Source organism: Saccoglossus kowalevskii, chromosome 9 (genome assembly GCF_978046115.1).
Source record: "Saccoglossus kowalevskii chromosome 9, keSacKowa6.1, whole genome shotgun sequence".
In the NCBI taxonomy this organism is placed as follows: Eukaryota; Metazoa; Hemichordata; class Enteropneusta; family Harrimaniidae; genus Saccoglossus; species Saccoglossus kowalevskii.
In genome coordinates this window covers 20,541,669-20,685,847 of record NC_140649.1, presented here as the reverse complement: position 1 = coordinate 20,685,847, position 144,179 = coordinate 20,541,669, and the positions used below count along the sequence as shown (strand labels likewise).

Here is a 144,179-nt window from a genome sequence, read left to right as displayed (position 1 = left end):
GTCTTTTGTATAATTATTTTGTGACTTGTCTGTGACATGGGACCAGAACTTAATCATATTAATTTTCACTTCAGTTATCAATGGAAATGCTCCAATTTCACCCAGACATGCATCATTCGCTGTGTATGATGCATGTCCATGCCATTTGGTTTGATTGACCCGAGAGTTCAATGGTCCGAAAATTGACTAAACCATCAGCACCACAGTCTCAAAAAGTAGACAAATTTGAAATGAAAAATAGTTCTGTCCTACTATTGCCATGATGGCCAACAACTGTTTGGTCGTAGCTTCGCACAAAATGCATGCTCGTACAAATCTTTGAGTCACAATCCTGGACATATTTCATCAAAATTTGCTTGAGTGTGTTCCTAAAATTTTGTTTTTGAGTCAGTCCTCCTGTTACCATGGCAACACTAGAATCAGCTTGTATTACCAGTCAGTTTCATATTAACACACCAACAATTTGAATACTACGGTAGTAATCTGATTTTCAGATGCTGTAAGTGTTACCATGGAAATGATGGCCTGTGCTTCCTCTGATATTCCTCATTATGAACACTGTTTGAATGGAGTCAGAAATAATTCCATCAAGAGAAAACGAACTGCTGAGGATGAGACAGACAGCTGGACCAGTAACAATACCCCACTGTCTCATTTCAGAGGTGAATATATATTATTATTATTCTTCTTCATATGCTTGGATTTTGCACACTTAATTAGAAATCTTACACAACAGAATCTATTAATGGAGTTCAGAAGCATGATTACAATAAAACATATTAGACCCTGAGCCAGTAATAAGAGATCTTCCCCTCATTACGGAATTTGGAATACACATATTTTCTGTTACTGTAAAAGGTTTAATTATTCACTGGGTTTTAATTTTGCTGACTGGAAAATGTGCTAAATTAAAACCCAGTGAATATGTAAAATTTAGCATAGAACACATTATCTAAATGATAAAAACCAGAATTTAAAAGCCATTGAATATGTCTGAAATGGTAAATCAGCAAAATTTTAACCCAGGAAAAATTAGTCATTTTATTACTGAACTTTGCTTATTTCATGAAGATAAATTACAGCCAAAAGTACCTAATTTGCATACGTCTCTTGCAAATTCGGTGATTGGGAAGGTATCCTATTGCTATCCTATTACCTGTCTAATAGTTTTTATTTGGTGTACACACGTTTGCCTCAGTACTTCAATATTTCAGAATTTGTTGCCATACCAACTGATTTCATAATTTTTCATAGTGATCACAATAATCAGTGAACTGTGTTTTCCTTACAAGGTGGGAATGTAAGTTTAATGTAGACTGTTATTTTTATGATTAGTAATTTGACAGCATTTTGCAATAGACATTGTTACTCACTGTTAAATAGATCACTGCTATAAACCTGCACATTTATTCTTGACTTTTTAATTTTGTTTAATTCAGGCAGGAAGTTTATTCCCCTGAAAGGTGGTTCTGCAGTTTTCCATTCAGAGGATGTGAAGAACAAAGAAGAGACCCTGTATCTACCGCTACAAGATGATATCCTACTTAACACAAACTCCATGGAACAAATCAGTTTTAATCAGGGTTCATATTTCATAGGAGATGAGATGGGGACTTATGTTAAGTCAGAAAATGGTAAGCACATATCAGTATCACATACTGCACTGTCTCAGAACCAGGAACAAAATCAGAATTAAAAATTTAACATATTTGCTTTCAGGATTGTTCTGATGCTTTTACTCAAGCTCCACTGCATCTGGTAGAATATCAAAACTATCTAGGATATTGTTGTGTTGAGCGAGTATTGAGAGCAGAACAGTGTCACATGATGTACATTATTTATTTATTTATTTTTTTTTTTTATTTTTTTTATTTATTTATATATTGATTGATTGATTTACTTATTCGCATATTTACTTACTTATTTACTTATCGACTCTTACACAATCCCAAAGGAAAAGGAAATAGTCACAAGGTACAAGAAAAAAATAAAGAAAACAATATGCTAAATAACAAAATACAATCACTAAATTACTAAATAATACAAAATCATTAAAATTCTAAATAATGTAAGATAACTAAAATAATGAAAAATTGGTAAAATACCTCCTTTATGTGTAACATTGTTGCAGATACTGATTGATTATTGATTGAACTTACAAACTGTAACATTCTGAATCTACTCCATAGTCCAAATTATTTCACATGTTGGAGATTTTCAACAAGCAACAATAATATTTGGTTTTCTTTCACAGGGTACGTGGTCAATTTGTGGCGATACGATGGTGATCAACGGCGGCTATACATTGCAAGATCCTTATTATTTACGAATTTACAGACGTTCATAGAAATAAAGACTGTTCTAGAAAACATTTAATATATACGGTTCAAATTTAGGAATACTTCATAAGCAAAAATGATTTGAAACCACAATTCAAGTATAGTTTTACTTAGTGATTATCATATTACTGTATTTGCTCTATTAGAAGCAGCACATATAAACCAAAAATTGTGTGTTGTATACTGAATAATTATAATAATTATAATTATTTTCTCCCATAGAAACCATAGAGCCTCTAAAAGATATAGGTCTATGTAGAAACACACTGTAATACAATCTAATTAAGCAAATACAGTTACATGTACATACTGTATAACCATTTATTTTCATACTACTTTGATATTTTGAGCATACTCATTAGTTTTGCCAGTGAACTAATGAGTTCTATTGTTATTTTAACATGTTCACATGGATTGATTCTACCGGTAGTGAATTTAGTGAAAATAGCAAAATTAAAAAACAAGTGAATTGTTAATACATTTACAGCAGCTCTTTTACAGCAACTTTTGTTGTGATGGTATTTTAGGTGTGCAAGGTCCAATATATACAACATAAAATGTTGATATTTTGGATGGATAGTGAGAAATTATTAAAAAATAGATTTTTAAACAAAAGATACTCACTTGGTTTGAACTTAAAGATCAGTTACATTGTAGGTACGTTTGTCTAAAGGACAAGACCCTCCAATAATTTCAAAATGAAATATCTGAAAAGGTGAAGGCAGGATATCTACTTTTAATATATTGTTTAACCAAAAGTACATAATTTCATGTGTTTAGCTTTTTTTGGGAGTGATGTTTCACAAATTATGAATGCGACTTTAACATGCAAGTTTTATACTATATATTAATGTGCTTCTAACGTGTTAAACATGTGAGTTTATTTTAATCTTTGAATTCAGAATATGTTAAAGCAAATATTTTATGTTTAAGCAGGTGAATTGCAATCTTCAATCAAAATGTGCTTTTTATACGCTTTATTGCTGTTGTAAAGTTGTGTACGTGAAATATATACTATGGTTATGGTTTGCTGAGCTAACATGAATAGGATCACTTCAGGTTTATTAAGTTTTCCGTTTTAGTGTGTATAAGTATTCCAACTCATTATGCAAGCTACATGAACATTGTAGTGTGTTTCAAAATTATGTGTGTAAATTTTGTATTGATATTAATAAATCATAAATTGTATACAATTGATTGTCACGTCACTTTTTTTTTTTATTCAACAGCCAACTAAAACACTGCCCTCAGTGGCAGTTTTGAAAATGCAGAACAAGACTTAAAGGGGAACTGCTCAATCCCATGGATTGCACCAAAGAATCATGGGACACTATTGTTTAGGTTGTTATCCATTGTTATTTTAATCCAGAAAGTAAATTTGTTGTGGGATTTGGCTTAACTGGAAGGTGCCCCTTTAACTGCTTTATCAAAGTGCATGTTTTATTCTCGGTATTTTAATCTAACCCTAACAGTAGGGAAATATTAAAGTAAAATATTGCGAACTAATTAACTGTCATCGAAACATTTTTAGATTATGCGTTTGATCTATAAGATGGCATCGTTTTAGCTTCACACTGCTCAATATTTTAACCTTTTCACCTCCAGACTTTCTTGCCCAAATTTGTCTGCACTTTCATATATTCTTCGATGTTTCTGGAAAGGAACCCTAATTTTAGAGCCAACAGTCAAAATTTAAGTCAATTTTCACTCCAAAAAATTGGCTATTTTTGTCCCAATCTTCTGAAGGAAAGTGCAGACTATGAATAAGATTATTTTGTAATGAAGACATGGTGAAAAGGTTAAGGCTAGATTTTCTTACAAATAGATGTGATAATGTTTAAATCTGAAAATTTGTATTTTGGTAATTATTTTAAAATTGGAATGATGATTTATCTTCTTGATTGGAAACAGTCTTAAGTGCAAGTATGGCAAAAATCATCATTGGTAAAACTGAATTTTTTTTTTTTAACCAATTACCGGTACTGTAATGAGTTGCTGTAATATTGAACTATGGAAAGATATTTTGAAGATCCAAGTACACACTATGTAGAAGTACAAACAATGAAATGTACATTTCAACATTGTTCATGAGATACTCTATCACGTTATCCATTTAACAACAAAGTTACAAAATGCATCTGCTTTTTTAGCAAATTTTAGAAAAAATATTTGAGTTAACTGACTTGTCTACACTGTTCATTCAAATTTTGTTGTATGTATATGTAGGGAGAATAGCTATTTAGAGAAAGTAGTACCAGTACAAGCATTTTCAGTTTAAATACGTTTTTCAAAGCTTTATTTAAAATATCACAAAACGTACCGGTAATACATAAAAGATTTTTCCTACTTTAAAATACACTGATCAAATGACAAGATTATATCAATGATGATTTAATGAAATTGGTCCACAACATCAGTGGTTGAAGGTAATCAGCCCATATTAGTTGTCATGGTAACCAAATCTTATTTTCACGTGGAAGGATGATAAAAACAATCATGTATCTGCATATAGCTGGATCATATTTGAAGATCATCTTCTAAGACAATTACCAGATTGACTTACAGGACTTTCTGGCTCTCCACTTAACTATTAGAACATTGTTATGAATATGGTCACATACAGTTACTAAAAAAAGAGTAACCGTGGGTCACATGAACATTTCAGAGTACCGGTATTTAGAGAACAGTGTTTTAAGTCACAGATTCTTTATAGAAAAAAACAAACATAGTCCATGACTCCATCTGTGATAATAGGATGTAAAGCGTAGGAATTCAGATGAAATATTCTCTTGTTTCTCATCAGTTTACTTGGTCCAACTAACTTTGGGAATATCGTAATGCTCCGTTAACTTGTCAAGATGTTGATTAAAACCCTGTTGAAGAAATATACGCAAGGTTATAATACTGCAAGCTACAGACGAGATTATGCAAAATTTTGTCAAAGAGAGTTAACAAAAATACATACAAAATGTCTCAACACATTGAAATTACTCCTATAATATTCACCTCAGTGCTTTTAGGTGAGCTATTTTTCACTCACTTTTTCAAAAGGTAAGGCTTCCAATTTTGTCATAGCAACGAGTATTACCTTATTTGGTATTACTGTATATACTTACAGCTACTCTATCTTTGTGAGTCATTGAGGCTTTGTTTAAAATCTTCTCAGCTTGCTATAGAAAAAAAAAAATATAAATTACTTTTGAGAAGTTACGAACAAACTGCCATAATTAACCCCAAACTCATGAGGTGTGTGGATTATTTCAAAGTCACCTTTCCTATAACCCCCATCATTTTTGTTTTATATTTTCCAAAAATTGTGATATGAATTTTTGCCAATTTGGACCCAAACTGATGAAGAAATTATGAAAAAAAAAATCATAAAACTGTGCAAAGTTTTGCACTCAAAATTTGGTGAAAAAAATTATGCTATGATAATTAAATGCAAATTACAACATTCAATCATTGTTTCACTTGAAAATATACAGTAAATCGCTTTAATTGTACAAGAGACTAATTTACCAGAGTTTTAAGAGTCTGAAAAATTTCTTAGACTTTCGGAAAACAATTCCTGACAAAATGCCATAGAATCAATAAAGCATGAACATTCTTAGGCCAGACTTTTATTATCTCTTGTTTCGCAAACCCGCCGAATGAACAGGAGCCGAAAATGAAATAAAAATAAAATGTTATTTCAGCGTAATTTCTCGTGCCCGGCGACTTGCGAGGGCAAAAAATTGTTAAAAAAAACTTATTTTTATCTTCATTTTTTTCCCCGCCCGCCGCAAAACAAACCCAAGTTGCATTTTCGTGGGAGTATCACGATCAAAGTACCGAAGTCTCACGCAGATGAGAAACAAGGTTATACATGGAATAAAATTTTATTTCAATTCTTCTCTCTGATCAATGATCTCACTTACAATTCTTTAAGAATCACACAAATCTAATTACAGTTTACAGTTAGTACACCTCCAATTAGTACAACACGTATGCATTAATGTTTGCTTACTCTCTTCTCCTGTACTTTAGCAAATGCTTTCTGTGCTGGTGTGCGTCGGTCAATTGGTGATTTCTCTGGAACTCTTTCTGTCTTATCTGGTCTGTCTTCTAAACTATCTGGTATCGTAATGTTGTCTAAAATCTTCTTATTTTTATTCTTCTTTTTCTTTTTCCTGAGTAGAGCAATCATCAGTAAATCCATTTTAACTTATACATTTAAAATTTAAAATTACCAGTACCCATATTTTTATGATTGATATATAAAAACATTATGTTTTTTTTTATCATAGTGGTCTTGCGGATTGTACTTGGCAGATGTCAAAAATAACCATTGTCTCAGGCAATGATTTTGTTTTATTTCCATCGCCATATTCTCGGGCGGACATCCAGGCATTTTCACCGCCTGGCAACCATCACAGTGAATTCAAAGGCCGAAAACTCTCACAAAACTGTATTTTGGGATGGTTGTTGAAACTCTCCTGAACACTGTAACTAGATTACCCCTATATGTGCAGCATATATAAATTTGGTTGCTCAGTATTACTTCAAAGTTGAGTTTATGCTGTTTCTTCGACTATTTTCACCAGCTCTCCGATTGTCGTTCCATAGCAGCTCGTACAGACCCCATAGAAATACATGGTACAGTGGTATGGCAGGTATGCGCCTTAGCAACATAGAAGAAGGTTCTGTGACATAAGCTCTGCCGCCAAGAATAGTAAAACTCTGTTTGGATACATGTTTTAAGGGTGCTTCCTATCAGATCTATGAATTTTACAGAATCATGCACAATTTTGTGTGATTCAGAAAGACAGGCCGGAACAGGAAGTCAGTAGATGACAAAAGATTTTTTTGTTAGCGTGGGGGAAAGTTGCTTAGCGTAGACACAGTCTTTCTATCTCGGGTCTGGAAATGACTATTGTCTAAGCTGTGAATTACCCGCTGTTCTTAGACTGCGCTGGGTATGGCGTTCCGCAAAGCATAGTCTCTATAGATAGCAGAGAATTCTATTGAAACGATCGATTCATTGTTCCCTTCATATTCTAGTTTTTACAACCGAAAAAAAAAACATATATATTTTCCATAGTGGCATATTGACATTATTATTTGTGAATATGGCACTTAAATTTGAGGTACTCTGTCAGAGATCACAAATTGGAACACTATTAACAACGTTGACCGGTTGGCCCCTTCTATTCGTCATGTGTTTTAGAAAGATCAATGTTTTTCGTTTATTGAACAGCTTAAACCTAGTTGTAGTTGGTGGATCGGTTCATTGTGCTTCTGCGAAACCTTGTAATCAGATGATTTATTTATTTATTTACTTATTGACTCTTACACAATCAACGGAGGGAAAGAAAATGGTCACAAAGTACAAGGAGAAATATATATATAAAAAAACAAAACAAAAACACAATATACTAAATAACAAATACAATCACTAAATTACTAAATAATACAATATCTCTAAATACAATCTAATATAAAATTACAAAATTGACAGCAGGCATTAAGATGTCAAGTAAGACCCTGCTTCCTGACTTCAAAGCTTTTACTTATGAACTGTGCTACTGGTATAATAATGTTTTCATTCTGTAACAATTTCATGAATTTTTTCTCTGCAGGTTTATTTTCAAATGCTGGGATCATATCCTTAGCTTTATTGAACAGTTTGGCACGCAACTCATTATATTTGTTGCATTCCAGCAGAAAATGCATTTCATCCTCAATTAGACCTTTGTTACACATGTCACAAACCCTGTTGTTTAATGGGATTTTTTTATGACGACCCATTTCAATTTTGAGACTATGGTCACTAAGACGGAATTTGGTAAGCACACTACGCAGTTCAAAGTTTTTTAGCTTGACTAAATATGGCTCAAGTTTTAAATCTGATTTGATTAGCCGATATGTTCTTAGTTTGTTTTTCTCATTTGCTTTGGTGCGGTTATCATTATGGACCTCACCTTTCCATCTTGTTAGAAATAAATCCTTGATGCCCAAATCAATTTGTTTCATTTGTGCCGAGGTTAATTTATCACAGTTGTTAACTGAATGATATTGTTGGATATTGTTTAATAATGATGTCACTTCTAGATACCATTTACTTTTAATGTTTTGGTTAACCACAAAAGCTTCCTTGAGTAACGCATTATTAGAATTCATGGCCCGACTGTAATATTTAATTATTTGTTTTTTTATAAATACGTCTAGGGGGTATCTGCCTAACTCGCTATACATGGCCATAATTGGTGTGTGTTGTGACACCCCCAGTAGATACCGACAATAACTTAATTGAACGTCTTCAATAGGTGATTTAGTGGAGAACTCATCACCCCAAACATCACAACCATAAATGAGGATAGGTCTGATGAGTTTGTCAAAAAGGGAAATTGAAACTTTTATACTTATGTTTTGTATTGAGCCAAGCTTTGCTTTCATTGAAAACAGAGCTTTTTGAGCCTTACGTTTAAGGTTTTTTAGGCCATCCTTAAATTTACCATTGGCACTAATGACTAGTCCCAGATAGTTATAAGATTTAACTGTATCAAGTTTGATACCTCCAAGAAAAAATGTATCATTATTCAAACGTCTGTTTGATTTATTGAAAATTAAAATTTTGGTTTTGTCAGTGTTGACAGAGAGCTTCCACGTTTTAGCATACAATGCCAAACTATCAAGACATGTCTGTAATCCCTGTTTAGTTTTAGAAAGTATCACAATATCATCGGCATAGAGTAGACAGCTGACATGCGAGTTTTCTAAATAAGGAGGATCACAGGTATTAGGATTGAAAATAGTGGGCAGGTCATTTAAAAAAAGATTGAAGAGAGTTGGACTAAGATTACATCCCTGTTTAACACCAATATTGGACTGAAATTGTTTTGTTAAGCCTTCTTTACATTTAACTTTATATTTTACTTTACTGTACATGTTTTTGATAGTTTTATACATTTTTCCTGTTATACCATATTTGATTAATTTTTTGAATAGACCATCATGCCAGACACTGTCAAAGGCCTTTCTAAGGTCAATAAAGCAGGCATATAATTTTTTTGATTTTTTAATATTTGTGTTATTTTGTTTATTGGCGCACTCTGACTTACCACTGTAGAGATATTTATTTACCAGGGTTTTTAGTATGAAAAGATTGTCTGTAGTTCGACAATCATGCCTAAATCCGAACTGTTGACCGGAAAGAATGTTATTAGAGTCTAAAAATGATGTCAGCCTAATATTTAGAATACTATTGAATAACTTGCCAAGACAGCTAGAGATAATAGTCAAGTAAAGTATTATCACATTACAAGGACAGGTAGTAAACTAGTATCAGTATGGAGCTAAAAAACGGGAAAGCTCCATGGCATGAGAGAGCAAAAGAAATGCCTTCGTCATATTAGCTCGTTTGGTTTCGCTGTCAGTTATTTCGTTCGCCGTGGTGTTTCCCTGGTTTCGCGTTAACACCACGACGAACGAAATACTGCAGAACTGCAGCTAATTTATACGATGACGTAACCGGAAAATACAGATTTTTACAACGTTACCTTTCGAGCCTTCTAGCATACTCAACATGTGATTCATAAAGTGAAATGGCATTCACTACGACTTGGAATATCAGGGAACATTTCGCGTACGTCTTTTATATTACCATTTGTGCATAAAACTTCTTTTGTTTGGGACCGTTTGACCGAGTCGCGAAAGGAGCCATGTTTGTTGAACTTGTTGTTATTGACTGACACTGTATAATTTAGATAAAACGACTCCAGTGTCGCTCTACATCTCTGATGTTTGCTTAGGATATAAATTCATGTCGTAAATACTTACTTCTTGATGCCAGATTCCTGTACACCCTTTAATTTCAGAGAACCTCCAGCAGACGTGTAGGCAGACATTGTTTATGATGAAGAAAACATCTCATGCTGTGACCGTAGGTGGCGTCCTTGTTGAGTCTTGCGAACTGTTGTAGTACATGTATTATATGTGGTTTTGAACGAAAAGCCAGTCTTTTTTTTTTTTTTTTTTGCAAGTCAGTCTTCTGTTTTTTCGATCCGCACGCTATTGTATTGGGGATTCGCGCTCTATTGTTTTCTCGTCCGACCTCGGCCCCTTTCAAAAAAGTGCGCTCCACACTTTGTATCCGCTCTTTGTGTTTTTCACACCAATTACATACCTCGTGCTACCCAATGAAGCACCGTGGGCTCCGTCTCGCACCACATGATAATAATAATAATAATAACTTTATTGCCTCCGTGTAAATAATTTACATAGGATAAGTACAGCAAAAAGAGTTTTAAAATAATAACAAGATATATGTAAGAATTGTACAAAAAACAATACAAAGGGACTTAACCAGTATTTAAATGTTAAATTGTGTTGTGTAAATATAATTGGCAAGTTCTATAATTATGCCAGGATCTTTGCTTGAGAGTATATATGTGAACTGTATATTTTTATTGTTGGATGAAAGTAGTGTCTTATTTTTTTGGATGAAATTTTCCCTGTGTGTAATATTTTGGGCAATTCAATAGAAAATGTTCTTCATCTTTAATTGAATTTGTGTCACAGTTATTGCATATTCTTTTATTTATAGGTTTCTTAGGAAATGAATATCTGCCTTCCCCTATTGCCAAGTTATGGTTACTAATTCTAAATTTTGTCAATATTTTCCTTTTATGAGTGTCAAGTTCATTCAAATATGGCTCAAAGATGTATTCTGTATTTAATGATATCTGTAGATCAGCCTGGGTAGTGGAAGTGAGGGCTAAATCATCTGCATATAAAATACTTAACAGTGTTATTATTCAGGAGTGGTGGTTCAGTATTAGCATTATCCAAACTATCCTTTAAATCATTAGTACAAATGTTGAAAAGAGTTGGGCTAATTATACATCATTGTTTTAATCTTCTATTAATAGTAAATTCTTTTGTTATATAATTATTTATATTAATGCAAGCTTTTGTTTTTGAATACGTGTTTTTTATTATTTTGTAAATCTTGCCATTAATGTTATTTTTTAATAGTTTATAGAATAGCCCTACTCTCCATACTGTGTCGAATGCTTTGGCAAAATCTACAAAACAAACATAGAGTTTTTAATACAAAAATTTGATCAGTTGTTCTGTGTGTTTTTTCTGAAGCCGGCCTGGTTGTTTTTGAGTATTTTATTTTCTTCAATATAAAGTTTATGCGTTTATTTATGATGGAACAGAAGACTTTACCAATACAACTTGAAACTGCTGAAATTGGATTATCACTATTCTGATCTGTATTTTTCATATGTTTAATAATTTTTCAAAATTCTTTTGAAATTTCCTTGTTGAAGAGTTCTGAGTTTATTAAGATAATTTTCTTGGATTTTGTTTTTCTTTTGTTTTATAAGTTTCTGAAATCTTTTCTCTTTAGAATAAAAAGTTTGTCTTAGTTTCATATCAAATGGAAATTTATTTATCAACTTTGCACAAACCATTAGATCACGTTTACTCTGGTTGCATTGTTCATCAAACCATCTGGATTCTTTTTTTGTTTGTTTTTGTGAATATTTTTATTGGGATTGTTATTAAAAATATCTGAAGCTGAATCTTCTAGTAGCTGATTACATTTCTGGGATGCTATATTTACATCATTATGACTTAAAATTGTGTTATTAAACTCTTTCTTTTGATGCTAATCTATCATGGTATTTAAAAACTGGTAATTTATCCCATTTCCACTTCCTAGGCATTGGCTCTAATTTAGTGTGTTCATGTACATGTTGTGTGTGCACATTAAGTAATGTTGAAATTTGGCAATGATCTGAATAACATGTAAAATTGTGGACTTTGAAATATTCAAATTATATTAATGTCCATGACGTAAATACTCGCAAGAAAGCGCGTATTACCACATACCTACTACATACAGTGGTATCCGGGAAAAGATGCAGGTAATAATATTATACCGGTAATCTGTATTGCTACCGTATCCTTAATAATTGGATTTAGATTTGAGTACAATAAGGTTAAAACCAATCAGCAGAAAAGCTGGCAATGCTGATGTTAGGTACAAGAAACAATTTAAGCAGTAACAGTAACAAACTTCGTTGGTGCTTGATACAGAAAAAATAAATAATGTGCGATGATCAACATTACGGATAGAGGCAGCTGGTGTCTTGTCAGTTATCAGTTCTTCTCTGATATCGTGAATACAGTTTTGCAAGCTGAATTAAAACTTTTTATATTACCAATATGTGTGCTATTTTGTAATTATGTTGCTCTTTAGGGAAAATGTAATTATCAGCTTGTTTGTTTTCACATGTTCCTTCTATAATTTTCAATTTCAGTTGTTAGATACTTTTAAAGTACGAGCGTACTAGTAGTATATAATATACGGGTACCTCGAGTTTTGGTTCATACAATAACAATCACTGATCGTGCACATTCTTTTTTTTTTTCATTTTTCATCAACAAACACTATAATTGCCATGGTGTATGTGTGCAACAGTCTATCGAGCACCAGAAACATGGGTGGCATGTATTCAACCATTTAGTAAGAGCTAATGTCAAATAGTAAAGTTTATCCTTATCACTAATGATGAAGAGGTTTAGTAAAAATAAACAATTTCGTAATCATTTTGAAAATATTGTTTAGAATACACCGAACAGACCTCTGAATACTCAGGTAGAACCTCTGATATTAATTATCCATATGTCTTGTATAAATATATGTATTTCGAATATCGCTGGCGCGACTTGTGACCACGCTTACTCTGGGCGAATCCCAATAGAAAATAACTTTATAACTTTGGATGTACTACAATATGTGTCAACAATATATTAAAGGGCGGTAGTCGTCGCGCTGCGCATGTGCGACGTTTGTGTTGATAAAAATTGATTTTCCCACAATCCAATGCGCTCTTCTAATTGAAATCACAAGTATGAGGTTTGACCTGAGTGCGACTTGCATAATTACCGCCGGTGACTCCTTCGATACCTTCCAATCACCTGAAAATACTTAATTAAAGCTTGGTAACGTCTCAGTTTGTACTCGTTGATCTGCGCAACAGTCAGAGTCGACACCTTGTTTATATGAGGCCCATATATCTCGCGCATGCGTGGCGCGACGACTACCGCCCTTAAATATATTGTTGTAATATTTAGCGCATGCGTGTAAACTTAACGAGAGACTTGGTGGAAAGTTCGTACAATATAAGGGATTGGTCAGTTACTTCGGCCTAGGGGGGTCGGCAGATTCCATTTTGCCAGCTGTAAATCTCAGTTGACCCACCCGCTATCAAATAAAAAAAGTGGGTGACCCCCCGCACATTATATTTTAAAACATGCTGACCCCCTAAAAAAACAAAAAAAACATTAACAGTTTTGGCTCTGACATGATTACAAAATGTATTATATGTGCATTGAAAATATCATGGTTTGCCACTGCATAATTTTGACATAATTTTTAGTGTTTGCATTTAATAGACCTTAGGAGGGGAGGGGAAGCATAAAGCCAAAAAAATGACTACAGAAAAGGCTGCAGGAAGTAGGGAAATCTAGGCTGCTAAAGATAGTAAATAAAAGCAAAGCTGTGGAGTACTTACTCGATAATCGCCCTTATAAGATAGGAAAAGAGGATTTGAATCTAGGCGGTTTGAACTCTTTGAAAACTAAGTTGGATTTAAAATATCTTTCATATCTTATAGACCAGGAAAGCTTTACACCCGAAACACAGTCTTTGCTTATGAAAACAAAGGAAACTTTGATTTTTGCTTAAATTTGTGTTGGATTTTGGTATTTTACAGAGCAAAATATGCATATTTAAAAGTTAAAAAAACAAAAAAAACTATTTATTTTTTCATCAATTATTTTAATTTATATATCAGCATTTTCACAAATTTAACTTTTTTGATTTGCTGAACAAAAACTATCAATGCTCTTTGTACTAATTGCTATGTTGTTTTTCTGTCTCCTGTTATAATTGGATAAATCCAGTAAATATCTTATACAATAGTGACTTCAGACTTTAAATAACATAATCTGATATCAGCAGCACATGGACTTGGGGTGTGTTTAAAACTTAACAGTATAATTGGGGTTCAAGCCGCATTGTATAATCTGTTAGTTATTTGGCAACTTTAACCTCCAAATATTTAGCCTATAACATTTCTTGCATCAACAAATTTATAGGCAATATAGGTAATAGTTATTATTAAGAACACATTTGTATGATTAACTTTTTTATCGTTTGTTCTGAAATAACATTTTTAAAAATATATGCATGAGCGCGTGTGTGAATTCTGGAAAACATGATATCAAAAACAGGGTGACCCCCCCCCCATTCGCACAATCAAAAACAGGGTGACCCCCCTACTGATTCACCGACCCCCCCCCCTAGGCCGAAGTAACTGACCAATCCCTAATGACTCCACATTAGTAAAAAAATAGTTCCACTTTCGTAAGTTGCAACATGTCTCTACTGTATGTCTTCATGGACTAAATACGATTCGCCAATTTCTGTCCATCTTTATTTACAGTTGCTCCATTTATATCTTGATAAAGCGAGCATTTACAAATGCTTCAAATCTTCATTGCTACGGCGAACGACATTTGCGTTTTAAGATTAGTCCGCGAATCAAATAATAAATAGCGCGACAACTGTGTTCCTATGGGGTGAGAACACCGCCAAAATTATCTTGGTGTCTTTATGTGGACATTATGTCATCATTGTGGTCATTATTTCATCATTATTATGTCATTATTGGGTTGTTTGGTTGTTATTTGGGCATTATGTTATTATTATTATGTCATTATTTCATTGTTATCGTTTTGTTATTCAAATATTTGGTTATTATAATGCTATTGTATGGTTATTTGGTCGTTATTGTCCAAATATGCATTTAATTGGTTGTCTCGACATTTAATTGTTTTGATATTCCTCCGATATGTGATTGTCTTGACATTCTCTCAGCATTGTCTTGACATTCTCTCAATATTGTCTTGACATTCTCTCAACATTGTCTCCGCATTCTCTCAACTTTGTCTTGACATTCTCTCAACTTTGTCTTGACATTCTCTCAACTTTGTCTTGACATTCTCTCAACATTGTCTTGACATTCTCTCAATATTGTCTTGACATTCTCTCAACTTTGTCTTGACATTCTCTCAACTTTGTCTTGACATTCTCTCAGCATTGTCTTGACATTCTCTCAATATTGTCTTGACATTCTCTCAACTTTGTCTTGACATTCTCTCAACATTGTCTCCGCATTCTCTCAACTTTGTCTTGACATTCTCTCAACATTGTCTTGATATTCTCTCGACATTATCTTAACATTCTCTGACCTTTGACCTCTACCCAGAAATCATTGTACAACATTGTGAAAGCTGAAAAAGGCGCGCGTGTAGTCGCGTTTAAAATGGCGTATTCTGTACATCGGCCTCATAACTCCGATGAACTAGCAGATGCAGTAAAAGCCTGCCGAGATGCTATAACAGCCGCTGCTACAGTAATAGAGAATGTAACTCGCCGACCGTCACAATCAAGGGATACTTTTGCCCCGTCCGTTGCTAGTGATGATATTGCTCATGAACTTTAAGAAACTTTTACACGATCTGCCGGCTGAGTCACGCCATGTAAGACGACAACGAAACCGCCTGAGATTCGGTTCTCAGGATCGACGGGTAGTCAGTGACTGTTCAACGTCTGCGGCGCCGACTTGGACACATGACTTTGTGTGTGTGGGCAGCACTGATTACAACTGGTGTCCCAGTCCGAAGCAGCGTTCCGACTTGTCTAAAATAGGTCTCGGAGAACGCAAAATTCGAATATCAATTGGCAGTACGTCTGCTCAAGTGCATGAGCAACTTCTGGACGAATTCCCAAAACTGAGTGAAGGTGGTGGTTATGAGATTTACCGCGCATTTCACGGAAGCAGACGAATGGTACCTATAAGTTGCCCATCCGAGGGGTATTCTCAACCATTCTTAAAAGCGGAGGCTGGACAGGCCAAATTGTACATCAGACCGCTACAAAATAATCTTGAAACAACACCAGCCATCACTATTACCACTCCATCCGAAATGGCAAGCACAATTTCAGTGAGTACACAAATGTATATTGTACGTTTCTCATCTCTGTACTGTATCACCAAGAGCTTTACCTTAAAGTGACAAGTCTACAAGAGTTTCGTATACTGGAGATGTGATTTATTCAAGCAACAGTGCAGGTCTGCTTAACACTATACAGCGAACGATCCGTAATGTAAGACCAAGCACATTCATGAACATCGTATTCACAATCTTAAGCTCCGTAAAAACTGAAAAATACAGATAAATACAAATAACAATAACGTAGCAACACAATTAAATTTATAGTAACGATATGCTAGGTATGTCGAATAATAGTAACAAATGATCGTTTTTCCGATCTACTCAAAACATCTAAAAAACTTGATAACAAGATAAATCTTGAACAAAAAGAAGGCAAAAATAGTGTAAATGCAACGGATACATTATGGGCACATATTTACCTCATTGGCGACCTGTAAAGCCTTGGGATAATCGAAAGTATCCGAAATTCACAGTGACATAACAGAAAACAGCTTTCATGTCTAGTATGTATCAACAAACGGCAAAAAGGCGAATGGATACAATAGGGCAAGTCACTTAGAAAGATCAAATAAGTAATGAGTAAAAGTATTCAAAATACAACACAAAATAATTATTACTATCAATAAAAGACCCCAAACACAACAAGGAGTCCACAAATGCATAAAATACATGAAACAAAAAGGAACTATTTTCTATGCGTAATGGCACACCACCGCCAAGGTGAAGCTATTCGATCTGTTTGTTTCGCGAGGCTCTTCCAACATTCTAAGAAAGAACATTTCAAATCTGCCAATAGAGGGCGGCAGCCACACTCCCACCCAAAATCATTTATGATTTTCTACAACATGTACCAAAAAACTTACGATAACGAGTGTACTCTATACTGCTCCCACACATCAGGGCTACATCAGGGGTGGTGGTCTTCAGAATTGTTTTCTACAAGTAGAACAAGTTTATGGATAGGTCTCTCTAGAATAGAGCAATTAGTCGTTCTCTTACCTCGTTTGGTTAAGTTTGGGTCACCCATAAGAATCTTGACCCGTCGTACAAGTCCATCTTTGTCATTAATGGTTTCTATTACCTTTGCTAATCTCCAATGAGATCTAATGGTGTCTTCTTCTTGAAGAAGTACAATGTCACCTACCTGTATGTTTCTTTTCGTCTTTTGCCATTTCTGCCTGGACTGGAGATTTATCAAATACTCCTTTCGCCATCTTGTCCAGAATAAATTGCTTAGGTACTGAACTGTGCGCCATCGTTTACGAGCATATAGATCCTCTTTCACAAAATTACCTGGAGGTGGTGCAACAACATCAGATTTCATTGTCAGGAGCTGATTAGGAGAAAGTGGAGTCGGTCCCATAGGATCATTCAAGTGCTCTGTTGTCAAAGGCCGGCTATTGACAATGGCCATAGACTCATATAAGAATGTTCTGAGAGACGAAGTATTCAGCCTGGCTTTAGCTTGCTCAAGGATTCCTGCAAGCACGTTCCTTACTGACCTAATTTGGCGTTCCCAGACACCTCCCATGTGACTAGAAGCTGGAGAATTGAATATGAACTCACATTGAACACTCTGCAATGTGTCTTGGATTGTGTCTTTATCTAGTGCCTGCATTTCACGATAAAGCTCATTTTTGGCACCAATGAAGTTAGATCCCCTGTCACATCGTATATGTCTTACAGGACCTCTGATAGCAATGAATGAACGTAAGCTATTAATGAATGCATCAGTAGACATTTCTTCTATAGTTTCTATGTGAACAGCACGAAGGGCCAAACAAGTAAAAATTACACCATATCGTTTCACTTTACATCGACGTTCCTTAATGATGAATGGGCCGAAACAATCCATTCCACAGTATGTGAATGGTGGAGCTGGCTCTAAACGATCCTTGGGAAGATCTGCCATTCTTTGTGTGTTGGCCTTTCCTCTAAGTTTTCGACACAGGACACATCTGAATATGTACGATGCAACTGCTGAACTACAGTTCAGAATCCAAAATCCACTTGATCTTAGACTATTCACGGTCATTCCTCTGCCTTGGTGAGCCACCTTTCTATGACACCATCCAATAATCATAGACGACACATGATTCTTCTTAGGAAGAATAATGGGATGTTTAACATGGTCAGGCATGGTTGATCTCTTCAATCGTCCACCTACTCTCAGTACTTGTTGATCGTCTAAATAAGGACTTAATGAAATTAGACAGCTGTTTCTTTTCACAGATAATACATCGTTTGAATTGGCATGACGATTTAAGTCTTCTATTTCTTCAGCGAATGCATCTTGTTGTGCCCACTTTATGATGGTCATCACTGCTTTCTGTCTAGCTTCTTGTGGTGAAATAGTAGTCTGCCTAAGCTTCCTGGAAATGTATTGATGTAATACAGCAATTGCAGTCACTGCCTTGGACCAGTCTGAGAAGCACTCCAAATGATGCAGCATTGATGAAGTAACTACGGTAGTAGCCAACACCTTTGCAGTTTTCAGTTCCGGATCATCTTCTTGTAGATCTATGTTCATATTGCCAAAAGATGGTAGTTCTTCATTCCATAAAAAGGCTGGACCGGTGAACCAGTTTGACTTCTGCAAGCCTGCCACATCTAGGCCACGGGATGCATGATCTGCAGGGTTTTCTGCACTGGGAATGTAGTGCCATTGCTCAGCTACAGAAGCATCTTTAATTCTCTGTATGCGATTCGTCACATATATATGGAAGCGACGTGCTTCATTTCCAATATAACCAAGTACTACCTTTGAGTCTGTCCAGTAGAAATTGTCTATGTTTTCATAGTCTAATTCTTTGTTTAGGAAGTTGCTGACTTTAATGGAAGTAACTGCAGCTTGAAGTTCCAACCTGGGAACAGTCACTGGTTTCAGAGGAGTGACTCTTGCTTTTCCTAAGACAAGGGAGCAATGTATGTTACTATGAACATCAACTAATCTCAGATAGGAACATTGTCCATATCCTGTAAGACTAGCATCTGAAAAATGGTGCAGCTCAACTTTCTTCAAGTCTTCAAAACCTTCTGGTTTGTAGCATCTCCTGATTATGAGATCAGCCAACTTAGGAATTTCAGAAAGCCATGATTCCCATTTTGTACTAAGATTATCTGGTAGGGTTTCATCCCATTCCATACCCTTCTTGCACATCGCCTGTAAAATACATTTACCACACAAGACAAGTGGTGCAAGAAATCCAAGTGGATCAAATATCGAAGCCACAGTTGACAGGATACCACGACGTGTAGGGGAATGATTTCTAATGGCTGGTCTGAACTGAAAGGAATCTGATTCTCCACACCATTCAACACCGAGGGCTCTTTCTACTGGTAGGTCACTGGAAGAAAGATCTAAGTCCTTGATGCCTTGTGCTTGCTCTGAGATAGGTATCGATTCCATACTATCCCTGCTATTGGAAACAAATTTGTGCAGACGAAGATTCCCTTCTGCACAAAGATCACGAACATCTTGAATGAGTTTAACAGCTTTAGACACTGATTCAACACTTTGCAGGCCATCATCTACATAAAAATTCCTGTTAACGAAGTAGACTACATCACTACCATACTGTTGATTATCTTTAGCTATACGTTTAAGACCATAATTCGCACACCCCGGTGAAGACACTGCACCAAAGAGATGTACTCTCATCTTGTATACAACTGGGTCAGAATCTATATCGTCATTCTTCCACCAAAGAAATCGAAGAAAATCTCTATCCTGCTCTGCTACTCTGAATCTATGGAACATTCTCTCGATATCACACATGATAGCAATCTTCTCCTTCCGGAAGCGACAAAGAACACCAACAAGAGAATTTATTTGGTCTGGACCTTGCAATAAATGGTCATTTAGGCTTGTTCCTTTGTATCTGGCACTACAGTCAAATACAACACGTATTTTACCAGGTTTTTTGGGGTGGTAGACTCCATGGTGAGGTATGTACCAGACATGTCCGAATTCTTCTTCTTGTTTCTCAACTAATTCTGCATCGCCCGCTGAAATGATGCTCTGCATGAACACTTTATAGTCATTTAAGTACTTAGGATCACTCTTAAATCGACGCCGAAGGTACTGCAAGCGATTCTCTGCCATAATCTTGTTGTCTGGCAATTTAGGTTTATCATGTTTAAACGGGAGTGGCATTGTATAAAGCCCATCATCTCCCTTGTGAATACCATTCTCAATAATCTTCATGAACCGGAAATCTTCCTGAGACATAAACACATCATCAGTTCTGGTTTCATTAAAATCAGATTCAAGTAATTTCACTACATCCAAAGGACTGACAATCTGTTCTTTTGTTGAAGTCTTGAAAGCATAGCAAATCTCTGATGGTGTATACTGCTTTTCATAAGAGTTATGTGCATCCCCAGTACTATTAATGCTGAGTACCAAGTTGTCTGGTATTACCTTGGTAAGTATTCTATGGGAAACACCGAAAATATTTTCACTCTCTTCTGCCTGTGTCATCTGCCCAACTATGCTCCATCCCAGGTCTGTTTCTATGGCGAATGGTTGATTTCCCACTCCTGTGATGCAGTTACGAGGTGCAATGGCTTGGGGACAATCATAACCGATTAATAGACCTACTTCACACTTCTGTATGGGATGTATCCTATGAGCGATTTGGTGGAGATGAGGCCATTTTTCTGTAATCTCAGGAGTTGGTATATGCGATTTGTTGACTGGAATGTACTCTAACGAGTATGCAGTTGGTAGTGTAACCATTACATCAGAATCAAATCCACGAACACTGAGATTGGGATACTTTCTGCAGGGAATAACACGATCACTTGAAGTCATGGTTGTTAAACGAAGACTAACTGTATCTGACTTTGTTTTGAGCTGCTCTGCTGCATGATTCAATACAAATGTAGTATCAGACTGTGTATCAAGTAGTGCATATACTAACATCTCTTCACTAGGATCTTCTTTGCTGGAGATCCATACAGGCACAATCATGGATGAAAGTGATTTGTCACGCTTGCGAACTATGCCATGACAACCAGCATCTTTCACATGTATATTGGTCCTTTCTTTGAGATCTTGATCTATTGTTCTGTTGGGTTCCGTAGTTTCACTGTGAGATGATCTTGGTACTTTGGTTATGTTTATTCTTTCTTCAATATGCAAGCTAGTGGGATGTCTCTTACTGCACTTCTTGCATATACTTCGATTTGGACATTTCCTAGACACATGACCAGAATGCAGACAACCAAAACAATAACCACCCTTTTTGATGAAATCTTGTTTCTCTGACATGGTCTTAGCTGTAAAAGTATAGCATTCTTGAATACTATGTCCACCCTTCTTACATAAAATACAGGACTGGTCATCTTTTTCTGGCTTTGCTATGGTTGATAGAGTGCGACCTCCAGGCCTGCCGTTTCTGGGTGTGTAGCGTTGAAATGTATCTCTGTCTTTCTGCAGGGTAGATTTCAGAGATTCCACAGAAGTGCACGGGTCACATGCAATTTCTGCTTCCTCCTGCAGGAAAGAAACAAATGATTTAAATGAGGGGTATATACCTGTGCATTTCTTTGTCTTTGCAACAGTACGACTCCATCTATTTATAAGCCAATCTGGTAGTTTCTGAAGCATTTTTCTATTTTCTCGAACATCATTTAACACTTCCATACCTGTTGTGACTCTCATGGCTATGAGACACTGCTTTAGAAAGTCAGCAAACCGTCGCAAGGCTTTGGAATCTTTGCCAGAAATCTTTGGCCATGAGTCAATCTTATCTCTGAAGGCCTCCGTCAATGTGAAAGAATTTCCATATCTTTCTTCAAGAGTGGCTTTGGCTTCATCATATGCACTTTCACTTCTGAGTAGAAAGCATCCCTCTACCGCTTCTCTGGCAGAGCCACCTAAGTACCTTTTCAGGTAATGAATCCTCTCAACAGGCGGGATACCACGTGATTCGATTAAAGTAGAAAATGAAGTAATCCAATCTGGATATGCTAATGGGTCTCCTGTGAATACCAATGGTTCTGGTGTTGGTAGTCGACTCAGTGACACTGACGCTTTCAAGCTCTCAGTCAGTGCTCTAAGGTCATTCTGCGCTGTAGTTGGGCAATACTCCTGAGATAATACTGGTTGGCATTTGTGTCTATCATTATTTGATTGTTCAACTACAGGAGGGCTATGTGGCTCCATTATCACCATTGGTTTTCCTGTACTATGTGTATCTACCATTGCAGGTGGCACTAACTTGGGTTCTCTTTTAACTGGAAAATTTTCAAATAAATCTTCCCTTTCATATACAGCTAACTTAGCCTTTTCAATACGAAGCTCTCTTACTACTTTTTGTCTATCAAGCTCTCTTAACCTGCGCTGCATTTCTGCTTCAGCTGCAACCCTTTGCTTACTCTCCTCAAGCTCTAGTACCTTTAACTCCTCCTCTTGAATAGCCTCTTCTTCTCTGGCTTCCAACTCAGCTTGAAGGGCAGCTGCTTTAACAGCGGAAGCCCTGCGTAATGATGATGAATTTGTTTCTTTTGAGTGCTTAGAAGACCGTGAGCAATGTGAAATGACTGATTTAGAACTAGATGACCACAGAGAACCAATAGACACCATACTCGAAATTTCAGCCCGTTTTATTACACGTTGTGCACGAAGAACTGTCTGATCTACATAGGCATTTACTCGATCAATGGCCATCAAAATATCTTTTCGTGGAGTGCTTGACAGATCTCTAATTTGATTATGTAATTTAATAATTTTATTGCGCTCTTCCTCTATCACGTCAATCAGTGTGTTGAGCGATTCAATTGATTCATCCATCAATCGCTCACGATGCGGAACACGCGACAACAGCCGATCATGGGTTTGCCAAAATAAATTTTCAAGATCTTGTAACTTACCTTCTCTCGCCTTCTCAGTGAGCTTAGGTACTCTCTCTGATCTACGTAAACTTAATAAAGACTCAGATTCAGTCTTACCTTTACTATTAGCCTGATCTGTACCAACCAACACTGCCTCTTCTCGCTTACCTTCAATATCCGACGTTGAGGGCGCTGTATCACAATCCATTGTCACGATAACACACGTCAACGTTTTTGTGATTGTCACAAATGAAAATGGAAGGAGTGTGTAAAACTACCTACACTCTTATAAAAAAAATGTCCGTGTCAATAAGCTCAGAGAAAGTCTCACAACCACAAACAGGTAAATCTAAACAATGTGAAAACTACAAGATTAAACAATGCAGACTCATAGTTGTGCAGCAGGGAGTATGACAGCAGTAAATACATGTGTAAAAAATTATGCCACTGTGACAAAATTAGGATAAATTATTGGCGAGGTTCAATATGTGCACAAATGTAACCATACATACAGCAACCATTAAAAAGCATGCAAACAAATAAATAAAATATCAAATATAAATTCAATCAGAATAGATTATATAGTGTTCGAATTAAATGTTCAGTTTTTCGCACAACACTGTCAGCTATTGTATGTATGTTCTTTATGGAATGTTCAGGCAGTTACCAGCTTTCCAACATCGGTCTTGAATTCATCTGCTCTTGACAACTTCAGCTTAATGTTGACTTGAACAGCAGTAATGCACAGCACCAGTGAATAACTACAGTGGGGTTTCCTGGAAAGGCATCAAATGTCTTCAACACAGCTTGGAGACACGCCACAAAGATCTGAGTTTTTACTGTATCACCAAGAGCTTTACCTTAAAGTGACAAGTCTACAAGAGTTTCATATACTGGAGATGTGATTTATTCAAGCAACAGTGCAGGTCTGCTTAACACTATACAGCGAACGATCCGTAATGTAAGACCAAGCACATTCATGAACATCGTATTCACAATCTTAAGCTCCGTAAAAACTGAAAAATACAGATAAATACAAATAACAATAACGTAGCAACACAATTAAATTTATAGTAACGATATGCTAGGTATGTCGAATAATAGTAACAAATGATCGTTTTTCCGATCTACTCAAAACATCTAAAAAACTTGATAACAAGATAAATCTTGAACAAAAAGAAGGCAAAAATAGTGTAAATGCAACGGATACATTATGGGCACATATTTACCTCATTGGCGACCTGTAAAGCCTTGGGATAATCGAAAGTATCCGAAATTCACAGTGACATAACAGAAAACAGCTTTCATGTCTAGTATGTATCAACAAACGGCAAATAGGCGAATGGATACAATAGGGCAAGTCACTTAGAAAGATCAAATAAGTAATGAGTAAAAGTATTCAAAATACAACACAAAATAATTATTACTATCAATAAAAGACCCCAAACACAACAAGGAGTCCACAAATGCATAAAATACATGAAACAAAAAGGAACTATTTTCTATGCGTAATGGCACACCACCGCCAAGGTGAAGCTATTCGATCTGTTTGTTTCGCGAGGCTCTTCCAACATTCTAAGAAAGAACATTTCAAATCTACCAATAGAGGGCGGCAGCCACATGTACTGTCCTAAATATTTGCAGGAATGTAATTTAAAGAGCGGTGGCCGTTGCGCCGCGTCCCTTCGATTTGCGCTCGTGTGAAGTATACAACGCGTGTAAAATACATTGTTTATAGTGACGACCACCGCTCTTTTTTAATCGTATTTATTTATTCACAATAATAAAAATAATAATAATAATAACTTTATTGCCTCCGTGTAAAAAGATTTACGTAGGATAAGTACAGCAAAAAAGAGTTGATATCATTTATTATCATTTTCTTTTCATGCTCTGATAATTATTTCATTATATATTATGTGTTGGTGGGGCTGACGTCAACCCTGATAATGTGTTTTACCAGTTATATGAGTATATATGTTTGTAATGGTACATGTTATTGCTTATATTTTATAGGCTATAAATAATGCTCCCAAAGAAATCTGTGGTCAGTGCCATGTTGAAATTCCGTTTTCCCTGCTGAAAGAACATATCGAAACATGTAAAGGCCTTGATATAGATGATGAGGAAAGTGATGGGTATGTGTTTATTTGGTACATGAAAATGATGGTGTACATGTAAATCTTGAGGTGTCAAATAAATAGTGTCTTTGTGAAATAATGACTTTGTTCAGACCCAAATAAGCTTATGTGCATTATAATAGCCTGGGTACTCTGTTTCTGTGCTGTCTTCACTACTGTCTGGAATTGCTGCTTACAATGTATATTTTGCTTCCATGGTGAGTCTGGCACATGGGGTAGGGGTAATCCTCTTGTGGTGTTTAATAACTGATAGGATTTGAAATCTTGAATGTTTATAGAAAATTAATAGTTGGATTAATTAAAATACTTGGATTTCAGGGGTGTAATTGAGAGTCCTGCAAGAAGTACATCTACAATGAGGCAGACATCAAATACACACAGATGGTTAGTTTACTGCTTTTTTTGTTTTACATACTTTTTGAATTACATTTGTATAATGTAGTCAGCTGCAAATCCCTGGAAGTTTATTTAATAATTCTGTACCTATTCATTTAGAATTTTTTTTCTTCTTCTAGTAATCATTCAAATGATCAGAGCCAAACCATTTCTGCAAGAAATTGCAACACTACCACTAGTTCCTCCACTTCATTATCAATGGCTTTTAACAGGTCAGTATTAAAACTGTATTGGGCCACTGGAATGCATTTATCGTCATTTCAGATTTCTGAGCTAATATTTGGGGGGGGGGGGCAAATATACAGTGGAATGGACATTGTTAGTTTCTGTCCTCCGTCTATCTGTCTATCTGTCTGTCTGTGTACGACTTCTTCTCAAAAACCGCCAAACCATTTGACTCGATTTTTGGTGTGTGGATGCCTTGATGAGTGTAGATGGTAATTTGTTCATGAGAAGTCAATCTGCCACAAAGTATGCAAATTAGCCCCCCAAAACTCAACTGTGGCGGTCTATAGTGAGAGCGCCATCTATAGTATGGTGTTGGAATAACTTTTCAAGACGAAAACCGCGGAAAACTATAGCGAAATCCCTGTGTTTGCCGCCATCTTGAATAAGTCATCGTGACGCCACGAGGCGTCATAGTTTTCCCATTTCACGTGGTTTTCTTCGTGAAATCAACCAATTTCGGACCATCGCCCTCAAAATTATTGATGAAATAGTTTCGGGACCCATTGACAGTAGAAACTTAAGGTGAAAATAATGAAAAAAAAACGGCTGTTACGATCCAATCTGATTTCAGTTCAGACTATTTTAAAATAGTCATTTTTGGTCAAAAATTCTATTTTCGACTCCTTCTTCAAAACCGGTAGCCTGAATGCTTTGATACTTGGCGCGTATGTACCTTGTGTTGACATCTACTAGATTTGTTCATCCCATGGCCATATCTTTAATTCTCTAATTTTGGCGAATATTTTTGTCATTTTTGGTTAAAAATGGAATTTCAACTAACCACTATTTCCAATGCTTTGGTGTTAGGCATACATGTGTTTATTATTCCATTGACAACTTTTTGTGGTTGTTTGGCGATATTTCATTTAAAAGTACAAATTTAAACAAAAAGTTGTGGCATATACAGCACTAATCTTTTGTACAATAGCCGTTGAGCAACAGGCCATTGGCCTATTTTTGGAAACTAAATCATCAGATTTCTTTCTCTGATTTGTTGTGGTGGTACCTTAATTTTTTCTGAGCACAGTCCGAGGATTTTTGGATTAGGTTACATACGTGGTGGTTCATCTATCATATTTTTTATTGGTCAATATTTAGTCCTATCTGCCTGTCTCAAACAGGTTGATTTTGACTGCTTCAGATAAATATTGAAATTACTCTCTTGTGGACTGGTAAAGTTTTTAATTACTGGACATTATGAGTCCAAAATTGGCCGGCTCACAGTTATTGCACTCCTGTATAGCGCTTTCATATACATCTTGCATGACACCTATTAGCCCTAGTGATTGTTGTACAGATGCTAGCCTATACTATATATACTATATTAGCCCATACTAATGTGAACACAACTAGTATGTTAGAAATGATTATTTTTGATGATATGTGCGTATAATTTTTCAAACTTGGTACAAAGGCAGACTACTCATTCTCAGTTTGATTTGTGTTATGATCCTGTCCAAGACTTTGTTACAGCTTGCCACATGAACATTTAGATTTAATTCTCTGTGTAAAACTTGCACATGGACCTGTACAAAATAGAGCATTGCATGGCCGCACCATTTATTTTTCACATAAGTAAGAAAGGGAAAGGTCATGTGCAATTAACAATGTTGTTATAGAGTATCAGTCCATTAATATTACCAACACTCTATTGTGAGTACCTGTACTTATATGCCCCGTTTCTTTGTGTCTTCCTATCAACTTTTCACATCACTATAACAACAACAAAGAAAATGTTATTTCCTGGGACTTCATTACAATTATGAAAGATATAAAAATTATAGCTTGTTTCCAGGAGAGTCAAAGTTTATTTATATTCATTAAAGTAGTTAATTAATTTTCTGACCTGAGACCAACTTCATTATTCAAGCAAATGTTGCTAATAGCACAATAATAATATTGTCATATTGTACAGTGTAGATTTGATTTTATTATTCATAGGAGTTACTCACAGATATTTGATAGTGCAGGGTGTATTGAATCTCAAGAAGATAATGTTGCAGAAGAAGAAAACACAGTGGCTAACAACACTACATTGTACCCAAGGTAGGCAGAGATTTGGTTGAGCCATTTATCCACTAATATTAATTCAGATAGTTTTGAGGTTTATTAGCTCCATTGTCATCAAAGATGACAGTGCGCAGGTGTACGTCATATAAGTCATTATCTGTTGTTATCCATCAACAATTTGAGGCTTTTGACTAAAATTTTCTGGTAGTCCAATTTCTAGATATGTAGATACCTTGTGTAAATCACTGTCAGATTTGTTTATTTCATGGCCAAAAATGTTATTTTCAACTTTATCGTGGAAAGTGCTCACATGAATGCTTCAAGATTTTATATGTAGACAGTTTGGATGGTATGTTCAATTTTCAGTTTTTGGCAATTATTTATGTCATATTTAGTCAACACTGATGTTTTCAACTTATTTTTGAAAACCACTATACTGATCAACGATGATTCATACAATGTGTCTATTAGAATATGCAAATGACTAAAAATGACAAAACTCCAAGTTCATTACTCATTCACAAATCATACCAGTAACATCATTTTATGATCCATTTTATTAAAAACAAAATTAGCAAAAACAGATCAGACTGAATCACTATATATTGCTTTGACTTTATTTATGTTTATATTCTTATAGATGTACTCTGGAATATGCTGTCACATTACTAAGTCACCATGTGGTGAATCGAATACATATGGACTACAATAAAGACAATGGTGATGATTATGATGATCAGGACTATCAACGTGTGAATATTTTAAGGTCAACGTTCTGGAAAACTGCTGTTAGAGCCATAAATCGACCAGATTTCCTCCCAAACAAATTAATTAAAGTGTCATTCATTGGAGAAAGTGCAGTGGACGATGGGGGGCCCAGAAGGGAATTTTGTAGTTTATTAATAAATTCTGTAAAAACCTGTGGCGTGCTTGAAGGCAAGGAAAACAATCTGAGCTTTTCTCATGATTTGCGCTTTCTTGCTGAAAGAAGATATTTCACTGCAGGAAAGATGGTTGCTATATCTCTTTGCCATGGTGGTCCCGGATTACACTGTTTGAGCCAAGCAACATTCCAATATATGGCAAGAGGGTGTGTAGAACAACCGATAGCCATTGATGAAATTCCAGATTATGACATACAGCTGATAGCCAAACAGGTGAGATTTATAGTCTTATTCGTGAAACACACATGTGCAGTCTTTGCAAGTTACCCTTCTTGTATGCCTGTCTGTTGGTCTGTCCTCCAGTCCACCCCAGTCTGTAAAAGAACCACATTTGGGATTCATATGCATGTATATACTTTTCATGATCCAATTCAAGATAGAGGTAAGACAGCCATTTTAATGCTAAAAATGTGTCAAACAAAACTAGCTATTTTCACTTTTCATACCCACTGTGTGTATTGACCCATTTCATGCCAACAAGTACTCTATACATCTCGCAATGGAAATATATACATGGAACTAAACTAATATAAATTAATAGTATCTTTCCCTAAGAGACTAGCGAGCTTCTAGTTAGTGTGAATAGTCTTTTACTATAGATGATGGGGAGGGAGGGCCTTGCTTCACTTGTGCATGTCTGAGAATTGCAGTGCAACTACAATGGTCATGATAATTTGATAATTCTCGGGGAATGTCCTTCATGACTTATTATATAACCTTGTATTTTATCCTATGCAGATCCAGTCTAGTGAGACTAATGAGGAACTCAGAATAGCTGTATCGCGTATTGGAGAAGAAAGTGTCGCTAATATCACAGGATTTACAGATCCGATGAGTACAATTACATTGGATATGAAGGCTCCCATTCTTGAAAATCTCACTACACATCACTGTGTTTATAAATCCATACCTGAGATAAACCAATTTTTAGATGGAATGAATGTTCTGCACATAGCAGACTTGGTAAAGGCCGAACCAGGTAAGTTTACAGTTGCTCTTAAAATTTTCAACATCGGTGATGAGGGTGCTCAAACTTGTTTGGTAATCGATGGTGTCTATCACTGGACACACTGTATGGATGGGGATGAAAATGAAAAGTTGCGAATAATTTACCTCAAACTTGTATATTAATGAGGTGATATGCATAAATATTTAACATCCTACTTTTTATGGCTTCTGTAGCTGTGTGATAAAAGTTAATTCTACAACTAATTTCAACTTGCAAAGTTCAAATGCAGATTGCTCAAGTTAATTTAAATGTGTAATATGCATACAAATCATAGGTAACTGCTTAATGTATTAAGAAACCCAGCTGTGCAAAGATTGTTTTATTGGTTCAATGTTTAGGTCAAACTTTAAGATTTACCTTGCATATCTCTCTCTAGTCTACACATATACATTTTAAGTTTGGTTTTGCCTTGTCCAAAATAAATATTGAGGGACAAAGTATTAGAGACAATACTGTCATCGTCATAAACCTTTTTTCTGGTCGCAATAACTTGATTAGTTTTGATTTGATTACTTTTAAGCTTTCCGATATTATTCACATCCATGAAATCTTGGATAGGAGTTTTCAAGATATTGATGAAAATACGTCTTATAAAATTCCTATACGTTAACATGGGTATGGCAACAGTTCTTACTGGCAGATGAGCACTATTGCAGATAGACATGACCAATTAAATTATTGACCATACATGTATATGGTTATGTAATCTAATTAAAAATGCATAACTATCATATCTAGAGCACTATTGCAGATAGAGACATTCAACCGGTGCTTTATTGTAAACATTTCACAAGAGACTGAAAAGATGCATCCTTTGACCTAGCATTTATCCATATGCAATTCTGAATTGCACTGCTATGAGCCCCCTTGTAATACCTTGTAAACCATAGCTGATCTTACACTCTGCTTTAACCAAGGCATTTACCAGCGCTGCTCTTGTTAAACAGTACATTCACATTTAAGCCTATTTACTGTATTTTGTTTTTTAATCACAAATTATGTGCCACCAATCCAAATTGGTAATCTCCTCCCCAGTTTTAATGATTTTATAAATGTGAGGGAAGCTTACACAAGAAAGTGTTAATTCCAAAGAAGTTATAACATGAAACTCTGAGAAGCTTGAACAAGGGCAATGCCCTCATGGTTTTTACTATGTTTTATTATTTTAAATTAGGATCTATGGAGCACTTCATGTGCTTGAGTAAAAAGCTACTCCCATCAGCTGACTACTTAAAATCAATCCATGTGGAATATAGTCCAAGTGGCTCAAATAAAAGGATAGAAGAAGAAACTACCATCTACTATTGGTTTGAATTTATTGATGAATGTGCTAAAGGTTAGACAACTACAAAATGTTGTAATCTACATGTATTGTAAATGTTTAAGCTTTTTTTCTATGTCACTGTTTCTGTGGATAAGGTGAATTACGGGGGGAGGGGGGGGAGTTCCATGACACAATTGGTCAAAATAAATGTCTCATTTGCATAATTCATAATTAATGGGCAATGGAAAACTCGTTTTTTTTCAGTAAATTTGTGCCAAAATACTTTCCGAAAGCATACATGATAGTTCTAAATTGACTGATTCTATGTTTACGAGCTGAAAAAATAATCAAAAAACTGATGTAAAGGTGTTTTTTTAGACACAATTTTTACCAGACTCCAGCAAACTGTTGAAAGTAACCACAGGTTTTTTCTATACGCTGATCATAGCAACCTATGAAATTCATGGAGAATGCAGAGGAATGTTTATATTTCACTCAAGTACTATTGTACAAATTTGCTCAAAATATTTTCAGTGACTTGTGTCTCTGACAAGTAACCTAATTAGTATGCATTTCGAGAAACCACAGTGTGTGTGCATGTGCAGTTTGAAATGGAACAATTTTGAATGCAATAAAATCATGTGTAGAACTTGGGCTGAAATATCAGGTCGCATTTTTTTTATATATATTAAAAACTCAACATTTTGAGCAGTAAAAAGTGTCCAGACTGTTGTTTGAACCCCAGGGTCCCTGGGGGGATAAGGGCGACTTTGAATCTCGGGTTGATCTGTATTTCTCTTACATGTTTCGAATACTATGAAGTCTGAAGAGCAAACATGTCTCTTGCATTGATTCCCATATACCTCGGCTATTTACGATACCCTTAGTTTTCACGAGTTTAAAAAAAAAAATCTGACCGACTGACCCAATTTTTCAATTTTCCGAATTAAGGGCAACATAAGTTGTTGTTTTTTGGCCTTATGCTGTAAAGAAATCGCTGAAATGGTTTCATATGTTCGTAAAAGGTAGTAGCTTAGACGATGAGCTACGAACGACTGACTTTGAACTTTTCATTCAGGACGAATGGCACCCTCTCGTGTCAATCCCCCCTGGGATGTAATACTTGACACTTTAGTCTATACCTAGTTTGCCTATGAATTTTAAAAATCTAAATACCGGTACATTTGCCAATTTTCAACTGACTTCATTGAAATTTGTCCATGTAATTTCTCGAGAAAAGTTGTATATCAGATTTTCGTTATCAATTCCCACTGAGAATATAGTATTATTTATTATAATGCTAAATGATATCACAATTTGACAAGTGGAACCTCAATCTTACATTCATTTACATTTTGTCTTAACAGGTAATCAGAAGGCATGTTTGTTTGCTGGGAGTGATAATCAACCCATAGAAGTAGTCATAACACTTGGTGACATTTTCGCATTCTTCACTGGCACTCATTCAATTCCCCCTTTAGGTTTCACAGAAAGTCCATCCATAGAATTTATCACAAACTCTACTGTTCCAAGCTCAAATACATGTGCCAATATTCTGCGATTACCTAGAAATTTCAGTTGCATAGAAGATTTTTCGGAGAGATTTACGTTTGCTTTATCAAATTGTCGTGATTTTGGCAATGTCTAGAGACAACATACACAGGTGTAATAGCATTGAACTTACTATAAGTAAGTGATCTATGAGAGCTTGATTTGTAACTTGTCACTTTAATCTTCTAATATCTCAAAAAGTCTTGACAACATTTCCAAATAGATATTCTATACCACTACATGGACAACCTGGAAAATCACAAACTTAAAATAAAATATTATATTAATATTGTTGATACTCGTACACTAACTGCAAAAAGGAACTGCATAGTATAACTTGTACTGCATAAATATAGTTCTTTTTTTTGCAGATGTATGGCCAACTTTACATGCATGTAGTAATCTGCAGCATGTAAAATGTAGTCCACCTGAGGTGAAACAATGCTGATATATCATGCACTTTCTCTTAATTTGTGGCTGTTATAGTAGGTAAGGTTCTGTCAACATAACTAAATATATTAATTGAAACTTGTATATTATACATGTGTATTTTTGAAAGCGTTTTGGGTTATCCATGTTAGCATCATTGATATGATATATGTTTTTTTTTTTCTGCAGTAGTTAAAATGTTTTATAGTAGGATTGAGTCCAATATAGATTAGTTGCAGTCTCAAACATTTCCTGTGTTATAATTATCAAGTATCATTTGTACATGTTTATGCTTTTATTAGTTTACTTGTTTTGACTGTTTACATTCGTCTATTCATTCTGTAACAGAATTTGCACAGAGCAAAATTGGTTAGTGTGCGTTGTATGCGTTGCTTGATTCATTGAACGCATGTCACTTGTTTGTTGCATTAAAGTGCTCATGTAATGTTAGTGCTCACTAGCTGCTTGTAGCAGTTTTGTGTCAATTGTGATTAAAACAGCATTTTGAACCCAAAATGGATTTCTGGTGTCTTTGTTGTTGGTAACAATATAATTTAATTTTAGTGATTGACCCCCATGTGCCAAGAACACAATGTGAGTCTTTGCAGTTAGTTTGTCTGTATGTGTGTCCGTCTGTTCCACTGCTATCTAAAGAACCACTCATTGGATTTTGATGAAACTTGGTACATAGATGCTCTGAACTTATGCGCATATTTGATTAGTTTCTGGTAAAAATCTGTGCATATTAATTACCTAAATTGCATAATTATCAGTCAATTTTCGTTTTTTCACTGATACCTCAAGTACTAATTATCACATTTCAATGAAACTTCTAACATAGGTATCATAGGACACTGCACGGACCTGATAGTTTTTAGGGTAATATAAGTACATATTAATTACCTAATTTGCATAATTAATTTTCAGCTTTGATATTTCCAGTAGTAAGCATTACATTTCAATGACATTTGGTACATAGATACTCAAGGACTATGCAGAGACCTTATTAGTTTTAGGGTTAATAATTGTGCATAATAATTACCTAATTTGCATAATTAATCGATTTTCAACTTTCACACTGATATCTCAAGTACTAATCACATTTTAATGAAACATAGTACAAAGATGCTCTAGGATAATGTACAAACCTGATTAATTTGGGGTTAAAATCTGTTCATATTAATTCCCTAATTAGCATAATAATTCATAATTTTTTGGTTCTAATCACATTTCAATAAAACTTGGTACATAGATGGTCTGTTATATTGCACAGACCTCATTAGTTTTACACTCAAATCTGTTCATATTAATTTTCTGATTTGCATAATTATTTTTTTTAGCAAATAATAAATAAGTAATTTCAAATTATTTTTAATGTGTCTCCACATGGGATTTTTTTCTAATATTTTTTTTTATTTAATTGTTCTTGATTTCTTCACAATCAGATATTGTTGATCTTGTAAATTGTAACAATTGTTCAAATACAGATTAGCTAGAGATTTTGACAGTTCATGAGGCTGTGCATTGCAAATACTGCACTGGACACCAAAGTTACATTGCGCAAGTCATGAACTTGTGTTAAACATGGTAGAATGAAATTAAACAATAGATAACACATTTGCAAAATGTGACTATTCATAAAGAATTTTATTCATTGATCTTGAAATAAATCAACCATAGTTCATACATGGTTACATGATATATACATACATATTAAGTACATGTATCAAAGCGATCGGACTAGTGATTTTCAAAAATATGTTTTGACCAAAATTGACATAAATACATAAAAATTATATTCACCAAAAATAGAGAATTGAAGATATCACTAAATAAACAAACCTTATAGTACACCACTCAAGGTATCTGAATCATGATGCACCAGTGTGAGTGGTTTTCAAGAAGAAGTCGAAAATATCTATTTTGACCAAAAAGGATAAAACTATTCACTAAAAATAAAGAATGAAACAATTCTGATCATCCCAAGGTACATGCATACCAAGTATCCAAGCATTCGAAATACCAGTTTTCAAGAATAAGAATGATAAAAATATTGATTAAAAATAGACAATTTAAGATATGATTCATCACAAAATGAATAAATCTGACAGATCCACCAAAGTTATCAAAGAAATTGGTATTCAAGAAGAAGTTGAAAGTTCCAATAGTTGACAAATGGCCGGACAATCACCTATCGTCACCATCAGCACAATCATATGAATCTTCAATGACAGCAGAGCTAAAAACTCCGCAGTTGCCAGTCCAAGAATTATGTATAGTTTATAATAAAATGTAATTAAAATCATAAAAAAACCATACACCGTAGAACACACTCATATTTTTGTTTTGTTCCAGTAAGCTCAGAATTGCAATACTCAGAATCTACATAAATCAGTTTACTATTTACAAAATAAATAAATCTGCATTTACACAAAAGAAGGTGTACATAAAAGACGATATGAAATCGGTCATCAATAGGATTCAGGAGTTTTGATGTAATCATGATTCATTGCCGATTAACAAGCCAATACTTCAATGCACATTAACTAGTTATATAAGTCAGACGATAGCGCCAAACACCATTAGTCTGTTGTAGAAGGTAAACAAACAAATCTGAAGAATATTCATCTATCAAATCCACAATTTAGTTATGTAAAAATTTGAAATTATTCGTGGGCAGAAATCTCTGTTCTGATATTACTGTGATTGCAATAATGGCTGATTCACCGATTCAAAAACATTTACTAGCCCCGATTTGAATTGTGGAAAAGTTTTGGGTGACGCCAACCGCACGGTTTTTTTTCAGGTGCTATTAAAATAATACATATACAGGCTTCTAATGCGCTGCTTATCATCACTCAATTAGGCGATTTTGTGTACCATCCAAAATTGCTATCACAGTAACAGTTCTGATAAACAGATTCAGTGTTATGAGAAATCCGGTGTGGTCAGATTTGATTATCTTGTGATGTGCTCTGTACTGGTTACAAATGACTTACTAATAATATTCATTCTCTCCTGTCGAGCACTGTATTTACAAAGGCAATGACGTTTTGATACACTGATATACCATATGCATTATCGTCTCTTAAGGGGTCAATGGAACTATAAAGATCTTCCAATTCATTGTCTTGTAGGGGACAATGAATTTGTGGAATTTCAACCGTTGCATCTGTTGTATCTTCAGGAAGAGGTCCGTCCCAGTCAATTCCATACTCATCGAGTTCAACCTTTTAAGCGGAAGAACAATTAGTGTAAGATACTCAGAAGACACATACGTATTTAATATGTTCTTCTATATTGCACAGTAGATTAGGTATATTTATTTTGTTACTAATACAAGGTTGGGTCATATATTTGACATTTAGATCATTATCGCATACTGCCCAAATACTATTCTCAATATTTACAGGGTGCATCCACTGTAAGCAAATTAAAGAAATATGCATGGCAAACTATTAATGTATAATTTTTTTGTGAAAATATAATTGGCAAAGATGATGTAATACAAACCTCAGTTCGTGGTTCAAATAGTTCTCTTATTGGGATATTACTTGAGTCGGCCATCTGCAAAGAACCTTGAATCCATAGCTGTCTTGGTGATCTGCTATTAGCTGAGCTAAGTTTGTGGTGGTTCCACCCTTCTTGCCAGTGATTAAGATTTTGATTTATTCTTTGCAAGTATGTAAAATGTAGACAAAAGATATCAACATCATTGTCTATATCGAGTAGTAATTTCTCTTCCAGGTAGTAAAATAGTTGGTAATATTTAAATAAAACACCACAAAAAACATCCCGCCATAAACGTTCAATCCTCTGATTGTGTACACTCCTGCCAGATATAAAACTACCCCTTCCTGTTCCTCTGTCCGGATGACTAAGCATAAATAAAGAAACATCTACGTTTTCACCACCCTTGTCACCTCTAACTCGAGAGGGAACTCCAAGCCGTTCAGTTGCATCTTCAAAGCTTTCAAGGACTGTAGTTGATCTGTTGTTGTCACTACATAACAAATAGACCACCAATCGCGAAAAACCATCAACTCCGCCATGTACTACAAACTTCCATCTATGGACAATATAGAAGAAACAACTTGTTAAGAAACGTTGGTGTATCTGAGAACAGAGACCCTAAAGGGTCAAGGTATGCGTGTTATAACGATGTGTTTAACGAGCAATGATTAAACGAAATTCGAAAATTAAATGCGGTCAAATAACAAAATGTTATTAAATATGCTTGGCTTCAATAGTGCATAACATTTTTACGAATAATTTGAACATTCCATTACTACTTGTCACATATTTGTATGGATATAGACAATGCCACGTTTTTTTACAAACACCAGCAACACAGTACAAACCTTATAAGTTTGTGATTTCCATCAATGTGCCACAATGCGTTCGGGCATGGGACGTTGTATTGTCGTCTACGTATTGCAGTTCTTCTTCTACTAACAACTCCATTCGGGTCAACACGTCTGAGACTTTCTCGGACACGAAAAATTGTCACACGTTTGCCTTCGGCACGTAACAACCCATGTAACCTTTTCATGCCCGTATTTGGAAGACGAGTAATTATGTCAGTTACAATTCCATCAAGTTCTCGATCAGACAACTCTGCATATGATTCAGCAATTGAAATGCCGTACACTATCACGGGGGTAATCTTCTCTCACTCGGGGTCTCCACACTTGTCAGGGGGAAAACTCGTCTCGTCTCTCTATCTCGTCCCCTTGAGGTACGGGATCGGGAAAGTCACTTATACTTTACAGTCAAATAAGACACATACAACGAAATACGTTTCAACTCTCGTCTTAGTCGGTCAATCGAGCACTCTATAAGACACAGCGCCCTGGGGAAAAGTCCCCAAGACTCTCACAAAGCTGAACCAAGACTCGCCCAAGACTGGACTGCGTCAAGGCTCGCCCCTGGACTCTCTCGGACTCGACTCGACTGCGTCTGTCGTGGAGTATTCTTCAAGACCAACTCAAACTCTCTTTATTCATTTTCAAAACTCTAACCAATTACAAAGCAGTAAAAAGACTCTAAGGCGTAACCTTCAATCATAAAGCCAATCATACTAAGTACTGAATACGTCATATCTTTTGATTAATCGTTCACTACATTAATAATTACGGATGTCAGAATAGCGACGGTATCTTGTAATTAGTTCCAAACCACTGAGCCAAGTTCCGTCCAAAACTTCAAATAGACCTACACGATGACAGACATAACACAGCAATTCGCTAATAATCAGTTATTAAGTCGGTTAACAGATACGCGAAAACAAATTCATGACACATCTCTTCACCCAAACTGAGATATGCCTCTTGGCATAACACGTTCATAAATCAAAGATACCGTCCTCTACTCATCGTCATACAGGTTAAATACAATACTAATAAAAGGAATAAATCAAAAAGAGTAAAACACACTAATTAAGTACAATGATTATAAAGTCTAAATACAATGGTTATAAAGTCACAAATATCAACGGTTATGAAACAAAAACAAGAGAAAGGCTACCAATCGACTCGCTTTTCTCAAAACGGTTCGCTGACATAACCCGTCGCTTCACTTTCTCCGTTACTAAGGTTACAAACTCTATATCAAAAGGTCAAAAAAACTAAGGCGTGGCGGTATAACCAAGCGATCAGCCAATCGCGGCCGTCGACAGCACGATCACGTGATTACCAGGGATGCGTCTCTCGGTTAAAGCATTGCAAAGCGGTAACTAATAAACAATGAATAAAAAGCTATTAATCAAACTCCTGTCACACACGCTTATAAACTTCAACTGAACTCACAAGTCGTTAATCTAAACAAAAGTCATACAGCGTGGTAACAGAATGCAAAGACAAAGCTATCATAACACATTACTCCTCTGGCAAAAAGACGGGGAAAAGACAAAACGATAGAAACTACTGAGTTACATATAATCCTGTCAATCATGAACAAAAGCTTGCGTTATCAAACAATACGTATATAAGCGCACCAAACTCTCATCTCAAAAAGACATTAAAAAACGTTACAAAGGTGCTATCAACTCAAAAAGCGTCAGAAGTATTCCGGAAAACAACACGTAAACAAAAACAACTCTTAAAACGTCGATATCTCTGTACTCGACAAATCTCAAAACTCTGAAAAACTCATGGGGGCATCACTCTCCCCCTCATAATCCTTACACATTAACTCATTAAAACTCCATAAAACTTCACAAAACTCAAAACACTGTGTTGCAAATACTTGTCCACTGAGGCGCGCTTAAATCGTTATAAAGGACCTCGCACGTCACTAAATATCATTTCAAAACAAAGATCTGGGCGCTTACATAACATACAATTCGACATCACTAAAAGAAACGGTAAAAACGATAGGAAAAGCAAGCAATACATTACATTACTGAGCAATAGGGTTAGGATTCTGGAAAAGAGTTCAACGTCCTTGAGTTACACAGTGTCAGTTACAGTGTCCAGCGAGCGGTTCTCTAAGCAAATAGCTAAAGTCAAAGTCTATAAGCGTCTCTTCCCTTGTCATCGCGTTAGTCCGGGTCGTTCTTTATCTTCATCTTGTCCTTAATGTCGTTCAATTCTTAATTATACAGTCCTATACGATACGCGTCCTTCAGAAGGGGTTCAGAAGTCTTCATCTCTTCAGCGTCGTTCATCGGTGCCATACTGTTAACGGTGTTAGTCGTCAAGCGCGGATTCTGAGTCGTCTCTGCCATGGAGCTGTTAGTTCGGTTCACAAGAAAGACACCTCTTCGTCATTTCACTTTTCTTCACAGGATGTCAATGTGTGTTAAACACCTGCCCGGGTTCATCCAAAACGTATCACGGGGGTAATCTTCTCTCTCTCGGGGTCTCCACACTTGTCAGGGGGAAAACTCGTCTCGTCTCTCTATCTCGTCCCCTTGAGGTACGGGATCGGGAAAGTCACTTATACTTTACAGTCAAATAAGACACATACAACGAAATACGTTTCAACTCTCGTCTTAGTCGGTCAATCGAGCACTCTATAAGACACAGCGCCCTGGGGAAAAGTCCCCAAGACTCTCACAAAGCTGAACCAAGACTCGCCCAAGACTGGACTGCGTCAAGGCTCGCCCCTGGACTCTCTCGGACTCGACTCGACTGCGTCTGTCGTGGAGTATTCTTCAAGACCAACTCAAACTCTCTTTATTCATTTTCAAAACTCTAACCAATTACAAAGCAGTAAAAAGACTCTAAGGCGTAACCTTCAATCATAAAGCCAATCATACTAAGTACTGAATACGTCATATCTTTTGATTAATTGTTCACTACATTAATAATTACGGATGTCAGAATAGCGACGGTATCTTGTAATTAGTTCCAAACCACTGAGCCAAGTTCCGTCCAAAACTTCAAATAGGCCTACACGATGACAGACATAACACAGCAATTCGCTAATAATCAGTTATTAAGTCGGTTAACAGATACGCGAAAACAAATTCATGACAACACAACCATACGTCTTTGTATGGTTCGGATTGAAACCCCGAGCATTTTTGCCATTGCTGGCACACTAAATCCTTCTACTGTAAAGTACTGCAACTGCTCTTTCGAAATGTCGAACTGCGGCCTACCTGGTTCTCCGGAAAATAATTTGTCTGAACAATACGGCCAATTTGTACCAGGATCAGAAATGTTATTCTGATTGTCAATAAAATCTTTCAAAATTCTTATAGCAAGATTCAGTTGGGAAAAAGCATAGTCCGGGACATCGGCATTGATGCTGAATTCAACAAGTTCCTCTTCTAGAAAAACTACATCGTCAAATATAGCTTTTAATTCACTCGGCCTAGTAACTGCATCAAGTGATTCAGCAATATCAAACAACTGTTCTGAAATCGTCGCCATGTTGGGCAAAGATTTCTGGGTGCTAGTACATATATATATATAATTATCAAGAAAATGCCAAAACAGGCGGATGTCGAGAGAATTTCAAGACAATGAAATGTCAGGAGAATATAACGACAATAAATTGTGAGGATAAATGTTGAGAAGATTTATGGAGCGAATATCAAGGAAATAGTGTGAGAATGTTGAGAGAATGTCAAGACAAAGTTGAGAGAATGTCAAGACAAAGTTGAGAGAATGTCAAGACAAAGTTGAGAGAATGTCAAGACAATGCTGAGAGAATGTCAAGACAATGTTGAGAGAATGTCAAGACAAAGTTGAGAGAATGTCAAGACAATGTTGAGAGAATGTCAAGACAAAGTTGAGAGAATGCGGAGACAATGTTGAGAGAATGTCAAGACAATGTTGAGAGAATGTCAAGACAAAGTTGAGAGAATGTCAAGACAATGTTGAGAGAATGTCAAGACAAAGTTGAGAGAATGTCAAGACAATCACATATCGGGGGAATATCAAAACAATTAAATGTCGAGACAACCAATTAAATGCATATTTGGACAATAACGACCAAATAACCATACAATAGCATTATAATAACCAAATATTTGAATAACAAAACAATAACAATGAAATAATGACATAATAATAATAACATAATGCCCAAATAACAACCAAACAACCCAATAATAACATAATAATGATGACATAATGACCACAATGATGACATAATGTCCACATAAAGACACCAATATAATTTTGGCGGTGTTCTCACCCCATATGTTCCACGAGGGACTGAGGTTCCACAACAAATTTCGCTTTGCTTTTTGACTGAACACTGTATCATCATGTTTTCTCCAGCAATTCTTGTACAAGGGTTTTTACTTTGAAGTTTAGTATGTAAACTAATGGAGCAATCCCCTGTCGTAGGTGAGTTTTAATATTCGGCTACTTTCTGTATATTTTTGCCGTGCCACGCTTTCTACCGGCGTGACGTGAAAGCACTGTACTTCGCTGAACATACCAATAAAATATATAACACTCTTTATGGTATTTCCACATTCAGCTGGCGCACAAATGATAATAAAATGAATGCGATATTTACTATATGGGGGCCGCCATCATGAATGGGGCATAAAACTAAATAAGAGACAAGTTGTGAAACGCGTTTTTCAGATTCATAAAAATCAGGACAAAAGCCAATCTTTCACAGAAATACGACACGTTGGGGGGGGGGGTAATATTAAGCCAACCGCTAACAAAATTCATCCGAATTCGTCGTTTGTGTGGAAAAATCCCTCAAATACGAACACCTAATTACACGAAGAACATACCGTAGAACACTTTCCCGCGGTACTAAAGTATTTGAAACCAAAAATTGTCACTCCAGCTCAGCAGCCAATCAGCGACGGCCTTACAGTTAAATGACAATTCAGTGAAACATCACCAAAATCACATTATTTAGAGTTGTATTTATAGTTGTTTTTGTTGCAAACAATCAAACAGTTTATTGTTTATCCAAAGAAAAAGACGACCCCGAAAAAAGCTTGGTCCAATGAGACGAACCTTTTCAAAATTGATAAAGCTTTTGAAGTTAAAGAAAATGAACCTGACATTTTGTTAAATGACCCATTTGGTGAGAACAATGTCAGTGTCATCAGTGACATAGTTCAAGAAAAGTCTGTTGAGGAGTTTTTGGTTGAAGGCAAGTATTTATTCTTTATTTATTTATTTATTTAATTAATTATTGATTTATTTTGTTTGTTTGTTTGTATGTATGTATGTATGTATGTTTGTTAATTTATTTATTTATTTATTGTTTAGTCTTTTTTTTGACAGATATACCGAAAACTTTTTATGATCGTGGCTTCACAAGTGCAACTATATATGGTCAAGATGGGCAGGCAAATTATGGCCATGAAAAAGTCGCTGATTGGTGAAAACATGACACGTGAGCAGCTGAATAACGAGCTACGCATCTTCAAGTACGTAATTTCCAATTAAAACTCAAGTTTACCAGAGAATTTTTGATATTATATATGTATTTTCGATGATGGACCCCTCCCCGTATGTGTATAGAAGGGATTTATTTAAACAAGGGAAAAGAGGCACAGCGCCCTCGTGCCATGGCCATGCGCCCTTACCCGGGGAGCAGATCCTCGGGCAACCATAAAATTCAGCTTGGGGATCACATGTTGCCACAGTCTTCAACTGATAGCAATTTTGGCCCCAAGGAAGCCATAGAATGCTAAATTTCAACTTATCTGGTAGGGAAAACCCTATCTTCCCCACTTTGTGGCTCCTCGGAATTGCAGTGCTTCGAGAAAAACTTCTGTGTATAGTAAATATACATTGGTTTCTGGTGTACTACATCTTCACACCTGTTCTTAACCATCTATGTATTTCGTATCTACAGCATGGTCACTCAAGATAGTACCTCGGCCTTCCTTCAGCTATGAGCGGTGTGCACTTACCAATCAACGCAATTATCCTAACTGATTTTATAGGAAGCTGACTAACGCTAAACAGTGTGGTTGCTGACAATGCAAGTAATTAAATAATAACTTTACTTCATTAGTTTTCATTTTCTTTTTACGCATCTGCTTATTAACCCTTGTACATCTAAAACATTGCCAGTATGTATTTTGCTTATTTTAAAGTTGTTACATATACACGTTAAACAATTACTGTAATCATCGCGTGATCATGGGTTATACACATATTATGACACCCACAATAAATGTCAACATTGTGTTTGTGTTACAGCTGAATACAAAGCTGAAATATGCTGTTCAGATCGTCAGACCTGTCACTTATCTACATAAAAAAATTGTGCATAGTGCACAATGATATCAAACCAGTTAACATATTGGTGAGTAATTATGGTGAATTAAATTAAAAAATTCTAGATTTGTGAAAATAAAAATAAGTTTGATTTGTATATTTGCGATGTTTTAAACTATTTTGATACTTTTTTTTGATTGCAGATTAACACCAACAAGCAAGTTGAGCTCATAGACTTTAATATGTTTGGGATGCGACAGCAGGAACTCTGCAGTACATGGAAGATGTACGAGCACATGTACAGGGAGGTACGGTTAACCCCAGCAATGGATGTCTGGGAAATGTGGGAGACTATTTTGAGCCTGATAACGCCCCCCCCCCCAATCCCTGGTTTTAGTGATAATCCAGATAACTGGGCAAGGCTGTACCTCAGAGTTCCTATGCTGAAACAAGGTAGAAGGGCGTTTTTTGCCACATAGTTTTGAGATGTTGACAAAGTCAACCATCTTGGCAAAAACCCTGAAACAATGTTTGAGTTTCTGCTGTCGATCTTCTCAACAACATAAAACAAGGTTATCAACTTGAAATAATTAAAAATTATTAGTTTATGAAAATATTTTGTCATCTGAATTGTGTATAATCTCCTCAAAATCAATAGTTCAATATAGTAATGTGGAAAGTGAAATTGTTTTAAATGAAGTCGTCAAAATAATTCTTAAAGTCAAAGAACTTTTCCTAATGCATTGAGGCCAGTCACTTGGGGGGTTGAAAATTAATAAATACTATTTAAAAAAAAATAAGTCATCAGCTATACGCATATAAATGACTAAGGTATGAAACATGACACCATGGCGGTTTCAAATGTTGATTTACCTTAAAATGCGAAACAAATAATTCAGAGGGGATCGGGTGTTATGTTAATAATCATTGTTCATAATTGCTCACTTGGTTTTATTCAAAACTGTACAAATCCTGAGTTTTCTGATGATATCCGACGAATTTGCACAGAATTCTGGGTAAATCAAGGAAATACTTGCCGATGAAAATAAGTATTTACTGGGACCGTTGTCTGATTGAAATGAAGGCATGCCAGAGAAAGCATGGACATGTTCAGGATTTTAAGGGACTAAACTGAACACCAATCAGTCAAGGGATCAACGAAAGGAAAAACAAATCCATGTGCATAAACCAACTTAGAACAATATCTGTCAAAGCACATCAGAGATATGACAATGGACATATCCCCATTTCAACTACCTGGGGGTAACTACCAATCCGACACATCCCTGGAGATATGTTGAACATCTTGGTTAATTTATGTAAAATAGGTAATCAATATGCACAACTTTCAACCCCAAACTTGTCAAGTACCAGTATCCCAGACTACCATATTCTAATTGGTTAGATACAAGACAAATTTTAATAATGAACAATCAAGGTCCAATTGTTACACAGTATCCGTATTAAGTTTCATTGAGTGGTTCTTGAGATATCAGTGAAAAATGTGCTAAATATTATACAGATTTCAAGCACAGGCACAAGTAGATACAGTCAAAACTAAAAAAACACTTAATTGAGTTATAAAGTACAACATTTACAATATTGAAATTTTTATTGCGTAATATATTTACTTAATAGACGTACATGTATACAATAATCATCACATACACAGCATTTGTAAATCTGAACTGCCCGATCCAGTTTTCCCTCCAACATCAGAAAAAAAAGGCCTCAAACATATCAAATCATGTATGTACAATCAAAGATCAATTTGTCTTTATTAAATTGTCTAATAAAGTTTGCTTTTGTCACTTGCATAATATTTTCAAAGGTGGGCACATTATTTGCATGATAAGCATTGTTCAAGTTGATTCTGCTACAAACCAATTTGAGATAATGATGATGATTGTAAATACCCTCATTCAGACGAAGGAAAATTATAAGGCACAGAACAATAATAACAATGTTCTGATCATCATCATGCATGTTAATTAAAAATGTCTGCAAGATGATAGCCCAGATGCCACTAACATTCTTGTTACCGAGTTGGTATTGTCTGGGTACAGTAGAATGAATGGTTGAATGTGAAAGACCTGTGTTCAAAATACTTAAAACTACAGAGGCTTAACTGGTTCACAGGACAGGTAAAAAAAAACATGAATATGCAAGGCATAGGTAAATATATTTACAATGCATAGTAATTGGAATGTGGCAATGTAAAAATCTCTGAATAGACATAATTTCATGTAAAACAAGAACAAAGTACAGTACGCCACAGAAAAAAAATTCGTATATATATATAGGCAATATCATTTGCTTCAAAAAAATATATGGGCATTAAGCTCAACTCTGAAGCCCAAAAAATCACTAATGCAGCTTTGGGAGCATAGCCTACCTAGCATTGTATACAATATGTGGAATAACAATTTTGGGTAATAGACTTCACACCCAAGTCAATATTTGCCAGTTTCAATCTAGCGTTAATCCACCACCTTACTTAAGATTTAGACTATACACAATGTGACCAAAGAATCACACCCACAAATCATTATCGCATTTACTCAGATTTGCCAGTAAATTCATAAATAAAAATTATATTCTAAATAGACTTTCTGAATTTTTTTCTGAATAAATTTTATAGCTTTCAATTTATAATATTTTTTTCTCAATTAGTAAGATGAGGTTAATTAATATTTTTTTGTCTGAATATACACTAGAGTATGGTGAGTATGTACAGGACTAATTTGAATCAAAGTGCATAGCTAAGTCTGTATATAAGCATAAGCACCCAAGTTGAAAAAAACAAAGACCAGAAATGATGACATTTACATTTATAAGCACATCAAATTTCACATTTCTTTGCCCTGTTTAGTATGTAGTTATTTAATAATAAACTTGATGAGGATTTTTCTTCCTTAGCACAAAGAAATATAAAGTAGTTTTTCACTTCATACAAAGCACCAGAAAAAGAGAAAATATTGGAAGATGCATGTACCATTCCGGATCTTTTATCCAGATCCAAGGGTACATGTGAATGTAAAAATACAGCACGACTTAGTACCTATTTTAGCACCCAGTATCCAGCACTGCTCGGAAAAGGGAAAGCAATAACATCAGAGCGATAAATACAAACAAAAAATGTTATTCCACAAATCAACACAATCGTTCTACAGTTACTTGGAAGACAGCATACTAGTAATTGAAAAAAGTTTTCATTATAAACGATTTCTTTGTCTTTTTTTACATACACAAATTATACAAATATTTATTCTTCAACTGATATGTAGAAAAAAAAATAACTACCCTGCTTGCCCCTCTCTATTTGTAAATATAAATATATACAAATCATTATTTTAGGCAGGACTTAATTACTGCATTAATGCAATGGCAGTGTTGTATTATAGATTCTCCCTGTAGACAAACACATATGCTGGAATAAACCAGAAACAACATTTCAGGAGACAATTTAGAATTCTACAAGCCATCTGTTTGTTTTTTTAAACTACCAAGTACAATGTTCTGTTGTAAAATGCATGGACACAATACATACCTTGCTTATCAAATTATGGTGAATTTCGACAATGGCAAAACCATAGGATAAAAACTCCCATGTTTTGCCATAAATTGTAGTTTTGTCACTCATTTCTAAATCATAACAAAATAGGGAAATGTTGTTACTGATTCATTTTAGCAGATCAGATCAACTTGAGCTAATCTAGCTTGCCTGGAATACTTCCACGTCTGGCTACAGCATTCTTCACATTCACCCTATGTTCTTCTTTTCGTTTGCTGCTTTTCTTCCTACCCTCAGTACTTGACTTGCTAATACTACTCCGACTGCTAGTACTACGAGTACTTCTTTTACCCTCCAAGCTTAGTAGATCTTCTATACTACTCTTGTCGCTACTTGTACGGTGCAGATTTTCCAGAGTTGTGCGATGTAAATTTTCCAGACTTGATCGCTGACTGACAGATGTCAGGTTTTCCAAACTTGACCTCTGGCTGTCAGTTTGATTGTGAACACTAAATGGTTTACGAGCAATGCTAGACAAAGACCCCTCTTGACTGGATATACTGGATCGGATGCTAGAAGTGTCACTATCACTTTCAAGTTGAAGCCACTTGCTAGTGTTCATGGTATACTTAGAAGTACTGCCCACAGAACTGAAAATCAAAGAGGAAGAAAGCTTAGAAAGAATTCCTGTGTGCTGAGTGAGGTATTGGAGGGAGAAGCAGAATTAGGGAATATTAAAAATTAGTCTTTAAAAGAAGTCTGTTGAATAATATAGCTGACTAATATTGGCCTAATTATTGACTCCATATAAAAAATCTCGTAGTGTACATCTGTGAATACAATCAGTCAAGAACAAAAATGTTTAGATTATTTGACATCATTACAAAATGTCTAGAAGTTGTGTACAACAGGAGTGTGGACGTATATGACACCATTTTGAATATTGTTTGCTAACTCCAATACCAAGCATTATTACATATGTACTGCAGTTTATTTTGATTCGGCCCTGAAATCAAAATCAGTATTTCCACAACCCATATGCAAATGAGGTCTGAGAGCAAACAAAGTAGTCCCTTCAGGAGTACAGTTTTTCGAAATAAACAATATTTAGAAGTATGATATTTTCCCCTTGGGGTACATGAATATACTTGCCGAGTGAAATGAAATTTGAACAACAGTAACGGTACTTTTAGGCAGTCACTTATTTTGGCCCAAACTAATTTGCATATCACCCATGCAATAATGTTTTCGGTATTTTCACGGTCGATATGCAAATGAACATGGTATTTTCATTGGCTACCGAACTATTTTTATTTTGTAAACACATTTTCGTCTGCTATTTTTATCCAGTTCAAATCGTTCAACAACATTTTTGGCATGTCAGGTGTACATCACATGGAATACTACGATTGGGAGAACTTAATGTATGTTGACCACCTTGAAACTGAGTTTTATAAACCTTGAAGGGCTCTCAGAAGATCCACCAGCAGTAAAATCAGCGATTACTATGCAGCCGCAACCATCAGCATCGAGATACCAGGTTTCTGCTGGCGACGTTGCGGCGTTACTCAGTTCCAAATAAAAAATACCAACGCCAAAATAGCAACATTTTAACCGGTAATCAAGACTCAGTCAATCCACGACCAGCAAGCAACATCACACACGAAGTTGTAGCGTGCAGCTCAGCGACAACCGCTGTCGACAAAAGTCATCCCGTCAGTGGAGTACCGCAGTTGCACGGCATGTTTGTCAATGCACAATTCTGTGGCGGAACTTTTAACTTCAACATAAACTGTGTATCATAGTCGTCCAGTTCAAGTTCTGATTCTGCCGTGGTCCCAACTAAACGTCAACGAGTTATTTATTCGGACAGTGACTCAGATTAGACGTCTGATTATTTTAATTTCAAACAAACAGTGACACGCGTTCTCCGGGCGCGTTCTACACTGACACGCGCTGCTAGGGCGTAACACTTATATTGGAACATATTAATGGGCAATGGGGTTCCCCGACCTAAATTCCATCCCGGTTTGCACGTTCTTTCTTTAATACGAAATAATAAAGTATGGAACATATGTAATAATAACAGAACCCCACACCCTCCCCGTGGCTTTCGTTGCGTATGGAAGTTATTTTCACTCGAGATGCGGTGTATTCTGCTGTACTTTCACTCGCTTCGCTCGTGAAAGTACGGCCGCAGGATACACCGCATCACTCGTGAAAATAACTTCCATACGCAACGAAAGCCACGGGAAGGGTGTGGGGTTCTGTCATAATATACAAATTGTTAACCTACATTCAAACCCTCAATGCTCCCCCAAACAGTGCAATTTCTCATAAAACTGTATTTTTTATGCCAAGACTATCACACACACCTCTATACTATACAATATACACATACCACATGTCCACTTCAACATAAACTTGTACAGTACAGGGATAAGTCCATCATACATTTGACTATACAATTGCATATAATTGTAAACACTAAACACCTAAAAATAATGACCATTTTGAAAGACACAACGACAAGAAGGAGCACTCATATCAATGACATTTGTTGCCACATTTTTAGTACTAGTGTGCAGTACTCGCTCGGTACAATACTTACTCATTTATATACTCTCCATTATCAGCAACTAACTGCAATGCACGGTAGAGTTCAATTGTTTGAGGTGTTCTCATAATTGATGGGAAACCAGGTATCTGTGGAGTCATTTTCAAGGAACTGGCGCTGATACCAGTACTTGTAGCATCCAAGGAGTCGGGAGTCATTGGAAGTACTCGAGCTGCATTTGCAGGACCTGCAAGCAATAGAAGAATGAAATAAACTAAAGTGAAGAATAAAAACAAAGTAAGTATAATGTTCACCACTCGAGGGTGATATAACAATCAGATAGTAGAGTAATCCAAAAATTGAGAACAAATGCAAGTACTGGTAGTTTGGGCTATAATCAATTTAATGCTTTTAATCTAATCCATGAATTACTACACAAATCAACTGTTATCTTGATAAGTGAAGCAATGTACAGTGGTTAATGAATGCCATCTGTGAATTATCAAAGTTACATTGGCGTCTCCTTTTTTATTATCTAGCAGCTTGTATTATTAACAACCTCTGATCCCCTCACTTAGCTTGCATTAACAGCTTTCTTAGAGGCCTGGCTGACTCTATCGTACTGAAAGCCGACTACCTATCACTGTTTACTATAAGCTATAACACAAAGACATGAAATCAATATAATTAAATTTCAGTTATTGTTAATAGGCACACATGGTTTGTGATATAACAAATTATATTGACAGGCAATGATAACCAAGTTTGGCTACTTACTGTATTAGACTTAATTGTTAGCAGTGTTTGAATTTATGCTACTTTCACTGACAGCTAAATGTACTAAACTAAAACACAATATTCAAATTTAATAAAACACATTGTTACCTTCACTGAACAGTGAAAATCTTAATTCATGTACAACATGAAATCTGCTATAATTAAAGCCTGAGAATATTTCTCCTTGTACAGAATTCTAGTAGTTTTGTGGCAGGTGCTTGAATTTTGGAATTCAAAGAGCACCAATTTCAAGACCCAAATTTCTAAAAACGTCTTAAGACTGATCAAAATTGTGTAGAACTTATTGAAGGGCATCAACGCATGTGCGGGACATCATGCAAATTGTATCACAAATTTAAAGCCCAGTTATTGTAGTCCTGGTAGTTGGATTTCTTTAAATATGATTTAGGGTAACTATTTAACCTGCACTTCAAGATGATACATTTAGGTTTATTGGGATATTTGAGTGACATAATAGATTGACATGAAAATGTCATAGTAACGCAGGTATTATATATTGTATTATTAACATTTAATGCCGTCAAACAATGAAAACTATTTCTTAAGATGCAATTTATTATAAATGTTCAAATATGATTTGAATTTCAGTGCATCCTGAGGGATGATTTTAATTGCACATTTCATTTACGAGGATCTGGCATACTTCCTAATTACTACAGACTACCATAGAAATGCAAAACAAAAGAAAAAAAACTTCAAATATTTTGCATAATTGGTGCATATTTGTAACCTTTAATATTTACTGTAAAACAAAATTTAATGTGCTATAAGTATATGGCACAGATGTTGTAAGGTATAATAAATGTCATTGGGAATTACTGTGTTTCTGTTATCACAAGGTAAATATCAATATATTTTATGAACCAAAGTTTATTTATTAGATTGTTTCCTTTAAGGGACGACGTCAAAAGATCAATGTCGGATAAAAAACTTATTTCCTTTAGTTTGGGGGGGGGGGGGGTTGACCTCAAAAAGTTTCCATCCTACAAAAATGATTTCATTTTTTAATGAAGTCAAAAAATCTTAAGTATTTGTAGTTCATTTTTTTTTATTCTATCCAATCATGGACAGAAAATCCAACACATCCAAGACGAGAAAATGGTTTGGTCCAAGTGTAAATATGTGCGTCAAATGCATTTGTAAAAAGTTTTTACACCCACCCGACAACCAACTGCTATGCAATACTACTGTCTGATTATCAATTTGTATTTAATGGTAAATGTAGTCTGACGCCATGACCAATATTTATCAATTAAGTTTCAGTGGGGGGTAGGGGGGTTTGGAATAAAACTAAAGGAATTAAGTTTTTTATCCGTCATCGATCTTTTGACGTCGTCCCTAACATGGTGGGTTTGAAGTAGATACACAAGGGTTTTCTCGTACATGTAAGAGAACATGTTCTATCGCCCATACGTTAGCATAGGACAAATTATATGAACTGTTGTATCTTTACAAATAGGTCCGTACCCCCTTTTTTCTTCTTCAAAATGTAGTTCCAGGCATTGTTTCATTACCTTGAATTTGAAAAAAAGACTTTTTCTAATTGAATGGATCGTATTTTACTTTTACTCCCATAGAGTCTCGTATATTATCACATACAGAAATACCATGTTTATCAAAAAAAGATGTTTTTTTCACATACACCCTATTATAGCAATAAGCAATCCATTACTAAAATATAAAAAAATTCCAAAAGCTTTCGAAAGACTGCATTGAGCCATCTTAAGATGCTTCTACATAAAACAAAAAACAGTAAGTCTGTCATGGGTCAATTGATTACTACAGTATATATGATCCAACCACTGAGATTAAAGGTATTGATAATAAATTAAATGCATACTTGGTGACAGATGGTAAAACACAACTGGGTTATTACTTCTATTACTGGCAAGGTGAAGCTGACACATGTCAAGTGTTGTGGTGCAAATATAGTAATCATAATGTAAATGAAAAGACTGTATTGTACAGACAAGTTGAGCACAGCATTAAACTGGGAGATTACTGTACCCTAGTCCACATGTCAATTACCTCAACATGGATTATTAAAGTTAACAAAAGAAAACATCAATGTACAATGACAATGGTTCAGGAGTTTATTAAATCCGAGTGTGTTTGGTTTGAATCTTGTGGGGTTCATGTTTTTTTACGCAAGGCACTCCACTTCTGCGTTAACACATTCCACCAAAGAGTAAATAGGTACTTAAAGGGAACCTCAATCCAAACAACATAATGAACTCCCAAGAAAAAGCTCCATAAATGTAGGAGAATGCAATTTACAGTTTTGTTGTATCACTTTTCATTCTCTAGATATTCCACTTTTCATCAGTATTACGTAGTCAGCCATCTTGATTTTCAAGCAAAGGATTATGGGTAAAGTATGACATAGAATCTGTTGTCAGAAATTGAGAAAATGATTTCATCTATAACTTCAAAAGTTGAACTTTAAATTGGCTGAAAGTTTAGAAATTGGTAGCATACATGTACTGGTACCATCCATGCTTATAAAATAGTTGTAATGGAAACAGAACTGACAATATTTATTTTTATGTTTTTCTACCAAATGCTAAAATTTCCTTATATTGTATACAATTTACCAACGTGAGTAGGTTATATAGGTGATATATCACATGTTGAGCACAAAAAGGGGACAAAAAAGTGACATTCTATATTTCACAACTAAAATATTGAATTTTATTTTTTTAACGTTTTTAACAATATCTTCACTTTATGTGTATTTGTAAAATTCCAATTTCCATTACTATAATTATATACATGAGTAATATGCACAACGAAAATTTGAACTAATTCGCATCAGTATTTCTCATGTTATAGATGAAATAATTTTCTCAATTTCTGACAACAGATTCTATGATGTCATACTTTACCCATAATCCTTTGCTTGAGAATCAAGATGGCTGACTACATAATAACGATGAAAAGTTGAATATCTAGAGAATGAAAACTGATATAAAAAAGAGTGTAAATTGCATTCTCCTGCATTTGTGGAGCTTTTTCTTTAGGGGTCATTATGTTGTTTGGATTGAGGTTCCCTTTAATAGGCTAGTGATTGAGATTAGCTCAGACAATGTGCTCCCAGTAGAGTTGACAGTGATTTACAGAATGGTTAACATGGCCCAGTAAATAGGGGTATCGGTAATTAATTTGCAGTTGGTGAATATTCAATGCTAAATACCAATGTACAAATAAATATTCAAACTTTTGTAATTCATCTGTATACTATGTGATCAAAATTCTCTGAATAATCAATTTTTCAATCTGCCCATGAATCTAGGTTCCATCTAATTCATGAAAAACTGTTAATATTAAGCAACTATTTTAATAGTTGCTTAAAAACCAGATTTTATAAATAACAAAAGTGATTTCAGTGAAACTGTGCAAAAATCTGAGTGTGTCAGTTGTGGGGAAAAAAAGGAAAATAGTGAAAGGATTTCCCTTCATGCTACAAGCATATTATTTGTGGGAAAATCAAATTCAAAACGATTCTTGGTAGTATGCACAAACCATGCCATTGCAATTATACACTCCCTACCTTAATGCATTAGTCACCACACCCAACCTTACAAATGGAGAAATCAAACAAAGTACATAATTTATATACAAATGCTAGAAACAGTTATATTATGGATTGATAGGAAATATTTGAAAAATAAATTAATAAATGTGTATACTGATAATGATTAGTGAAAATGACAAATAATTTTGTAAACCTGTTGTACTTGCATTTGTTTGAAATGCTGGTCTTCCCTTAGTGTTAGTCGATATATATATATGTATTACCACACTAGCTCCATATTATTGACACGAGGAAAAACACAACTACATCATTAACATTTTTATGTGATTTTAGCATTGTGATAAAATGTACAACCCAAGCAACAAAAATAAACATCTGCATTTTTGCAAATAATTAATAATGCAATATAAGACTAGTATATTTTACCCCACCATTGACTTTTTTTAACCTTCACACAAAATTTATCTGCTTCTACGAATCTTGCACTAAAAATCTTAGACGTATCTAATTCTACTCTACTTGAGTGTGTAGCCAAGTTTACTATTTGGGTGTGTGCCTGAAGTTACTACCTGGGTTTCTGAAATTTGTCCAAGAAGCTGGGGCACCTTTTTGTCAGCATTGGCATAAACCAAAATTTCAGATATGTCTCATTTTTATTCTACTTGAATGCAAATCAAGACCAGTGCTTCCACTGGTGTAAGCATTACACCAAATTTCTGAATGATAACATATTTCAAGCATTCAACTTTATCAAGTCTCAAAGTTCATTGAATGTTTAAGTCAATCAAGTGATCAAGTCTAACAAAAAGCAAGTTTGCGAGGTCATTTTCAGAGGTGGGTCCGATGTAAGTATTGTCAGGCCTAGCAGACAGCCCATCATCTTACCAGCTTGTCTGTATGTATTAACTTTTCTGTGATTTTTTTGCTTTGACAGACTATGTTCATACTTCATAGTCTGGTCACACCTGTACTCTAGCGAGGTAGAACAAATTTAAGCAAAAATCTTGTCCTACTGTTGCCATTGGCCAACATCACAATTGTTCAATCATAACACAGGCTTGTTATTTTAACAATGAGCTCAGCAAATACTGTACAGGAAATTTTATAATTTAATTTCTGAACATCAAGACTAAAATTAACGATTCACCACTAACTATTCCAACTATTCAAGATAATATAATTGCACTCACTTTTAGCTGTCGATATAGATCGTGGAGGTCTGAGAGTTGGAGAGACTTGATGCGCTTCAGAAGTCACCTGGAAAAACTGCTGTTTGAGAAACCCAGCCTTCTCTTCTTCAAACTTTTTTCGCTAAAGTGAAAAATAATAACAAGTGATGACTATTGGGTAGTTACAAAAACTGTCATTAATAATAATTATGTTAGTTTAAGAATGTACTAGACAGCATTCATCGGTTATATTACTTTATCACTGCTAGAAATGGAAAATATTTTATGTCAAAATGCAGTCTACAATTTCCTCTACTATACAATTACCTCATGCCCTAAGCGGATTGCAGCTTCTGTAAATTTCCTTCTCTCTTCTTCAAAAGCAGCCTTCTGTTGATAAAACAATGTCTTTTCCTGGGAAAAACTTTCTTTTTCTTCCAGTAAATGAGAATCACGTAGAAAAGATAAATTATGATCTTCTTTATTAATTGCGTTTGTCTGATACTGAAAAAGAATAGAAGTGACGATTGGGAGATGTCATAAAGTGGCCAATTGAGGGTGCTCACATCCTGTTGCTAGTACACCCAAGATGAATTCATACCAGGGAACAGGGGCGCAGCGCCCTCATGCCATTGCCATGCACCCCCTTACCCTGGGGAGCAGATCCTCTGGCAACCATAAAATTCTGAATGACCAGGGATCACATGTGGCCAGTCTTCAACTGTGACCTGTCTGATAGTAATTTTGACCCCAAGGAATTCATAGAATGCTCCATTTTAAATTAGAATTGGTGGCGCCGCTGAATTGCAGTGCTCCCTCTTGCAGTTTTTTTCTAGAGAAACCCCTGGATCAAATGTTTCCATCTATGGACTGCATGCAGTGTGCACAGCAGCATGTTGATGCTTATACACAACACAGACTTAACACATTAAGACAATTACAAGATTAATACAAGAAATATGATAAAATGAAGATTTTCCTGCCCTTTATTTTCATAAATAACACATACTAACCTGCATTAGAAGCTGTTCCTGTTGATCAATAATTCCTTTATACACTTCAATCTTTTTAGACAGACTAGTTCTCTCGGCTACTAAGACTTCTATCTGTTCAGTATTATCAGATTCTCTGTTTCTTGTTTCTATCAGATGTAAACATAACCTCAAGATTAATATAAACTGTTTACTAATACACTGTATGAACAACATTTAGTTTAATACCATATGTCAAGACCATCTGAAACTACTTGCACCATATAGGACTTGCCATTTTCAATACATAACCCTTTATTTATACAGAGGGTAGCATAATAGATCATAGGCACATCCTTCCACAGGGTTCTTTTGGTGGTATTTCAGTCGCACGTTGTTTTATGTGCACTAAGAACAGGAACAACACAAGAAACCAACATCTTTTACATCCAGTGTGACTGAACACAATTCCAACCCTGAATGCTACAAGTCTAGCAAGTTGGCAGTGCATAATTTTTCACTGACAAGTGGACAGTAAACTGCAGTAGATGAAAAGCTTAATTTTTACATTGCAGAACTGACACATCAGGTCAACAAGAACTGTATGGTTAATTTAAGTACACCTTTCAATATTCTCTCGTTTGTGTGCTTTCTAACAGGACTGATTTTATAGAAATTCTAAGTCAAAATGGAATCCCCAAAAAATCAAGTTAAGTCAGCTTGTTGACTGCTGGGGAAGTTCGTCTTCAAGAAAAAATTAAATTGTATACGACTGTATAGGTGACTCTTGGCACAATAAAAAATATTGTGGCCACTGATGTGCATTGTTTTTAAACTTTGTTTATAAAAGAAAATTTCTATTTACCAAATTACAAATTCTGTAAATATAGTAAGATGTTTTTTTAAGATCACTATCAATGTATGATTTTTTGGTTGCATCAATGACGAGTTACTACAAATATTGCGCATCCTATAGAGGACACACTGTTTATTGCCACTAGAAATCTACAGTAACACTATGAAATACTGCACGTTATGATAGAAAGTTTGCCTGAATCATCTCATGAATACAGCAGAAGGTATGCATAAGGTGATAACAATGATTTACCTTTCCCATTTTCAATCTTTTTTATATGTTCTTTAAGTTTTCGCCATTTTTGTCTCATACTTTTTTCAATACCTTCTCTCACCATGTCAAATGGCATCTGATAATGACCAGTAGACAACTCTTCAACAGACGATGACACTGAGGCAGTCTCTTCATCTTCAGATTCATCTGATGACTAAATACAGAAGATGTTAAATCAAAACTTTTTGTCAGAAGGTGTGTGGGTTTGTGGAGGAAACTCAAGCAGTTATCTCTACTAAGGCTGTAAATCTCACACAAGAAGCTACATCTCATTGAAGTAAAATAGTAAAGAATTTGAAAATAATAAAAGCAATATATGTGCCTATAGTTATTTTACATGTACTACTAAGAGAAAATATAGTATTTTTAATACTAGCTATGTGTTAAGTTTAAATTTCACAATTGTGAAAAAATACAGAAAAGTGCCATATCCGTCAGTAGCGCTTAGTGCTTACAAATAAACAGGTATGTCTATGGTCAAAATAAGTTTTATTTTATACTTTTCACCACCAGACTTTCTTACCCAAAATTATTAAGCTTATTTGTCTTATATTCTTCAATATTTCTGGAAATAAACCCTAATTTTGTCGCAAACAGACACAATTTGAGTCAATTTTCAGTTTTACTCAAAACTTTTTTGCTATTTTTGTTCTAATCTTCTGAATAAAAGTTCAGACTATATACTATATATTTTATGAATTTGTGATGAAAAGAGGGAACTGGTGGTGAATAGGTTACAGGGTTCGTAGCACCAAGAGCCAAATGATTTCCAAGACTTTTCCAGACCTTTCCCCAAACTTTTTTGCATTTTGACCCTTAATTCAGGCCAACATCATCACCAAAACTCATCAAAGTTTTGAGGATATGATAGTTCCCTGGAGAAAATGGGCCTTTTCAAAATGAAATTTAAAGACTTTTCAAAGATTTTTTTATTTTTCCTGTAATTTAAAGACAACTTAAAGACTTTCCAGACCTCAAAAAATCTAAGAATTTCAAAGGATTTTCCCAACGCTACAGACCAAAGGTTAATGATGCAGCATAAAATAAATGCATATAATACAGCAAACAGGGTACTCACAGTAGACTTATTTGATTTAACCGGTGACTGTTGATTCAAAAGATCCACCAACTCTTTCTCCATATTACGCAGAGACTCTCTCAAATCTTGATTTTCCAGCATCAATTCTTTCTGTCTTTCTTCATAATTAGTGATAATTAGCCTGTACATGTCTTCTTCATGCTTACTGTCAGCAGAAGTTACTTGTGTTAAACATCTCAACATTGCACTGTTGTAGTATTTACACGCATGGCATGGGGGAAAAATGTACCTTTAACCCTTTCAGTGTCATTGTCAACTTTTGGCACCACTTACAAAATTATTTTATACAGTCTGTTTCTCTCAACATGAAATGTTGATAACAATTGACAAACCTTTTGATCAAAAACCAAAAAAAATATCTGAACTTGTTTATGGTCTAAAATCACAATGAAATTCAGTGAAAATTGTACAAAAGATGAAAATACCAAGCACTCAAAATGTTAAACATGTTTCTGACACTTAAATACAAACTAAAGAATGTTTTAGGCATATTGTGTTTGATATTCTATCATAGTAGGAACACTATAGCCAGAGTATAATTTATCATAAAATAGAAGTTATGCCTATAAACATAACAGCAATATAGATATATAATACAACAAAAGAAATGCCAATGTGCATTCACATTGTGTAGGTACACATACCGGTAAATCAGGTTACACAGGCATTTCTATTTTTTGTTGAAGTACTGTAGAATACTTTATTTTCACTTGGAATTTATTTTCGCTATTTTAGCTGAAGGGATGATTCCGTGAAAATAAAATCCAGCGAATATACTTTTTTTCCTATATTTCACATTAAACTCATGAAAAATCAGTGAAAATAAATTCCAAGCAAAATGCCCAAAAAGCCTTTTCAGCGAAAATTAATTCCAGCGAAAATAAAGTATTCCACAGTATACTGTAAATTGGTCTGTAAGTTTGTTGTACTAAAGCACTATAGAAGTTTACAATTGCACTTTCAAAGTCCCCCAGAAATAACAGTACATGCATACCAGTATTAATGTTATTAGAGTTCTTTAATTTACCTATTTTGCCCAGCAGTTTTCCATTTTCCTCTTTTACCATCAGCTCTCTGTAAAGAATTCAAGATATCCATTCCTAAAACGAGAACAAATCAACATAAATACAAAGAATTGTAGACTTTGGGGGGCATTGAATACCGGTACTAGCAAGTGAAAATGAAATAGCATTTCTTACGTCATTCTTTTAAGTTTTGACTATGAAGAAATTGACTAGCAGGTGGCATACACACATCTCTGTATATAAACCTGATCCAGATTTATTGGGGAACCAGAATCGTAGTTGCACATTACAGAGTATGGCATGGTGGTAGTGTGTACAAATCTTTAGCTATCTGTGCAGTCGCTGGGTTGGTGTCGCTTGTTAGCTTGTGTATATATCTGGTAGCGTCGCTAATTTGTGGGATTCGAATACTAACGTTCAGCACCATCAATGAGGTTTGATTGACAAACCTCAGTGACGGTGCTGAACGACACTTACACAAAACATAAATTGCAATTGACCTCACTGTGATGAGGTATTGGTTGTGGAATACGGAAAAAGGGACCGAAGCCTGCACACTGCGTACACAATATGCTAATATTCAATTGCACAAATATAGGTATTTTTTTACCTGATACTTATAGTATCACTTATTAAACCTCAGTGACCGTTACGCAAGATACATTCAAACTTTTTGTAAACAATGATGTATTTTACATGTGCTGCATAAACCACATTGGACACTGCATGTCATGACCACCACAGACCAAAAAACTTGCCAAGAAATTAATCACATGCACCATTAAAAAAATTAGTTTCACATCACTGGAGCTTTTCATATTAGTTTTAATTTACAGAGGATGAAATCACAAAAAACTGCAATCAATCCACCACATTGGACCATTATTGGACACTGCATGTCATGACCACCAAAAAACCAAAAAACTTGCCAAGAAATTAATCACATGCACCATTAAAAAAAATAGTTTTCATCACTGGAGCTTTTCATATTAGTTTTAATTTACAAAGGATGAAATCACAAAAAACTGCAATCAATCCACCACATTGGACCATTATTGGACACTGCATGTCATGACCACCACAAACCAAAAAACATGCCAAGAAATTAATCACATGCACCATTAAAAAAATTAGTTTCACATTACTGGAGCTTTTCATATTAGTTTTAATTTACAGAGGATGAAATCACAAAAAACTGCAATCAATCCACCACATTGGACCATTATTGGACACTGCATGTCATGACCACCAAAAAACCAAAAAACTTGCCAAGAAATTAATCACATGCACCATTAAAAAAATTAGTTTTCATCACTGGTGCTTTTCATATTAGTTTTAATTTACAGAGGATGAAATCACAAAAAACTGCAATCTTAGTTGTGAACTTTGAAATATAGAATTCTTACCTATTCTCCTCTCCTGAGTTTTATCCGTTAATAACTGGTGCACTCTTTCTTTCAATTTATTGACTTCTTTTTCAGTTTTCTTGATATCATGTTTAAATTGAGAATCTCTCTGCTTCAAAATTCCTTCCAATTTTCTGAGGTCTTCTTTCCCTGCCTTCATTTTTTCAATTACTGATTTATTTTTATTTTTTAACTGTCTTTCTTTTTCACACAAGGCAGCAATATTCCGTTGACTGCCCTCAAGTTCATCTTTTAGTCTTGTTTGGTTTGAATGAAGATGATCTAAGTCAGTGAAATTACGATGTTGTCTGGAATGAACAAGTAAATATAATTGCATTAAAATTATCAAAGAGAAAAGTTTTCTAAGGCATTTAAAAAAAATTCGTAATGAAACTAGGTGCCCTCAGAATACCAAAGTTCAATCTCAGCATTTAGAATAGAATTCGAAAACACTAATAGCTAGATAGAAACAACCTAAAATGCTTTTTAAGGTTGCTAAATACAGTGCTTATTGCAATTTAAGATCATATGTAAAAAAAAAAGTCTAACAACAAATTTTTGAGAATTTTAAACACGATCTGTTCAATTAGAAAATACCCTGAACTCAACTTTTTTTTGAAAAGAGGGTATGAACCAATTCATAAAGATATAGCAGTTTCAGTAATGCTAATACATTGAGGCTAGAAAGTGTCCTCATGTAAAAACTCGCTTTGAAGCCATCCATTATATTCACAAATCTGCTCAAATTAAATTTACTTTGACCATTTAATATAGGATCTCTAAGACGCTCTAAGACACTAAGTCATATTGATAATTGTCACAAATGACATCAATTTAGCAATTTGATAGTGTTGAAAATAAAACAATTTGCAGAAAACAAATCATTGGTGTTAACAATAAGTGCATTTGTTAAGTATAAATTTAAAGTAAAATTAGATTGTGATGCCAGACTGGCTACAATAACAGGAAGTTGTGGAAATTACTGGGCAGACATGAAAAGGATAATTTGATCACCTGATCAGTTTTTGTACAAATGATCTCAATAATATTATTTCACCAAAAAAAGGGATCTTTTGAGGGACGCAGACAATTTGTATAGCAAGTATGTAGGAGACAATATTAAGTAAGGTCAGAACAGCATCTATCTTGGCTTAGCTAACCTAAGTATTTTGTTTTCCTGTTAAAATATTTTACGAAGTCATTTTTCATGGTGTTGTATAAATTATTAACATTTATTACATTACATGTGATAAACAGGGTGGGATTTAGAAAATATGACTAGATTGAATGTCAATTTTGAAATTTATTAAAAATATTACGATTCATATCAATAACACAAGTATTATTTACATTTTCATTGCATGTCACTGAACAAAATTTTAAGATGTAAATAAATATTTTTGCTACAGAAACCTGTGCAACTCTTGCAAATTTCCAGTGATCCCAAGTTGTTTTTTAATTTTATGGAATGAACCAAATACGAAGAAAATCATCTCTAAACACAAGTGAAAGAATCTTTGAGAGAGAAAAAGTACTCACCTGACTTCTAACTCTTCTGTATGTCTCATACTTTTCTGATGTCTTTGTAGTAATTCAAAAGTACAATTTATAAGTCTAACAATATCAAAAGTATCTGGCGGGCCTTTATCACTTGGTGATGTTGTATACAAAGAAGGGAAACCTAAAACTGATAATTCCTGCAATAAATAGGAAATGAGTGAGTACTGAAAAAACATAAAACAGCAGATCAATAACTAAGGGCGCGATATTTATATTTAAACTCTGTTAGATTTCTAGAAAGCAACTTATGTTCAGTGGGTTTTATAAAATACAAATAATGAAAACTAGAATTTGTAATAAAATTCTATGTATCAGTGTGTAATTGGAATGAAGCCCACAAATAGTAAATAACTTTATATTGTAACATCTTGTTTCAAAACTAAAAATTTTTTCTATTCAAAATATCAATAGTTTGCATGTTATTATAGTAGAGAAAACACTTTTTGTCAAACTGTGAGAATTACTAAAAAAGTGCGTAAACCAACAACATGGCATAAGATACAAATATTGAAGCATTCTGCATTATCTTTTTCATAAAATAGTGGATTGTGTTAGAAGGCAAGTCCTTGACATTTTTTCTAATTTCTTATTATTAACAAAGATATTTATAGCCAATATAAGGCTTCAACCACAAACTAGATGGTGTAATGTACAAGAAGAAACGTAATTTTATCAGCAGTTATAATTTCACAATCCACACCAGTACAAATTTAAAAGGACAAAACAATACAAGCAGACATGTCACAACCAATTCTAGTATGTTTATATGTATTTTGCATGTTTGGAATTGATAGCAATTTAATATTGACACAAAGATATTTTTCTTTTCAAAAGTAATTTTCTGCTTCATCACTTTAAAAAGCACTAGGAAAAAATAATTTTTTTTATAGGAGGTTCATCTAAATATAGACAACTGTAAGAAGATCCTACCTGATCAAGAAACGCTATGCACTGGTCTACATTTTCCCTAGTACAAAACACTGGATGCACCAACTTGTCCATAAGCTTTAAATGGTGCTGATTCAAAGGACGAGGTGGAGAAGGTGACAACTGCAGTCCATTTGGCTCTCCTAACCCACCACTAGGAGACTTGTCTGACTGTATCATGTACTTCAGTGGAAATCCATTGGCAATTAAATTTGAAGCAGTCATCTCAGATAGTCCTGTAAAGTTACTTGCTCTAGTCCAGTCTGCCATCTCCTAAGTAATCAGCTTTTACCTCTTTTACTCATACTCCCTGTGGGAGAAAGAAAATACAATGACAAATTTCAGCTTTACAGACTCTTGCTATAGATATTATCATGATTTCTGTTTTTGAAAAGAAATAATTTTTTTATTTATGCCAAAATTTAGAATAAACTTCACCAGGAGAAGAAGAAGGGATATACATTGTAAAACACAGTATAATAAACCAAGGGAGGAAGTAATTCAGGTTAAACAGCATGTATGACATAGTTTGCAGAGACCAAGATGATTCTCACAGCTGGGTGTATGGTTATCTTCTCAGTAATTACTATTAAACAAGAGTGACCTCAGATGACCCAAGTCTATTAATCTATGGAAGAGATCCATCTCACTGGGAAAAGTTGAGTTATAGGGACAGACCAACAAGTGTAAATAAAGCAATCAAATAATGATATTTGACTGCAGTAAATACACATCATTGACTGATCTTTCAACAGTCCAACAATGTGCAATGGTCATCATGTTGTCAGCTGGGCAGTGTTTCTGATTTAGAATGACGACCAGTTCATTCTTAAAGTATAAATTAACACCCATTCTTAACTGAATAGAAAGTAGACTTTCTGAATATTTACTAGCAGTTGACAACAACACTGTCACTTGTCAAAGATGCAAGATAAGCTGCTTCCATGCTATTGGCAATGCTGTTCAAATGACATACATGGAACTCTGTGGAATAGTGAAGTATTCACATATACCATATTCTCCATGTTTTTGCTGCAGTACAATTTGCAAAATAACTAAACCACATCATATTTTTGCCAACGACAAAAAGTTGCAGCAAATCCAAGCAGTGAATATTTCAATTGGGATTGATAAAACTGCACAATAGTAAAATTTTAGAGTAAATCATATACTGTATTTGTCTAAAAAAAGGGCATACATTTATAAACCAAACATTGCATTTACTATACATTAAATACAGGGGTTTCACAAATGCACTTAATAGCAGGCTATCATCCTGTAACAACAGCTCAAAAATAAAATAAAAAAGCGCTACAGCGAGACCGGTGTAGACAGTCAAAAGGACAGAGAGGAGACTGCCAATTTGGGCTTATAGCAGGCCATCGGTTCTTAATGAAACCCCTGAAATCATTAAAATAGAACTTATTTTGCTCATAAAAATACTTCTGTAATTTACCCCAACATGTGCAGGAAGTAAAACAGGTCTGTCTGTCTAGTATGATGGTGGTAATCACATCGCGACGCCCGAGTCAATAGCGCCGGGGAAGAATGAATAACGCCGGGGGAATATTTGATAGCGCCGGGGGCCGCGGCGCTAAAATGGCCTGGGGAGAACACTGGCATATATCCTAATAGAGAAAATACGGTTCATTTAGTCTAATCTGAAATCAAATGACCCAGTTTTAAATTACTTAATTTTAAATTGGTAGTTGAACATTTAAATATAGCTCTTTGTCAAGTTGATGACCTTTAGAAAAATAGAATAGGGAAGACTGCTAGGTTTAAAACATTTTATAACATAAACTCAGTCTAGAATACATGTACTTGTATATTATCTTTAGAAGACAAAACTAACACTGCAGTAATTTGTTTGCTGTATACTTAAGCATCAAAGACTGACCCAGTTACTAATTTGCAGATTCAATAGAAAGATATACAACTCTCAAAGTTCAGTGACAATGTCAATAGAGGGATCATAAATACAATAAAACTTCAAGTAATATAGTTTCATGTAAAGATCAACAAGTGACATTGTCAATATATTAATGGAATAAAATGGTTTATTTCTTGTGTAGAATAGAATTTCACTATTGATGCTGTAGAGAAAAAGTTTAAATTTAAATTAAGTGGAATCAGGTTTTCACAAACTAAAATTAAATAACTAAAATTAAATAACAAAAAAAAAAGAGAAAAACTAACATTTTTTTGGTGATGAGAATTGATGAGAATTCTGGTAATATTTTAATAGTTTGGATAAATTTCCTCTATAATTTTGTTAATTGCTTCTTTGCTGTGTGTAAAATCTGCACTTCACCATTTCATCTTCCACTTCGTCTATTCTACCGGAGTATACATTTTGTAATTTGAAAAGAAAGAAAGAAAATGTTTTTTCTTAATTAACCTATTATTGTTATCTTTGGTTCCAACTGGTGGTAATAACATTCTTACTGCTTATATGCAATAAACAAAAATATCTCGTTTGTGTTTAATATTTGACAACTGAGTGGGCGCGCACCTACTCGTACCAGTCTGTGAATTAAATGTAGCAACAGCCTGAAAGACAATTTAATACTTATTCAAGCAGAATTCAATATTTACACTATGTTATACTACTATGCATATATGTAATGTATTCTGGGAGAAAACCTAATGGAAATAGTATTACAATGGGAACTTACTTAGTTAAATACAAAATTTTAGAATTTTTTCAACATTATAATGTAATGAGACTTATTCGCCAAGAACTTTTTTTATATGTATATAAAAAGCAGTATTTCTCCATATACACCATATATACAAAAGTGGAAATTTTGACCATTTTCCATAACATTTCAGGTGACCCTAATTTAGGTATTCTAATGGCATTAACCCTAAATAAGAATGAATTAGATGATTTTAAAAAATACCTCATTCACAAATGTTCTCTGGGACTCCCTGAGAGTGAGAAATACAAGACTTCAATGTTTTTGGATGTGATGGCGATATTTGGGTGGTAAATCTTGTCAATCTCTTTAACCCTTGAGCACCAAAGCCAACTTTTATAGTCACTATCACAAATTTTGTACTCGACAATTTGTTTGCAATATTTCGAAATTTTGTTCTAAGACTTTATGTCCATTTGGTCCAATTATCCCAAAAAATATAGAAAACAATACATTCAAATAGAATGTTGCAACAAAATTCCGTAGGGAAATTAAGGCACTCAAAGGCTAATATTGAATCATTTGTGAAGAGACACAATTATCACACCTCATCATGTTTGATACGGCTGTACATGTAATTTGTATATAAATTCTAACGGATACTGCCTGATTGACTGACACTTTAATAACACCAATATTATTAAAAAAACACCAACAAATAAATTCAACTATCACAGCATTACTTGCTAAGTGATACAGGAATGTTTCAGCTTAGAAAAATTCATAACGCTTAACTCCTCAAATATCCAAAACATTTACTGCCAGCAACTCGCCTGTAAGCAGTTAATTAATATTATTGATCCAATGCAAAGACGATTACCATTAGATTGCAATACTGATAGCATTTTCCAGTAAGTTATTAAAATAAATACTCGTATGTTGTCCTCCTAAGGATTAGGAATTAGGAAATAACTTGAACATTTTTTTTTTTTTATATATGATTGATGTCCAATCTACCATTCACACTACAAAACAGCATTGACAAAATGTATAAGTACCATTAAAATCAACCGAAGGACCCTACTGAATTATTATTGCTATAAACACAAGTTATAACATAACTGAATAAACTTGAACAAAATAGTCCCCAACTTAGAAGAATAAATTTGAAGTACACCCCTACCCATGAAACCAAAATGTTTTCGAACAGGTGCCTCAAGAAATTTCACACATAAATGCAGAACTTTGCAATTGAGGATGTCAGAACCTATTTCAAACAGCAAGGCTGGCTGCTTCCATTTTGGACAAACAACTCATCAACCTAAAGTCCTGGTGAAATTCTTCACAATTTTGTTTTAACAATAAATTTAACAAAGTAGTTTATGAAGCAACTATGTAATCCTTGTTTGAGCCATACAGTTACACATGTACATAATCAGTAAAAAGCAATTAACTCAAAGGTCATTTTAAGGTCAAAGAAACTTGAGAAGTCCAAGACGTTTTGAACTTCAAGTTGCATGGTAATCTAAACATGTGTAATCAAATCTCGTCTACAGGCCATCTCTAGAGGCTTCCCAAACTTTATCATGCTGGTGAAGTACATTAACAGTTTTATATTCATTTTGCTCAGGAATTGCATTAGCATTTTCGTGCAGTTAGCCCTGATGATAAAATTAATTGGAACTTGCAAGATAGTCTGTGTACAAATAGGACCCTTTTTGTACTTAGGTGAGAATCCCTCTCTAATATTTGGGGTCAATAATCAGAATACGGTGTTAACACAATGCCTGTATACAATATAGAACTAATATACCAATGTACAATACTCGATATCTATCCTTGAAGTTTATCTTGTCCATAGGAATATAATTACCTCAGTATACATATTACATGTAGACCAAGAATTCATTACAAATTGAAAACACAATATAACTTACTATTGATGGGGTCTTACATGTAGAACAGCACCAAAAAGACAATATAAAACTTGAATAAAACCAATGTAGAATCCTGCAAGAAAGATCAATATACAAAAGGTTTTAAAGTGAAAAAAAAATATGGTTGGGTGAACCAGTCACCTACGTGATGGGTGAATGACAAAAGTACTTTAAGCAAGTGTACTGTAGAACTGCTTGAACCTAAAATAACACATATGGTATTGGCCGAACTGTGGAAATTCATTGTTGTATGTTTACATGTATTTATTAAATGAGGTTTACCTAGTTTCTACAACTCTGACTCGTATTTCTAGGTAAAGCAAGGCACAAAAGAGGATAGTAAAGATTGCTAAACGTTGTTACAAACATGACTGACCTTTCACAGTAATGAGTTGTCATACATAGACCATTCAATGTACTTAAAAATAACCCAAGAAATACAGTTTACAACAATTATACAAATAAGTACACAACATTTGTACAATGTAACACAGGTAAAATAGATATACTGGCTCTGATTGAGCATGTCCCAAGATACCATATGAATACTCAAGTAGACCAGAGGTTTTTAAGATCAGGCGCAGAGATTAAAGAGAATGATAACACCTGTTGTGGTCCTGTCATGGTTGGTTAGTGTTTACACGAGATCCCATTTCAAATTCAACACACCTACGTCAGCACAACTTGATGAGGGGAAAGTTCAGAGTCAATGACCATTTTATTTGTAATTTTAATACAACACACCCCAACTATGAATATACCACTCAAGACAAACACATTAAAATTGCTGTCTGATGAGAGTCTGTGAGCAATAGTTCCAGCTCACTGCTCGTGACAAGCTCCCACAGTCCATAGAAATGAAATCTGAGCAGGTTAAGATCCATACCTTGCACACCCTATGGGGTCACTGGTCAGTGCAGTACATTACAAGGAACATACATTGCATGCATGATATTATGATGAAAGTTTAAACTTTGATTTCAGAGATAAGAAATCTCAGACTAAACAAAATATATCAAGTATAACTACAAATGCGACTATTTACTTTACAATTTATTCATTATTACATACATAATACTTTTGGCACACTGTCATGAACAAACTTGGCAAAGAGATTCCACAGATACAAATGTAAAAAATGAGATCAGAGCAAGTACCCCTCTATAAATACCAGGCATGTTGTACATCAGGGCTTGAAATTCACCAAAGACATGAAGGACGTTGCCTCAATGACCCTCAGTGTTTTCCCCCAAGATTTCTTAGCAAAAAGGCACAAGGAGAAAATACATTTCACAATTTTGTTGGTACAGAACTTGTGCATAGCATTACTGTTGCAAGCTTCCATTAGGAAGGGTGTTTCTTTCCCAATTTTATTGCAGTTTCTACAGTATTACTCATTCTGTCGAGTATAATTGAAAAACAAGAATTAAAGATAGTTGTACTATTTTGTACCGCAACAAGACACCCCAAAATTGCAAGGGGCAATGTGCCCATTACCCTGTTCAGGAAGAACACTGCACCCGACTGCCATAGTATCGTTAAATTTTCACTCACAATTTCAATGAGACCAAGGTATTTTCAAAATGTTTGCCGAAAGAAAGTGCCTTCACAAGTTCAAGTGCTGGTACATGTTTAAAATAACAGCATAAATAACACCTGCTTTTCTGACACTCTTCAGTTTACCTGTTCAGTAGGAAAGTGACATCAATTTTCACAATGTCTGATTATGCTTACTACAGTTACCATTTTACATGGGCGGTTCTCCAATTACTAACTTACCTTTAGGGCAAATGAACGATTATTGTGAGGCTGGTGTGAAATTCACTTGGTTCAGACAACCTGGTGTATACAGTTGTGTACATGTATATAAATTAATTAATCATTCTGCAAGACACTGACGAGATCTAAAATTAAACCAATAATTCCCTAAGGCTACACATTAATAATTCAGGAAGGTGATACAATTATTGTCTTGTATTTCCGACTTGCATAAAAACCCTAAAAATATATCACATCAATGAAACAAGCAGCCTATCGGCAGCTCCGCTGTTAGCAATGCACATTTCAATTAAGGAACTGAAGACATCATTAGAAAATGAACAATAGTATCAAAGCAATCGGACTTACAGTTTTTAACAAGAAGTCGAAAATATCACTTTTTACCAAAAATTACAAAAATATTCACCAAAATAAATTAATTAGAGAATTGAAGATATCATTACAAAATGAACAAATCTGAGAGAGGTCCACATGTAGTACCTATATATGTAATATCAAAGTAATTGCACTTGCGGTTTTTAACAAGAAGTCGAAAATATCACTTTTTACCAAAAATGACAAAAATATTCACCAAAATTAGAGAACTGAAGATATCATCACAAAATGAACAAATCTGAGAAAGGTCTACATGTAGTATCTATATATGTAATATCAAAGCAATTGAACAATTGATTTTTAACAAGAAGTCGTAAATATCACTTTTTACCAAAAATGACAAAAATATTCACCAAAATTAGAGAATTGAAGATATCATCACACAAAATGAACAAATCTGAGAAAGGTCCACGTGTAGTACCTATATATGTAATATCAAAGTAATTGCACTTGCGGTTTTTAACAAGAAGTCGAAAATATCACATTTTACCAAAAATGACAAAAATATTCACCAAAATTAGAGAATTGAAGATATCAACATGAAATGAACAAACCTAAGAGAGGTCTACCCAAGGTACATATACACCAAGTATCAAAGCATTCAGGCTTGTAGTTTTCAAGAAGAAGTCGAAAAAGTAAAACATTGACACGGACGACGACGACTGACAATTACTCATATGATAAGCTCCGCTCGACAAAGTCGACAGCGGAGCTAAAAAAGATACAAACTTTCTTTATACACAATATATTTCTTGTCTCAATCAGCACTGTTCAAATTTTATGATTTTAATTGGTCAACCCCTAAGATAATCCTGAAGTTCATGTCCTATAGACATCGTCTAGGAAGATGAGTTGATTAGTGTATTGTATGAGGAAATAAAACTCCAGGGTACAACCGGGAACTATTTTCATGAGCAATTGCTTTTGCATCAACAAGCAGAGGTTTCACAGTACAGTACATCACATTGGCTAAATAATGTATTTATACAAGTGGAATGGTTTGTTCTTTGTAAAGACAGCATCCATATACCGAGAAAATTGGGTCATAAAAAAATACAACAGAAGAAACAGCTAGTTGAGAAAACCATGATGAAATTCACCTTCATGTTTACAATGAAGTACTACATAGACAACTTGAGGCCACACTAGTAAAAACAACAGACAATGTGATACGAGGATGTGCAACACTAGTTTTACTTAGCTATCCGTAGACATGTCAAAAGTTAAAAGGTTACACAGACATGCATGCAACAGGTGACAGGTTAAGGCAACGACATAATAAATATCATAACTGTGGTTCAAACAATGCGAGTGTATGCTTTGTTATGGAAGTAGGACATATCCTTCAAGAATCTTAAGTGTAACCTAAAGGCAATACCGAGACAAAGGGACCGAAAGCTGTACCTGTCCTCGCTCATTCCACATGATTGCATTCTGAACAATGGATGGAAAACCAGAAAGTGCACACTGATACAACTCTGGTGTGTCTATGTCACTTCTGTAATGCATCCCCAGAGTAAACAGCAGTGGTATGTGTATTCATGTGTTTGGAAGTAAGGTGGACTCTACTGTGTGTGTAATATAAATAAATACAGAACTAGTAGAATAGATGACCTAGTAAATTAGCACACCACAATATGGTTGTCTTGGATGGATACACAAGAAATGCAACTTACACACCATGTACCATCTGCAGACCTAATACTCACACTGTAAGAACCAGTCATTGGACATAACAGACCTGCACAAAATCACAGTCAAAGCTGAATAATACTGATTGTTGACAACCATAGCTACAAGCAGCAAGGTGACGATGTCCTATGAACTTTGACCTGGTGAACATCAACGTTAACCACCAATCTAATTAAATGCGTAAACTTGGGCTAAGATTGGAGACTGTCAAGTCGGTTCAACATATTCACTAGAAAAGCATTTATGAGGAAAAAATAATTTATAAATTAAGTACACCCAGGAAAAAATGTCGTCAATGATTTAGTATATTTTCACGTTAAGAATTGAAAAATTTTGTAGTAATTATTGACAATGCCACTGGGGTTCTTCAAGCATGTGAATTGTAAAATGTAATTTCTGTATGAACACCATGAAATAACTGAAAATTATACATGTTTAAACAGGGTTTGCGCTAGCGTCTCAGTAAGATGAGTCCCACTTACAAAATTTTGAGAAATTGAATTTTGACCCTGGATAACTTTATCAGAGATTGGACCCCAGCATGCCTAAAAAACTGTGTCCCTCTTCGATAATTGTAGTCTGGGAAGCAAAATATGGGGTTTACGCAATCCCTGTGTTATCATAAATCAGCAAAAAAATTCAACACTAAAATTGCTGCTCAGCTGTCTACTAAAGGTAAACTTCCTGTTAAAATAAACTATGCAGATGAATCATTGTGAAGTCAACAATACTTCATCTACTCAGGTCAAGAAAAACAGCCCCAGTGTATTTCAAGACCATCACATACTCCATATGGTGAATAATTGAATGCCTGATTTAAAAGTATATTTTTAGTCATTACATATCTATTGAAACATAATCATGGATAGAAAATGAATTTTTCGACAAAGGAATGCAATTATTTTGTTAATGACTGATTATAATTTTAGTCGTCATATTCCAAGTGAAAATTAAAGAATTCTAAAATAGGGCTCAAATTAAATGGATAGCATATCTATTGTAGTATGAATACGGCTGGACAAATGTGGATACAAATTATTTATAAACTAACAAAGCAAATCAAATGTGATCTGGTACTTCCGTCTATAAAATGCGAATACACACATGTCACAGTCAATTGGTACAATAGATTTTCTAAAAAACAGGAATTTAGGAAAATTCTGAACAAGTTTTATGATTCAGGAAAAATAATTATAATTTTTTTCAACTCAAACTGAAGAAGCTAGAACAAGGATTTAACTTTCAGTATTTCTTATACAGAGGGAAAAGATTAATTTTACCGAGATGAATATTATTTTCATTAGGGTGGCGATACCTAATTTGATAGTTCATACATTCTGTTTAACACAGAAACACATGCACTCTATGATATAGTTATCTCCCACATTTGTGAATACAGTTCCAGCAATGACAGAGCACTATATTGACAGGTTAGCTTCACTGATCCTATTTACAGAGTGTTTTATTGACTACTAGACCACAACTATTGTAAAACTCTACTTGTGAACAACGCGTGTTATTGAGCAATCTTTGTTCACAGGTATTCAGGTTTCCAATATGGTTCTCAATGCATGTAGTTTACTTCTATACGTCAACATCAATTGTTGTCTGTAACCACTTTCAGGTCGCATCCTATCTGGGCTGTTTATTCTAATGATTATCCAAAAGAGACTGAATGACAATTTTTGATAATATAAAACAGCAGTAACCGAGAATAAAAGCCTGTTAGCGGTATACAAGTGGGTAGCCAGTTGAATTTGTGACTTTAGTGTCTTACACCTGAATAGGTGATTTTCCATTTAACTGCGAGATCTCGCGCCAAACGTCAGCTGCAAAAATAGATTTCAGAACTCTATTTTGTAGCTCACATCGAAAGGCCAATCTTTGACAGGGGAATATTGCATTTGAATACCCGTACTTCATCGAAATTGATCATCATCAAATGTGTTCAGCACATTATTAAGCATGGAAATATCCCCCAAATACTTTCACGTTTGTCGAATCCCATACGATGTTTATTGCCACTACGATGCTGTGACCTTTGTTTGTCCTGTTTTTACGTTCAATTTCAGGCATAACGCATGATCTTGCAGTGAACAGAATATAGTCTATTCTGAAACAATAAAAAGTGATCTGTCATTATACTGCCCCGGGAAGTATAAAAATGTAATATATACGGCATACGGTACATGTAAATCTGTCTTGCAATCACTTATATCTACAAGTAGTAAACGAGACCCACCCAATACGAAACCCACTTACCGCGAAGCTACTGGTAGTATGTAACAAATATATAACTCAGTCTCATCAATGAAATAAAGTATATATATATATTTACATTATTACTAATGCATTGCAATACAACTAATTGAAAGAAATTGCAATATAAAATATTCCGTCAGTAACACTTCTCAAGGACGTATTTCATGGTTAGTATTTGTTTATAATTTTATAAATTGGCTTGGCAATTTCCACCCCAATTAGATATAATGTGTACATATTTTAATAAATAAAATTAAAGATACACTTTAAAAATGAAATATTAATTAATGGCGATCCGCTGCGCTAGGATTGCCCTTATAATGACTTTAAACGTTTTGTGTGTGTGTGTGTGTGTGTGTGTGTGTGTGTGTGTGATTTCCAGTGTTTTCACGTATTATTTCTTCTGTGATTTTTTTGTCTTGGCCGATTTTGCTCAAACTTGGCAGGTAGGTCACTTTCACCTAGTTATTAGGAAAAATCTGAACAAAAATTGGCCCATCGTTGCCATAGCAACATCCAAAAAAACTTTTTTTTTGGATAGCTTCGTGCCAAATTATCTCCTCCTACAAATTTGGGATAAAACACCTCAGACATAGCTCATTCTACTCAGCTTGAGTGTGGGCACAAAGTTACTATTTGAATTTTTGATATCTTTTTTCATTACTGAGGAATCTGACCCCAAAGTTGGGTTAACGTTTCACCAGCAACGGCTTTTAACTCCTTTGAGATTTTATTGTGGCTCGGCCGATTTTGTTCATACTTCACAGGTAGGTTGTGCCGTCACTAATTGAAAAACAAATCCTGGTGCAATACTGCCATTGCAACAGCCAAAAACTGATTTTTGAATACTTTCGCCCCGAATGTATTACCTCCTACCAGTTTTGTAATAGCAGTGTTCAGATGATCATGCTTTTTATTTTGGCTCATTTGATCATGCTTTTTATTTTGGCTACGTTGCGCACTGGTAAGAGATCACCGACGTCGACGTAGTTACACTGTATCAACATAATCCCAATGCAACTTTGAATGAACTGTAAATGCTGCCTTCATTCTAGAAAATACTAAATACAAATGGTTGGAAATGTAACAGCAGAATACGTCCTAGTAATAAACTAAGTGACTTCTAAAGACTGAATGGTTTTTGTGAACTTCTGTACAGGGCCCATTTAGTTATACCGGTAAACTGACGTTAGCTTCACATTTATGTCCCAACATGGAAACAGCCAAAAACATGTTGCTTGTTTTTTGAGTGGAGTGGATCATCAACCAGCCTACTGGCATGTATTGACTATGACTTACTTGTCAGTGTCTGACTTGTATACAGCCCAGAACACGTCAGAATAGCACAAAAAAATTCAGGAAATGTCAGTTGCCTGTGCCTTAAGAGCTGTTGAACCAAAACAATCTGTCACCCTTCGCCGCCCACAGCATCGATATGATTTTATATTGCATAGAAAAGAACACTAAATGCACCAATCGAATCATCAATCTTCGTGATTTATGCAACTGGTATTTCCATCTACTCACCCTTTTTACGCAAACTGGGAAGTTTGAATTAATAAACGAAGTACAGGACGACGAAGATAAAATATCCAAGAATCAACACATACCAAAAATTATATCTCAAACGTTAATATTCATGGTGTATTTTGAGTCTAAACGGACCATAAATGAAAATTTGTTAGTACTCTAATTATCCAAATATATTTTAGTATAAGGTAGTAAAAATATTACCTGAACAATACCAGACTAACAGCCAGGTAGGAGTCTACAGGTAACAAAGGTGCTGTTTCATACGGAAATTAACAAGAATAGCTATTCATACTTCCCATTATAATCACTGCAGCCATTCCTGTTCACCGAATACAATACAATACAATTGACATTTTCTGGTTGACATGTTATTCCAATGTAATGGACAAACTGATAGAAAATACATTAAAGACTAGTTACATCACTAAACAAACCAACTCTTTTATATTTAACTAAAAATAGCACTGAAATATTCTGTCAAGTTGAGATTGGTCGAAGGAAAAATAAAAATAGACTGATGAGTAAAGCATCATACCGGTAAAACTTATGGGTGGGACAAATACGCCTATAGCTGAAATTTTCTCATTATTGTCATACATAGAAAAGAGAAAAAAATACATTGTCAATTATATAGTAAAATTGTATGTAGAGTTTAATTTTACACTAAAAAATAAACTTGAGTACCAGCAGCATATATGTATTCAATTATAGTGTCATTACTCTAATCAGAATTACAGCTAAAAACAGTTACATTACAGAGTTAAACAAAGTATGAATGTGGACAAGACACCAGCTGGGCATAGTGCTCAATACTCATCATGATGAGTAACGCGCTATGGCAACAGAGTCAATAATAATGATATCATTCCCGCTGTAAATGGTGAATACCTGCCACTCACAGGGGGTTCCAGCTGAATTAAATTGTTTTTTTTGTTTTTTACAACAATGTGGATAGTGAAATTTATATTTCTTAGAAAAAAATTAATTACATGATTAATAACTGAGTTTGAGAATATAAATAAAACTAAAGTAGAGTGCATATTTATACATAGCAAAATCGTAAATGTGCAGGCTTATTATGAAAGAAAAAGAGTTTCTAGTCAGGTTTCTTGTTTTCTAAAACTGACACACATGGGTAGCTTTTTAGTTTATTCTGAAATAGTCATTAATTAAACTCGTGATATCAAAAAAAATTATGTGCAGAGCTAAACATAAACAAAGTGAGGCGACCAGAAACACAAATACGTTGTTTATGGGTCTAAGTGATTACAACATATAAAACTGCACTAATTTTATTTTGTGTGATGGAGGAATGAAGTTGACTTTTTAAAATGTTCATAGAATGGGTCATATTGAATTGTTCAACACCTTGCATTACCGGTATTAAAAGCAGGTACTTTTAAATATTGTGATATTAGATTAATTGACAATTCGTGGATTTCTGGTGCACATGATATTCTGTTTGATTGTGTTATCAACACTTGTTTTATGATGCATTGGTTATCAGTTTATCCATACACAAAATTGTGCAGAGCGATTACACTTACACAGATCTTTAAATTTAACACATACCTACCAAAGTCATGGTATGATAGATAATAATGTAGACTATTATAGTTAGCGATTACAACATGAACACAACAAGCAAAACAGGCAGATTTGATGATATACTTTACGACACTAAAATGGTCTATTAAACAGAATGACAGTAACTACGATATACTATTACATGTAGTTAATTATTGTTAAACAAGTTAATAATATTTCTTTCACACTATCTGGCTATGTATTGATTTTGTACTTAATTAATGTAAGAACCGATATACAGAGCATGTGCCACAGCAATTGAGTCACCAGGGAAGGGAAAACTTGAACAAAAACAAGCCCAGCCCATACATAAACACACATGTGTACACACCTACAGGATTCTAGGGAGTAAGTGTCTTTGTTTACCACTGAGGTAAAGTCCACATGGTATGTTCTACATTATAAATGCATGACAGAATATCTATAGATTTGATACAGCAATTCATAATTTTATGTTGTAGTGACAGATGCAAATTTCAAAAATAATGAAGGGCATTGGTGTGCATAATAATTTCTAGAAAAAACAATTTTAGCGATAAAATCAGTAGATACCAAATACTTTAACGAATAAACTTCACCTGGGACAGAAATATTGTACAATATCAACTATTTATCAATAAAATAACATTACCAAGCTAACTTTCAACATTTATCTTTGATTGTGTTGAATGCAAAATGGCGACATGGTTGAAACTTTTTCTGCCCTTTTACAATAAGAATGTGTGTAATTACTTGTTTTGTTGGTAGCATAGTGGTGGTCGGTAGACCCGAGTTCAAATCCTACCTGAGGCTGAACATCAAAGGGTCAACCCCTACCCTGGGTGAGTGTGCCACAGACTCAATTGGAAAGGCCAATTCCACTGGCCGAGATTCATTCACTAACGAATGCGACTTTGGGGGAACCTTGGTTAATGTCTGCAGGTGCTTGTGTTCGACCGGGCCTGGTTGACGCCAGGATAGCGCATTAAAATTGCCATCTGTGTGGAGATGGCCACACAGCCCTGTCATGTAGTCCCAAAAAGAAAATGACTTTTGTAGCAAAATGCACTATGTGTCAGCACTAGCACTTGCAATTTGCACTTACAATAAAAAAAAACAAGTCAGGAGAGACAACAGTAACATTCAATGTCTGGAACTGTCGTCTGGCACAAAAACATTTATAAAAAAAAAAAAAATATACTTGTTTTGTTGTTTGTGCAATCCACGACGCGCATTACAAATTAGTGTTAGGGGAAGGAATGGAACACTGAATGTTCACAATATAGACTACATTTTATGTTTATGCCGTATCCCACATCTGTCCCCTAAAACCTAATGCCAAGACATGTACCGTAATTCAAAATTATAAAAAAAAAATACCATGAGGTTTTGTCTATACAAAATGTGCTGCCATGTGGATTCATGGTAATCTGTTGCCTAGTTCCCAAATTTGGACTTTAGGAGCATTTTCTTCATGCCAGGCTATCTGAGTGCAAGTTTTTTCCCTCACAGTATTAAGGTCATTGTGAAGTTTATTCATCAAGAAAGTAAGGTATGTACAATTTGTTATTACGAAAAATGCATTTTCAGGAGATTACCAGGATGGTTTGATACATGTATATTCAGAGAGAGTTTCACAACTGTTACAGCAATTTGAGGAAAGCCCCACAATTTTGACGAGGCACCATGTACCATGATTTATACACCATACCATATATTATAAACACATTAATTTTGTTATTTTCACTACAAGTAAAATCTGCTGTTAAAATTGAATCAATGTTAATATGTAAAATAACTTGCTGTTTCCCTGCTAAGTTAGTTAACTTAAAAACCCAGTAAAATTGCTCAGAACTTCACAGAATTAAAATTAAATTTGAGTGAAACTATTTGGTTTTACAGAACTTGTATGATTGAGACTGGGAATTTTTACTAACATGTATAAAAATAATAAGGTTCTCCATGACCATCAGGGTGTTAGCCAGCCACCAGTCCACCCACCAAACGGACTGGCAACTTTGATTTTGAACTGGCAACTTTTTCTATTGTTCTTTGATAATTTTACCAAAATACATACAAAACCATCTAACTTTTCATGAAGTTGAATTGTTTTGGACTGGCAGTTGCAAATTCCTGGCTAATAGCCAGATGACCATAGCGCAAAATACTAAAGACGTTACAGCAAAAATATCCACAGACATATACCCAGTAGCTGATGTTGATGCCACAGTGTACTGTGCTGCTTAAGCTACTAATCTTAAGATGCCTGTACCTTAAAATACTATGCATCCTTGCACTTAGTCATTTATGCAATCGGATTTAGTTTTTTACAAAACAAAATGGGGATATTTCTTATGAAATAAACAGTTGATGCACTCGATTGTCATCAAATTCAAACTTACCTGTATCGATAAAACAGTTGACTTAATTGATCTTTTTTTCGCATTTCTATATATTATGTTGCTTGTTAGGACAAGACCTAGACTAGTTAAGTGAACAGCTATTGTCGCTATTCTGTAAGACTTATTTATAGACTCAAAACAGGCAATGTTGAAACCAAATTATATGATGTTTTTATGGATCGAGTACTAATAAACATTTGGAAAATTGGCTTGATTATTTTACAAAGATATGGCTTCTTGTTGTTTTGTTGTGAATCAACGAACCGCGGAAACGTCAACGCTAGCTGTGCGGGGGATGCACGATTCAAGTTGACAGCTGACGATTTTTCTCTGTGACGCAACGTATTATCCATCAAAAAGAATGGTCGAATAAAAATATGGTAAGAATAACCTGGAGAATTTTGATTAAAAAAAATGAGATACTTCTTCAAATTGTTTTGTTACTATTACAACCTCACCTGCGGAAGTTGCTTTTCAAAAATTCTTTCCCGGTCGCCGGTTACCGACGAATTTTAAAAACAAATTTTGTTTCCAAACAGGAGTTATTCAGATACACCATTCATTCTAATGTAAGAAATGCTTACCTGTAACAAGAAACGTAATGTCGATAAGCTACGAATTTACGTCGATAATAACAACTGTTCACTCAAGCACGTTCGTTCGCTACCAGCACACCTTCTGAAATCCTATTTAGCATGTTTTGACGCATGCTTCTTGTAACACAAAATTTGATTCGTCGAGCGGTGAAGGCGCCATTTTCAAATTATCCTCGAACCAGAACATTTTAATATCACACGGTAATTCACACTTCTTTGCGTGTATAGTGGGGCTACTCCTCGTTCAGCTAAATTAATTACTTTATATACCAGTTTCTTTCCTGACAGCTTGAAGTTGGTTTATCAAAATTGCATGAAATCTCAAGATCGTAAAAAAGGCCGATAAAGGACGAGAGGGGTCAAGCCACGGTCAATTCTCATTTTGAACAACAATGGCGGAGGATTCAAATCGGAATGGAGCAGAAACGACAAAAGTTGTGATCGACTGTCTTGCAAAACTGATGAAAAGTGGTGTAAAAGATGTCTACAAATCTTGGAACTTCATGATATGTTTGCCATGTGATAAAACTATGGACTGTTCGAAATTTAAAGATTTTAAACAGATGTTGACGAGGCGGATCGAATCCAGTGCCATCAAACATGGCGTTATGAAGGTCGAACATAGAAGTCTTAAATTTAGTTTATTCCGAACGAATGGACGTAGACGGAAAAAATTCCCTGTGCAATGTCAGATGGATTGGACAGAATATTACCCATTGCTCATAGAACAGAGCGAATTTTACGAAATTGAAGGTACGATATGATAAACACACTTGACTTCTATATTATGTATGCCCCAATGATTTCCTGATTCCAAATTCTGGTCTGTGGCTACACCCAGATAACACAGTTGGGTGTATTCGTTCAATTTTTTCGTCCACAAAATATTCACCGAGCTTTCTATATATTATGGAGTACATTCAGTTATTTATTATGGGTTCCTAATGCTGTATGCACTAATATGTCATATATAAATTATAAAAAAGTATACATTCATGGAGTTACGATACCAAATACATCAATGACATTGCGTGAATGTTAAATTAAATCTACTGTAAAACCATTTATTTTCACTGACATTTAATTTCACTATTTTGATAATTTAAGCATATTCACTGGTTTTTAAGTTTATGAATTTGCCAGTGAACCGATAAGTTCTATTTTTATTTTACATGTTCATGTAGATTTAATTTAACACATTTTACTTATTAGTCAATATAGTGAAATTAAAACCCAACAAATAATTTATGCTGATCATACTGTATTTTGTTATTGTTTTACATTGTAATTTATTTTCAATTTATTCACTAGTGGTTTGTCAATGATACCATCTTTCATTTCCTTATTGAATACTAATTTTAAATATAATTCTTTTTCCTACATGTAGTTGTATGTCATTTAGATAAATCTGGACGATCAGCTATGAAGAGGTCCCACGCTGATAGTGAAGGCGGTTATGAGACAGACATTTCAGGCAGCACGTGTAGCTCCAGCAGAAAAGCCACATGTAGTATCGACAGTGGATCTGATAGGACAAGGTCTGACATGACAAGGTCAGTGTTGACCTTAATATCAAATGGAACATTCTATAGTGATTACCATCCCACTTCCCTGAATCCTGGTGATTTCGATGATGATGAAATACATTATCGTACTTATGGACAGTGGCTGTAAATATATTATGTAGGTTATTTCTCTCTAAATTTAAATCCACATCTATGTCCACATTATTATTTGAGAAACTATAATTAGCAACCAAAATTATTTATTATTTTATTTTAGATTTTGTTTTAGAAAATAAGTCACTTGCATTGATCATTAGGGCGAGAGAAATCTGATGTTAACAATATTAGGAAATTAATTTAATACTCTCAATTTATGACTCTGATTCTGATGACAGCATAGCCCCTGAGCAGAAACTTTACTCATAGTATATAAATAAACATTATGTAGAATTATTTAACAAATGGTGCTCATGCTGTAAAATTCCTGCGCAACAGGTGGTTCCCGAAATTCTCAATTCAAGTTTGATGAAACAATGGTATATTAGCAGTATAGCACATAGTTTACCCAGCCAAAAAACACTGGAAGACAAGACAGCTGACACACTTCTGTAATCTATCCCCTGTTGTGTGGGAAACAATAACTTGTCATAAAAAAATCAGACTTGTATTGATGATGCTAGACATAATTTACATATTGTGTGGATGCGTTAGCAGTTTTGCACCAGCATGGCGTGTGCCTTATGTAGGCAGTCTTTGTCTTAATTAAGTTGTAGTGATAACAGGGTGTAGAGTTTGTCTATACAGTCAGACAATGCTTCCTTTCATTGATTGTTGTTGTCAAAGAAACTTGGTCTTAATCTTGATCATCAAATCAGTCTTTGTCACCTTCTCAGAAAATAAACTTAACACATGGAAAATGTTGTTAATAATTTCATTTGCGGTTTTCATTTTCACATTTAGTCTATCTTTCCCTATTGCTTTTTGAAACTATTTACTACAAAAAACTTCATATATTTTGTACATTTTTAATTTTAGACAAAATTTTTAATTGCCTTAATCAAAGTACTGTAGAATACTTTATTTTCACTTGGAATTTATTTTCGCTATTTTCGCTGAAGGGATGATTCCGTGAAAATAAAATCCAGCGAATATACATTTTTTCCTATATTTCACATTAAGCTCATCAAAAATCAGTGAAAATAAATTCCATACAAAACACCCAAAAAGCCTTTTCAGCGAAAATTAATTCCAGCGAAAATAAAGTATTCCACAGTAATTGAAAAAGTTTATTTTGGTAAGACATAATGAAAGTTTACTTTCGCGTTGAAAAAGTTTGCTCACAAGTGTATTCAATTCTACTGATCTTTTATTTTCTAGTGTATTGTTTATAAAACTTTTACTCTCGATTGATCTCATGCCTAGTGTAGTATTGTGCAGATTGTGTTATTATTGTTTACCTTAACCTTATGAAAGTGAAGTACACTCGCAAGACAAATCATCCCAATTATATTAATTGTTGTATTGTATATTTTCTTCCAGCAAGGACATTGATTTACCGCTCAACAAGAAAGCCAAAAAATCAGGAAACGTTACAGTATTCGTCAGCTCGCCGGATGGTGAATTATTTTGCTATAAACTGAGCCGTAAAACACAATTAAAGGCAATTTTCAAAGAGTACTGTCTCCGTACTGGACACAAGCTGCATGCTTTACGGTTCATGCATGAAGGGGAGTTGGTGTTTTACGAACACAACGCGGATTTCTATGGAATGAAAGACGGTGATATAATTGATGTGTATTTTCAGACTGCGAATAATAATACGCACTCTGATTCTCAGAATGATACAAAAAGTCAAACTAAGTCGTGTCAGTTCTGAAGCCGAATGTTCACTCATTGAATAATCCGCAGTCTTCTCGTTATTGGTTTTCAGTCTGGTTCTGAAACATTTTTGACAGTTCAGTGTTCACTTCAATATCATGAATCGGTTCTATATACCAAATAAGATTATTATCACGCCATTGCAGGAGGATTAAACTGTAGCTGACAAATCTCACCTACACTGTTTATATCAATATTATTTATTTTTTAATATTGCTTTAAATGCCACCTTTCTTTTTATAAAAGAGAGATAACTTGCCTCTGTGTTAAATTTGCTACTTTGTGAGTTACTGGTACCATAAAAACTTGAAAAGTTATATTTAGAATCAATTTTTGTTGAGTATTGTAGTTACTGGTACACAGTAAATGTAAATTAAAACATCACATTTAATCATTGCATCATGTTGAGATAGGTGCCGAATACACAACACATGTAAAAATCATTGTTAGTATATATGAAATTTGTGAGTCACTCAATGGCTGTGAGTCAGCTGTAATGAACAACTCCTATTATTCTTTGCTACAGTAAGATAATCCAGGTACACTGAGTAATACATAGTGACATGGAAATGATTGAAATTATTCCATTTCAAAATACAGTGTTTACTGGTATGCTCAGAACTATGTCAGAAAGGATTGTTTTTCAATCAAGGCTATTTTAATAAAACAAAAACAATTTATTCTTTTTCAATATTATTTTTATATTAACTCAAATAATTAATGGTTCATCATGTATGTGGATTATTTACTATTTTATTAAATTTTCTCGTCAAAATTCTTGCCAGCATAATAACAAATTTTAACTTTAACCATTGGTACACTGTATGCTCGTATTACGATGCCAATCAGATTTTTCAGGTTTATGTGTCATGCAATAAACACACACTGGGTAAAATGCAGGGCTCCCACTATCAAGTGGCTGAATCAAAAATAAATTTGGCTAAATGTTTTACAATATTACTCGTATATGGTCCCGAATTTCATAACAAATAGTGACTTGATGACCAGTTTGGCTAAAAGTATTTTCACCCTATAGGAAGGCTGTAAAATGTATATAGGATGTAGACATGTAAACAATGCCTAGACAGCTAGAAAATGCCATACTTGTAGGCCAAGATTAGACCACATGATGAAAGCTGAGATTTTGTCAATTTACGGTAGCACCTGTTATTGAATGAAACAATATTTTAAATTTTCAGTAAATTTATGACAACAGCTTGAACAAATAAACTAATCAGCTATTATAGTTGCATTAAGGGGAGGTGCCCTAACAACGTGATATAATTTATATAAATAAAACCACACTATGTATATATTTACCCACTGTCTAATCACTGCTTTATATCATCATTAACCAACCTGCCATGTTAATGATTATGTAATTTATTCCTAGATTTGTTTATAGTTCATTACTGATATTATTTTGTATATTTTCGTGAATTTCTATGCCATTATTGATGATGATCCCAGTAATGTTTTGTGCAATTTATTGATTTGTGATAACTGATTAATTAATTTTGTTTATGCCATCTTTGATGCCAATTCATCGTTGTTCTGTTGTTTTAAGTTTCACAGTTTATACTGTAGGTCACAAGGGGTAGAGCTTTCAAATTGTATCATCTGATTCATGTAGATTGATAAAAGCCGTCAAAAATCGTATTGATTGGGTTTATATTTCGTGATTTGTTAACCAGTAATTGGTCTACTTTAATAGACAGAAACACTTCAGTTTTTCAAACATGATGCAAACATGGTACAGTATCAAACAACAATACTAAAAATTACATTTTCTCGTCTATATTGTATCTTTTAAGGTTGGTGGTCGTTGCGCTGTGCCAGATTCAATATGCGTAGCATTAATACACAATGTTTGTTTACTTAAAATTCAAACACACGCTATGTGATGACCACCGCCATTTAAGTCCAATACGCCAGTTCTAAGTTATCATAACCCACAACAATGAATCTGTGAGAATTCATAAATGCCAGTGAATGAAAATTAAACTTCAAATCAAATGAGAAGCGAAAATGATCACAAAGATTGTAACATGCGAAAGGGGGGGGGGGTGAGGTTGTGGTGCTGATGGACAATGTGCTGTCATGCTTGATGTCAATATGACCTTACAATGAGAAGGATATAGTTTATGTGAATTATACCAGTACAACTCATTTCAATCTAAGCATATACTATTTTATTGCTGTAATGAAATAGAATACATGCAGATTTATTGATCTGTGTGAAATAAAAATGTAAATTATATACCTGTGTGTGCTACTCTATATTTGTATCAACTATTGTCGAAAAAGAACATGAATATTAAAGTGACATTATAATTTGTATATTATGTAAACCAGTCTGTAATATGACAATGTCACATCCACTCGGCCTGCTTAGATGTAAGACAATTCCATTTTGTAAAAAAACAACCACATCTGTATGCAGCAAGTTGAATAATGAATTCATGCTGCAAGTTTCCATGAGATGGCAGAGGCAACAGTAGCATACTGTACAGCTAGTTTAGTTCATTAAAAAAAAAATTCTTTTAATGTTTTGCTCATGAAACAAATTCTAATAAAAAATTGTGTACATACCAGTAATACACTATTTTCTTGTGTTATGAGTGAAATTGAATGGCAAAACAGGACAAAGAAAGATCACTGTTGTTAAAACATCACATGGGATTGGATCAACATAATAGTATTTTGGGATATTTTCACACTTCTGTTGTACACATTTGATGAGGGTCAATTTTGATGTAGTAAGGCTATCTCAATGCAATATTTTCCCTCTCAAAGATAAACTTTTCGACATTGAGCTATAAAGAAATTTGAGTTCCGACTATGGCTTTCATGCAATATCTCTCTGTGAATGGAAAATTACTTATTATTCTCTCTTGTTAGACAGAGTTAATTTCGCCACTGCATGTATATATATTTGTTGACGTGAAGTACAGCCATCTTGGATACAGCATCTTCTGGAAAATTCTTCTCTGCAGCAGTGTTTTCATTAGTCCTTGGGAACTTAATTTTACCTCACTACATCTGTGCATCTATTCACACATGTATCTTAGACATCTTACATTCTAAACACATATCATACAATACATAAGCACATTCAGTTGTTCTATAATCCAATTCAAAATGATCAACTGGCGGCCATTTTAGTATCAGCAATTCATTAAATTCACCAGATATCAGTTGTGCATGGACATAGTTCATTTAAACTTGGTATGTCCTTTAAACATAAATTCTTGATGAACAGCATTAATTTTCCCAGATCGACTACAAAATATTTTGTTTTAACAAATCCTGGGCCAACTCTCAGACATGCCTTGATAAATCTCATTCAACGCAAATGCACAAAAAAACTGGTGTCAGTTTGTATAATGTCAGGCATGGATAGTAAGAGGTACATTACTTGGGGTTTGCAACTACGGTGACATGATACCAAGATCCCGTTTCAATTTTGCTCTCGCATAAGCGTTCCAACTCAGAAAAATGCGAATGCGCATGCCCGAGGTAACTAGGATACTGGGATGTCCAGGTGGATCAAAATCGCTGCTCATGATATGCCGGATTACGATAACTAGATTTTCTGTACATTTTCGATGTATAACATTTTTTCACTATGAATGTGGTAATACATGTTTTATTGTTTTATTACAAACCGCCTATGCATGTCAGAAGGTAGTAGCATCAGTCTCGCTATCTACGAGATGAGACTTGAATGGGATCTTGGCATGATGTCCCCAATACAGTACTATGCGCGTTGCAAACCCCAAATAATGTACCTCTTACAGTAAACACATGAATGTCTTGTATTGGCCATCATGTAACCAGCAAGAACAGTAAAACCACTGATGTAACTCACCGGAACCATCATCATCCAACTTCAATTGTCACATTTAAATTCTTTTTTTTCTTCCGCAATAGGTGATTTTCCGAACAATTGCGAGATCTCGTGAGATGCATGAAAGACGCGCGTCGAACGTCTGCCGATTTGATTTTGAACTAGAATTTCTTTATTTCGTAGCTTACATTGACCGGCCGATCTTCGACAGAGGAATATTGCTTCCGAATACCCTCACTTAATCGAAATTGCCTATCATCAAATGTGGACAGCACATTATTAAGCATGGAAATGTCCTCCAAAATACTTTCGCGTTTGTCGAATCCCACGTGATGTTTGATGCGACTACGACGCTATGACCTTTGTTTGTCCTGTTTTTACGTTCGATTTCACGCATAACGCGTGATTCTCGCAGTGGTCTATTGGAAAATGGTCTATTGCATGAAATCTTTCATAATCAACCCTTTTTAATTGGGAAGTCTGAAGTTTAGCTTAAAAGAGATCACTTTGAAACGATGACTTGTTTCTATACTGCAGTGTTATTAATTCTCAACAGACTCTGTAATGTGGCATTGAGTTTAGATTTTTATCTGGGTATTCCCTTACTAACAGGCAAATTTTGTTGTGCCAGGCGACAGTCTCGGACATTGAATGTCACTGTTGTTACTCCTGACTTTTTTTTGTATGTGCAAATTGCAAGTGCTGACACATAGTGCATTTTGTCACAGAAGTCATTTCATGTTAGGGAATACATGACAAGGCTGTGTGGCCATCTCTCTATCAAATGGCAATTTTAATGCGCTATCCTGGCTGGCGTCAACCAGGCTCGACGAACACAAGCACCTATGGACCTTAACCAAGGTTGCCCCTAAGTCGCATTTGTTAGTGAATGTATCTCAGCCATAGGATTTGAACTTGGGTCTACCGGTCATGATTCTGACGTGACAACCACTAGGATACCAGTGACCAGTTAAACCCAAAATGTCATTTAATGGACACTGAATCAATAGTATTACTCATTTTGAACACCTTTGAAATTCACATACCGGGTACTGTAAAATACTTTATTTCCGCTTGGAATTTATTTTTGCTATTTTCGTTGAAGTGATGATTCAGGGAAAATAAAATTCAACGAATATACGGTACCTTGTTTTCTACATGTACATGTATATTTCAAATACTTTATTTCTGCTTGGAATTTATTTTTGCTATTTTCGTTGAAGTGATGATTCAGTGAAAATAAGTCAAACGAATATACCTTGTTTTCTATATTTAAACATTCAACTCATCAAAAATCAGGGAAGTAAAAAAATTCAATACAAAACAGCAAAAAAACCTTTTCAGTGAATATTAATTCCAGCTAAAATAAAGTATTTTACAGTATTTTAAGATCAAATACAGCAAAGGTTTTTATTATGATTTCCAATTTGAGCATAATACATCAGTGTGTGATAATATAAGGTTATTACGAGGATACCTCAAAGTATGCACAAAGACAGTACAGCTGGAATGTCAATCGACGCACAGCAGAGGTCAATGCGCGGCGTACTGTCTGAGTGCATACTTTGAGGTATTCTTGTAATAACCTTATTATTATACATCTTTTCCTTCCAAGGATACACCATGGGAATGCCGAAATTCAAAATGTTTAGAACAGAATCAGCGAACTTCTTTGTGTGGAGTCCGGTCAAAAATATGGTGGCAGCCATGTTTGTTTTTATTAGAGGACGCTTACACGTGTAATCATTCCATATTTGGAATTCGCATTTCCTAATATGGTAGGATGAAAATACCCCTTAAAATACGGCAAAATTACGGCACGCTGTAACTTATGACAGATGTATAATAATAAGTCATGTTAAGTCATGGTAAGCTTTCAAATAATAATTCATTTATGAGCACTTCTATTAAAGATGCATTTTTCTAATAAAGCAAATATGGCATCTCAAACATGTTTTGTTACTGAATGTCAAATGAAACAAACAATATAAATCGAGTTAGAAGAAGCAAACAACAATTGGTAGGTATATTTCGATTTATTTACAAAATTCACTGAACAAACCCCGAATTTCCAACCAGAAATAATTTGTATTACTAAAAAAATAACATTTTAAAGTAAAAATGTTGATTCCATAAAAACTGTCATTTAAAATAATTAATCCATTTAATTTTTTTAAGTATTGGTTACGTGAATGTACGTACATCTATTTCCTTCAATGGAATAATAAATAAACACTACTGTGGTAGTCATTATGAAAGTACCCCGGTACTCCTGAAACAATAGACCAAGATGTGCCCAGCGGCTAAATGTACTCTCCTAAATCCCAGAATTCGTTTTATTATTAAAAATGAGTTAATATACGCTACATTGTATATTTCTATATTTAGTCACTGAAAACACATGTGTACAACATTCAGGCAGTGTCACAAAGTTTAATATGATTGACGAGCGGATAGAAAAACAAACCGCTGTTTTTTTTTTTGGGTACACCAGTGCATCACACAATACTGCTTCGCTTTCTTGGCACTGTCATCAGTTTTATCACGAGATAGTTGTAACTAACATCGGTTTGAAGAATAGTCCAATGTTGCTGACTACAGTCCAGGCATGATGTACGCAATGTTATCAAGAGTAGAAACCTGTAAACAGCAATGTGTAAAATTATTACCGGTATATGGTTTTCATGCAAAAAGCAAAATTGGCATTGATTGAAGTATTACTGCAGTTAACAAAAAAAACAAAACAGTTTGTTGTGATATGTTTGTAAAATGCTTGCACTGTTTTGCAATATGTTACATGCAAACAGTTTTTGTTGGTTTGATTGGTGAAGACAGTAGGTTAGAATAGATTTCATGGATTTATACATTCTTAATTACAAATCAACAAAAATTAAATTGGCCTAGTGCATGAGTCAGATTCTGGTTCTTTCTGGGGATACAAATTTCACCATCAATATAAAAATTTATTATGTATTTTTCAACCAAAATTGCCTTAAAGTTTTGATTAAACATGGCAAAAATGTTAGTTTTTATATACCAGTATGTCAATACACCCAGAAATTACCAGGATGCATTTTATTTTATGTGAGTGTATGAATCTATAAACTGTAAAATACTTTATTTTACCTGGAATTAATTTTTGGCTGAAAGGACTTTTTGGCTATTGCATGGAATTTATTTTCACTGATTTTCGACGAGTTGAATGTAAAATATAGAGCAAAAGGTATATTTGCTGGATTTTATTTTCACTGAATCATTCCTTCAGCGAAAACAGCGAAAGCTAATCCCAAGTGAAAATAAAGTATTTTACAGTAACAGTAGAAGCAGGACTGAATACTTATTAGGAAGGGTGACTTTGAAAAGAACATCGTGAATCTAAGAGTGACAGGAACTGTGAAAACTACTGAGCACACAGCACTGATTTATTTCAAGCAGCTCGGAAATGAATGAATGGTCACTATCAACGCATTCAAAATACACAGAGCAACAGGAAACGCATCTACAATGTAACAGGGTATCCAGGCTATTAACTGCCTAGCACCGACCCTTTAACAAACTCAATCAATCAATGCACACAGGACATATTTGATCCCAGTTACAGTGTAACCATGGTGATGTATTAATTAACTGTACATCTTCTCGTCAGGCTCTCATCTATAATTGCAAATTACTGCAAGGTACCGGGGAAGGAAATCAACAAAACACTATAACACACAGGCACAGTGGATTCCTCTATTTCAGCTGAAAACAATCCTAGTCACATTGATTGTAACTTTCTTCATGGTTTTGACATTCTGAAGCAAGACAACAGGGAAGGGATGTTTCGTAGAGCTTAATTTTATTGATTCATTTCCTTCAGCCCAAAAGTTGTGAAAATTAAATTCCGAATGAAAATAAAGGAACCTACTGTAACAATACTGCGATTGACAAGCTTTATCATGCAAATTAATTTTTGTCACAAAAGCTATATATACTGGGTACTTCTAGTACGGGAAAATAAACATGTATCAACAATAAGATTCCGTCAATTACTGGTGTTAGAAGCAAGGGTAAGTAAGGAGGCATGTACAGTTTCGTTATTACACACACATGACGTTCAGTGATATCGCATAATTATCACACACTGCAGTAGATGATCGAGGATGATCAGGTACTGTATTTTCCTGTAGTGAGTCCAGTGCAGAGGAATTGACAATTTTATTAATACTGACTGTCCTTTATCACAAATGTCTTTTTTTATTGTACTGAACAGAGGGTGTCTCTCTAATACTTGAGGTATGGGATCTACGGTTGTGAAGTATTCTCATGAAGTTGTTGTCTTGATAAACTTTAAATTTGCACTTCATAACCATTAATATAGATCTATTGGGTCCATGTAACATGATACATGTACACAAGTATTCAATTGCATGGTGATGTGTTGAAATGTGGAAAATATTTGAGGAGTTGCAGGAAATTACAAACAAAATTTTGAGGCACATTGTGAATCCACCACACATAGTGGAATCATTTTCAAAAAAACATTAGAAAATTGAACAAGCAATCTTAATAGAAAACTGAAATGATCATCAAAATTTGAACGTGATGAACAGTACTGAAAATTGAATGTCTGTACATATTTCCAGCAATTAACATGAATTCAGATCATCAAATGCGTTGTATAGTAGTCCTAGGAGCCCAACAATGTTTTAGAATTGATCTCAGAGTGAAACAATCATCAAGAAATGCATAACTAAATTCTTCATTGGTCCTGTCAGTAAACTTGATTTTTCTCCATTTTAAGTGTCAGAATAACATTGAAAAGAAATTATAAGCCTGATTATTTACTAATGTGAAATACCTGGCTTTCAATGTCGAGTAGTGGGTGTGTCAGTATTTACACTAACTACATTGAATAACATTTGATACAATGACCCTTTGATTACACAATTATGTTCATCACTGTATATGTCCATGTATATCCACACTTGCTTAACGTGGACAAATTTTGTATACGTGAAGAACACATTGGCATGTACTGAACCCATATCAAATACACATGGGCATGACCACCAACTCACTACCAGAAAAGTTTGGTTCCAATATGTTATGAATATGATCACTATAAACCATTTACGTAATGACAATGTTTTCATACCTGTGTTTTCTGAATACATCCATCTAATTCTTTAACTTGTGATGTTAAACCAACCAGTGGTGTGATGGCACATAGTGTGGAATCCAACAACACTGACAAACTACCGTGCACTTCTATGTTACCCTGATTGGCAGAAAAATTCAAATAGTCAAAAATAAATCCACTCATTGACAATAAATTTGTTCCAAAAGACACAAAAAATTAAAACATTTCCAAATATATTTTTCCATGATATAGTTTTTGACAACGACAAACACATTTGAAAATGTTGATACATATATATCTTGTTGTGAAGTACCAAAAGCTAGTCTGTGGATTCTGACAAGTTTATTGATCAGGAGTGCAGTGTATTATGCATTCACTACTTGTAGCTTTAACCTCTTGACCTTTGACCTTTTAAACATCAATGTCAACATGTGTCACCTAATTTTATCCAAACTTTGACCCATGGGGAAATTATTCCATTTGATCCGAAATGAACAGCGAAAATTATACTATATAATAGAGAAATACATATAGAGAAGGCTATATACATGTACGTCAGTGTAAATAAAGGAAACCTGCCTTTAATATCAGTCGTACCTGATGTTCTTGTAGTCGGTTGCCAACTAGACTTAATGATTCCCCCAATAACTTGAGATGGGCAGCCATATCAATGGGCTGAGTGTGAGCATCACTGCTCTTCATTGGACTGCCAGACTTTCTGGCTGGACTTGTACCTCTCTGTTTTGCAGCCTTATCTTTCAACTCTTGCCGATTCTTGGACAGGTTCGGAACATTTTTGTGTTTTGTTTTCTGCGCTTTCTGCTTCCTCTTCCATTTTGCTTTTTCTTTCTCCGTCAGTGTGTGCCAGATTGCTCCAAGTTTTTTGCTGATCGTGGAGAAGTCTAAATACAAGAGATCACATGCACGTCTTAGCAGCAGATAAGGAATCCATAAAAGGACATAGTACGGTACATTTCAAAGGTACTTGCGGGAACAACATTTTGTGAAATTTTCACTGTTGCAACATCCTATGACTTTCCATCCCCTAGAAGTTAACTTTTTTTTTTTAGGAAAAACTGCATCAAAATGTTCCTAGACTTGAAATGTACGAATCAGGTTCAAATAAAAATATAAAACATATTATGCATTTGTATATAGAGGATACGATATAAGTGATCCTACACTAGTACGGTAAATGAAAAAGATATAAATTAGTTACCGGTATTTTGCATTTAACAAAACATAATGAAAATTCCTCCAACTTTCAGTTCACTTTCACATAACCATGTGCAATACCAATAAAAGTAAATAGGGCACATGTATATATCAGGAACACAATGAAGAAGAGCCCATGTTTGATAAATAGGGATGATGGGTATACTATAGAGGGATAATCACTTGCCTATACCAGGGTTGTCAGCCACGAGTTTAGATCTATAATGATTACACCACAGCATGTAAGCGGACAGCGGTTTCTGTCAGGTATGGTATAAAAATAACAATAACTTTAGTAATATATAATAGACAGGAGAAAATATTAAATCAACTGTGAATGGAATTGGTTATACTATCACCATATTACATGTACATACATATAACATTACAAGCCAGAAATTTCCAATGAATAACAAGTACAATCAATGAAAAACAAGCAGCCTGTCGGCTGAGATAGCTCCGCTGTTAGCAATGCACATGGCAATTAAAGAACAGAAGATATCATTAGAAAATGAACAAATCTGAAAGAGGTCCACATGTAGTACCTATTATTTATAATATCAAAGCAATTGGACTTGCAGTTTTCAACAAGAAGTCGAAAATATCAGTTTTTATCAAAAATGACAAAAATATTCACCAAAATTAGAAAATTAAAGATATCATTACAAAATGAACAAATCTGAGAGAGGTCCACATGTAGTACCCTATATAGGTAATATCAAAGCAATTGGACTTGCGGTTTTTAACAAGAAGTTGAAAATATCACTTTTTACCAAAAATGACAAAAATATTCACCAAAATTAGAGAATTGAATATATCATTATGAAATGAACAAATCTGAGAGAGGTCCACATGTAGTACCTATATATGTAATATCAAAGCAATTGGACTTGCGGTTTTCAACAAGAAGTCGAAAATATCACTTTTTACCAAAAATGATAAAAATATTCACCAAAATTAGAGAATTAAAGATATCATTACAAAATGAACAAATCTGAGAGAGGTTCACATGTAGTACCTATATATGTAATATCAAAGCAATTGGACTTGCGGTTTTTAACAAGAAGTCGAAAATATCACTTTTTACCAAAAATGACAAAAATATTCACCAAAATTAGAGAATTGAAGATATCAACATGAAATGAACAAACCTAAGAGAGGTCTACCCAAGGTACATATACACCAAGTATCAAAGCATTCAGGCTTGTAGTTTTCAAGAAGAAGTCGAAAAAGTAAAACATTGACACGGACGACGACGACGGACAATCACTCATATGATAAGCTCCGCTCGACAAAGTCGACAGCGGAGCTAAAAATATTGGAAAACTTAATGAATTAAATTAATATTTTTTTTATATTTTTATATCACAATTATTAAAATTATTCAGCTGATGACATTTTGAGATGTAAAGGAATAAAGAGTACCAGAAAAAACAAACAAAAATTACTATTTTGCCACTTCTCCATTAAAGTTCTGAGTGCTTTATCTGCCATATTTTTACGTGCTTCGTTGAATTCACTATTTGCATGTATTGTTACCCTCAGATATGTACATGTCTGTGAATTGATGCAAGTATTATTTTAACCTTCTAAGTAGAAAATGTGTAACTAGTCTTTAACAATATTTAATTGAAACTTATTTTTTTTTTTTTTAAATTAATTTGTCATTTTGTGGAGTAATCATTCAAAATCATTCAGAGACTTTTGTAGACCGCTATTTGTTGTTAATATCAGGACCAGATCATCTGCATAAAAAATGGAATAGACATTTGTTGCTATTTAGTTTAACAGGATCAGTAGATTCATCCCTTAGGACAAAAAATTATACCTCGGTACATGATGATTAAGGTACATGTTTTTATAATTTTATATAGATTTCGATTAATCCCATGTTTGAGCTGTTTATAGAACAATCCCTGTCCCCATACCATATCAAAGGCTTCTTTGGAAGTCTACAAAGCAGGTGAAGAGTTTTCCATTTTGTTTAAGATACTTATGAACAATAATATTGGAAATAATATTATTTTCCTCTGTGAAATAGTTGAGTCTATTATTTATGATTATACAGAAGGATTTGCCAATGCAGCTAAATACAGAAATGTCTCTGTAGTTCCCTAGCTCAGTCCTATCACCTTTTTTTTTATAGATATGACTAATAACACTAATATTCCAAATATCAGGATATTCTCCTGTATTTACAATCAAATCAAATCAAATAATTTACATCGTGGTTTAATCAAGTAATCTGAACCACACAGTTCTTTAATTGTTAACTTTATTTCTTTTTCACTTACTTAATGTTTTGTTCAGATTTTCTTTATTTTCTAGGATGTTAGTTTCATTTATTATGTCATTTTGAAAGTCAAATAATTTTTCTGGTGCAATTGGATTATTATGATCCTCATTTGAGATTCTTAAATTGTTAATGATTTTTCAGAATTCTGTAGAGATTGCTGAGAAATAAGTAAACAGAGTTTAAAATGCAATACACTCCTACTGACTCACAATAACTTTAAATCAGGTGAGGGAAAACAACTGGCAAAACAGACTGAGCATCTTGAAAATTTCATTATCTTGGCAAAGACTGGGAACCAAGCAAGTATTTTATGCTCTCATACACTGTCACTTAATATAACATACCTTTTCTTTTTTCTCCTTTTTATCTTTTTTCTTGTCACCTTTCAGTTTTTTCCCCTTTTTGTCTTTCTTAGGTTTTAGTGGTTTACTGGTCTTTTTGGCAGTACTCGGCTGTTTCAAATGTTGCAAAGTGTCGTCATCTCCACTGAGCGGTTTTAATCCCATAGGAAACAGTTCACTACTTGGCATCGTAGATTGTGCCATCTCAAAGTGACTTTCACTATCAATACCAAACATATCATCATTTTTCTCATTAAGTTTGAGTTTAATTTTTACTTTGTCCTTGCTTTTGTCTTTGGATTTTTTTTTCTCCTTTTCTTTTTTCTCTTTCTTCTGTTTCTTCTTCTTCTCTTTAGTGGGTTTCTCATCAATTATAAGCTCGGACTCAAGCAACACATCTGGCTCAGTGAAACCATTTGAGGCTTGCCCAGAGTGTGATTTTTTTTTCTTTTTCTTTAACAGTTTTTCTTTCGTACCAGCATCAGAAACAATTTCTGCAGTCAACTCTGCAATCTCTCTCTCATCGCTGCTCCGTTTCTTTTTTTTGTTCTTCTTCTTTTTACTCTCCGGCACATCAAAATCTTCCTCAAAAATCAGCTTTGCTCTCGCTTGCATTTTTTCTTTCTTTTTCTTTTTTCTCTTCTCCAAACTTGTTGGCAAATCCGCTTCAGGAGAACTAATCTCATAAATGACTTCGGCTTTTTCTTTCTCTTTTGGCGACAATATCAGCTTTAACTTAATCCCACTTTCCTTCTCTTTGCTCGTGAAACTTGTTTCAGAAATAGAAGGAATCGGAGCTGGCAAACTCTTCTTACTTTTCTTGGACTTATGCCTAGCCTCAAAATCCATTTCCAAAAACGAACTCTCTTCAATGTCACTTCTCTTTTTTTTATCCTTTGATTTCTTGCTTCCTTTATCATCTCTATCTTTCCCCAATGTTATTTTAACATCAGGAATTTTGGCTTCTGAATATTTATACCTACTGTCTTTTTTACTGCTTGATCTTTCATCAATTTCTGCATATACATCAGTGCTGGGAAAACTACTGGCAACTGAGCTTTTCCATTTTTCAAAATCATGATCAATGTTCTCAGCTTCCAGCAGCTTTGCCGATTTCTTCCGTACCCTTGTTGGCCTGTTTAGAGTTTGTTCATATGAGGACCAGTCTCCAGTGTCATCTCCAGAATCAGGTGACATACTACTTTTGCCTAGAAATGAATATAATAGACACACTGATTAAACTAATTACTGTAAAATACTTTATTTTAGCTGAAATTAATTTTCGCCGTAAAGAGTTTTGCGGTGTTTTGTATGGAATTTATTTTCACTGATTTTTGACGAGTTGAATGTAAAATATAGGAAAAAAGGTATATTCGCTGGATTTTATTTTCACTGAACTATTCCTTCAGCGAAAATAGCGAAAATTAATTCCAAGCAAAAATAAAGTATTCTACAGTAATGAATCTGATTCTGGTTTTTTAATTAATGAAGCTGTATATGCAACTCACTTATATGTAAAATACATATTTTTTGCTCTGTAGTATTGCTGTAAATTTTGTGTTTTTTGTGTGCAATTTTAGATGTAAAATTTGTTTCTTCATAACTGTCATAATCTCCTCTAAAGTTTCTAAATGGTTGACCCCTGTACTACCATGCATGTAAGGCATGGCGTTAATTTGAGATCAAAAATAACTCATAAAATTTAAATTATGTTTTCAGTGTACAGTCATACACCTATAAACTGAAACGATCAGAACATTGACCTGCCCTTGTCTCACGAACACGAGCAGATGACCCTGTCACCATTAACCTACCCGGTAGTTGAAATGGTGATCATGCATTGTTACCAGCAATCTGCAATAAATCTTACAAAACTGAGTGGGATGAATAAACTAGAAAGTTATATGCATTTAATGAAATTACCATCTTGTGAGCATGTCATCACGCCAACCACCAGCATTTATTTGTTTACTGAGAGACCACACTGCAATGTAAGTTGGCATGGTAATATGAAATATAAAGAGAACCAATATACGAACTCCACTACTAGTTGACAATAGCGTTTTTTGTTATTTTGTAGTTAATTATTTCTGTTGCATGTCAAGTCAGTACTTTGGGCTCATTGTACATGCAAACAACACCTGATATACCCGTAGTAAGGGACAGACCATTACTGACACTGGGGTGGATATATATATATTAACATCAGTAAGGGACAACCCAATTCTCCCTAGAATCTACATACTTCTGCAGATTGTTTGTGCTGTTATATTTTTTTTCCACAATCACGATCTTTAGTTTTACTCCACGCACCTCAAAAAGACTGCCTCAACCCTTATATGTGTACAAAGCCAGTCTCAAATACCCACTGACAGCCACCACCCCCCACCCCCCGGCACAGTTCGAATATAAATAAGGCTAGCTGCAGATGACCTCACACCAATCACAGATACTTGCCAGGCGGATACTAATGACGCACATTCACAGGTTGACGCTGTTACTTACTAGTACTGGCAGATTCCGTAGTTCTTTTTGATCGTTTCGTTGATTTCTTCTCCGTTAAAAAATCGGCGTCCTCGTAATCCGACGTTCGTCGCCGTTTTACACTTTGGCGGCTGGACATGATACTAGACGCACACCTTTAGATATTTTTACAAATCGAGTTCGATTCTCGTAGCCTTGATGTTAAGATCACTGCAAATAGGCTGGCGGATTTTAGTAAAGCCTTACTGAAAGACCTATTTTTCAGTTCAAACGACAATGGGTACGCGCTATGTGTCAAAACAATGACGCCATGTTTTTTTCAACTAAGAATTATGGGAAACAAAGTAAAAAGTTGGCTCGTTCTGTGAGGGCAGTGTAATTTTTTACTGAGCTAGTCGTGTAAGGCAGATGATTCTAAAAAAATCAAATTAATAACTAAAAATAAATGGAAAAACCTTTTTGAGCAAACACGTTCGAATGAGTCGTTAGATTTCCAGAATTATATTTTACTAAGCATCAGAAATACAACTTCCGCGATTGTGTTATTATAACTAAGTGTTAAAGTATGAAAAATGAATTTGCATTGTATTACTCCACCCTTTCCCAATGCGCGCTTGATAGCAAATTAGCCACATTGCGGATATACCGCGGATATTAAAGTTGATAGCACATGCATGGCACAGGCGTCGCCTAGAATTCGGCTCAAGTACGTGAGCAACAGTCATAGAGCCACAGGTTCACGCTTACTGTACACAAATCATAACAATTTTAATATTTCGATTAGTAGATCAAATATTTTTTTTTTGCATACTAGTATGCTAAATGTACACTAAATTATAGCGCATTGGCATGGTGTAGATCTAGCTATGACTGTACAAGATTATAATTCCGATTACATCAAAATCTTTACCTGATATAACACAAAATTATCGTGATACAATCGACACTTGGTTTTAACAACTGGTAGATTTTACTTAATCCAATACAGATACAAGTGTATGCACCTGAAGGAAAATAACTACTCTTCTGCTGTTTGGTTGATATATCTTGAAGTTCCTGTCTCAATCTGCAATGTGTGCGCATTGATTTCTAGCTTGATTAGAGCAGATCTGTGCGATGTTTATTTTTTAAAATTTTTCAAAATCAAAAATATGTTTTATCATTCTATAAGTTCCTAACTTATTTTTGCGATTTTTACCTATAAGGTTATTACGAGGATATCTCAAAGTATGCACGAAGACAGTACAGCGGCGGTATGCGACGGCGTACTGTATGGGTTATTTTATCCTTCCAACTATAAATCATGGGAATGCCGAAATCCAAAAAGTTTAGAACCGATATGTCGAACTTCTTTGTGTGGAGCACGTTTGGTTACTCTGCAAATTTATGTAGTTATTTAAAAACGAACAAAGCAGTTTTTATACTACAACTCACCTTAAATTTTCTGTCACCGTACACTGGAAATGTTGGTTTTATAAGCATGAAGACCAGAATAAAAACTATTATTCGTGGTACATTCTTGAAGCATTTTAAATGTGACACTTTCAAGTTGGATATTTTGCTTACTTGGGTTGCTGTAATTTAAATAGCGACCTCTGTCGACGACAATTGACGTATAGGGGTGAAATCAACATGTCACACACAACTTATTGGTTGTGTGAACGTTCGTTGCGGGAATATATCTCTGCAAGGCATTAATTTCTTTTGAAGAACAAATATGGATCGAAAACAACAAAACATTGAAACAACTGACCACCTTGCGCATGATTTTTTAAAAAAGGTATTTCATAATAATTGCTAAACGGACTGTTTTTAAATCTTATCACTATGTTGTTGTCATAAGTGTTAATTTATCAACAACATTGGGTATATTTTTTGGGAAGAAAGCGGAGGTATTTATTTTGATTCACGAAACGCAATATATAGAATAATAATTGTGTTGTCATAAGTGTTAATTTATCAAAAACATTGGTATAATTTTCGGGATGGAAGCGGGGGGGGGGGGTATTTGTTGGGGAATCACGAAACGCAATATATTGAATAATAATTGTGTTTTTTTCCACAGTATGTGTAACAACTTATATAACAGATACATAATAAAATCTCCGAATTTCACATTAAAGTATGGCAACCACCAAACGACTTAAACAATGTACACTGACGGGTTTACTCTTAACCATTATTGTATCGGCTGTTATTCATTATAATCAAGGACTTCATATAACCTATACGGAAGGTAAGCACCACGCACGTCCCTGGCTACAATATAACAATGTATATGTTAGTTACAGAAACCAATTTAATTTGTTAACTGATATAGAAAAAATAGGTTACTTTATGGTGAACCATGTTAGAGCGATAGCAAAATATATTACAAGATCATTTCAGAAGAGACGAGATAACCTGTTTGTGTAGTACATTAGTTGATATTATATTTTACAAGAAATAATACATACAATATCTTTATTTGGCATACACCCTCTATATGTGAGTACATATACATGACTCCAGTGACTTGTAAGCCCATTGGGCTTGGTGACAGATTTTTATTTTCAAGCTATGTATTTATTGAATATTTTCTTATTGTCACACGTCACTTTAATAAACAATACGACTACTACTACATTGGCCAGTAAGTCAATTAAAACACGTGAAATGTGTTCGTCTTCTGTTGCCGTATAAGAATGCAGTCTTCATCGTGGGTTGTAGCTAGAAGACATACATTTGCATAATTTCACTTCACCACCATTTTAATTTGTTTACAGCGGCTCTTGAAACAGTGAAGCGTCCTGTACGCGACGGAGACTCGGCGGATCATCGAAAGTCACAGGTATTGCAAATTCCCTAACACATATTAATAAAAATTATAGAACATAATGTATGTACACATAAGTGCATTCATTTATTTTTATCGTAATAAACAATCTCCTCTTCAATCTCCGTAACATTTTGTCTCCCAGCGTGCATAAGATATAATTTAGAAAAACGCATATTTTCTAGCAACTTATGGCACAATCGCTCGGACAGTCCTCGTATCGCAATTGTTTAGACATGGAACTCATACATTGCAAGAGTTTGAGTAAGCCAAGTATTGTCAATTTCGAAATATTACAGTATACTTCTCTAAATTTCTTTGTTCAACTTTATTACAGGGTTGGCTACTGGACACATATAGCAATGCGATGACGTATGACCATGCCAACACACAGTGCAAACAGGTGTCTAAATTCATCTTTATTAAGACCATAAAAACAGGTGGAAGCACCACAGCAAACATATTATTAAGGTATGGATTAAAGAACAATCTTACCATTGCAGAAGATCACGAGCAAATCAACAACTGTCCCAACTTTACCGCGATTGACTACAGCGCTAGCCACAGACAGTATAAGAGATCTCTATTAGAAAACCTTGTACCGAACGCTAAATATCTCTCTATTCTGCGATCCCCGTACACACAACAAAGATCGGTGTTTCACTGGTTCAACTTTCCGAGATCCTTAGGCAATCAAACTACATTTAGACAATTTGTGGAACACCCCGAACACTACTCCGACTTCATACAGATTCACCACCAACACAGGAATGGACAGATGTGGTTTATGATACCGGACTTCGATATGCGTCGACAAGCTAACGTATCGTACGTACAACAAGCCATCACATTACTGGACAAAGAATTTGACTTAGTCTTGATATTGGAATATTTCGATGAGTCGCTCATTTTGTTACGAAAACTACTGTGTTGGGAATTCGACGATATATTATACCACAGTGTGAATGTTCGTAACCCGACCGATGTAATAACCCCTTCAATGGAATCATCTATTAGGAAATGGAGCAATGCAGACGTTCTTCTGTATGAACACTTTAATCGTACACTGTGGAAAAAAGTGAATACTTACGATGGCGATTTTGAGGACGATCTGAACAAATTCAGAACCAGACAGCAACATGCTAGCAGTCAATGTACTGACTCCGACGTGAGGGAAGTTGACAGCTTCTGTTGGCGTCTTTTTGTTAATACGTACAAACTCCAGCGTGTTGCCTTGAAGAAACGGTCATTACAGAGAAATAAAATAAGAAATGAACGTCGACAGAAATGTAGACATGTGTAAATTACTCCTCATTATATTTGAGGTCTCCGCATTATTATTGTACTAATATTAGAATGAAGAATGAGGTTTTCAATTCGCTTTTCAATCACATTGGTATTTGCATTCTATTATAGTCCATGTATCGATTGTGTTAGTATATTGGAAGTAAATAGATGTGCTATAATTGCCTTCATTCAGCAAAACAAAATGCATATCGGCAAACCGTTTCTGAAACAATATTCCCGCCCTCCACATCTCCTAGAAGCAATTTAAGGCTAATTGTAACTTTATTGACAACGCAACTATATGTTAAAGTATGAGCAAAGATCAGCAAATAATGAACGAGATTCACCACATTTGACTTGAACAATTGCATTTACTACTGATATGACACCCTTCGTTTGAACACGCTGTATAATTGCATGCCAGTTTAGTTTCCCTGTCGATGAACATGACAGCAGTGCGTTAAAACACAAGGGTTAAACACCACTCATCGTTGACGAATCACTTACAAATTACCTCATGAATATACATCAACTGGAGGCGGACCATTCAGATAGGGTCATGTTAATATGTCATACGCGACCTTCGTACTTCCAAGATGGCTGCCGAAATGGAGCAATTTAAAGGCATAACACAACAAGCAAAAAAGTTTGTCTACACGCTGCATTTTAACTCAACGTCTCACTACATAAGTGCTGATTATTACGACACGCTCGATCGTCGCTTCACCTATGCAACAGTCCTAATGGCCACTCTGACATCCACAAGTGTTGGCAGTCTGATTACTGAGCATGTTCGTAGCGACGACAAACTTGCACTGAAAATGTCTACAGGTGCGATTTGTTGCAGCATAGGTTTGGCTTGTATTAGTAGTTTGAGTCGTACTGATCGGTCCCCGAAACTAAGATACACTCGTCATAAGATGGCTGCCGACAAACTACGTAGCTTGAGAAAGGAATTACAGCAGTGGATTGCGGTGGGCTTATTGAATCAGCCGATGTCTATTCCTGATTTGAACAAACAGTTTCGTCATTTCCAAGAGAGGGAGGCAGAATTAAGAGAAAACGAGGAATTCTTGATCTGTGAAGAATGGACATATCCCAAAGTTCATCGTACTATCGACATGGAATACCCGGATGAAAATCATCAAAATGAATGACCTATCACCCCTCCACGATAACAATTATGAGTGACTTTTTAGCAAGGCAAAAGTTTTGCAAAAATTCTTCGTATTAGGGACTGGACAGGAAGTACAGGGGGGGTAGTTCGGTGTTTTTTGGGGATGGGTCACTGATTTTTTGTGAATGTGTCGAGGGGAGGGTTACTTTAATCTGTGCATGCATAAGGAGGAGGGTCGTAATTGTTTGTGCAATGCAAGACTCATGACACAACACTAAATGTAGCCGAGATTTTATGCAGTCTGATTGACTGATTGTGTAACCTCAACAAACACCTATTCGTATTACTCATTCAGCAGTTGTATTTACATTGAATGACATGTTAAAAACTACCTATATTCAGAACTACATATATGATGAAGACCCACTGTCTGATGATGATTCTAATAATGAATCATCAGACAGTAATCAGATTGTAATTAATATGCAAATGCAACCTTTACACAACATTACTTAATACCCTGATTATTCAAATGTGATCTTTAAAATGTAATTATCTGAAGCCATGATTATGAATAATATTTGAATAATATTTGATATTTACAGTGGTGTGGATTTCTACTATAAAGGTGCAACCAGTTCTTTCTCATTCCACTGCAATGTTTGACTACAAGGCAGACCTTACTTCCCCACCCACTCTTCACAATATAATTGGCTTTCTTTGTTAAAATCTTTTTAGTGTAGATTTTATAGTATTTTTCATGCCAAAAATAAAGTTACAGACCAAAAGCATAATTCGTAATTTAGAGAGAATAAATGGCTGATCTAGTATCACCAGAAATTAGATGTATTAAATTACTCTTCTAAAACCGAAATATATGGTCAAAAATTAAACAGAATTGGCCATTCTTGCATTTTTGTATCGAAACCGAATTTCCTTTGTCTGGGCTCGTGTACAGAGATATAGTAGTATTGCCGTAAAGCAAGATTGCAAGCAGTCAACCATCTTTGACATTTGACCATATTCCACATTTTCAATAAACAAAATGGCTGGCAGTCAGACATATTGGATTGAATCAGTAAACCACTGCATGTGCATATGTCCCAGGTAAAGTAATAGGCACATATAAAGAATGAAAATATTGTGGTGTCCAAGTCTAGCAATTACAGTTGTGGTATGCAAGTTTTGCAAATTACAGTTGGGGTATTCAAGTCCAGCAAATTACAGTTGTGGTATTCAAGTCTAGCAAATTACAGTTGTGGTATGCAAGTTTTGCAAATTACAGTTGTAGTATCCAAGTCCAGCAAATTACAGTTGTGGTATTCAAGTCTAGCAAATTACAGTTGTGGTATGCAAGTCCAGCAAATTACAGTTGTGGTGTCCAAGTCTAGCAAATTACAGTTGTGGTATTCAAATCCAGCAAATTACAGTTGTGGTATGCAAGTTTTGCAAATTACAGTTGTAGTATCCAAGTCCAGCAAATTACAGTTGTGGTATTCAAGTCTAGCAAATTACAGTTGTGGTATGCAAGTCCAGCAAATTACAGTTGTGGTGTCCAAGTCTAGCAAATTACAGTTGTGGTATTCAAGTCCAGCAAATTACAGTTGTGGTATGCAAGTCCAGCAAATTACAGTTGTGGTATTCAAGTCCAGCAAATTACAGTTGTGGTATTCAAGTCCAGCAAATTACAGTTGTGGTATGCAAGTCCAGCAAATTACAGTTGTGGTATGCAAGTTTTGCAAATTACAGTTGTAGTATCCAAGTCCAGCAAATTACAGTTGTGGTATTCAAGTCCAGGAAATTACGGTTGTGGTATGCAAGTCCAGCAAATTACAATTGTAGTATGCACGTCTAGCAAATTACAGTTGTGGTATTCAAGTCCAGCAAATTACAGTTGTGGTATTCAAGTCCAGCAAATTATAGTTGTGGTATGCAAGTCCAGCAAATTATAGTTGTGGTGTCCAAGTCTAGCAAATTACAGTTGTGGTGTCCAAGTCTAGCAATTACAGTTGTGGTGTCCAAGTCTAGCAAATTACAGTTGTGGTATTCAAGTCTAGCAAATTATAGTTGTGGTGTCCAAGTCTAGCAAATTACAGTTGTGGTGTCCAAGTCTAGCAAATTATAGTTGTGGTGTCCAAGTCTAGCAAATTACAGTTGTGGTGTCCAAGTCTAGCAATTACAGTTGTGGTGTCCAAGTCTAGCAAATTACAGTTGTGGTATTCAAGTCTGGCAAATTACAGTTGTGGTATTCAAGTCTAGCAATTACAGTTGTGGTGTCCAAGTCCAGCAAATTACAGTTGTGGTATTCAAGTCTAGCAAATTATAGTTGTGGTGTCCAAGTCTAGCAAATTACAGTTGTGGTGTCCAAGTCTAGCAAATTACAGTTGTGGTGTCCAAGTCTAGCAAATTACAGTTGTGGTGTCCAAGTCTAGCAAATTACAGTTGTGGTGTCCAAGTCTAGCAAATTACAGTTGTGGTATTCAAGTTGTGGTATTGAAGTCTAGCAAATTATAGTTGTGGTGTCCAAGTCTAGCAAATTACAGTTGTGGTGTCCAAGTCTAGCAAATTACAGTTGTGGTATTCAAGTCTAGCACATTACAGTTGTGGTATTCAAGTCTAGCAAATTACAGTTGTGGTGTCCAAGTCTAGCAAATTACAGTTGTGGTATTCAAGTCCAGCAAATTACAGTTGTGGTGTCCAAGTCTAGCAAATTACAGTTGTGGTATTCAAGTCTAGCAAATTATAGTTGTGGTATTCAGGTCTAGCAAATTACAGTTGTGGTGTCCAAGTCTAGCAAATTACAGTTGTGGTGTCCAAGTCTGGCAAATTACAGTTGTGGTGTCCAAGTCTAGCAAATTACAGTTGTGGTGTCCAAGTCTAGCAAATTACAGTTGTGGTGTCCAAGTCTAGCAAATTACAGTTGTGGTGTCCAAGTCTAGCAAATTACAGTTGTGGTGTCCAAGTCTGGCAAATTACAGTTGTGGTGTCCAATTCTAGCAAATTACAGTTGTGGTGTCCAAGTCTAGCAAATTACAGTTGTGGTGTCCAAGTCTAGCAAATTACAGTTGTGGTGTCCAAGTCTAGCAAATTACAGTTGTGGTGTCCAAGTCTAGCAAATTACAGTTGTGGTGTCCAAGTCTAGCAAATTACAGTTGTGGTGTCCAAGTCTAGCAAATTATAGTTGTGGTGTCCAAGTTTAGCAAATTACAGTTGTGGTGTCCAAGTCTAGCAAATTACAGTTGTGGTGTCCAAGTCTAGCAAATTACAGTTGTGGTGTCCAAGTCTAGCAAATTACAGTTGTGGTGTCCAAGTCTAGCAAATTACAGTTGTGGTGTCCAAGTCTGGCAAATTACAGTTGTGGTGTCCAAGTCTAGCAAATTACAGTTGTGGTGTCCAAGTCTGGCAAATTACAGTTGTGGTATTCAAGTCTGGCAAACTACAGTTGTGGTGTCCAAGTCTAGCAAATTACAGTTGTGGTGTCCAAGTCTGGCAAATTACAGTTGTGGTATTCAAGTCTAGCAAATTACAGTTGTGGTGTCCAAGTCTAGCAAATTACAGTTGTGGTATTCAAGTCTAGCACATTACAGTTGTGGTATTCAAGTCTAGCAAATTACAGTTGTGGTGTCCAAGTCTAGCAAATTACAGTTGTGGTATTCAAGTCTAGCAAATTACAGTTGTGGTGTCCAAGTCTAGCAAATTACAGTTGTGGTATTCAAGTCTAGCACATTACAGTTGTGGTATTCAAGTCCAGCAAATTACAGTTGGGGTATTCAAGTCTAGCAAATTACAGTTGTGGTATTCAAGTCTAGCAAATTACAGTTGTGGTGTCCAAATCCAGCAAATTACAGTTGTGGTATTCAAGTCTAGCAAATTACAGTTGTGGTATTCAAGTCCAGCAAATTACAGTTGTGGTATTCAAGTCCAGCAAATTACAGTTGTGGTATTCGAGTCCAGCAAATTACAGTTGTGGTATTCAAGTCCAGCAAATTACAGTTGTGGTGTCCAAATCCAGCAAATTACAGTTGTGGTGTCCAAGTCTAGCAATTACAGTTGTGGTATTCAAGTCCAGCAAATTACAGTTGTGGTGTCCAAATCCAGCAAATTACAGTTGTGGTATTCAAGTCTAGCAAATTACAGTTGTGGTATTCAAGTCCAGCAAATTACAGTTGTGGTATTCAAGTCCAGCAAATTACAGTTGTGGTATTCAAGTCTAGCAAATTACAGTTGTGGTATTCAAGTCTAGCAAATTACAGTTGTGGTGTCCAAGTCTAGCAAATTACAGTTGTGGTATTCAAGTCTAGCAAATTACAGTTGTGGTGTCCAAATCCAGCAAATTGCAGTTGTGGTATTCAAGTCTAGCAAATTACAGTTGTGGTATTCGAGTCCAGCAAATTACAGTTGTGGTATTCAAGTCCAGCAAATTACAGTTGTGGTGTCCAAATCCAGCAAATTACAGTTGGTGGTGTCCAAGTCTAGCAATTACAGTTGTGGTATTCAAGTCCAGCAAATTACAGTTGTGGTGTCCAAGTCTAGCAAATTACAGTTGTGGTATTCAAGTCTAGCAAATTACAGTTGTGGTGTCCAAATCCAGCAAATTACAGTTGTGGTATTCAAGTCTAGCAAATTACAGTTGTGGTATTCAAGTCCAGCAAATTACAGTTGTGGTATTCAAGTCTAGCAAATTACAGTTGTGGTATGCAAGTCTGGCAATTTACAGTTGTGGTATTCAAGTCCAGCAAATTACAGTTGTGGTATTCAAGTCTAGCAAATTACAGTTGTGGTGTCCAAATCCAGCAAATTACAGTTGTGGTATTCAAGTCCAGCAAATTACAGTTGTGGTATTCAAGTCCAGCAAATTACAGTTGTGGTATGCAAGTCTAGCAAATTACAGTTGTGGTATGCAAGTCTAGCAAATTACACTTGTGGTGTCCCAGTCTAGCAAATTACAGTTGTGGTATGCAAGTCTAGAAAATTACAGTTGTGGTGTCCAAGTCTAGAAAATTACAGTTGTGGTGTCCAAGTTTAGAAAATTACAGTTGTGGTGTCCAAGTCAAGCAAATTACAGTTGTGGTGTCCAAGTCTAGCAAATTATAGTTGTGGTGTCCAAGTCTAGCAAATTACAGTTGTGGTGTCCAAGTCTAGCAAATTATAGTTGTGGTGTCCAAGTCTAGCAAATTACAGTTGTGGTGTCCAAGTCTAGCAAATTATAGTTGTGGTGTCCAAGTCTAGCAAATTACAGTTGTGGTGTCCAAGTCTAGCAATTACAGTTGTGGTGTCCAAGTCTAGCAAATTACAGTTGTGGTATTCAAGTCTAGCAAATTATAGTTGTGGTGTCCAAGTCTCGCAAACTACAGTTGTGGTGTCCAAGTCTAGCAAATTATAGTTGTGGTGTCCAAGTCTAGCAAATTACAGTTGTGGTGTCCAAGTCTAGCAAATTATAGTTGTGGTGTCCAAGTCTAGCAAATTACAGTTGTGGTGTCCAAGTCTAGCAATTACAGTTGTGGTGTCCAAGTCTAGCAAATTACAGTTGTGGTATTCAAGTCTAGCAAATTACAGTTGTGGTATTCAAGTCTAGCAATTACAGTTGTGGTGTCCAAGTCTAGCAAATTACAGTTGTGGTATTCAAGTCTAGCAAATTATAGTTGTGGTGTCCAAGTCTAGCAAATTACAGTTGTGGTATTCAAGTCTAGCAAATTATAGTTGTGGTGTCCAAGTCTAGTAAATTACAGTTGTGGTATTCAAGTCTAGCAAATTACAGTTGTGGTGTTCAAGTCTAGCAAATTATAGTTGTGGTGTCCAAGTCTAGCAAATTACAGTTGTGGTATTCAAGTCTAGCAAATTACAGTTGTGGTGTCCAAGTCTAGCAAATTACAGTTGTGGGATTCAAGTTGTGGTATTGAAGTCTAGCAAATTATAGTTGTGGTGTCCAAGTCTAGCAAATTACAGTTGTGGTGTCCAAGTCTGGCAAATTACAGTTGTGGTATTCAAGTCTAGCACATTACAGTTGTGGTATTCAAGTCTAGCAAATTACAGTTGTGGTGTCCAAGTCTAGCAAATTACAGTTGTGGTATTCAAGTCCAGCAAATTACAGTTGTGGTGTCCAAGTCTAGCAAATTACAGTTGTGGTATTCAAGTCTAGGAAATTATAGTTGTGGTATTCAGGTCTAGCAAATTACAGTTGTGGTGTCCAAGTCTAGCAAATTACAGTTGTGTTATTCAAGTCTAGCAAATTACAGTTGTGGTGTCCAAGTCTAGCAAATTACAGTTCTGGTATTCAAGTCTAGCACATTACAGTTGTGGTATTCAAGGCTAGCAAATTACAGTTGTGGTGTCCAAGTCTAGCAAATTACAGTTGTGGTGTCCAAGTCTAGCAAATTACAGTTGTGGTGTCCAAGTCTGGCAAATTACAGTTGTGGTGTCCAAGTCTAGCAAATTACAGTTGTGGTATTCAAGTCTAGCAAATTACAGTTGTGGTGTCCAAGTCTAGCAAATTACAGTTGTGGTATTCAAGTCTAGCAAATTACAGTTGTGGTGTCCAAGTCTGGCAAATTACAGTTGTGGTATTCAAGTCTGGCAAATTACAGTTGTGGTGTCCAAGTCTAGCAAATTACAGTTGTGGTATTCAAGTCTAGCAAATTACAGTTGTGGTATTCAAGTCTAGCAAATTACAGTTGTGGTGTCCAAGTCTAGCAAATTACAGTTGTGGTGTCCAAGTCTGGCAAATTACAGTTGTGGTGTCCAAGTCTAGCAAATTACAGTTGTGGTGTCCAAGTCTAGCAAATTATAGTTGTGGTGTCCAAGTCTGGCAAATTACAGTTGTGGTGTCCAAGTCTAGCAAATTACAGTTGTGGTATTCAAGTCTAGCAAATTACAGTTGTGGTGTCCAAGTCCGGCAAATTACAGTTGTGGTATTCAAGTCTAGCAAATTACAGTTGTGGTGTCCAAGTCTAGCACATTACAGTTGTGGTGTCCAAGTCTGGCAAATTACAGTTGTGGTATTCAAGTCTAGCAAATTACAGTTGTGGTATGCAAGTTTTGCAAATTACAGTTGTAGTATCCAAGTCCAGCAAATTACAGTTGTGGTATTCAAGTCTAGCAAATTACAGTTGTGGTATGCAAGTCCAGCAAATTACAGTTGTGGTGTCCATGTCTAGCAAATTACAGTTGTGGTATTCAAATCCAGCAAATTACAGTTGTGGTATGCAAGTTTTGCAAATTACAGTTGTAGTATCCAAGTCCAGCAAATTACAGTTGTGGTATTCAAGTCTAGCAAATTACAGTTGTGGTATGCAAGTCCAGCAAATTACAGTTGTGGTGTCCAAGTCTAGCAAATTACAGTTGTGGTATTCAAGTCCAGCAAATTACAGTTGTGGTATGCAAGTCCAGCAAATTACAGTTGTGGTATTCAAGTCCAGCAAATTACAGTTGTGGTATTCAAGTCCAGCAAATTACAGTTGTGGTATGCAAGTCCAGCAAATTACAGTTGTGGTATGCAAGTTTTGCAAATTACAGTTGTAGTATCCAAGTCCAGCAAATTACAGTTGTGGTATTCAAGTCCAGGAAATTACGGTTGTGGTATGCAAGTCCAGCAAATTACAATTGTAGTATGCACGTCTAGCAAATTACAGTTGTGGTATTCAAGTCCAGCAAATTACAGTTGTGGTATTCAAGTCCAGCAAATTATAGTTGTGGTATGCAAGTCCAGCAAATTATAGTTGTGGTGTCCAAGTCTAGCAAATTACAGTTGTGGTGTCCAAGTCTAGCAATTACAGTTGTGGTGTCCAAGTCTAGCAAATTACAGTTGTGGTATTCAAGTCTAGCAAAATATAGTTGTGGTGTCCAAGTCTAGCAAATTACAGTTGTGGTGTCCAAGTCTAGCAAATTATAGTTGTGGTGTCCAAGTCTAGCAAATTACAGTTGTGGTGTCCAAGTCTAGCAATTACAGTTGTGGTGTCCAAGTCTAGCAAATTACAGTTGTGGTATTCAAGTCTGGCAAATTACAGTTGTGGTATTCAAGTCTAGCAATTACAGTTGTGGTGTCCAAGTCCAGCAAATTACAGTTGTGGTATTCAAGTCTAGCAAATTATAGTTGTGGTGTCCAAGTCTAGCAAATTACAGTTGTGGTGTCCAAGTCTAGCAAATTACAGTTGTGGTGTCCAAGTCTAGCAAATTACAGTTGTGGTGTCCAAGTCTAGCAAATTACAGTTGTGGTGTCCAAGTCTAGCAAATTACAGTTGTGGTATTCAAGTTGTGGTATTGAAGTCTAGCAAATTATAGTTGTGGTGTCCAAGTCTAGCAAATTACAGTTGTGGTGTCCAAGTCTAGCAAATTACAGTTGTGGTATTCAAGTCTAGCACATTACAGTTGTGGTATTCAAGTCTAGCAAATTACAGTTGTGGTGTCCAAGTCTAGCAAATTACAGTTGTGGTATTCAAGTCCAGCAAATTACAGTTGTGGTGTCCAAGTCTAGCAAATTACAGTTGTGGTATTCAAGTCTAGCACATTACAGTTGTGGTATTCAAGTCTAGCAAATTACAGTTGTGGTGTCCAAGTCTAGCAAATTACAGTTGTGGTGTCCAAGTCTAGCAAATTACAGTTGTGGTGTCCAAGTCTGGCAAATTACAGTTGTGGTGTCCAATTCTAGCAAATTACAGTTGTGGTGTCCAAGTCTAGCAAATTACAGTTGTGGTGTCCAAGTCTAGCAAATTACAGTTGTGGTGTCCAAGTCTAGCAAATTACAGTTGTGGTGTCCAAGTCTAGCAAATTATAGTTGTGGTGTCCAAGTTTAGCAAATTACAGTTGTGGTGTCCAAGTCTAGCAAATTACAGTTGTGGTGTCCAAGTCTAGCAAATTACAGTTGTGGTGTCCAAGTCTAGCAAATTACAGTTGTGGTGTCCAAGTCTGGCAAATTACAGTTGTGGTGTCCAAGTCTAGCAAATTACAGTTGTGGTGTCCAAGTCTGGCAAATTACAGTTGTGGTATTCAAGTCTGGCAAACTACAGTTGTGGTGTCCAAGTCTAGCAAATTACAGTTGTGGTGTCCAAGTCTGGCAAATTACAGTTGTGGTATTCAAGTCTAGCAAATTACAGTTGTGGTGTCCAAGTCTAGCAAATTACAGTTGTGGTATTCAAGTCTAGCACATTACAGTTGTGGTATTCAAGTCTAGCAAATTACAGTTGTGGTGTCCAAGTCTAGCAAATTACAGTTGTGGTATTCAAGTCTAGCAAATTACAGTTGTGGTGTCCAAGTCTAGCAAATTACAGTTGTGGTATTCAAGTCTAGCACATTACAGTTGTGGTATTCAAGTCCAGCAAATTACAGTTGGGGTATTCAAGTCTAGCAAATTACAGTTGTGGTATTCAAGTCTAGCAAATTACAGTTGTGGTGTCCAAATCCAGCAAATTACAGTTGTGGTATTCAAGTCTAGCAAATTACAGTTGTGGTATTCAAGTCCAGCAAATTACAGTTGTGGTATTCAAGTCCACCAAATTACAGTTGTGGTATTCGAGTCCAGCAAATTACAGTTGTGGTATTCAAGTCCAGCAAATTACAGTTGTGGTGTCCAAATCCAGCAAATTACAGTTGTGGTGTCCAAGTCTAGCAATTACAGTTGTGGTATTCAAGTCCAGCAAATTACAGTTGTGGTGTCCAAATCCAGCAAATTACAGTTGTGGTATTCAAGTCTAGCAAATTACAGTTGTGGTATTCAAGTCCAGCAAATTACAGTTGTGGTATTCAAGTCCAGCAAATTACAGTTGTGGTATTCAAGTCTAGCAAATTACAGTTGTGGTATTCAAGTCTAGCAAATTACAGTTGTGGTGTCCAAGTCTAGCAAATTACAGTTGTGGTATTCAAGTCTAGCAAATTACAGTTGTGGTGTCCAAATCCAGCAAATTACAGTTGTGGTATTCAAGTCTAGCAAATTACAGTTGTGGTATTCGAGTCCAGCAAATTACAGTTGTGGTATTCAAGTCCAGCAAATTACAGTTGTGGTGTCCAAATCCAGCAAATTACAGTTGTGGTGTCCAAGTCTAGCAATTACAGTTGTGGTATTCAAGTCCAGCAAATTACAGTTGTGGTGTCCAAGTCTAGCAAATTACAGTTGTGGTATTCAAGTCTAGCAAATTACAGTTGTGGTGTCCAAATCCAGCAAATTACAGTTGTGGTATTCAAGTCTAGCAAATTACAGTTGTGGTATTCAAGTCCAGCAAATTACAGTTGTGGTATTCAAGTCTAGCAAATTACAGTTGTGGTATGCAAGTCTGGCAATTTACAGTTGTGGTATTCAAGTCCAGCAAATTACAGTTGTGGTATTCAAGTCTAGCAAATTACAGTTGTGGTGTCCAAATCCAGCAAATTACAGTTGTGGTATTCAAGTCCAGCAAATTACAGTTGTGGTATTCAAGTCCAGCAAATTACAGTTGTGGTATGCAAGTCTAGCAAATTACAGTTGTGGTATGCAAGTCTAGCAAATTACATTTGTGGTATCCAAATCCAGCAAATTACAGTTGTGGTATGCAAGTCTAGCAAATTACACTTGTGGTGTCCCAGTCTAGCAAATTACAGTTGTGGTATGCAAGTCTAGAAAATTACAGTTGTGGTGTCCAAGTCTAGAAAATTACAGTTGTGGTGTCCAAGTCTAGAAAATTACAGTTGTGGTGTCCAAGTCAAGCAAATTACAGTTGTGGTGTCCAAGTCTAGCAAATTATAGTTGTGGTGTCCAAGTCTAGCAAATTACAGTTGTGGTGTCCAAGTCTAGCAAATTATAGTTGTGGTGTCCAAGTCTAGCAAATTACAGTTGTGGTGTCCAAGTCTAGCAAATTATAGTTGTGGTGTCCAAGTCTAGCAAATTACAGTTGTGGTGTCCAAGTCTAGCAATTACAGTTGTGGTGTCCAAGTCTAGCAAATTACAGTTGTGGTATTCAAGTCTAGCAAATTATAGTTGTGGTGTCCAAGTCTCGCAAATTACAGTTGTGGTGTCCAAGTCTAGCAAATTATAGTTGTGGTGTCCAAGTCTAGCAAATTACAGTTGTGGTGTCCAAGTCTAGCAAATTATAGTTGTGGTGTCGAAGTCTAGCAAATTACAGTTGTGGTGTCCAAGTCTAGCAATTACAGTTGTGGTGTCCAAGTCTAGCAAATTACAGTTGTGGTATTCAAGTCTAGCAAATTACAGTTGTGGTATTCAAGTCTAGCAATTACAGTTGTGGTGTCCAAGTCTAGCAAATTACAGTTGTGGTATTCAAGTCTAGCAAATTATAGTTGTGGTGTCCAAGTCTAGCAAATTACAGTTGTGGTATTCAAGTCTAGCAAATTATAGTTGTGGTGTCCAAGTCTAGTAAATTACAGTTGTGGTATTCAAGTCTAGCAAATTACAGTTGTGGTGTTCAAGTCTAGCAAATTATAGTTGTGGTGTCCAAGTCTAGCAAATTACAGTTGTGGTATTCAAGTCTAGCAAATTACAGTTGTGGTGTCCAAGTCTAGCAAATTACAGTTGTGGGATTCAAGTTGTGGTATTGAAGTCTAGCAAATTATAGTTGTGGTGTCCAAGTCTAGCAAATTACAGTTGTGGTGTCCAAGTCTGGCAAATTACAGTTGTGGTATTCAAGTCTAGCACATTACAGTTGTGGTATTCAAGTCTAGCAAATTACAGTTGTGGTGTCCAAGTCTAGCAAATTACAGTTGTGGTATTCAAGTCCAGCAAATTACAGTTGTGGTGTCCAAGTCTAGCAAATTACAGTTGTGGTATTCAAGTCTAGGAAATTATAGTTGTGGTATTCAGGTCTAGCAAATTACAGTTGTGGTGTCCAAGTCTAGCAAATTACAGTTGTGTTATTCAAGTCTAGCAAATTACAGTTGTGGTGTCCAAGTCTAGCAAATTACAGTTCTGGTATTCAAGTCTAGCACATTACAGTTGTGGTATTCAAGGCTAGCAAATTACAGTTGTGGTGTCCAAGTCTAGCAAATTACAGTTGTGGTGTCCAAGTCTAGCAAATTACAGTTGTGGTGTCCAAGTCTGGCAAATTACAGTTGTGGTGTCCAAGTCTAGCAAATTACAGTTGTGGTATTCAAGTCTAGCAAATTACAGTTGTGGTGTCCAAGTCTAGCAAATTACAGTTGTGGTATTCAAGTCTAGCAAATTACAGTTGTGGTGTCCAAGTCTGGCAAATTACAGTTGTGGTATTCAAGTCTGGCAAATTACAGTTGTGGTGTCCAAGTCTAGCAAATTACAGTTGTGGTATTCAAGTCTAGCAAATTACAGTTGTGGTATTCAAGTCTAGCAAATTACAGTTGTGGTGTCCAAGTCTAGCAAATTACAGTTGTGGTGTCCAAGTCTGGCAAATTACAGTTGTGGTGTCCAAGTCTAGCAAATTACAGTTGTGGTGTCCAAGTCTAGCAAATTATAGTTGTGGTGTCCAAGTCTGGCAAATTACAGTTGTGGTGTCCAAGTCTAGCAAATTACAGTTGTGGTATTCAAGTCTAGCAAATTACAGTTGTGGTGTCCAAGTCCGGCAAATTACAGTTGTGGTATTCAAGTCTAGCAAATTACAGTTGTGGTGTCCAAGTCTAGCACATTACAGTTGTGGTGTCCAAGTCTGGCAAATTACAGTTGTGGTATTCAAGTCTAGCAAATTACAGTTGTGGTATGCAAGTTTTGCAAATTACAGTTGTAGTATCCAAGTCCAGCAAATTACAGTTGTGGTATTCAAGTCTAGCAAATTACAGTTGTGGTATGCAAGTCCAGCAAATTACAGTTGTGGTGTCCATGTCTAGCAAATTACAGTTGTGGTATTCAAATCCAGCAAATTACAGTTGTGGTATGCAAGTTTTGCAAATTACAGTTGTAGTATCCAAGTCCAGCAAATTACAGTTGTGGTATTCAAGTCTAGCAAATTACAGTTGTGGTATGCAAGTCCAGCAAATTACAGTTGTGGTGTCCAAGTCTAGCAAATTACAGTTGTGGTATTCAAGTCCAGCAAATTACAGTTGTGGTATGCAAGTCCAGCAAATTACAGTTGTGGTATTCAAGTCCAGCAAATTACAGTTGTGGTATTCAAGTCCAGCAAATTACAGTTGTGGTATGCAAGTCCAGCAAATTACAGTTGTGGTATGCAAGTTTTGCAAATTACAGTTGTAGTATCCAAGTCCAGCAAATTACAGTTGTGGTATTCAAGTCCAGGAAATTACGGTTGTGGTATGCAAGTCCAGCAAATTACAATTGTAGTATGCACGTCTAGCAAATTACAGTTGTGGTATTCAAGTCCAGCAAATTACAGTTGTGGTATTCAAGTCCAGCAAATTATAGTTGTGGTATGCAAGTCCAGCAAATTATAGTTGTGGTGTCCAAGTCTAGCAAATTACAGTTGTGGTGTCCAAGTCTAGCAATTACAGTTGTGGTGTCCAAGTCTAGCAAATTACAGTTGTGGTATTCAAGTCTAGCAAAATATAGTTGTGGTGTCCAAGTCTAGCAAATTACAGTTGTGGTGTCCAAGTCTAGCAAATTATAGTTGTGGTGTCCAAGTCTAGCAAATTACAGTTGTGGTGTCCAAGTCTAGCAATTACAGTTGTGGTGTCCAAGTCTAGCAAATTACAGTTGTGGTATTCAAGTCTGGCAAATTACAGTTGTGGTATTCAAGTCTAGCAATTACAGTTGTGGTGTCCAAGTCCAGCAAATTACAGTTGTGGTATTCAAGTCTAGCAAATTATAGTTGTGGTGTCCAAGTCTAGCAAATTACAGTTGTGGTGTCCAAGTCTAGCAAATTACAGTTGTGGTGTCCAAGTCTAGCAAATTACAGTTGTGGTGTCCAAGTCTAGCAAATTACAGTTGTGGTGTCCAAGTCTAGCAAATTACAGTTGTGGTATTCAAGTTGTGGTATTGAAGTCTAGCAAATTATAGTTGTGGTGTCCAAGTCTAGCAAATTACAGTTGTGGTGTCCAAGTCTAGCAAATTACAGTTGTGGTATTCAAGTCTAGCACATTACAGTTGTGGTATTCAAGTCTAGCAAATTACAGTTGTGGTGTCCAAGTCTAGCAAATTACAGTTGTGGTATTCAAGTCCAGCAAATTACAGTTGTGGTGTCCAAGTCTAGCAAATTACAGTTGTGGTATTCAAGTCTAGCACATTACAGTTGTGGTATTCAAGTCTAGCAAATTACAGTTGTGGTGTCCAAGTCTAGCAAATTACAGTTGTGGTGTCCAAGTCTAGCAAATTACAGTTGTGGTGTCCAAGTCTGGCAAATTACAGTTGTGGTGTCCAATTCTAGCAAATTACAGTTGTGGTGTCCAAGTCTAGCAAATTACAGTTGTGGTGTCCAAGTCTAGCAAATTACAGTTGTGGTGTCCAAGTCTAGCAAATTACAGTTGTGGTGTCCAAGTCTAGCAAATTATAGTTGTGGTGTCCAAGTTTAGCAAATTACAGTTGTGGTGTCCAAGTCTAGCAAATTACAGTTGTGGTGTCCAAGTCTAGCAAATTACAGTTGTGGTGTCCAAGTCTAGCAAATTACAGTTGTGGTGTCCAAGTCTGGCAAATTACAGTTGTGGTGTCCAAGTCTAGCAAATTACAGTTGTGGTGTCCAAGTCTGGCAAATTACAGTTGTGGTATTCAAGTCTGGCAAACTACAGTTGTGGTGTCCAAGTCTAGCAAATTACAGTTGTGGTGTCCAAGTCTGGCAAATTACAGTTGTGGTATTCAAGTCTAGCAAATTACAGTTGTGGTGTCCAAGTCTAGCAAATTACAGTTGTGGTATTCAAGTCTAGCACATTACAGTTGTGGTATTCAAGTCTAGCAAATTACAGTTGTGGTGTCCAAGTCTAGCAAATTACAGTTGTGGTATTCAAGTCTAGCAAATTACAGTTGTGGTGTCCAAGTCTAGCAAATTACAGTTGTGGTATTCAAGTCTAGCACATTACAGTTGTGGTATTCAAGTCCAGCAAATTACAGTTGGGGTATTCAAGTCTAGGAAATTACAGTTGTGGTATTCAAGTCTAGCAAATTACAGTTGTGGTGTCCAAATCCAGCAAATTACAGTTGTGGTATTCAAGTCTAGCAAATTACAGTTGTGGTATTCAAGTCCAGCAAATTACAGTTGTGGTATTCAAGTCCACCAAATTACAGTTGTGGTATTCGAGTCCAGCAAATTACAGTTGTGGTATTCAAGTCCAGCAAATTACAGTTGTGGTGTCCAAATCCAGCAAATTACAGTTGTGGTGTCCAAGTCTAGCAATTACAGTTGTGGTATTCAAGTCCAGCAAATTACAGTTGTGGTGTCCAAATCCAGCAAATTACAGTTGTGGTATTCAAGTCTAGCAAATTACAGTTGTGGTATTCAAGTCCAGCAAATTACAGTTGTGGTATTCAAGTCCAGCAAATTACAGTTGTGGTATTCAAGTCTAGCAAATTACAGTTGTGGTATTCAAGTCTAGCAAATTACAGTTGTGGTGTCCAAGTCTAGCAAATTACAGTTGTGGTATTCAAGTCTAGCAAATTACAGTTGTGGTGTCCAAATCCAGCAAATTACAGTTGTGGTATTCAAGTCTAGCAAATTACAGTTGTGGTATTCGAGTCCAGCAAATTACAGTTGTGGTATTCAAGTCCAGCAAATTACAGTTGTGGTGTCCAAATCCAGCAAATTACAGTTGTGGTGTCCAAGTCTAGCAATTACAGTTGTGGTATTCAAGTCCAGCAAATTACAGTTGTGGTGTCCAAGTCTAGCAAATTACAGTTGTGGTATTCAAGTCTAGCAAATTACAGTTGTGGTGTCCAAATCCAGCAAATTACAGTTGTGGTATTCAAGTCTAGCAAATTACAGTTGTGGTATTCAAGTCCAGCAAATTACAGTTGTGGTATTCAAGTCTAGCAAATTACAGTTGTGGTATGCAAGTCTGGCAATTTACAGTTGTGGTATTCAAGTCCAGCAAATTACAGTTGTGGTATTCAAGTCTAGCAAATTACAGTTGTGGTGTCCAAATCCAGCAAATTACAGTTGTGGTATTCAAGTCCAGCAAATTACAGTTGTGGTATTCAAGTCCAGCAAATTACAGTTGTGGTATGCAAGTCTAGCAAATTACAGTTGTGGTATGCAAGTCTAGCAAATTACATTTGTGGTATCCAAATCCAGCAAATTACAGTTGTGGTATGCAAGTCTAGCAAATTACACTTGTGGTGTCCCAGTCTAGCAAATTACAGTTGTGGTATGCAAGTCTAGAAAATTACAGTTGTGGTGTCCAAGTCTAGAAAATTACAGTTGTGGTGTCCAAGTCTAGAAAATTACAGTTGTGGTGTCCAAGTCAAGCAAATTACAGTTGTGGTGTCCAAGTCTAGCAAATTATAGTTGTGGTGTCCAAGTCTAGCAAATTACAGTTGTGGTGTCCAAGTCTAGCAAATTATAGTTGTGGTGTCCAAGTCTAGCAAATTACAGTTGTGGTGTCCAAGTCTAGCAAATTATAGTTGTGGTGTCCAAGTCTAGCAAATTACAGTTGTGGTGTCCAAGTCTAGCAATTACAGTTGTGGTGTCCAAGTCTAGCAAATTACAGTTGTGGTATTCAAGTCTAGCAAATTATAGTTGTGGTGTCCAAGTCTCGCAAATTACAGTTGTGGTGTCCAAGTCTAGCAAATTATAGTTGTGGTGTCCAAGTCTAGCAAATTACAGTTGTGGTGTCCAAGTCTAGCAAATTATAGTTGTGGTGTCCAAGTCTAGCAAATTACAGTTGTGGTGTCCAAGTCTAGCAATTACAGTTGTGGTGTCCAAGTCTAGCAAATTACAGTTGTGGTATTCAAGTCTAGCAAATTACAGTTGTGGTATTCAAGTCTAGCAATTACAGTTGTGGTGTCCAAGTCTAGCAAATTACAGTTGTGGTATTCAAGTCTAGCAAATTATAGTTGTGGTGTCCAAGTCTAGCAAATTACAGTTGTGGTATTCAAGTCTAGCAAATTATAGTTGTGGTGTCCAAGTCTAGTAAATTACAGTTGTGGTATTCAAGTCTAGCAAATTACAGTTGTGGTGTTCAAGTCTAGCAAATTATAGTTGTGGTGTCCAAGTCTAGCAAATTACAGTTGTGGTATTCAAGTCTAGCAAATTACAGTTGTGGTGTCCAAGTCTAGCAAATTACAGTTGTGGGATTCAAGTTGTGGTATTGAAGTCTAGCAAATTATAGTTGTGGTGTCCAAGTCTAGCAAATTACAGTTGTGGTGTCCAAGTCTGGCAAATTACAGTTGTGGTATTCAAGTCTAGCACATTACAGTTGTGGTATTCAAGTCTAGCAAATTACAGTTGTGGTGTCCAAGTCTAGCAAATTACAGTTGTGGTATTCAAGTCCAGCAAATTACAGTTGTGGTGTCCAAGTCTAACAAATTACAGTTGTGGTATTCAAGTCTAGGAAATTATAGTTGTGGTATTCAGGTCTAGCAAATTACAGTTGTGGTGTCCAAGTCTAGCAAATTACAGTTGTGGTATTCAAGTCTAGCAAATTACAGTTGTAGTGTCCAAGTCTAGCAAATTACAGTTCTGGTATTCAAGTCTAGCACATTACAGTTGTGGTATTCAAGGCTAGCAAATTACAGTTGTGGTGTCCAAGTCTAGCAAATTACAGTTGTGGTGTCCAAGTCTAGCAAATTACAGTTGTGGTGTCCAAGTCTGGCAAATTACAGTTGTGGTGTCCAAGTCTAGCAAATTACAGTTGTGGTATTCAAGTCTAGCAAATTACAGTTGTGGTGTCCAAGTCTAGCAAATTACAGTTGTGGTATTCAAGTCTAGCAAATTACAGTTGTGGTGTCCAAGTCTAGCAAATTACAGTTGTGGTATTCAAGTCTGGCAAATTACAGTTGTGGTGTCCAAGTCTAGCAAATTACAGTTGTGGTATACAAGTCTAGCAAATTACAGTTGTGGTATTCAAGTCTAGCAAATTACAGTTGTGGTGTCCAAGTCTAGCAAATTACAGTTGTGGTGTCCAAGTCTGGCAAATTACAGTTGTGGTGTCCAAGTCTAGCAAATTACAGTTGTGGTGTCCAAGTCTAGCAAATTATAGTTGTGGTGTCCAAGTCTGGCAAATTACAGTTGTGGTGTCCAAGTCTAGCAAATTACAGTTGTGGTATTCAAGTCTAGCAAATTACAGTTGTGGTGTCCAAGTCTGGCAAATTACAGTTGTGGTATTCAAGTCTAGCAAATTACAGTTGTGGTGTCCAAGTCTAGCACATTACAGTTGTGGTGTCCAAGTCTGGCAAATTACAGTTGTGGTATTCAAGTCTAGCAAATTACAGTTGTGGTGTCCAAGTCTAGCAAATTACAGTTGTGGTGTCCAAGTCTAGCAATTTACAGTTGTGGTATTCAAGTCTAGCAAATTACAGTTGTGGTGTCCAAGTCTAGCAAATTACAGTTGTGGTGTCCAAGTCTAGCAAATTACAGTTGTGGTGTCCAAGTCTAGCAAATTACAGTTGTGGTATTCAAGTTGTGGTATTGAAGTCTAGCAAATTATAGTTGTGGTGTCCAAGTCTAGCAAATTACAGTTGTGATGTCCAAGTCTGGCAAATTACAGTTGTGGTATTCAAGTCTAGCACATTACAGTTGTGGTATTCAAGTCTAGCAAATTACAGTTGTGGTATTCAAGTCCAGCAAATTACAGTTGTGGTGTCCAAGTCTAGCAAATTACAGTTGTGGTATTCAAGTCTAGGAAATTATAGTTGTGGTATTCAGGTCTAGCAAATTACAGTTGTGGTGTCCAAGTCTAGCAAATTACAGTTGTGGTATTCAAGTCTAGCAAATTACAGTTGTGGTGTCCAAGTCTAGCAAATTACAGTTCTGGTATTCAAGTCTAGCACATTACAGTTGTGGTATGCAAGTCTAGAAAATTACAGTTGTCGTGTCCAAGTCTAGAAAATTACAGTTGTGGTGTTCAAGTCTAGAAAATTACAGTTGTGGTGTCCAAGTCAAGCAAATTACAGTTGTGGTGTCCAAGTCTAGCAAATTATAGTTGTGGTGTCCAAGTCTAGCAAATTACAGTTGTGGTGTCCAAGTCTAGCAAATTATAGTTGTGGTGTCCAAGTCTAGCAAATTACAGTTGTGGTGTCCAAGTCTAGCAAATTATAGTTGTGGTGTCCAAGTCTAGCAAATTACAGTTGTGGTGTCCAAGTCTAGCAATTACAGTTGTGGTGTCCAAGTCTAGCAAATTACAGTTGTGGTATTCAAGTCTAGCAAATTATAGTTGTGGTGTCCAAGTCTAGCAAATTACAGTTGTGGTGTCCAAGTCTAGCAAATTATAGTTGTGGTGTCCAAGTCTAGCAAATTACAGTTGTGGTGTCCAAGTCTAGCAAATTATAGTTGTGGTGTCCAAGTCTAGCAAATTACAGTTGTGGTGTCCAAGTCTAGCAATTACAGTTGTGGTGTCCAAGTCTAGCAAATTACAGTTGTGGTATTCAAGTCTAGCAAATTACAGTTGTGGTATTCAAGTCTAGCAATTACAGTTGTGGTGTCCAAGTCTAGCAAATTACAGTTGTGGTATTCAAGTCTAGCAAATTATAGTTGTGGTGTCCAAGTCTAGCAAATTACAGTTGTGGTATTCAAGTCTAGCAAATTATAGTTGTGGTGTCCAAGTCTAGCAAATTACAGTTGTGGTATTCAAGTCTAGCAAATTACAGTTGTGGTGTCCAAGTCTAGCAAATTACAGTTGTGGTATTCAAGTTGTGGTATTGAAGTCTAGCAAATTATAGTTGTGGTGTCCAAGTCTAGCAAATTACAGTTGTGGTGTCCAAGTCTGGCAAATTACAGTTGTGGTATTCAAGTCTAGCACATTACAGTTGTGGTATTCAAGTCTAGCAAATTACAGTTGTGGTGTCCAAGTCTAGCAAATTACAGTTGTGGTATTCAAGTCCAGCAAATTACAGTTGTGGTGTCCAAGTCTAGCAAATTACAGTTGTGGTATTCAAGTCTAGGAAATTATAGTTGTGGTATTCAGGTCTAGCAAATTACAGTTGTGGTGTCCAAGTCTAGCAAATTACAGTTGTGGTATTCAAGTCTAGCAAATTACAGTTGTGGTGTCCAAGTCTAGCAAATTACAGTTCTGGTATTCAAGTCTAGCACATTACAGTTGTGGTATTCAAGTCTAGCAAATTACAGTTGTGGTGTCCAAGTCTAGCAAATTACAGTTGTGGTGTCCAAGTCTAGCAAATTACAGTTGTGGTGTCCAAGTCTGGCAAATTACAGTTGTGGTGTCCAAGTCTAGCAAATTACAGTTGTGGTATTCAAGTCTAGCAAATTACAGTTGTGGTGTCCAAGTCTAGCAAATTACAGTTGTGGTATTCAAGCCTAGCAAATTACAGTTGTGGTGTCCAAGTCTAGCAAATTACAGTTGTGGTATTCAAGTCTGGCAAATTACAGTTGTGGTGTCCAAGTCTAGCAAATTACAGTTGTGGTATTCAAGTCTAGCAAATTACAGTTGTGGTATCCAAGTCTAGCAAATTACAGTTGTGGTGTCCAAGTCTGGCAAATTACAGTTGTGGTGTCCAAGTCTAGCAAATTACAGTTGTGGTATTCAAGTCTAGCAAATTACAGTTGTGGTGTCCAAGTCTAGCAAATTACAGTTGTGGTATTCAAGTCTAGCAAATTACAGTTGTGGTGTCCACGTCTAGCAAATTACAGTTGTGGTATTCAAGTCTGGCAAATTACAGTTGTGGTGTCCAAGTCTGGCAAATTACAGTTGTGGTGTCCAAGTCTAGCAAATTACAGTTGTGGTGTCCAAGTCTAGCAAATTACAGTTGTGGTATTCAAGTTGTGGTATTGAAGTCTAGCAAATTATAGTTGTGGTGTCCAAGTCTAGCAAATTACAGTTGTGGTGTCCAAGTCTGGCAAATTACAGTTGTGGTATTCAAGTCTAGCACATTACAGTTGTGGTATTCAAGTCTAGCAAATTACAGTTGTGGTGTCCAAGTCTAGCAAATTACAGTTGTGGTATTCAAGTCCAGCAAATTACAGTTGTGGTGTCCAAGTCTAGCAAATTACAGTTGTGGTATTCAAGTCTAGGAAATTATAGTTGTGGTATTCAGGTCTAGCAAATTACAGTTGTGGTGTCCAAGTCTAGCAAATTACAGTTGTGGTATTCAAGTCTAGCAAATTACAGTTGTGGTGTCCAAGTCTAGCAAATTACAGTTCTGGTATTCAAGTCTAGCACATTACAGTTGTGGTATTCAAGTCTAGCAAATTACAGTTGTGGTGTCCAAGTCTAGCAAATTACAGTTGTGGTGTCCAAGTCTAGCAAATTACAGTTGTGGTGTCCAAGTCTGGCAAATTACAGTTGTGGTGTCCAAGTCTAGCAAATTACAGTTGTGGTATTCAAGTCTAGCAAATTACAGTTGTGGTGTCCAAGTCTAGCAAATTACAGTTGTGGTATTCAAGCCTAGCAAATTACAGTTGTGGTGTCCAAGTCTAGCAAATTACAGTTGTGGTATTCAAGTCTGGCAAATTACAGTTGTGGTGTCCAAGTCTAGCAAATTACAGTTGTGGTATTCAAGTCTAGCAAATTACAGTTGTGGTATCCAAGTCTAGCAAATTACAGTTGTGGTGTCCAAGTCTGGCAAATTACAGTTGTGGTGTCCAAGTCTAGCAAATTACAGTTGTGGTATTCAAGTCTAGCAAATTACAGTTGTGGTGTCCAAGTCTAGCAAATTACAGTTGTGGTATTCAAGTCTAGCAAATTACAGTTGTGGTGTCCACGTCTAGCAAATTACAGTTGTGGTATTCAAGTCTGGCAAATTACAGTTGTGGTGTCCAAGTCTGGCAAATTACAGTTGTGGTGTCCAAGTCTAGCAAATTACAGTTGTGGTGTCCAAGTCTAGCAAATTATAGTTGTGGTGTCCAAGTCTGGCAAATTACAGTTGTGGTGTCCAAGTCTAGCAAATTACAGTTGTGGTATTCAAGTCTAGCAAATTACAGTTGTGGTGTCCAAGTCTGGCAAATTACAGTTGTGGTATTCAAGTCTAGCAAATTACAGTTGTGGTGTCCAAGTCTAGCACATTACAGTTGTGGTGTCCAAGTCTGGCAAATTACAGTTGTGGTATTCAAGTCTAGCAAATTACAGTTGTGGTATGCAAGTTTTGCAAATTACAGTTGTAGTATCCAAGTCCAGCAAATTACAGTTGTGGTATTCAAGGCTAGCAAATTACAGTTGTGGTGTCCAAGTCTAGCAAATTACAGTTGTGGTGTCCAAGTCTAGCAAATTACAGTTGTGGTGTCCAAGTCTGGCAAATTACAGTTGTGGTGTCCAAGTCTAGCAAATTACAGTTGTGGTATTCAAGTCTAGCAAATTACAGTTGTGGTGTCCAAGTCTAGCAAATTACAGTTGTGGTATTCAAGTCTAGCAAATTACAGTTGTGGTGTCCAAGTCTAGCAAATTACAGTTGTGGTATTCAAGTCTGGCAAATTACAGTTGTGGTGTCCAAGTCTAGCAAATTACAGTTGTGGTATACAAGTCTAGCAAATTACAGTTGTGGTATTCAAGTCTAGCAAATTACAGTTGTGGTGTCCAAGTCTAGCAAATTACAGTTGTGGTGTCCAAGTCTGGCAAATTACAGTTGTGGTGTCCAAGTCTAGCAAATTACAGTTGTGGTGTCCAAGTCTAGCAAATTATAGTTGTGGTGTCCAAGTCTGGCAAATTACAGTTGTGGTGTCCAAGTCTAGCAAATTACAGTTGTGGTATTCAAGTCTAGCAAATTACAGTTGTGGTGTCCAAGTCTGGCAAATTACAGTTGTGGTATTCAAGTCTAGCAAATTACAGTTGTGGTGTCCAAGTCTAGCACATTACAGTTGTGGTGTCCAAGTCTGGCAAATTACAGTTGTGGTATTCAAGTCTAGCAAATTACAGTTGTGGTGTCCAAGTCTAGCAAATTACAGTTGTGGTGTCCAAGTCTAGCAATTTACAGTTGTGGTATTCAAGTCTAGCAAATTACAGTTGTGGTGTCCAAGTCTAGCAAATTACAGTTGTGGTGTCCAAGTCTAGCAAATTACAGTTGTGGTGTCCAAGTCTAGCAAATTACAGTTGTGGTATTCAAGTTGTGGTATTGAAGTCTAGCAAATTATAGTTGTGGTGTCCAAGTCTAGCAAATTACAGTTGTGGTGTCCAAGTCTGGCAAATTACAGTTGTGGTATTCAAGTCTAGCACATTACAGTTGTGGTATTCAAGTCTAGCAAATTACAGTTGTGGTATTCAAGTCCAGCAAATTACAGTTGTGGTGTCCAAGTCTAGCAAATTACAGTTGTGGTATTCAAGTCTAGGAAATTATAGTTGTGGTATTCAGGTCTAGCAAATTACAGTTGTGGTGTCCAAGTCTAGCAAATTACAGTTGTGGTATTCAAGTCTAGCAAATTACAGTTGTGGTGTCCAAGTCTAGCAAATTACAGTTCTGGTATTCAAGTCTAGCACATTACAGTTGTGGTATGCAAGTCTAGAAAATTACAGTTGTGGTGTCCAAGTCTAGAAAATTACAGTTGTGGTGTTCAAGTCTAGAAAATTACAGTTGTGGTGTCCAAGTCAAGCAAATTACAGTTGTGGTGTCCAAGTCTAGCAAATTATAGTTGTGGTGTCCAAGTCTAGCAAATTACAGTTGTGGTGTCCAAGTCTAGCAAATTATAGTTGTGGTGTCCAAGTCTAGCAAATTACAGTTGTGGTGTCCAAGTCTAGCAAATTATAGTTGTGGTGTCCAAGTCTAGCAAATTACAGTTGTGGTGTCCAAGTCTAGCAATTACAGTTGTGGTGTCCAAGTCTAGCAAATTACAGTTGTGGTATTCAAGTCTAGCAAATTATAGTTGTGGTGTCCAAGTCTAGCAAATTACAGTTGTGGTGTCCAAGTCTAGCAAATTATAGTTGTGGTGTCCAAGTCTAGCAAATTACAGTTGTGGTGTCCAAGTCTAGCAAATTATAGTTGTGGTGTCCAAGTCTAGCAAATTACAGTTGTGGTGTCCAAGTCTAGCAATTACAGTTGTGGTGTCCAAGTCTAGCAAATTACAGTTGTGGTATTCAAGTCTAGCAAATTACAGTTGTGGTATTCAAGTCTAGCAATTACAGTTGTGGTGTCCAAGTCTAGCAAATTACAGTTGTGGTATTCAAGTCTAGCAAATTATAGTTGTGGTGTCCAAGTCTAGCAAATTACAGTTGTGGTATTCAAGTCTAGCAAATTATAGTTGTGGTGTCCAAGTCTAGCAAATTACAGTTGTGGTATTCAAGTCTAGCAAATTACAGTTGTGGTGTCCAAGTCTAGCAAATTACAGTTGTGGTATTCAAGTTGTGGTATTGAAGTCTAGCAAATTATAGTTGTGGTGTCCAAGTCTAGCAAATTACAGTTGTGGTGTCCAAGTCTGGCAAATTACAGTTGTGGTATTCAAGTCTAGCACATTACAGTTGTGGTATTCAAGTCTAGCAAATTACAGTTGTGGTGTCCAAGTCTAGCAAATTACAGTTGTGGTATTCAAGTCCAGCAAATTACAGTTGTGGTGTCCAAGTCTAGCAAATTACAGTTGTGGTATTCAAGTCTAGGAAATTATAGTTGTGGTATTCAGGTCTAGCAAATTACAGTTGTGGTGTCCAAGTCTAGCAAATTACAGTTGTGGTATTCAAGTCTAGCAAATTACAGTTGTGGTGTCCAAGTCTAGCAAATTACAGTTCTGGTATTCAAGTCTAGCACATTACAGTTGTGGTATTCAAGTCTAGCAAATTACAGTTGTGGTGTCCAAGTCTAGCAAATTACAGTTGTGGTGTCCAAGTCTAGCAAATTACAGTTGTGGTGTCCAAGTCTGGCAAATTACAGTTGTGGTGTCCAAGTCTAGCAAATTACAGTTGTGGTATTCAAGTCTAGCAAATTACAGTTGTGGTGTCCAAGTCTAGCAAATTACAGTTGTGGTATTCAAGCCTAGCAAATTACAGTTGTGGTGTCCAAGTCTAGCAAATTACAGTTGTGGTATTCAAGTCTGGCAAATTACAGTTGTGGTGTCCAAGTCTAGCAAATTACAGTTGTGGTATTCAAGTCTAGCAAATTACAGTTGTGGTATCCAAGTCTAGCAAATTACAGTTGTGGTGTCCAAGTCTGGCAAATTACAGTTGTGGTGTCCAAGTCTAGCAAATTACAGTTGTGGTATTCAAGTCTAGCAAATTACAGTTGTGGTGTCCAAGTCTAGCAAATTACAGTTGTGGTATTCAAGTCTAGCAAATTACAGTTGTGGTGTCCAAGTCTAGCAAATTACAGTTGTGGTATTCAAGTCTGGCAAATTACAGTTGTGGTGTCCAAGTCTGGCAAATTACAGTTGTGGTGTCCAAGTCTAGCAAATTACAGTTGTGGTGTCCAAGTCTAGCAAATTATAGTTGTGGTGTCCATGTCTGGCAAATTACAGTTGTGGTGTCCAAGTCTAGCAAATTACAGTTGTGGTATTCAAGTCTAGCAAATTACAGTTGTGGTGTCCAAGTCTGGCAAATTACAGTTGTGGTATTCAAGTCTAGCAAATTACAGTTGTGGTGTCCAAGTCTAGCACATTACAGTTGTGGTGTCCAAGTCTGGCAAATTACAGTTGTGGTATTCAAGTCTAGCAAATTACAGTTGTGGTATGCAAGTTTTGCAAATTACAGTTGTAGTATCCAAGTCCAGCAAATTACAGTTGTGGTATTCATGTCTAGCAAATTACAGTTGTGGTATGCAAGTCCAGCAAATTACAGTTGTGGTGTCCACGTCTAGCAAATTACAGTTGTGGTATTCAAATCCAGCAAATTACAGTTGTGGTATGCAAGTTTTGCAAATTACAGTTGTAGTATCCAAGTCCAGCAAATTACAGTTGTGGTATTCAAGTCTAGCAAATTACAGTTGTGGTATGCAAGTCCAGCAAATTACAGTTGTGGTGTCCAAGTCTAGCAAATTACAGTTGTGGTATTCAAGTCCAGCAAATTACAGTTGTGGTATGCAAGTCCAGCAAATTACAGTTGTGGTATTCAAGTCCAGCAAATTACAGTTGTGGTATTCAAGTCCAGCAAATTACAGTTGTGGTATGCAAGTCCAGCAAATTACAGTTGTGGTATGCAAGTCCAGCAAATTACAGTTGTGGTATGCAAGTTTTGCAAATTACAGTTGTAGTATCCAAGTCCAGCAAATTACAGTTGTGGTATTCAAGTCCAGGAAATTACGGTTGTGGTATGCAAGTCCAGCAAATTACAATTGTAGTATGCACGTCTAGCAAATTACAGTTGTGGTATTCAAGTCCAGCAAATTACAGTTGTGGTATTCAAGTCCAGCAAATTATAGTTGTGGTATGCAAGTCCAGCAAATTATAGTTGTGGTGTCCAAGTCTAGCAAATTACAGTTGTGGTGTCCAAGTCTAGCAATTACAGTTGTGGTGTCCAAGTCTAGCAAATTACAGTTGTGGTATTCAAGTCTAGCAAATTATAGTTGTGGTGTCCAAGTCTAGCAAATTACAGTTGTGGTGTCCAAGTCTAGCAAATTATAGTTGTGGTGTCCAAGTCTAGCAAATTACAGTTGTGGTGTCCAAGTCTAGCAATTACAGTTGTGGTGTCCAAGTCTAGCAAATTACAGTTGTGGTATTCAAGTCTGGCAAATTACAGTTGTGGTATTCAAGTCTAGCAATTACAGTTGTGGTGTCCAAGTCCAGCAAATTACAGTTGTGGTATTCAAATCTAGCAAATTATAGTTGTGGTGTCCAAGTCTAGCAAATTACAGTTGTGGTGTCCAAGTCTAGCAAATTACAGTTGTGGTGTCCAAGTCTAGCAAATTACAGTTGTGGTGTCCAAGTCTAGCAAATTACAGTTGTGGTGTCCAAGTCTAGCAAATTACAGTTGTGGTATTCAAGTTGTGGTATTGAAGTCTAGCAAATTATAGTTGTGGTTTCCAAGTCTAGCAAATTACAGTTGTGGTGTCCAAGTCTAGCAAATTACAGTTGTGGTATTCAAGTCTAGCACATTACAGTTGTGGTATTCAAGTCTAGCAAATTACAGTTGTGGTGTCCAAGTCTAGCAAATTACAGTTGTGGTATTCAAGTCCAGCAAATTACAGTTGTGGTGTCCAAGTCTAGCAAATTACAGTTGTGGTATTCAAGTCTAGCAAATTATAGTTGTGGTATTCAGGTCTAGCAAATTACAGTTGTGGTGTCCAAGTCTAGCAAATTACAGTTGTGGTGTCCAAGTCTGGCAAATTACAGTTGTGGTGTCCAAGTCTAGCAAATTACAGTTGTGGTGTCCAAGTCTAGCAAATTACAGTTGTGGTGTCCAAGTCTAGCAAATTACAGTTGTGGTGTCCAAGTCTAGCAAATTACAGTTGTGGTGTCCAAGTCTGGCAAATTACAGTTGTGGTGTCCAATTCTAGCAAATTACAGTTGTGGTGTCCAAGTCTAGCAAATTACAGTTGTGGTGTCCAAGTCTAGCAAATTACAGTTGTGGTGTCCAAGTCTAGCAAATTACAGTTGTGGTGTCCAAGTCTAGCAAATTACAGTTGTGGTGTCCAAGTCTAGCAAATTATAGTTGTGGTGTCCAAGTTTAGCAAATTACAGTTGTGGTGTCCAAGTCTAGCAAATTACAGTTGTGGTGTCCAAGTCTAGCAAATTACAGTTGTGGTGTCCAAGTCTAGCAAATTACAGTTGTGGTGTCCAAGTCTAGCAAATTACAGTTGTGGTGTCCAAGTCTGGCAAATTACAGTTGTGGTGTCCAAGTCTAGCAAATTACAGTTGTGGTGTCCAAGTCTGGCAAATTACAGTTGTGGTATTCAAGTCTGGCAAACTACAGTTGTGGTGTCCAAGTCTAGCAAATTACAGTTGTGGTGTCCAAGTCTGGCAAATTACAGTTGTGGTATTCAAGTCTAGCAAATTACAGTTGTGGTGTCCAAGTCTAGCAAATTACAGTTGTGGTATTCAAGTCTAGCACATTACAGTTGTGGTATTCAAGTCTAGCAAATTACAGTTGTGGTGTCCAAGTCTAGTAAATTACAGTTGTGGTATTCAAGTCTAGCAAATTACAGTTGTGGTGTCCAAGTCTAGCAAATTACAGTTGTGGTATTTAAGTCTAGCACATTACAGTTGTGGTATTCAAGTCCAGCAAATTACAGTTGGGGTATTCAAGTCTAGCAAATTACAGTTGTGGTATTCAAGTCTAGCAAATTACAGTTGTGGTGTCCAAATCCAGCAAATTACAGTTGTGGTATTCAAGTCTAGCAAATTACAGTTGTGGTATTCAAGTCCAGCAAATTACAGTTGTGGTATTCAAGTCCAGCAAATTACAGTTGTGGTATTCGAGTCCAGCAAATTACAGTTGTGGTATTCAAGTCCAGCAAATTACAGTTGTGGTGTCCAAATCCAGCAAATTACAGTTGTGGTGTCCAAGTCTAGCAATTACAGTTGTGGTATTCAAGTCCAGCAAATTACAGTTGTGGTGTCCAAATCCAGCAAATTACAGTTGTGGTATTCAAGTCTAGCAAATTACAGTTGTGGTATTCAAGTCCAGCAAATTACAGTTGTGGTATTCAAGTCCAGCAAATTACAGTTGTGGTATTCGAGTCTAGCAAATTACAGTTGTGGTATTCAAGTCTAGCAAATTACAGTTGTGGTGTCCAAGTCTAGCAAATTACAGTTGTGGTATTCAAGTCTAGCAAATTACAGTTGTGGTGTCCAAATCCAGCAAATTACAGTTGTGGTATTCAAGTCTAGCAAATTACAGTTGTGGTATTCGAGTCCAGCAAATTACAGTTGTGGTATTCAAGTCCAGCAAATTACAGTTGTGGTGTCCAAATCCAGCAAATTACAGTTGTGGTGTCCAAGTCTAGCAATTACAGTTGTGGTATTCAAGTCCAGCAAATTACAGTTGTGGTGTCCAAGTCTAGCAAATTACAGTTGTGGTATTCAAGTCTAGCAAATTACAGTTGTGGTGTCCAAATCCAGCAAATTACAGTTGTGGTATTCAAGTCTAGCAAATTACTGTTGTGGTATTCAAGTCCAGCAAATTACAGTTGTGGTATTCAAGTCTAGCAAATTACAGTTGTGGTATGCAAGTCTGGCAATTTACAGTTGTGGTATTCAAGTCCAGCAAATTACAGTTGTGGTATTCAAGTCTAGCAAATTACAGTTGTGGTGTCCAAATCCAGCAAATTACAGTTGTGGTATTCAAGTCCAGCAAATTACAGTTGTGGTATTCAAGTCCAGCAAATTACAGTTGTGGTATGCAAGTCTAGCAAATTACAGTTGTGGTATGCAAGTCTAGCAAATTACATTTGTGGTATCCAAATCCAGCAAATTACAGTTGTGGTATGCAAGTCTAGCAAATTACACTTGTGGTGTCCCAGTCTAGCAAATTACAGTTGTGGTATGCAAGTCTAGAAAATTACAGTTGTGGTGTCCAAGTCTAGAAAATTACAGTTGTGGTGTCCAAGTCTAGAAAATTACAGTTGTGGTGTCCAAGTCAAGCAAATTACAGTTGTGGTGTCCAAGTCTAGCAAATTATAGTTGTGGTGTCCAAGTCTAGCAAATTACAGTTGTGGTGTCCAAGTCTAGCAAATTATAGTTGTGGTGTCCAAGTCTAGCAAATTACAGTTGTGGTGTCCAAGTCTAGCAAATTATAGTTGTGGTGTCCAAGTCTAGCAAATTACAGTTGTGGTGTCCAAGTCTAGCAATTACAGTTGTGGTGTCCAAGTCTAGCAAATTACAGTTGTGGTATTCAAGTCTAGCAAATTATAGTTGTGGTGTCCAAGTCTCGCAAATTACAGTTGTGGTGTCCAAGTCTAGCAAATTATAGTTGTGGTGTCCAAGTCTAGCAAATTACAGTTGTGGTGTCCAAGTCTAGCAAATTATAGTTGTGGTGTCCAAGTCTAGCAAATTACAGTTGTGGTGTCCAAGTCTAGCAATTACAGTTGTGGTGTTCAAGTCTAGCAAATTACAGTTGTGGTATTCAAGTCTAGCAAATTACAGTTGTGGTATTCAAGTCTAGCAATTACAGTTGTGGTGTCCAAGTCTAGCAAATTACAGTTGTGGTATTCAAGTCTAGCAAATTATAGTTGTGGTGTCCAAGTCTAGCAAATTACAGTTTTGGTATTCAAGTCTAGCAAATTATAGTTGTGGTGTCCAAGTCTAGTAAATTACAGTTGTGGTATTCAAGTCTAGCAAATTACAGTTGTGGTGTTCAAGTCTAGCAAATTATAGTTGTGGTGTCCAAGTCTAGCAAATTACAGTTGTGGTATTCAAGTCTAGCAAATTACAGTTGTGGTGTCCAAGTCTAGCAAATTACAGTTGTGGGATTCAAGTTGTGGTATTGAAGTCTAGCAAATTATAGTTGTGGTGTCCAAGTCTAGCAAATTACAGTTGTGGTGTCCAAGTCTGGCAAATTACAGTTGTGGTATTCAAGTCTAGCACATTACAGTTGTGGTATTCAAGTCTAGCAAATTACAGTTGTGGTGTCCAAGTCTAGCAAATTACAGTTGTGGTATTCAAGTCCAGAAAATTACAGTTGTGGTGTCCAAGTCTAGCAAATTACAGTTGTGGTATTCAAGTCTAGGAAATTATAGTTGTGGTATTCAGGTCTAGCAAATTACAGTTGTGGTGTCCAAGTCTAGCAAATTACAGTTGTGGTATTCAAGTCTAGCAAATTACAGTTGTGGTGTCCAAGTCTAGCAAATTACAGTTCTGGTATTCAAGTCTAGCACATTACAGTTGTGGTATTCAAGGCTAGCAAATTACAGTTGTGGTGTCCAAGTCTAGCAAATTACAGTTGTGGTGTCCAAGTCTAGCAAATTACAGTTGTGGTGTCCAAGTCTGGCAAATTACAGTTGTGGTGTCCAAGTCTAGCAAATTACAGTTGTGGTATTCAAGTCTAGCAAATTACAGTTGTGGTGTCCAAGTCTAGCAAATTACAGTTGTGGTATTCAAGTCTAGCAAATTACAGTTGTGGTGTCCAAGTCTAGCAAATTACAGTTGTGGTATTCAAGTCTGGCAAATTACAGTTGTGGTGTCCAAGTCTAGCAAATTACAGTTGTGGTATTCAAGTCTAGCAAATTACAGTTGTGGTATTCAAGTCTAGCAAATTACAGTTGTGGTGTCCAAGTCTAGCAAATTACAGTTGTGGTGTCCAAGTCTGGCAAATTACAGTTGTGGTGTCCAAGTCTAGCAAATTACAGTTGTGGTGTCCAAGTCTAGCAAATTATAGTTGTGGTGTCCAAGTCTGGCAAATTACAGTTGTGGTGTCCAAGTCTAGCAAATTACAGTTGTGGTATTCAAGTCTAGCAAATTACAGTTGTGGTGTCCAAGTCTGGCAAATTACAGTTGTGGTATTCAAGTCTAGCAAATTACAGTTGTGGTGTCCAAGTCTAGCACATTACAGTTGTGGTGTCCAAGTCTGGCAAATTACAGTTGTGGTATTCAAGTCTAGCAATTTACAGTTGTGGTATTCAAGTCTAGCAAATTACAGTTGTGGTGTCCAAGTCTAGCAAATTACAGTTGTGGTGTCCAAGTCTAGCAAATTACAGTTGTGGTGTCCAAGTCTAGCAAATTACAGTTGTGGTATTCAAGTTGTGGTATTGAAGTCTAGCAAATTATAGTTGTGGTGTCCAAGTCTAGCAAATTACAGTTGTGGTGTCCAAGTCTGGCAAATTACAGTTGTGGTATTCAAGTCTAGCACATTACAGTTGTGGTATTCAAGTCTAGCAAATTACAGTTGTGGTATTCAAGTCCAGCAAATTACAGTTGTGGTGTCCAAGTCTAGCAAATTACAGTTGTGGTATTCAAGTCTAGGAAATTATAGTTGTGGTATTCAGGTCTAGCAAATTACAGTTGTGGTGTCCAAGTCTAGCAAATTACAGTTGTGGTATTCAAGTCTAGCAAATTACAGTTGTGGTGTCCAAGTCTAGCAAATTACAGTTCTGGTATTCAAGTCTAGCACATTACAGTTGTGGTATGCAAGTCTAGAAAATTACAGTTGTGGTGTCCAAGTCTAGAAAATTACAGTTGTGGTGTCCAAGTCTAGAAAATTACAGTTGTGGTGTCCAAGTCAAGCAAATTACAGTTGTGGTGTCCAAGTCTAGCAAATTATAGTTGTGGTGTCCAAGTCTAGCAAATTACAGTTGTGGTGTCCAAGTCTAGCAAATTATAGTTGTGGTGTCCAAGTCTAGCAAATTACAGTTGTGGTGTCCAAGTCTAGCAAATTATAGTTGTGGTGTCCAAGTCTAGCAAATTACAGTTGTGGTGTCCAAGTCTAGCAATTACAGTTGTGGTGTCCAAGTCTAGCAAATTACAGTTGTGGTATTCAAGTCTAGCAAATTATAGTTGTGGTGTCCAAGTCTAGCAAATTACAGTTGTGGTGTCCAAGTCTAGCAAATTATAGTTGTGGTGTCCAAGTCTAGCAAATTACAGTTGTGGTGTCCAAGTCTAGCAAATTACAGTTGTGGTATTCAAGTCTAGCAAATTACAGTTGTGGTATTCAAGTCTAGCAATTACAGTTGTGGTGTCCAAGTCTAGCAAATTACAGTTGTGGTATTCAAGTCTAGCAAATTATAGTTGTGGTGTCCAAGTCTAGCAAATTACAGTTGTGGTATTCAAGTCTAGCAAATTATAGTTGTGGTGTCCAAGTCTAGCAAATTACAGTTGTGGTATTCAAGTCTAGCAAATTACAGTTGTGGTGTCCAAGTCTAGCAAATTACAGTTGTGGTATTCAAGTTGTGGTATTGAAGTCTAGCAAATTATAGTTGTGGTGTCCAAGTCTAGCAAATTACAGTTGTGGTGTCCAAGTCTGGCAAATTACAGTTGTGGTATTCAAGTCTAGCACATTACAGTTGTGGTATTCAAGTCTAGCAAATTACAGTTGTGGTGTCCAAGTCTAGCAAATTACAGTTGTGGTATTCAAGTCCAGCAAATTACAGTTGTGGTGTCCAAGTCTAGCAAATTACAGTTGTGGTATTCAAGTCTAGGAAATTATAGTTGTGGTATTCAGGTCTAGCAAATTACAGTTGTGGTGTCCAAGTCTAGCAAATTACAGTTGTGGTATTCAAGTCTAGCAAATTACAGTTGTGGTGTCCAAGTCTAGCAAATTACAGTTCTGGTATTCAAGTCTAGCACATTACAGTTGTGGTATTCAAGTCTAGCAAATTACAGTTGTGGTGTCCAAGTCTAGCAAATTACAGTTGTGGTGTCCAAGTCTAGCAAATTACAGTTGTGGTGTCCAAGTCTGGCAAATTACAGTTGTGGTGTCCAAGTCTAGCAAATTACAGTTGTGGTATTCAAGTCTAGCGAATTACAGTTGTGGTGTCCAAGTCTAGCAAATTACAGTTGTGGTATTCAAGTCTAGCAAATTACAGTTGTGGTGTCCAAGTCTAGCAAATTAGAGTTGTGGTATTCAAGTCTGGCAAATTACAGTTGTGGTGTCCAAGTCTAGCAAATTACAGTTGTGGTATTCAAGTCTAGCAAATTACAGTTGTGGTATCCAAGTCTAGCAAATTACAGTTGTGGTGTCCAAGTCTAGCAAATTACAGTTGTGGTGTCCAAGTCTGGCAAATTACAGTTGTGGTGTCCAAGTCTAGCAAATTACAGTTGTGGTGTCCAAGTCTAGCAAATTATAGTTGTGGTGTCCAAGTCTGGCAAATTACAGTTGTGGTGTCCAAGTCTAGCAAATTACAGTTGTGGTATTCAAGTCTAGCAAATTACAGTTGTGGTGTCCAAGTCTAGCACATTACAGTTGTGGTGTCCAAGTCTGGCAAATTACAGTTGTGGTATTCAAGTCTAGCAATTTACAGTTGTGGTATTCAAGTCTAGCAAATTACAGTTGTGGTGTCCAAGTCTAGCAAATTACAGTTGTGGTGTCCAAGTCTAGCAAATTACAGTTGTGGTGTCCAAGTCTAGCAAATTACAGTTGTGGTATTCAAGTTGTGGTATTGAAGTCTAGCAAATTATAGTTGTGGTGTCCAAGTCTAGCAAATTACAGTTGTGGTGTCCAAGTCTGGCAAATTACAGTTGTGGTATTCAAGTCTAGCACATTACAGTTGTGGTATTCAAGTCTGGCAAATTACAGTTGTGGTGTCCAAGTCTAGCAAATTACAGTTGTGGTATTCAAGTCTAGGAAATTATAGTTGTGGTATTCATGTCTAGCAAATTACAGTTGTGGTGTCCAAGTCTAGCAAATTACAGTTGTGGTATTCAAGTCTAGCAAATTACAGTTGTGGTGTCCAAGTCTAGCAAATTACAGTTGTGGTATTCAAGTCCAGCAAATTACAGTTGTGGTGTCCAAGTCTAGCAAATTACAGTTGTGGTATTCAAGTCTAGGAAATTATAGTTGTGGTATTCAGGTCTAGCAAATTACAGTTGTGGTGTCCAAGTCTAGCAAATTACAGTTCTGGTATTCAAGTCTAGCACATTACAGTTGTGGTATTCAAGTCTAGCAAATTACAGTTGTGGTGTCCAAGTCTAGCAAATTACAGTTGTGGTGTCCAAGTCTAGCAAATTACAGTTGTGGTGTCCAAGTCTGGCAAATTACAGTTGTGGCGTCCAAGTCTAGCAAATTACAGTTGTGGTATTCAAGTCTAGCAAATTACAGTTGTGGTGTCCAAGTCTAGCAAATTACAGTTGTGGTATTCAAGTCTAGCAAATTACAGTTGTGGTGTCCAAGTCTAGCAAATTACAGTTGTGGTATTCAAGTCTGGCAAATTACAGTTGTGGTGTCCAAGTCTAGCAAATTACAGTTGTGGTATTCAAGTCTAGCAAATTACAGTTGTGGTATTCAAGTCTAGCAAATTACAGTTGTGGTGTCCAAGTCTAGCAAATTACAGTTGTGGTGTCCAAGTCTGGCAAATTACAGTTGTGGTGTCCAAGTCTAGCAAATTACAGTTGTGGTGTCCCAGTCTAGCAAATTATAGTTGTGGTGTCCAAGTCTGGCAAATTACAGTTGTGGTGTCCAAGTCTAGCAAATTACAGTTGTGGTATTCAAGTCTAGCAAATTACAGTTGTGGTGTCCAAGTCTGGCAAATTACAGTTGTGGTATTCAAGTCTAGCAAATTACAGTTGTGGTGTCCAAGTCTAGCACATTACAGTTGTGGTGTCCAAGTCTGGCAAATTACAGTTGTGGTATTCAAGTCTAGCAATTTACAGTTGTGGTATTCAAGTCTAGCAAATTACAGTTGTGGTGTCCAAGTCTGGCAAATTACAGTTGTGGTGTCCAAGTCTAGCAAATTACAGTTGTGGTATTCAAGTCTAGCAAATTACAGTTGTGGTGTCCAAGTCTAGCAAATTACAGTTGTGGTATTCAAGTCTAGCAAATTACAGTTGTGGTGTCCAAGTCTAGCAAATTACAGTTGTGGTATTCAAGTCTGGCAAATTACAGTTGTGGTGTCCAAGTCTAGCAAATTACAGTTGTGGTATTCAAGTCTAGCAAATTACAGTTGTGGTATTCAAGTCTAGCAAATTACAGTTGTGGTGTCCAAGTCTAGCAAATTACAGTTGTGGTGTCCAAGTCTGGCAAATTACAGTTGTGGTGTCCAAGTCTAGCAAATTACAGTTGTGGTGTCCCAGTCTAGCAAATTATAGTTGTGGTGTCCAAGTCTGGCAAATTACAGTTGTGGTGTCCAAGTCTAGCAAATTACAGTTGTGGTATTCAAGTCTAGCACATTACAGTTGTGGTGTCCAAGTCTGGCAAATTACAGTTGTGGTATTCAAGTCTAGCAAATTACAGTTGTGGTGTCCAAGTCTAGCACATTACAGTTGTGGTGTCCAAGTCTGGCAAATTACAGTTGTGGTATTCAAGTCTAGCAATTTACAGTTGTGGTATTCAAGTCTAGCAAATTACAGTTGTGGTGTCCAAGTCTAGCAAATTACAGTTGTGGTGTCCAAGTCTAGCAAATTACAGTTGTGGTGTCCAAGTCTAGCAAATTACAGTTGTGGTGTCCAAGTCTAGCAAATTATAGTTGTGGTGTCCAAGTCTAGCAAATTACAGTTGTGGTGTCCAAGTCTAGCAAATTACAGTTGTGGTGTCCAAGTCTAGCAAATTACAGTTGTGGTGTCCAAGTCTAGCGAATTACAGTTGTGGTGTCCAAGTCTAGCAAATTACAGTTGTGGTGTCCAACTAATAGCATCTCAAAATATATGTAGCACTATACCTAGTAATCATCAAACTGTAACTGTTAACAATGAACGTATGCCGCAGTTTAGGCGACACTATGTGAATCATGTAAAATATTCTATGCGAAATTTATATAAAAGGTGATTTGGAACATGTGATGCAAACCTTTCAGTTCGACATTGATAATGGTGATATTGAAGACGCTTATTGTAGACTGTTAGATTTATTCATGAACACTTGACCACGCATGCGTCAGCGTGAAAGCAGTGTGAGCGTTCACTGTGTTCCGTGGTTTGACACTGAATGTAATCACGCTAAGTTAATTTTGCGGTGAAAATTACGACAATTTCGTTGTTAAAGAACACTTGATTCATTAATTGATTATCGTACTAGCGAAAAAGATTATAGTTCAAAATTGATTATCATAGCAGGAAAAGTGATTACAGTGATATGATTATAAAAAAAAGAAAAAGTCGAAAAAGCCGCTCATGTCATGATAGCAAAACGTTTTTCGTCATTCTTCCGAAAGCACATACCACTTTCAATTAATCCAATTGAATGATTTAATTATTTCAATTCCTAATTTAATCCTGATGTTAATGTGGAAAATAACACTGATCACGACGATTTGTGGCGCAGTATTGAATATGCTGTTCAGGAACAATGAATACATAATTTTATATTTTATAGGCAATTTTCGGAATTTGTGTTTTGTATTATGGCCATATTTTCACTGTGAGGTTTCGTACAAGTTACCTTTAACTGTGTTTTTGGCAGTAGCGAGGCTATAGTAGTGATTGCGAGTTTGAATTCTTTGTAACATGTGTGTGTGTTTATCGCCCATCTTGGAATTAACATGTTGTATTAATAAAAATTAACAATTTTCTCTCCCGAATTTCAAATGTTATTTGGTTCGATTTATGGGTGAGCTATAGTTTTTTTGTAGAATAAATATTCAAATTAGTTACACTTTAGCTGTTATACAACTATTTGCGCTTTATTCGATTCAGGCAATATGACTGAAAAATAGTTAATATTGTCTTCTACAGAAATGCAATTCCGACTGATTCGAATGTATGTGGTCAACTATCAATTGTTTAATTACAATGAAATAAAAAATGTGCAGCGCCAACTGAAAGATAAATTTTAACAACTATTTTCAATTGGTGTTTATTGTTATCATATTTTTTTCTAAACCAATTTGCCTTTTACGCTGAATGTTTGGTACACCGTCGTTAATATGACTTTATTCGTTAGCAAAATCATGTCCGGACCGTTCCACAAAAACATATATACAGTTAGTTACCGGCAAATAAATAAAGTCACGAAATTGTACAAATAGAATATACCAAACTATACAATTACATCATTGTCTGAACCTAAATATGCAAATTAGGTATGAAGCATCTTCAAATGTTCAATGTTACCAGTTTGGACAAACTAAAATATCAAATGTGTTGACGTGTTTTTCGTTAACACTATGTATCATATTGGATCGCCTCACTTAGTAACCATACTGCCAGTACTCGTGAAAGTGATACCAACTATGAGGTAAGGCTGAATAGTGTCGTAATAATCGATACTTATATAGTGAGATTGAAGTTGAGTTGAAGTAACAAGCATTTCCTATCTATGCTTTTAAGTGGATCGTCTTTGGAAAAATGTAGGTTTCACACAATGTACATAATGATGATATTTACCGTGACCCAGCACCAGTTAGAGTTAACATAACATAACATGACATAACTACATTAACTTGTTTGTGGATCAAGTGAAATTTTGCAAACGATATGAACAAATGAAAATGATCTGTACAATCCCAACTGAGTAGCTTTGTTTCATAATATTAATGCACTCCATTACATTTTACTGACTGAACACAATAGTTTCATGTCATGTCACCTGATACCGTCTACGATCATCTGTGTAACAGTGTTAATGCATTTAACGATAATCGCATTAGATCTTTCGAATGCTAACAGTATTTAGTCTGTACCTTTAATAGTTTTGATGACAGAAAAATTCAGCCATTTGTAATACAGGTTAAGGCGCAGTGATTGAGCAGGGAAATACACACCGCATAGGTATGAGATAATGTAATATTGCTGTAAAGGTATGAACAATTTAAAATACTTTTTCCTCAGACAGTCTGGTAGACGATGACCATTTGAGTCAAATTCAAGGCAAAGTATAATGCGTGAAACTACAGTTTTATTTCGCCCAAGTTTAACTGGACATGTCAATGAACAATAATCAGAAACTATTGCTTTAAAGTACATCATTAACACTACATCATCATCATCATCAATGAATGTGAAATTAAAGGATTTGGTTTCTTTGAACCATTTGTTTTGTTTTTAACTAATGCATTTGATTTATACAAATTATCGGCCGGGAAAGAGCTACATTTGTTCCAATACCAAAACTTTGTTGAAAATTATGTCTTCAAAACTAGACAAATATGTTGTGAATCAGACACTCTAGCATAATGATTAACATTTATAACAATTAAGTCTTTTTCTTAACAAAGTTGGTGGATACCCAATTACTATATTTGTATCAGTTAGAACGATTTTCATGAAAACAATTATTAATGTGTAACATACAATTGCCATGCGGTATAGTGACACTTGAGGTGGTTTTGTTTTCAATTACCCCCCAATTTTTTTTAAAAACGTACCTTGTATCATTTGATAATGCACTTCCAACATACCTCTCTCCACAATACTCTAGTCATATTCCCATGCATGCAAACGTTATACATTTTTCATTGATTATATATGCTGGATATTCTAAAACATACGATAGCAGTTTTAGTAAATTGTATATGGTCGTGAAATAATTAATTTTGCGATTTACTTTTAATCGTGACCCTAAAAGCCTAGGCCAGACTAATCTTAACTTAATGCACACAACTCACAACCCTTTTAATTCAATAATAATTATCTTACCTTATTACAGTTCTGTATATCGAATTAAATATCACAATAACATTTGAAGTAGAGCATTTCGAGGTTTTTTTTAAATCAAAGATTTCCACCAAACATTTATTCAATTACATCGTGTATAATATGTATGGATGTGATCTAGCAACACGTGTAAGTTCAAGTAATTTGAACTATAAGTTTATTACAAACACATTTTCTGTTTTTACTGTTCATATAGTATTGCACATGATGGTCAAACATGTAACGGATTTGATATATGTCTCTGTTCTCGAAGTAATCTCTTATTATGCACACCGAATTGTATATGATTTGGTAGATTTGTTTATGCCAGTTATAGTAACTTCAAAACATCATCGTGATTCCATGAAACATGCATTATAGCCGCAGTATTAAGTATATTGTTCAATTAATATACAGCATATAATCTTAAATTAATATTTTTTCGGATTTACCCCAACTGTTACCCAAGAGCTGTCACATAACTAATTCTGTAATGCTAAATAAAATAATTACCATTAACGATGTAACACAATACTATTTAACCTAATATTAGGCAACATAACATTCATCAAGTGATCATAATGAAGACGGGTGAAGAGTATACCAGGAAATGGGCTTCATGCGGGAAGGTGAGTGAGACACACTTTCCAGTAGGGTTAAAACAATAACCTATTCATGCATCTCATTCGGATGTGCTCAAGAGTCGTTCCGATACTGTTATATATATGCTCGTCATGTCAATAGTCATCAATGTATGAATCTATATATGAATGTTGCAATTATATTATTATTATTATTATTGTTATTGTTATATTCACCCAGAAATTATATACATACATTGAACTGTCAGTTATTACAATAAGCAAATAACACCGAATAAACGGCAAGGTAGAGACTATGTCTAATTATAG

General features: G+C 35.7%; 8 protein-coding genes and 1 pseudogene across 11 annotated transcripts in view; 5 read left to right on the top strand and 4 right to left on the bottom strand.

Moving 5' to 3' along the window:
* Nucleotides 1-3,532, top strand: part of LOC102801739 (uncharacterized) — a 4,493-nt gene extending 961 nt beyond the window's left edge. The window contains exons 2-4 of the mRNA XM_006824608.3: nt 495-662; nt 1,440-1,634; nt 2,255-3,532. Coding sequence (XP_006824671.1) covers nt 512-662; nt 1,440-1,634; nt 2,255-2,376 — 468 coding nt within the window. The 5' untranslated portion in view covers nt 495-511 and the 3' untranslated portion in view covers nt 2,377-3,532. The remainder of the gene's footprint in view (nt 1-494; nt 663-1,439; nt 1,635-2,254) is intronic.
* Nucleotides 3,533-4,605: 1,073 nt separating this feature from the next.
* LOC100370329 (protein FAM32A-like) lies at nt 4,606-10,537 on the bottom strand. Of its 2 annotated transcripts, none has more exons than XM_002741174.4 (4): nt 10,158-10,537; nt 6,346-6,508; nt 5,456-5,509; nt 4,606-5,212 (listed from the first exon to the last, which is right to left on the bottom strand). In XM_002741174.4, the coding sequence occupies exons 1-4, from the start codon at nt 10,223-10,225 to the stop codon at nt 5,144-5,146; spliced, it is 354 nt and encodes a 117-aa protein (XP_002741220.1). In that variant the 5' UTR covers nt 10,226-10,537; the 3' UTR covers nt 4,606-5,143. The 2 variants fall into 2 exon arrangements, with proteins under 2 accessions (XP_002741220.1, XP_085359415.1); XM_085503289.1 differs by having other exon boundaries at nt 6,346-6,542; nt 10,158-10,243.
* A 5,187-nt stretch (nt 10,538-15,724) lies between these two features.
* LOC146738963 (uncharacterized) lies at nt 15,725-32,898 on the top strand (annotated as a pseudogene).
* Nucleotides 32,899-36,238: 3,340 nt separating this feature from the next.
* LOC144362222 (uncharacterized) lies at nt 36,239-37,115 on the bottom strand. Its single transcript, XM_078013691.2, has 2 exons — nt 36,744-37,115; nt 36,239-36,460 (listed from the first exon to the last, which is right to left on the bottom strand). The coding sequence occupies exons 1-2, from the start codon at nt 37,113-37,115 to the stop codon at nt 36,239-36,241; spliced, it is 594 nt and encodes a 197-aa protein (XP_077869817.1).
* Nucleotides 37,116-45,481: 8,366 nt separating this feature from the next.
* LOC100367423 (afadin- and alpha-actinin-binding protein-like) lies at nt 45,482-80,460 on the bottom strand. 2 transcript variants are annotated; one of them, XM_002736518.4, is made up of 13 exons: nt 80,351-80,460; nt 68,158-68,230; nt 63,582-63,888; nt 62,631-62,788; nt 61,092-61,399; nt 59,688-59,760; nt 58,640-58,805; nt 57,541-57,715; nt 56,475-56,602; nt 55,789-55,965; nt 55,483-55,603; nt 50,014-50,206; nt 45,482-48,052 (listed from the first exon to the last, which is right to left on the bottom strand). In XM_002736518.4, the coding sequence occupies exons 3-13, from the start codon at nt 63,846-63,848 to the stop codon at nt 47,599-47,601; spliced, it is 2,220 nt and encodes a 739-aa protein (XP_002736564.1). In that variant the 5' UTR covers nt 63,849-63,888; nt 68,158-68,230; nt 80,351-80,460; the 3' UTR covers nt 45,482-47,598. The 2 variants fall into 2 exon arrangements, with proteins under 2 accessions (XP_002736564.1, XP_085359414.1); XM_085503288.1 differs by lacking the exons at nt 45,482-48,052; nt 50,014-50,206 and adding an exon at nt 54,308-54,334 and having other exon boundaries at nt 80,351-80,458.
* Nucleotides 80,461-80,977: 517 nt separating this feature from the next.
* LOC144355708 (uncharacterized) lies at nt 80,978-84,075 on the top strand. Its single transcript, XM_085503773.1, has 3 exons — nt 80,978-81,115; nt 81,750-81,915; nt 83,407-84,075. Exons 1-3 carry the CDS (start codon nt 81,055-81,057, stop codon nt 83,741-83,743), a joined length of 564 nt encoding a protein of 187 aa, XP_085359899.1. The 5' UTR covers nt 80,978-81,054; the 3' UTR covers nt 83,744-84,075.
* Nucleotides 84,076-89,464: 5,389 nt separating this feature from the next.
* Nucleotides 89,465-99,372, bottom strand: LOC100367270 (uncharacterized). 2 transcript variants are annotated; one of them, XM_002736517.4, is made up of 6 exons: nt 99,075-99,372; nt 96,573-97,777; nt 94,120-94,192; nt 93,315-93,619; nt 92,733-92,855; nt 89,465-90,235 (listed from the first exon to the last, which is right to left on the bottom strand). In XM_002736517.4, the coding sequence occupies exons 1-6, from the start codon at nt 99,190-99,192 to the stop codon at nt 90,191-90,193; spliced, it is 1,869 nt and encodes a 622-aa protein (XP_002736563.2). In that variant the 5' UTR covers nt 99,193-99,372; the 3' UTR covers nt 89,465-90,190. The 2 variants fall into 2 exon arrangements, with proteins under 2 accessions (XP_002736563.2, XP_085359413.1); XM_085503287.1 differs by lacking the exon at nt 99,075-99,372 and adding an exon at nt 98,493-98,553.
* A 1,805-nt stretch (nt 99,373-101,177) lies between these two features.
* On the top strand, nt 101,178-103,183 carry LOC102805088 (galactosylceramide sulfotransferase-like). Its single transcript, XM_006818683.3, has 3 exons — nt 101,178-101,289; nt 101,819-101,883; nt 102,206-103,183. The coding sequence occupies exons 1-3, from the start codon at nt 101,178-101,180 to the stop codon at nt 103,169-103,171; spliced, it is 1,143 nt and encodes a 380-aa protein (XP_006818746.1). The 3' UTR covers nt 103,172-103,183.
* A 526-nt stretch (nt 103,184-103,709) lies between these two features.
* Nucleotides 103,710-105,066, top strand: LOC146738962 (uncharacterized). Its single transcript, XM_085503772.1, has one exon. It carries the CDS (start codon nt 103,752-103,754, stop codon nt 104,310-104,312), a length of 561 nt encoding a protein of 186 aa, XP_085359898.1. The 5' UTR covers nt 103,710-103,751; the 3' UTR covers nt 104,313-105,066.
* Nucleotides 105,067-144,179: the final 39,113 nt, after the last annotated feature.

Bases quoted from the DNA above. Each gene is read 5' to 3' on its own strand.
- LOC100367270 (XM_002736517.4), bottom strand. From the start codon at position 99,192: ATGTCCAGCCGCCAAAGTGTAAAACGGCGACGAACGTCGGATTACGAG. The intron at 92,856-93,314 runs GTACGACTGATA...TCTGCCAATCAG, and splicing joins ACCGACTACAAGAACATCAG to GGTAACATAGAAGTGCACGG. The intron at 90,236-92,732 runs GTATGAAAACAT...TGCTGTTTACAG, and splicing joins GATGTATTCAGAAAACACAG to GTTTCTACTCTTGATAACAT.
- LOC100370329 (XM_002741174.4), bottom strand. From the start codon at position 10,225: ATGTCTGCCTACACGTCTGCTGGAGGTTCTCTGAAATTAAAGGGTGTA. The intron at 6,509-10,157 runs GTAAGTATTTAC...TGCTCTACTCAG, and splicing joins CAGGAATCTGGCATCAAGAA to GAAAAAGAAAAAGAAGAATA. The intron at 5,213-5,455 runs GTAAGTATATAC...TTTCTTCAACAG, and splicing joins CTCACAAAGATAGAGTAGCT to GGTTTTAATCAACATCTTGA.
- LOC144355708 (XM_085503773.1), top strand. From the start codon at position 81,055: ATGGATTGGACAGAATATTACCCATTGCTCATAGAACAGAGCGAATTT. The intron at 81,116-81,749 runs GTACGATATGAT...TCCTACATGTAG, and splicing joins CGAATTTTACGAAATTGAAG to TTGTATGTCATTTAGATAAA. The intron at 81,916-83,406 runs GTCAGTGTTGAC...ATTTTCTTCCAG, and splicing joins ACAAGGTCTGACATGACAAG to CAAGGACATTGATTTACCGC.
- LOC102805088 (XM_006818683.3), top strand. From the start codon at position 101,178: ATGGCAACCACCAAACGACTTAAACAATGTACACTGACGGGTTTACTC. The intron at 101,290-101,818 runs GTAAGCACCACG...ATTTGTTTACAG, and splicing joins TCATATAACCTATACGGAAG to CGGCTCTTGAAACAGTGAAG. The intron at 101,884-102,205 runs GTATTGCAAATT...ACTTTATTACAG, and splicing joins CGGATCATCGAAAGTCACAG to GGTTGGCTACTGGACACATA.
- LOC146738962 (XM_085503772.1), top strand. From the start codon at position 103,752: ATGGCTGCCGAAATGGAGCAATTTAAAGGCATAACACAACAAGCAAAA.
- LOC144362222 (XM_078013691.2), bottom strand. From the start codon at position 37,115: ATGCTTAGTCATCCGGACAGAGGAACAGGAAGGGGTAGTTTTATATCT. The intron at 36,461-36,743 runs GTTTGTATTACA...TCCGCTTAAAAG, and splicing joins TATTTGAACCACGAACTGAG to GTTGAACTCGATGAGTATGG.
- LOC100367423 (XM_002736518.4), bottom strand. From the start codon at position 63,848: ATGGCAGACTGGACTAGAGCAAGTAACTTTACAGGACTATCTGAGATG. The intron at 55,966-56,474 runs GTTAGTATGTGT...ATTCTTTTTCAG, and splicing joins AGGAACAGCTTCTAATGCAG to TATCAGACAAACGCAATTAA. The intron at 50,207-55,482 runs GTGAGTGCAATT...TATTGCTTGCAG, and splicing joins ATCTATATCGACAGCTAAAA to GTCCTGCAAATGCAGCTCGA.